Below are 144,179 nucleotides of genomic sequence, written 5' to 3' on the forward strand. Positions count from 1 at the left end.
GTAAATACTTTACCTATGTCATTTCCTTTCTCAAGTTTTTACCAGTTTTCATCTCATGTCTCTCACTTGCAAGCATGTTAGATGGTTGAATATCGAACTTCGAGCAACAGCCGATCAGGTTGATCACGCTCTGAGTGTGCGTGTGTGTGTGTGTCTATATATATATATATATATATATATATATATATATATATATATATATATATATATATATATATATCAAATCAAAAAGGCAGAAGAGGAATCGGACGCAGCCTATTCTTCTTATTGCCTAGAGTTTGAGTCCATCAGAGGCCAGCTCCTGCACAAATCTCCTCTGGCCACTCTAGATGTTGCACTTTCAGAGCTTATAGCTAAAGAGATTCGTCTGCGAGTCTTGGGCTCCTTTCGTTCTGCTGAGCCAGCTACTTGCTTGTTGCTTCTGGCTCCCGATCTTCTACCTCTGGGTCCTTTGCTTCTCGTGATTCTTCTAGCCGTCATGCATTCGGCCAGTCTATGGGGTGCCGCTATTGTCATGCCTGGGACCATATGCTCAAGGACTATGCCAAGAAGAAGCAAGCTGATCTCCGCAGGCAACAATCCGCCTCTGCAGCAGCTGCTACTTCTTCTGCTGGGTCTAATACTATTGAGATGTTCGTAGGCTCGACCATCATTGGGAGAGGTAAGCAGGAGCTCTTACTCGACCAGCCCGTCGATTTGATCCTAACTAGCCCCCTGTCCTTCCACTGACTTTCTTTTCTGGCTACCAACCTCCTTGAAGCAATGGACAACGTACTTGTCGGACTGCCTTTATTGAGACCCAACTTTACCACCCCGGATTCTTTACTCACTGGTAGGCGAAACCATGGATTTTGATCTTAGCTGCCAATTGCCCATTGGGCGGAACTCCGATAACACTCTGAGTCTGATTTTTTCTGAAGCAGTCGAAGCAATATTCTATGCTACTTTTCAAAGTCTGGATCGACCTATGTATGTATGTATGTATGTATGTATGTATGTATCTCCCTCCATTCATCAAAAGTAAAGAAATGCATGAAGCAGTATACCTTTAGTTTTTTGAATGTTGTTGGCATTCATAATTTTTTTTTTAATTTCTGTCGATCCTTTAGTTTTGAGAATGTTGTTGGGACTCTCATATATATATTCTTTTTAATTTTTGGCGATCATTTTGCTATCACAGATTTGAATGAAGTGGGCGACATTTGAGGTCTGGGGAGCAGCTGACCGCTTCGGAACCTTTCAACTTTGCTAAAATAGTATTCAGTTGTAAAATCATCAATTCATCTCCTTCAGACAGCAAGATGCACCAACCTTTGCTATTTCACCGTTTTGTTTTTTTTTGGTACATTTTGCTATTTCACTTTTGCAGCCTGTTAAGGTCATCAGATAAATTTTCATTTCCTTCACAAAGCGCCCAGTAAAATGAATCTAATTTTGCTGGTATTTTTGGTGCCTATTTTTCTCCTTACACATTATGATGCCATACAAAATTGTAGGTATGTTTAAAAATGATGCGGGAAACTAGTATATATAGATGATTTTATTTAATACTATACTATAGTTAATTTGTTTTCTTGATCAGAGGATTCTTAATAAATTAGTTACCTCTTGCCAACCAAAATCTATTACAACAGCAGGGGCATCTTTTGTTTTTTTGTTTTTTTTCCCCAAGCAGCCATTGAATTTCATAACCTTTTGAATTATGCCCCCCATATTTAAATGCTCATGATCACTCAGGTTTCTGTCTGAAGCCAGGAAAGTGGCTAGCTCCAAAAACTTGTCTCATTTTGCTTGGTCTGCTCAAGCCCTCACTACTGAAAGATAGTTCTGTTTGATTTATGATGTTGTTGGCTGAGACTTTTGAATGTACCGATCGTTTGCCCCTTCGCTCTCAGATATGGGTGCTCAGCAATGGAGGAAATTAAAAACTTTAGCAGTCTTTACAAGTAATGACCGGACGAGATTGTGGAGTGTGAGAAGATGCCTTTGTATGTGGCTCTAGTGGCATGTTCTAAATTTCTTTTTCTGGAGATAAGTAGTATAACTATTATCCACACCAAATTTTTAGATTTTGTGCTTCTGAGAGAGGGGTATTCCATATTCATTTGAGCCACATAATCAGGTGAATCTTTTCAGGTGTCATCTCCAGGGGAAGAGAAACTAGTTGAAGTTACCTGAGGATATGGACCGGTTTAAAGAGATGCCGACGCCGGCCATTGCGTGTGGAAACTCACAGATGTTAAAGAAGGCCATTGAGCAGGAAGCAGAAAGATTGGAGACTGCGACAACCTTTCGAAGCAAGAAGGAGGGTGTCATTCTATCTGACAATTGGTTCATGGACAGATTCCTTGTCATGGTAGGTCTCGTGATATGGATAGCCTTCGCATCACAAATTTCTAGAGAAGATAATCTCACTCACTGACAAGATCTGATGGAGAAAAGAAGAAAATCTCGGACTAATCTCTGTGCAAGTCCACTCCCAGCAGCTTGACTTGAAAACTGCTCATGGTTTGCATCAATTACTGTTTTTGGTTTAAGCACGGGATACTTGGGAGAGCAAGAAAGAGTGACAAGTTGACTACATACTATTTCACTTATTACATCCATGGGATCGTGCAGTGGCAACAGCAGAGTTCCAAGCGATTCTTCTGGTTTCAAATTAACAGTTATTACATTCACATCCATGGGAATTTACCTTTGATTGGCTCGCTTTCGGAGAAACCTGGAGGGACTGAAGGGCTTGAGATCCACAGTAGTGGAACGGCCATCCAAGATGAGCTCCGCGAGCGAAGCTCCGGTCGCCGGTCCGTTGAGAATGCCCCAACAGCTGTGTCCAGTCGCAACAAAGCATCCCTCCACCCCGGGAATCGCCCCGATGACCGGCAGACCATCGTCGGTGCACGGCAAGAAGCAAGCCTGCTCCGCCGCCACCTCGGCTTCTCCGTCTTTGAGGTGGCTGGACAACGAGTCAGCGACCTTGTGCAGCATTCGGATCGCCTCCCTCTCGCCGACAATCTGCTCCGGATCGTCCGGCACCTCGCAATCCTTCGACATCCCACAAATGTACACTTCTCCTGAAAACAAACACAATCATCAGCAAAGTGACTAAAAATCAAGAACAAGTCATCTTCTTGGTCTCTCTATCTTTCTTTTTTTTCACCTGTGGGTCTGGGGTAGACCTCGGGGTCCAAGAGCTTGGACCCGGGCGACGGCTGGTAGCTGAGGAAGAGGGCGTGGGGGGTTATGGCGGCGGGATCCTTGGGGCGGAGGACGATGCTGTGCGCTTTGCGGCCGGAGACGTTAAAGAGGGAGGAGACCAGGGGGAAGCGATCGGACCAGGGCCCCAGGGCCAGCACCACGGCGTCGGCGGCGATGGCCCGACCACCCTCTTTGAGGACCACCGCCACCGCCCGGCCGCCTTCCACCTCGACGCGCTCCGCCTCCCCGATCACCACCTCGACCCCGTGCTCCGCCGCGGCGGCGGCGAGGAGCGTCCGGGTGAAGAGCTGCGGGTGGACCTGGGCCGTGGTCTCCACCGTCCCGAGCGTCCTAGGCGGCCTGGCGGTGCCTCCGTCGACCCACGTCGGGAGAAGCGGCGATGCTCCGGCGGCTGCGGTGGCCGAGGAGGATCCGGCGGGGAGGAGGGGGACGGAGAGGGTGTCGAGGGGGCGGTAACCGTACGCGTTAGGGCCGTCGAGGAGGAGGGAGAGGGAGCGGTGGAGGTGGAAGCTGGCGCGGGCGAGGGCGGAGAGAGGACCGCCGTCGCACCAGTCGAGGGCGAGGAAGCCACCGGCCTTGCCGGAGGCGGCGCAGGCGACGGCGGATTTCTCCACTACAGTGACCTGCGCCGCCCCATTTTTGGCGAGGAAGTAGGCGGTGCAGGCGCCGATAACTCCGCCGCCGCACACTACCACCCGCTTCGCCGCCCTCGCCTCTCCTCGGCCGCCCGTCGAAGCCGCTGATTCCGATTCCATGGCCGCGGTGGACGCTCGAGTTGGAGGACTTCGAATTGGAAGAGGAGCTCGGGGTCGTGCGCGGAACCATACGGGTGCTGCCGGTACTCGAAGCATCTTTATCTTTCTCGATTTATTTTCCTTCTTCTTTTTATTTGAATTTTGAAATTCCATTTCGGGATATTTTATCACCCAAAAATATCTCATGATTTCTTTTCATACGGTTTTTCAAATCTATTTTTGAATTATTTTTTAATTTTCATATAGCAGTATAATAAATTATATTTTAAATATTATATATTTATCAAAATCTTCATGGTATCATAATGATATTGTAATAGTTGTTATTTAAAATTATGAAGTAAATTGCATTTCTGCATATTTGAGTATATATTATACTTAAAATTCAAGACCACATATATTTCGATTGACTTGAATTCGAGTTAAAACTAAATTATGAATATGTAATTATTATACATAATATTAAATAAATTTTTATAATAATTAAAAAATATATATTTAATTTTTAACAATATATAATTATTATATTATAAATAAATTATGAATATTAGATATATTTATTCCAGCTCAACCTACTATTAGCTGATCGGGTTCGACCGGCCCATGTATGATTTACCAACCACGGACTAGTTCAGAGGCGGAACAGTTCATGCATGATTTACCAACCACGGATTGATCAACAGTTGCCCTTTCTAGATTCTCAAAGGAAATCTGCTCTTGTTATCCCATACACCAGCTATTCCAGCCTTTAGTGGTCGCCTCCCTCCACACCTCCCCCAAGCCAAACCCCACCACAACCGGTCAACCGCCACCAAAATACGAAATAAATGTACCTTTCAAGCAAGACTTGATGCAGTAGAATAATTTGGTGGGAAGGCCTAGAAGAGATCTTCCATTCAGTCTGATAACCACATCCTACTGATAGTTGAAATATACAGACTAGGTTTCTCTGTGTTCTCTTTGGAAGCAAATAAAAGCATCGTCAGCAGGTTTTCATCTTTATCAAGAACAGGATGTATGGATATTGCTGCAACACATGGGAAGCACTTTTTCGAAAAAAATTACAATTGATTACTTCCACAACAAGAAGAAACAGAAGTGGAACTTGATACTTTACCGAGGTGTTACTTGGAACAAAAGGAAAAAGATGGCTAGAGTTTCCTGTACATGGTTGACATCAAGAGATTGCTAAAACCAGCGCACCCCCCCCACCCCCTCAAACAAAAGCATGACCTTGGGAGGGAGGCAGCTCCCTGATTTGCTGCCAGAAGAGGTTTACTTTAGGGTGCAAAGGGGGTCAAGCCAGGTAATTGTAGATCTGAGGATTGTTCTTGTCCCGCTCCAGGTATTCCCTATCAATGAGGCTCTCTATCCTTTTCTTCAAGTCTGCTGGTTTTATAGGAAATTTGAGCTGAAAGAACCACATGACAAAATGTCAATACAACAAAAGTGGATAAAGAAAGTGGTTCAATGATCAGATGAATATAAAGTTACCTGCTGAAAGAGCTCAGTTATTAGAAGCGTGTGGCTTAGTACTTTTCTTGTCTTCATGATGCGGACGATAGCCGCATCAACCTGAAATGAATTCAGAAAAAAAAAACAAAGGACAATGGAAATTCTCAAGGCCACATCTACATATTTAGACTTCCACCCGTCATTTGCACAAGAAAGCTTGGTCATGCAATTAGTAAGTGATGGCAGCTGTACTCAAAACAGTAAAACTTAATTAGTCAGTATGACTGGTGGAACGTATTCACAAAAATATTATAACACAAATCCCCATCCCATAAAAGTCTAGTACCCTTTTCTGCACAGTATCCAAAATTAAAAAATTTACATCCTTATAATTCCTCTTTGGTCTTCCCCATTTCTCCAACTATTCAGACTAAATAACAGATAACCAGACATCCTTCAGGTGGCATCCAAGATTTCAGCCAATAACATACTCCTTCAAATGATCTTCTTACCAAATTTCTACCTAGTCTAACTCTTGATCTTCCAATATTTGTCCACCATCACTTCATATCCTCAAACCTGCTATGCTCATATTATGTTTATTGGCTCTCCTGGCTAAGAAGTCTGGATGATGTTTCATTGTTACATGACAGCTCAAAGTTGCATCTCCTCTTCATCTACTTCCCCTGTGGAATAGTTTGGGATAGCAGAAGCTATTTTGAAGGATTCGCTTCTCCCTTGTCTCCAACCATTCATAAATCTGTGTACCTCCATGTTCCTAATGCGCTCCTCATTTAACAATTTATGAGAACATCTCCTTTGTCTCAACCTAATTCACTTCCACGAAGTATTTATCATTCCGCTTCTTTATGCACTGATTCAATCCATTATCTCTTCTTTTCTACATTTTTTCCCTCCTTGAAGTAATGTGTCTCATGTCATGTAATCCATGTCATTTTAACCAGGACTCAACTCAAAACTTGACATGCTGTGGAGAGTTGCTTCTTAGCATACGAGCCCTCCAACTAGTTTTCCATATCACAAATCAGGCCCCTTTTTCCCACAGTTGCTTTTGCTAAGAAGTTTGCTCCAATCCATTGAGGGTTGGTTCTAGGTTGAGACTTAGTCCCGTATAAACTCCTAAAACTTCTGTTAAAACATACTGCAATTCATAAAGCCAAACTATAATCTTGGGATAAGACATGTGGGTTAATATATGAATATCATTTTCTCATTTATATTTTCTTACCAAAATCACCAAAAGCCAAATATTTACTTCACAGGCCTTAGCCTCCCATTTGTAAAGTTTATTTCCTCTACACCTTTAATCAGAGGAAAGTTTGCATCTTTCAGACAATAGAATTATATAACTAAATTTTTAAGAACAGAAGGCAGTGCAATACTAATAGCATTTGGTTGAACATGTCTCAATCTTTAACAATACTTCCTATAGTAAATCTAGTGTGCAATTTTTCTCCCATATACTCAACTATATGTTCATTTCTTTTAGGAGCTCATTCCTCACTCATGCATTTTGACATATAGCAAAAAGAATTTTAACAGGGCAAGTCTTTTTACAGTCAAGACAGTTCAAACAAACCTGATATTGACGGTCTTGGAATACCCTTTCAGTGGTGCTGGTGTTCTCTTCCACTGTCTCCTTCATTTGAATTGCATTCACCTGGTAACATGACATGTTAGCTCTAGTTGCACGCATGAAATTCCACAGTACTGATTTTAACAGAGAAAAGCTTGCCTTAATGCGGTAGAGAGGAGCACTGAATTCTTCATTAAATACAAATGCATCATCATCCTCTACTTCCCTTCCTTTAGGGATCTGTAATGTGCAGAGCATTTGAATAAAACAACTGGGCCAATAGAAAGAAACAGATCTGGAATGAGGTCTGCACCTTTTGGAGAACTCGGACTTTGCCACATGCAAGTGACTGCAAAGTCCTTCTCAGTTCTTTATCATCAATGCCGGTTGAGTCTTTAATATCTTGGAAACTGAGCTTTTGAGTGTCATTGAACAGCATTAATACAACAGTCTGGAACATGGATGAAGCCATAAAAAGTTGAGAAGCAGGTCAAATTAAAGATTAGTGGAATCAAGTGAAGATCAAAGACAGACCAACCTGGAATAATGACACTGCCAATTCCTTTTTGCCTTTTGGAAATTCTGCTTTTAAAACACATTGACCTAATGAATTTTGCCACATCAAGCGCCTCCCACTGTACTTACTCAAATAGAACTCCTTAAATATATCCTGTAATGGTGCTCAGCATAAAAGAATCATAAAATAACTCCTCAAGAAAAGCCAGGTAAAAAGCATGAAGAAGAGATGCATAGCACACATTGCCAGTGACCTAACCTGATAAACATTCAGTTCATGTGGAAGCCGAACATCCATCGGAGGATATGTTGGCCAATACCTATAAAGCACCAGAAAAAAGAAAATTGCATAAAATTACAAACTGAAGTCAGAAATAAGAATAGTACACTGTATCTTTATCATCATCTCACATATCAAAGACCTAAATCTCATGACTGACATAAAATGAATGATACCCACCCGGTCGTAAGGACATGAACACTCATCTCAATACCAGTTGGAAGTTTTGTCCTGGCTTGAGATGATTGCTTAAAAGAATCATTAATCTCTTTCGATAACTCGATGTCCTGAGAAAATATCAGCATGAAACTATTATAAAAAACAACTAAGAAGATGGTGAGCACTCAGCATAGTTACAAAACCAAACTGGTAATTGCAGATAATCAATAAATAATTTATAAATAATTAAAAGCAATGGGTCAACAATTTCCTTGCAGCTGTCAGCCATAGCACGCCAAATAATAGAGAAACTACTTGAAACTGTAAAACATTAAGTCACGGCATATTAATTAAAGGGACGTCTTTCCCCACCCAGTGCCTTCAGGCTTTATAAAGATGCTTCTGTCTCCACACGTGCACTGTTTATAGAGAAAAGGGATAGCGACGGATATCAGCTGTGGGTGTTCACTGCTATCTATCCTAAGAAAACATAAATATACTTGAACCTCAAGACCTCCTTCACAGTCTCAAACTGGTCCAAATTGAAAGCTTACAAGGGAAAAAAAAAAACTTATGATTGACAGAGATCCTAGAATCTGTATCCACTGAATCAACAAGGTCTCCACTTCTTGGGACATCCATTGCCCTCTTTCTCATACATCGAGTATTCATGGGGAGAAAGCAAAAATTAATTTGTACAATATGCAAGAGACAGAAACAGAGCTTTCAACCTGCAAGCAAGGTCAAGTCCCCATCAACTAATGAATATTCCATGGTATCAAATGATTCAGATACTCAAAAGATTTTTTTGACATTGTCTACACTGACAAGTCCAATAATAGTAATAGAAACTGATAAAGGGTCTACCAAATGACACAGAAAGAAATCCCCAGGAATGCCAGACAGATCAAATGGAACCATATGTAATGCCCTAACCATACAACATCCATTTATGACGACTTGTATAGTTGAGCTAAACACATTTTACCTTACAACTATGCAGATGCATATGATAGTGGTTTCAAAAACAGTTGAAACAGGGTGGTACAACCAGTACAATACCGTTCCAGCATGAACCAGCATTGGTACATGTGCCAAGACACCAAAATTACCATATCAGTGCATACTGTTCCTTACCAGTGCATATCGGAGATAGCATACTAGCTGTACCATCGATGGTTTTTCAATTTTGTGTAAACTGTCGATTTCAGTATACACCATCAGTACCAATACCATATTGATACCATACCTTTCTGATGGAAGAATAACACATGATTTGATACCCGTATTTAAAACCTTGCATATGATCTTTCTAGAAGCAAAGAATTTGTGGAGTTTTCTTAGAAATACATAGAAGATATTGAGCACCTAAAGAAAATTGTCACTAATCCCCCCATGTATAAATTAGAAAAGTCCAATAATTAGGCTGTAGATTTTTCAAGTGTGCCACCTTGTGCTTTCTCTAAGGAACGTCATCTCATGTTATTTAGCAAGTTGCCATCTCATACTTATTTAAGGATTCCCATCTCATGCTTGACCTCCCACCTTAATGTTACCCACTAAACTACAACTCCTACTTGATGCCACCTCATGCTGGTTTCTGAAATGACATCTCATGCTTATCCTTATTAAAAAACAGCCACCTCATGCTGGGAAGGCAGCCACCTAGCAACACCTTGGCTTGACAACCAACTACTACCCACCCTCACATCGCATGCTCAGAGGCCATATATAAACAGGAGGGTACTGCCCTCTTTCTTCTGGTTCGCAACTCCAGAAATCCGGGCCAACTAAGATAGCACCTAATAAACAAAAGAAATAAATTAAAGAATTGCAAAAAGCTAGAGAGAAAAGAAAAGTTGTGTGAACCTTTAAAACATATTTTGCAGTTATGTATCCTTACATAGTTTATTTATAGTATTGATTCTCTAATTTCTACATATTATCTTTGTACTCAATTTATTGAAGTAGAACACTTATCTCTACCAGACTTCTATCAAGAATCATTGAATTAATAGTCTATGTTATTCATGAAATATGAAACTATTTGCACAGAATGCTAAATTTGGGTTTCAGTATCCCATTTATGAATAAAATTCTGATTTCTAGTTGCAAATCTTTATGGTTTTAAAGGTGACATTCAGGTTTCAATGTAACAAATGAACTTTATTTTGACCTTTACTTGAGAATTCATTGTACACTATCAACTGTTGCAATTATATATACCTTCTTGTACCCCAATGAGATGTATGTTTCAGGCATGTTAGGAGCGCAAAGAATGTTTATTTTGACTTAAACCACATGGCGCACAAAGCGTTAGATTGCAATTAGGAATATAAATGCTCCTTACTTTGTTTTCTTTAGTCGAATGTAGTTTTAAGAGACTAGGATTGGCATAGTTAAATCAATGGTTAATATATGTATGATAACGTCTTGGCCATTATATATCAGGTTGAGGCCATCCCAAGAGATGGAATTTGAATATAAAAAAAAAAAATAGTGTCTTCTTTTCTGTCCCTAGTCTTCCTTTCTTTTACTTTGAGGCTTGAGACTTGCCTCGATCATGGATTAAATGGCCCAGTAGTCTGGTTATGTTTCCAATGCAAAATTGTGTGTAATTCTGAATTTATCTTCAAATATGTACATACATTACATATATGAAAAAAAGTTTAAATGAAGGAACTCATCTACCCCAGATTTCAGGATAGCAAAACCACCAATACCATTTTCCTAATTATCATTCCTATTGCTTTTATCCAGTTCCAATTACAAGAAGATTACATCACCTCTGGCCAATTAAATTGCTCATATTAGAAAAATAACCAATACCAGAATTATTTGAAATTATTACATGTTTCCTAGTATATATACGATATTCAAAGCTTCAAAGAAAAATATTTACATTCTTGGAAAGGAGCATAAGTCACTTCATGGGAAGTCGCTTCAAGATACTTCACCCACTCAACCAGTTAGCACCATTTCACGTGTTGATAATAGATATTTAAGTCCGAAACTCATTTACACACCATTTAACTGTCTAAAATTACCAGAAAATAAAACAAGATGGTCCCACTTTTGTGGCCAGAAACTATCCTCAAAACCGTATCCTGATAAAACATGTTTGTTTGCTATACTGAAGCTAGAAATTGTTTCATAAAGGAGCTTTAAAAAAGATGTTATTGGACATTTTTTTAACATAAACAATCCCTAATTAACTAAAATTAAAAGTAAAATTGGAGAGCTTTCCTTGGAGTAAAATTGTTCATCTAAAATCAAGGTGAACAAAAAACGGCATTCTAAATCTGTTTTGCCATAAGGACTTCCGGAATTTGTAAAATGTTTACATTTAGAAATTTAGAATTTGTAAACAGTTATTACAATCATGATTCATGAATGTTAAATACTTTCTCATCTAACTAATCAAAAGATACAAACATCTAAAGACATCTAAAAAGACTTTCTTTTAACTTTGACCACATATTGGCCAGTATGAATTTCTAAACACATTTAGGCACGTTGGTTCCAAGTAAGTCCAAAAAGTGCACTAGACAGCTAAACTCTAGAAATTGGCATACCTTCCTTGTGACTTTTCGGTGTTTCTTTATTATTTTCCCCTCTGTCCGTGCAAGTTGATACGGTTTGACAAATAAGATGTCTTTAAAGCCAACCTTTTTACAGGTTTTATAACACTATATTCGTTGTAGCCCAGCATAAATGAAACAGTACAATTTTGCACCATTGACTAAAGTTGAAGTATTTATTTCTTATATTCATCATGTAGTTGTGATCCATTGGATCTTATAAGTTTTGGCCACCATTTTGTCACCTAATCATTGTTGGTAATATTTTGTTCTCACTATCAATTTCCACCCATGTATAGTGGAAGTCATTCTTCATATTAGAAAAGTTAATAGCATATGACCTCAATCACAACATTAAACCAATATTTCAAGTGCTTATTCCAGGGTGCATGCTATGCATGCCTGCTCACATGCCACATAATGGCAAAATGAAAAATGATAATAATAATAATAATAGCTTATTTAATTACAAATATTTCAAAGAAACAAATTAAGTGGCATCTTGCTGATCCTTGCTAAGCTTTGATAGTGGCCTGACTGAAACAAGCTGGCACTTGAAACTTTGCATAGAAGACATATTGAAGAACATGGCATTTCTTTGTCTTCACGCATGCATTTCTTTGTCTTCATATGCATCAACAGCATGGAAAAGCTAGTATTGGATTTTGATAACATCTTGGACATAACTAATATTTTAAGGAATCATATGATGAGTCCCAAATTCCATTACCATAATCCAGCCATGTCATCCAACAGATTAGGCCTCCATATATATATATATATATAGTAAGCACATTCCATGCTTCATAAACCCCTATTTTCATCAACTAAGAATGCAATCCAACCATCAATAAAGCAACTCTCTGATAACAGTCACAACAAAGGAAACAATGGAAAGGAGGAAGAATATGATGAAAGAAGGAAAGAAAAAAGCCTCTACTGCCTAAGTAAGTAGACTAGAGAACCACAAGACTGAAAATGCCAACAAAAAAGACCCTAGAGTGTAAATTGGCCATGGTCTAAGCAGCATACCCTAAATAAGCACCTAGGTAGACATATTAACTATGTAGTTTTTTTTCCCGCCGCAGAGGAGGGGGGGGGGGGGGTGTTGTCGAGAAAAAGACATAGGGGTTGTCGAGGAAAAGGGGAATAAAAGACCAAAGGAAAAGGAGAAAAGGAGGGGTTAGCAAGTGAAAATTGGCTGATAAAGGCCAAGTCATAAGGGACATAGGGGTTGTCGAGGTTTCAGGAGACATCAAGCATGGAAGTGCCTAGGCAAGAAAGGCACTAGAGTGTCATGGCTAAATAAGATTGAAACAAGAGTAAAGCCCAGCAAGTTCAGAGGAGAAGAGTAAACAATGGGAAAAGAAAGAAGACAAATAATAAGGACAGCAATTCTTAATCTAGGTTTTGTTCCGCTATATTTGTTATTACGTTGGACTAGAATTAGCCCCTTCATTTTCCAAACCTTCGAACCTAAAAGCCTAAGCCCAACATCACCTGATTTCAGGTTAGCCCAATAGTCTTTAGGCCATACTTCTCTCTCACAACTTTCTGCCTCACCGCATATGCCCCATCAACTAATGTCTTCCATACTTTTGACATCTGTTACTTACTCCAGCCTACTAAAAGGGTTATAGGAGACACCAGGGAAACCAAAACATACCAAAAGAAAGCACAAAACTCATAAAAGAAAAGGATGACCCGCAAAGAAAGAAAGAATGAAATGAAAGAGGAAATACTATAGAATATTGTCATTCGCCACACCATCCACTTTTATACTTTTTGTTCCCCCTTATAGAGGTTGTTCTTGGTAAGTAAGTATCTATTAACCACAATTCACAACCCAAGAGTAAAGGTGATAGCCTTGAAAGAGCTTCAGATATAAAGTGCTTGTAAAGCTGATTCTACTAGTCAATAGACCATCCCCAATCAATGGAAATGAAATGGAAACCGTTGACATGTTACCTTTAGTCACATATCCCCTAAAACTCAAACATCCACTACAAGTAGATGTTAATTTGAAGGAGCTTTCAAAGGCAATTTCTTTGAATTCTATATATTCTTCTGAAACATATAGAGAAGATGATTCAAACCATAAGCACCTCACCCAATTCCCAGGTGGTGGCCATCAGGGTACTAGGTACCTAAAAATGCTTATAGTAAAACAACCAGCAACACCACCATCATCACATCAATGGAAGGCCTTGGCGATTTTCATTGATGGAATGCAGCCTGTTTTTGTTCTATCTCACCTAGCTACATAATCGTCAAGTAACTTGAAAGTGTGCATACCCCAGATTAGAAAGAAAGAAAGGAGCAAGAACCACCAAGGACACCATGATGAAAAGAATTACTACACTGTTTCAATGTTATTCACCAATGCCAAAAAATGCAATCCTCATACGGATCCATAAATACATGATGCCTCATTATAGTTCATGTTTTAAATATTTTTAGCTTCATGGAAGGTTTGGGTGTCTTAAGTTTGGGTGCCTACCTAGTGCTTTGATAAGGGGAGAACACTCCTTTTCATACAAAATATTGCATGAGAAGTAACAGTAACGTGTGACAAGAAAAATGCATAAATATTCAAGGTGAGGCAATAGAACCACATATCATGCATTGTCAAATGCCATGAACTTTCTCCACTTTGATCTGAATCCCTTCCATGGAAGGACCATAACCTTCATGGACTACCCTTAGAAGAAGATATCGAATTAATATGAGAAAAACAACCCTTTGTGCCACTGATAATAAGACACTCCAGCAATATTTTGCCTAAAATGATTCCTTACCAGGACCCTTAACCCTTAATTCCATAGCCAGCTACCAAGCAAAGCCAAGACAATATCAGTCATCTCCTTTACACGATTACCCTCCCTTATAATATGACAAACAAAATATCATTCTTTGCAGGAAACCATACTGTTCCTTTTTCATTTCTCTCCTATTACAGCATCAATTTGACCTCTCTAATTGGTTAATATCACGCGCCATGGCCTTGGCAAAGGCAAGTGTATATCAATAGCACGGGCCCAATGAGAATTTGACCTTCCAACCTATGCATGAAGCTTCACATTCACCTCACTAGTATCAACATCTCTACAACGGCCTCCTAGTTATGTCCTCAAAGATACCCATATCACGAAAATAAAGGCTACATGAATAGGCAGCCATACTATCAGCAATGAAGGACCCACTTGGTATAACTCATGTTTTCTATTTTCATTTTCAAAAACCAGGAAACAAAATAAACTAGACTGAACAACATGTGTGATAAAACCCTTTTGTTTCTTCAAATTGCTTGGAAAATCTTTAGAGCTTTCGGAAGCAAAGATTTATCCACAAGGAGTGAAAATAGAAGCAAGGACAGCAGAAGTTTCATACAAATGCTATCTCCAACATCAATCTCCAAGTGATATTCACTAATCTGTGTAGAAGCAAAAATACAAAAACAACAAAAATCGCAAACAAGCCCTAAGTTAAACAAAATTCGGCATATAGCAAAGAAATATACCACATCATAGATTAATCAATAGATAGATCAATATGTGTAGCAGACATGTACAAGGTGAGTGAAACAACTAAAAAGACAATCCAAAGGAGCATAAGTTCTGTACTTAAAATGAATGGGTTCTAGAAAGTACCAATTCATTGATTAGTAAATCTATCATCATCAAAAGAAAATAGGAGCATATCTATCTTTAAAGTTAAACCTTCAAAGAACAAGACTTGTCCTAAAGTTTGTTAGCAAAATAGCACTCACAGATTGGTATCAACCATTCTTAGTCACAATAGGTGGAATGCCGAGAAAAGAGACAAATCAGATATCCAGTAATGTCAATAATTCAAATCACATAATTTTGAGCAGTTATAAAACCTCAAGTTCATCTGTAAATCAAAACAAAAGAATATGTAAAGGAGACACACTATACAACTTCAAGTCAAGAGTAGTTCACAGGCTGAAAGCTGGCAACACCATCCAAACGAACTTCAATTTGTTGTTAACTAATGATAAATAAGTTTCCTCTAAAGTCAATGAAAAAACATTATTATGACAGTACAGCACCCTGGATAAAGATTTATGGTCCCAGCTAGAAAATGTGCACATAATTGCAACAGACAAGCATAGTGTAGCGACTCAGGACCTCCCCCAAATAAACGCCCAAGCAGGCCCTCACGCACAACCATCTTTTGATATCATGAATAAGTACAGAAAAAATCATACTCAGATGCCGTTAAAGCTTCAAATCTATATCAATCTTCCCTATTTAAGCTTTAACAAAGAGAATGCAGCCATGTTTTACACCAATCAATAAGCGACTAAGCAGTCATAGCTTCAGACGATTAAACTCCCTAAACTATGAAGATATGGATTGAGATTGCATACCTTGAACATTCCTTCAAGTTTATTTGTGAATTGACTTCCACACTCAGTTTTGAGCTAAAAAGAAGATAAATTGCATGTTAGAAATATTGAGAAAATGTCAAAAACTAAGTTTAATCTTTCAGCAATCTTTTAGCAACATTTTCAAGGACATATTATTACCTTAGAAATCATTGACTTTTCAGCATCAATTGATGCACTCTTGCCCAACAATAATCTTTTTGCAAGATCCTTTTTATAGAATGCCTCAAAGACATCTTTTCCCTGCAGTCATGAGAGAAAATAGGTTCCTTCTATTGGTACATTCTTGCAGCATAAATTGGAACCAACAACTAGAAGGAAATTATCTATGTAGCTTACTTGAATAAACCTAAACAAAACCAACACTTTATCAAGTGTACCCTCCAACTCTTCTTCGGATGTACCCTTGTTTCCAGCACGAAGCTTCTCATCCAGAAATTTTGCGATCAGTTCAGCTGGTCTATTCTGTTATATAAAAAATAACAAAAGAAGCTTTTATTAATTAATAATTTGGATTGAGCAATATCAATGAAACATCAAATTGAGCAGGGGCAAATTACTTTGAGTTAGTGAATGGTTCATATATTTGCATCTCAAATTGTGGCAGTATGGCACAAGTTTATGATTAAACGGTATCAGGAACTTTAAGTGATTCTGGAGATCATTACCACCAAAAATATAGATGCAAATGGAGCAAAGATAAAGCTAATATTAAAAATGTTGCATTGTTTTCTGTTGGTAAATGGTATTTGTCATAGGGGAATGGCCGTAAGAATTAGGTAGTCAGAAGAATTGAAACAGGAGGAAGTTCCAAAGTTCAGGTTTAGCATCAGAAACATCAAAATAAATTATCAACTGAAGTTGTTTCGATATATGATTTTATCCAGTTCCTATTTCATTTATCATCCCTGATTCGGAAGTCACCTGAAACTAATTCAGCAATCATAAAGGTCTGGCAGTAATAACAAAAATGTATGAAGACCCATCACCAATCAGGTTTGCCACCAAACAGACTCATCTGCTTTTGGTATAAGACAGACTACAAATAATCTATTGTAAGTTCCTACAAGGTTCACATTTTCTCTTATAGAAAAGGAAGATAAATCTTATTTAAGGAGAAAAGGATGCCATTAGATATGATGCTAACAACACAATTGACATACAAGTAAAAAAGAGCTGTCTGCCAGGTGTGTGATATGGGAACTGAGGCATCTCTACAAAAATCAGTTCTAGTTTATGCCGAAAGAATATAAAAACAGTTTACTACGTAATTGGCTAGAAGAATTTTGTTAAGCAGCATAGAACAGAATCTACAGGAAATGGAAATTAAGCATCAGAAGAGAGCTGTCAGAACAGAAGAGAGTATAAAAAGAATAGCTCAAATCCAACCTATAACACAGCTTATTTTTCAGCACACTTTTGAGCAGTATGGTGGTTATTCACCACTACCTGGAACTGAACCCAGGACCTCTCCCCTGGAGAGCTGGATGCCAACCAGCTGAGCTAACAGCTGTTTGTAGCTTGGTTTTCATCACATAATTTTAACTGAATACACAAGAGCTGAAAGTTACAAACACAGAAAAAGTTGCCACCTGGACAATTTCCCAGGACATCTAAATGAAAAGAGTATTCGAGAGAAACCACAATGTTCCGCTGAACCAAATAGCATTCCAAAAAGACTATATTTAGCAATATATCTGTATTTTTCTGACACCATAGATTAACCTAGAAGCAAATTCCTTCAGACTGCTCAAGATCTCTTGCAATATTCTTAAAAAATTCCAACTTCACTTCCATATTACAACAAAATGAAAGTGACCAACAAGAAGCATAAGAAAACAAAAATTAGAAAACAGATAAAGTAGCTGTCATTAAGCAATCACGGTGGAAGCATGCACGGACCTGACGAAGGTTAATGAGATGCTCAAATGAATCCTTTATGGTATTTGAAAAAGCTTCATTTCTGAAGAAACTTTCTTCCCAAATTGTATCAAGAGATGCTTTAAACTCTAAAAGATAGGAAACCAAATCTTTGTCTTTCTCTTCATCCATAATAATACCTTGCCCAGTACCCCGAATATACGAGCTAAGAGCTTGTCTTAACAGCTCCAGAGCATTAACCCTCTGAAAGAGCATGTACATTCTTTGAAGGTCCTTGACTCGATTCGCTTCCATGAGCATTGTAAATCCCTAAATGTTAAAACTATAGATATTAGGAGAGCTGACTGTGAAAACAACGGATAGGGTTTTGCAAATTCAATTAAAAAATTTTAAAAAAAAGGAAGGTAGAACAGGCATCACCTTGTCAAGAATTGCAGATGTGTGTCGTTCCAGGAGTTGTTTTTCAGCAGTTGCTACAAGGGGCTTCCTTGTATTTGCATCTAAGTAGAGCAAGCATCTTTCATGTTCCTCGTGTAGCCTTGACTGCAAGTTTGTACCAATGAATTTTCTTGAATAAGATATGAAATCAAAAATGACAGTGCCTAGAAGTTAACATATTAAAGACAAAAGAAGAAAATAAACAAGAGAAAAGACCAAATTACCTCCACATGCTTCAAATAGTCTGGAACATCTGATTGTTGCATATATTTCACACCTTCAGCAGCGTAAAACTCAGAAGTGCATTCCAGAAAGGGCTTTTCAAAGCTTTCTGTGTAAATTCCAAGAGCCGTAAACATCTTTAAAAGATGACTGAGTACTGTCCTATCAATAGCTTCACCTAGTCTGGTCAAAACAAAAACAACATTAGATGGTACCAAAGGAATTATACTGACAATCAACACAATCTAGCACAAGGTTGTACATTTAGTTTAAAAAACAGAACTTTTAACAGGAAGCCTTACATGGGGTAACTTCCCATCTTTAGACACTGCCAGTTTAGGTTTAATCAAAACAACCCCCTATATTTCACAATGAAATTTCAGTAGGTTTGAAGAAGATTGGTCCTCACTCTCAAAAAGTAGTCACCAAACTAAAAATCATCATAAAGAGTAAAGGATAGAAAAAAAGCTACAGAAAAAGGATAATAAGCTTTATCCCTCCAAGATGGTGTTCATTGCACATCACAACTCTCAAGAGGGCTACAGAAAAGAACTAGACAAAAGTTTCATGACAAGCTGTCTCCAAGATGAGCGCGAGTAACCTTCGTGCATATTCTACCAGTATCTGTGGCTTATTCCAGTTTGTGTGTTATCGAGAGCTACTCAAAAAGTATAGTATAATATAATAATACCAAATTTTACTTACAACAATATAAAAAAGGAAACAAACTTAAAAACAGCAAAAGCAAACCAACTATGAAACAATTTAAAACGCATACTTAAGTTAGTCAGTTAGGTGCCTCCTGGGTTACCTGGTAGTTGATACATCATGAGGCGATAACAAGATGATCTTCCCTTAGTTCATACATGTTACACGTTCATTAAATTACTTACTGACATGAAACATCTAACATAATATGTGATACATAAGTTCCATAGGTTGCATTGCAGAGGGCTCAGATTATATATCTTGGGCACTCATTAAAGAACTGAGTGTTTGATTCATTGCACCTAAAATCCTCATGCTGCAGATTAGGTGTGAATGCTCAGTTTGCTTACAAAGTCTCTATTGTGCATGATGGCCATAGGATGGTAATTGCATTTCTTGATCATCAAGATATAAGGACGAAAAGTTGACTTGAGAGCAAATACTAGGCAAAACAGCACTATCAGGATTCAGGATGTACAGCAAGGTGTTCACAACACACCTTAAAGAAACTGTATCAAAGGTTGGATCGCAGCATTAAATTTACAGAAAATAATGTCAAATGAGATATGGTACGGCAATTTTTTTGTTACAAATGTTCTCATGAAGAAATTTTTCTTCTAAATTGAATGGAGCACAAAGAGTAAATGCATATGAACAAAACTGGTTATGGAATAGATAAAAAATTTTATATAACTTGAAGGACCAATAATGTTATCGCATTTCATACAGAGAAGGAACATTGAATGAAGGGAACTTAACGTGCTGTCTTGTTATGATGTAATAATTATACCATATTCCTGACTTAATTTAATTAAATCAGATCTGCCGAATCACTAAATGTCAATTGTAACTTATAGCCCTTAAGGGCCTGTTTGGATACATATATTTTCTGTCGTATTTCATGGGAACCAGGTGCTCCATGGGAATCAGGTGCTCCATGGAAATTCTAAACTGTAAGGGAAAAATTTTTGAAACAGCCATTTGGATCCAGTCTCTATTGTTATAAACAACCATGGTAAATAGGAGATTTCATAGGGATAAAAAAAAAAAATCCACCAACTGTTCATTTTTCCCCATATATTGTGTGACAAAGCCCACCAACTCCCCGGGCCTCTCTGTTCCTCTGATCCACTCCAAACACTCCAAATGGAACCCCTTCCTTCAACCACCTCATTATCGAGGATTGCTAGAAAGAATGATGGCCACATATCTAGCCGCCATTCAAAGAACCCCCTCCTAGGAGGCCTTTCTTTCTATCCATGGCTATTGATTATTGTAACCCGCTCCCAACCCATCCTACTAGTCATGCATCTCTTTTCCTGCTTCTAGTCGCGCCTAGATCTCCCACCCTTCTTTTCTCTCTTGTGTGTGAGAAGTGGAGGAGGATGAGGAAAGTTCAAATGCGTAGAAAGGGGTGACGAAGGGAAGAAGGGAGAGTTGTGATCGATGAAAATGTATTATCAATCCATTTATGTGTTGAATATAATATTTAATTTTTTTATTTTTTGAAAGTAAATTTGGAGTTTTTTAACAAATTTGAAGATTCTTTGATTAATATAACTTAGCAGCCAATTTATAAAAGTGAGTTGATTACAAATATTGAAATCAAATTATATATTACATCATGCATCTTTTGGTTTAATCTAGCTAAACTCAAGCAGAAAGTGTTATGCTTAATCATTCATTTTATTGATTTTAATTTTAAATTTTAGAGAAATTTTAAGATAAAAATGTAACTAATTAATTAAGAAGAAAAGAAGATTTTAAGTTGGGCTGATAATAGGTATGGTGCAGCAGTTCATGCAAGATCTAACTTTGGCTAGAGTTCTGGACATCTAGTTTTGATTTTAGCTGCTTTAATTGTTTTCCTTTATTTTTTACAATCAACAAAACAGCAAATGGCTAAAGATTCCCAAGTAAATTTTTTCATGGGATCTTGCTTCACTATTACACAATTTGTATAGTTTCTTAATCATTTGGTAATATGTTCCCGTGCATCCAAACAGGCCCTAAAATGAAATCTCATTCTCCACCTACGCAGGCAATGTTAAGCATAAAGATGATGCAAAATGTCCCTTCAATCTATCTAAAGTAAACAGCTAGTGAAGGAAGATAGGAGTCATGCTAAAAAAAGTATTAAGCCATTAAAAATAATAATAATGAGGTCGCAAATTGGCTAATGAAAGCTGATATCCAGCCTCTCCTAGGAAAAGGAAGGAGCAGTAGTTTGCTACATGGGTTTAGAAACCTGTGGCCAAGTAATGGAGATGGTTGAGAAAAAGGAGAGTCAGAGGAAGGGAGGGAAGCAGAGTGGGGTGCAAGGATATAGTGGACAGCCTTCATGGTCCTATAATATGCATCCTTCGTCTTGTGTTACTTTGATTTTTTTCCCTGCTGATGTTATTATTCCCTGAATACTATATTACTATCTTTTGTTATGCCTACAAATTGGTTTGGCAATCCCATTCCCATATTAATCCAATCCTAGCTATGAGAAGATAATTTTAAGATATGGACCTGCCTAATAATCTTAAGTTTCACCTAATAGGTTCAGTTCAAGAAACCATATACTATCAAAAAGCACAATAAATTTCCACCTTGCATATTAAAATGCATGAGTTCTTCCCTAGAATGCAATTAGCATACAAATTTGAAGATTCAAAAATTTGAACATACCTCTCCCTCTCAATTAACCTCAAAAGGCCAGTGACAATCTTGTGTTCAACTTCAGAACATAAAGAGAGATGCTTCCGAAACAATTGCAACCCCATGTCCCACAATGACCGAACATTTGGGGTTTGCTTGACATAAGTTCTATCAAGATATAAGGCAATACCACGTATCATCAACATCTGGTCACAAAAATCCTGCCAGCATTTTTCTACTAATGATAAAAATACAACCAAGTCAGGGCTCTGGCCGACCAATGAGGATAGTGTTGCCGAAATATGTACTTCACATTCCTTCTGTATACGTTGATAAAGATTTCCTCCCATCTTGTGTAGACAAAGATCACTGACAGCCTGTGTTGAGAAAAGGAAAAAAATGATCACTCTACATCATAAATAAAAAAAAAGAGAGATACCATGGCTCACAGAACAAGCTAACATTGCAAAAACCACCTGATAAAGCTTTTCAGAGTCACATGGATCTGGCTGCTTCAAAAATATAGCTGTAATAGCAGACTTCAAAGTTGCCCATGTATCCTCTTCAAAATTTTTTGGCAGAGTTGGCTTACCTATATAACAACAAAAACAAAACAATATCAAATTGTTAGAATAAAAACTAGAACAAGAAAATTTTAAAGAAGTTTTACAGGTCATGAATGAACAAGCAAGTTTATAAATAAGGTGATGAGCCTCTTAGTGTGAATAATTTGTGCTCCTCAGTATATACTCTGTTTCTATGTTAAATTTCTGATTTAGTTTCTTCTGATGCAACTAATATTTATACAATAAACAAGAAATCAAAAACATCAAGCTAATTATACATGTTAACATTGTCAATTGTACACAAACAAATAAAGAAATCTAAAACAATAAATCAAATTGGTGGAACATTGACCAGATAAAGGAACAAAAAGGGTTACATGTTAATTATACACAAACACAAATGTTAATTATACATGTTAACATTGTCAATTCTCTAAAATAAAATTTGCCTCATTTCCTTACCTCTCTCTTTTCTTCTAACCTTGTAAAATAAAACAACTCATAATTTTATTTTCTCCAAATAATTTAAAAGAATTTTTTCAAAGATCAATCCTTTCTGAAATGACATATGAAATAACTATCTAATTTTTTTTGCTCTTTATTTGTTCCTATCAGTTCTTCCCCTTTTGCTTCATTTCTCTTCTCTTTCCTCCTCTACTAATTTGAAACCATTTCAACATGCTCTAGAAAATTAAATTACATTTAAATATCCAAAAATTACATTTAGATTACATTTAAAATACATTGCAACTAGCATATGTAATCTGTTTCCATTGCAGCACCACATGACTTCATACAATATCCTTCTCCTGGCTAATTAGACTACTCAGAACTTCAAGAACATATTAGTCCAAATCCCAGTTTCTCGAGTTTTAAAGACATTTGATTTTGACAAATGGTCATATTTAGACTGGTCTTATTGTATTACCAACATTTGCCTCAAGGTTTCTTTAGTTCCTTCTACATGCCATACAGGCTTTAAACATTCACATACATTTTCCCTGATGCATAAGAGGTCTCATTACATGAAAAGTCAAATTGTGCATGTTGGAGAGATGAATATTATATTCTCGCTCTATAGAAGATTCCCCAGCATTGAAACCAACAAAGAAAGGATTGCCCCTAATATATAACTTGTGAAGGCTACACCAGATGTTATTTGAAGAAGTGCACAAAAAGAAATCTGATAGTTATAACTCGTAATCTGGAAATTAGAATTAAATGTTTTATAAAAATCTATATGTCCATCTCCATGTTTAGTTTCTTAGAGTCTTGAGTCATTTATCAAATCGTAACCAGCATAGCAAGCTAGCATTTGAGAAGTTCTTTCACATACCGACTGAACAAAAGCAAAGGACAAATATATGGATGTGCTAAAGTCAAATGAAAAAAATATAACTTAATTAAATTGCAAAATAATTTTTCTTATCAAGATCATGTTTTAAAAGAAAAATGATAATCTTAAAAGATATTGCATCCAAATAAAATTATAAAGACATCATTAAAGAGACTGCTCTGCAAAGACTGATCAAGGACAGAACCATGTCAAAGATGAACCATCTACAGTACCAGCAAGTATACAGGTACTAAAAGATCAGTGGCTTAACCCTGTAGTTTTAATATCTGAGGACCAAAAATAGAATGCATATCTTTAAAAATTAAAAGTAGAAAGCACTATAAGTATTTCAGTAGGCTTACCAGTGCTAGCCTGAATTAAACAAAACAAGGAATTGCTTAAATAAAAGTAAAAAGAAAACCTTCGACATTATTCACTGAAACCCTAGGTGAAGAGCAACTAGCAAGGAACTCCTACGAATCTTCCCAAGGGTTATACATCAACCTGGGCCAGTCTGGCAAGTAAAAACCATGCCCCAGAGCACAAAACTGAGGCGCAAGCCCAATTACCACCGTGAATTTTCCAGTTTTTAATACAAAGAATCACAGATTTAATTTCCTCCATAAAAATATGCATATCTTAGGATTAAATTAGTTATTCACATATAGAAAATAAGGAAAGATTATAGAAGGATCAATTAAGGAGAAATCTGTATGCAACAAACATAGATAAAGCAAATAAATGCTGGCCACACCACCGCCAGCAAACTCATCAACAACAGAAGTAATGGCAAAGATGACTCTCCTACGTGGGCGAGCATTTAAATATCAGTGGCTAAACCCACACCTGAGCTGTTAGGACCAAAAACTAAGGGATTCCCAATCTTTGAAATTAAGAAGTACAAAACACTATGAGGATTTAGCTACAGTGCCAGTCTGAATCAGATAGAAAAAATAGCACCCTTGCAGGAAACTTTGAATTTTTTGTTGTAACTTGTAACCGTAGGTGACGACGAACCCACCCAGCAAAAATTCCTAGGAATGCTCCCCGAGGAATATATAAATCAACCTGGTTCAGACTCCGAATAAAAAACCACCGCTCCGGGGATGTAACTGAAGTGTAAGAAGAAGAAGATGAGCCACTCACCATTGTGAATTTAACTGAACTGTAGGAAGACGAACATCCGCCACTGGCCATTGTGAATTTTCCAGTTTTAAATCCGACAAAGCGCAGAATCAGATACCCCCAGTAAAATTAGGTTCATGATGGGATTAAAAAAGAAATTCACGCAGAGAGACTAAGAACAGATTATTGAAATGATCGATTAAGGGGAAATCTTTACGAGGGTAGAAAAACAATCAGATCTTTGGGGCTCGACCATCTGGAATCGAAGCGAGAAAAGAACCAACGAAAGAGGAGCTACCTTTAACGAGCTTGATCACAAGCTGCTTCTTAGCCGATGGCTGGGGAGGGGTGGCCTTCTTCCTCGACAGGTTGGCGGCGACGCCGGTGGTGGTGATGTCAGTGGATGCGCCGGCCTTGAGGTCGTCCTGGTCCACGAGCATGGAATCCTCCTCCTCCGCCGGCTGGGCGGTGGCGGGGTCGAAGCGAGTGGGATGGAGATGGAGACCATTCTTCTCCCTCTCGACGGCGGCGGCGGCGGCGGCGGCGGAGGGCGGCTGGCACTTGGCCTTCTTCATGGAGGAGGAGGAGGCGGCGGAGGGGGAGAGGGGTCTTCCGATGAGTCCGCCGGATGAGCTGCTGCCGTGGGTGGTGCTGCCGCCGCCGCTGGAGAAGGGCCGCTTTGCGTGAGTCATCAATCAATACAAGAAGCGCATGGCGAGGATTCGAGCGAGGAGAAGGGGAGGAGGTGGGGGGATGAGAGAGCTCCGAGGCGGAGATCGGGGTAGAGGGGATGAGGGCAGAAGGAAGGGGAGGAATCGGGGAGGGAGGGAGAAAGAAAACGGGAAAAATTGCTCCATTCGATCCCCTTTTATTAGAGGGGAAATAGGGTGGGGTTAGTGGTCGGGGCCCGGCGGGACCCGGGTCTCGGGACTGGCTCGGGCCGGCGCGAGGACACCGGCACCGCACGTAATGGGCTCCATTTATTAGTTTATTTATAATTTATGATTGCAGGACTAGAAGCCTGGACGCCGAAGCGTCTGACGATGCACGTATGGGGGTAAGACGTGATGTTTCTAAATTGGAGTAAACCTTGGCATTTTCCGACTCCATTGCAACTTTAGGAAAACTGTACCATGCAAGCCTGCCTCATTGATGACGGCTATTGCCAAAATAAAATTTTTATAAAAAATTATTTATTGTTTAATAACTATTTTTTTAAAATATTTGTCAAACTTGATATGGAGCGGGCATACGACAGGATGAGATGGGAGTTTGTGCGGCGATGCCTGGAGGGATTTGGATTTCACCCACAGTGGGTTAGATGGGTGCTCGGTTGCATATTGTTCCCGTCCTTTGCCTTATTGGTTAACGGCTCACCATCGTGTTTCTTCGAGTCGTCGGTAGGATTAAGACAGGGTTGCCCTTTGTCACCACTTTTGTTCATTCTATGTGCTGATTCCTTGTCCCGTGCACTCAGACAGGCCGTCCATGAGCAGGAGTTGGAGGTCTATGGCCCGGCGGCTGGGACGACTAGGGTCTCGCATTTGTTATTCGCTGATGATTGTATACTGTTAGCTCGCGCGACGAGTAGATCAGCACGGGCCATTAGTAGGATCTTGGGGGCATATTGTGGTATGTCGGGGCAGCAGGTTAATCTGACCAAGTCTGCCATTTCCTTTAGCCCGAAGACTGATTATGGGGCGAGGCAGTCTATTATGAGTCTTCTAGGGATTGGTGAGCAGGAGGGGACCCTTACATATCTCGGGGTGCCTATCACGGGACGCCGTCTACGCCGGAGGGAGTGTACATCCATGGAGCTGAGCATCACCCACCGTTTGGAGAGTTGGCAGGCGGGTGCACTGTCGATGATGGGCCGAGTCATCTTGGTACGGTCAGTGTTGAGCTCTATCCCCATTTATTTGCTCTCCAATACCCTGGTCCCTCTTGCTGTGATCCGGGGATTGGAGAGGATGTTTCGCACTTTCATCTGGGGACGGCGGGGAGGTAGAGACGGCGTTCATCTGGTGGCTTGGGAGTCTATCTGCCAGCCAACTGACAGGGGAGGACTTGGTATTCACTCATTGGTCGAGCAGAGGGAGTTACTGGCGACCAGGTTGGCAGCCAGGTTTCTCCTAGAGCCTGAGGGTCTTTGGGGCTCACTGTTGAGGGCGAAGTACGGGGACCCTGGCCCCCACTACGTCCTACGTACTGGCCGAGGAGCTTCCTTTATCTGGAGAGAGATATGCGCTCGCGCCCCAGGAGTGATGCCAGAGATCAGGTGGGAGATTGGGGATGGGCGGTCGATCTGCATTTTGGAGGACAGATGGCTGGCTGAGGTAGCACTGCAGGGGTGGCCCACCGAGATTGACCATGGTTGGATGGAGGGACGTAGAGTGTGTGCCTTATTTGCCCAGGGGGAGCAGAGGTGGGACGCCAGTCTTGTTCGACAGGTATTCGGGGAGCACCTTGCTGAGCGCGTCCTAGCTCTGCCGATCCCGGAGGGGGAGGCAGTGGACAGGAGGGTATGGAGCAGGACAGGTAGGACGACTGTGAGAGTCCGGGACCTCTTGGCTATTGGTAGAGGGCCCCTCTGCGAGACAGATGGACTGCGGCTGGATTTGGAGGATGCACATTCACCCCCGAGTGGCCTTGTTCCTGTGGAAGGTGGCTTGGGGGTGTTTACCTACTAGTGGGGTTTTGGTGAGGCGGGGAGTGAGGGTCCCGGCCGGATGTGGAGCTTGTCAGGCGACAGAGGAGACCATCTATCATGTTCTCTTTGAGTGCCCTAGAGCCAGTCAGATATGGAGACATGCTTCAGCTCAGCCCGACCAGAGGCAGTTGTGGGCGTCCATTGAGGAGTTCCTTCGTCACTTGGAGGCCTCGGTCCGGGGGTCTGTACGAGAGGAGAGGGGGACTCGTGATGCCTACCTGGCCTATCATTGTTGGCTGGGGAGGAATACATGGGTTTTCGATGGTGAGAGCCACCATCCGAGGTTGGTGGCGGACCGAGCTCTACGGCTTGCGGCGGAGATCACCGGCTCTATTGAGGCTACACCTACTGGGTTGGCTAGGGACATCTGGGGCCCCCATTCTGCTCTTGCAGCGTCCAGGACGATACTTGTATCCTGGGTGCCCCCACTCCCTGGCTTTCTCAAGGTGAACTTCGATGGCAGCGTATCAGCGGATGGGAGCTGCGAAGGTGTGGGATTTATTATTAGGGTTCATGACGCCAGACTTGTGGCGGCAGGTGGACGCAGAATTTTTGACTCATCAGTGGTGACTGCAGAGCTTCGGGCGGCCTGGGAGGGTGTCTCCTATGCGAGGCGGGCACTTGGTGCGAGTCACATCCTTCTCGAGGGGGACTCGACCACGGTGGTTGGGTGGATCCGGGAAGGGGGTTACTCAGTTGAGGACCGGCCGCTGCTTCACGATATCCGTAGAGCTTTGGGGGAGACCGTCTCCTACCAAGCCTCGCACATATATCGGGAGGCAAACGGTGCGGCTGACTGGGTTGCTTCCTTCGCGGCCCATCATTCGGGAGGTTTTCTTTGGATAGGCCACGAGGTTGTGCCCTCGTCTTTGCGTAGCATTTTGTTTTCTGATTTTGTGGGCCAGCTTCACGCTCGTCATGTGTGAGCTGCCGATTTACCAAAAAAAAACAAACTAAATAAAAAATATTGTATAATATTACTGTAATATAATATAATATTATTATAATATAGTAATATAATATTGTATACTATAGCATAATAATATAACATAATTTAATATTATATAACATAATATATCAATGTATTATAATATAATGTAATATAATATTATATTTATCGGATAATACAATAATAAAAATATAAAATATTATCATTATTATCATTATATATTAATATTATTATTTTCTATAATTATTATATTTTATCATGGATATTTTAGTCTAAAAAGAAAATTTTTTATAATTCAAAACAGATTTTCGACAAGGCCTAAAAGTACTTTTCCGGAGAAGCTTCCAAAAAACTGTTTTAGCTTTCGGACAAAGCTAAAACAGCTTTTCAATTTTTTACCAAATATTCTTATTCCATCTAAAAATGTTTTTGGATGGCCAGAAGTAATAAATAGGTACAATAAATATGAATAAAAATATAGTAACTATGATTATATTATAAGAAGTATCGATGACTGTTACATTTTTATTCTCCCTCTCCCTCCCCCTCCCCCTCCCCCTCCCCCTTCTCTTCGTGATTCCTTTTTCCCATCTCTATTTTGTATTCTTATCCCCTTAGATGTTTCTTCACTCATATTGTCTAACTCGTCCAAACACCCAAAAAAAAAAAAAAAGAGTTTGATTAGGGTGTAATAATAGATACATCCAAGCGCATGTGAGCTTCATAAATACAAATATAAATAGTATTATAGACACCCCCATATAAACATGCAAACACATATAGTATTATAGACACCCCCATATATCCTCTTTTGACTCTTTGCACTTTATAATACTTAATGGATTACTAAAACAAGTGTAGAGCAAAGTCCTAAAAATACATAAATGACTCAAAAACCTAAGCTAACTTAGAACACCCTTAGGTCAAAACCTACCTAAATACAATTCCCAATCTTTATTATACTTCCAAGGCAAGTGTTTGCCAAATTGGGTGTCCAAACAACTAATCAATATGCCAAATTATTAAAATTAGGTCAAATTTAGCTTTATTGGCTAATCAATTTGACCTTAGTCAAACTATGGTCAAACTAAACTTTGTCAACTCACTCTCTTATACATATACTTACAACCTACAAAATTTCTCTCAACCTATAGATCCTAACATTATTTTCAAAAGGCATCAAGTAAGATGGTTGGATGGGCCTCAATACTAGGTCAAATTTCCATATCTAGTTTTGTGACTAGTTTTTGCATCTAGTTTTGTAATCACTAAAAGTGATTCACTTAAACTTTAAGCCATCTTACCTCATTAAACCAAGATTAACCTAAGTCACTTGATGTCTAATCCTAGCCCTTTACAATTCTCAATTCATGTGAATTGTATAGAACCAATCATAGTTGATACTTAGACTAATCCTAGCCATTGAGAAGAGCTTACAAAAGAACAAATAATCCTAGCCCTACACCCACACATGACCTTAACCATTAATGCCCAAGGAACTTTTAGATGATAGGACTCTCTTTTGAAATTTTCTTACCCTTTATCATTTTACTCTCCCTAGTTCCAAAGCTTTGCCACATAATTAAAAATACTAATCTTATCAAGATCCATCCAATTAAAACAAAGAGCAAGGAACCTAATAGAAGTCCCTCGCAAGAAGGGAGGCCTCCAAAGAGTCCTTCTAAGAGTGGAACATTCTGATACCCATTTACAAATTGAGAACCATCCTTTTCTCTATTTCCTTCTTCAATACTCTTTTGCATCGCTTTAAATTCTTATAAATTCATACAACTGCTACTCGTGTAAACAATTTCTCCTTGATCAATAAACAAAATTATTGTATATTACATCTATTCTTAACATAGTTCTTTGTTTGCTATCATTCTCTTTCTTTTTTTTAACTTTTTTGAATCTTTTTCATTTTTTTAATTTTCTTGAAATTCCTCTTAGCAAGCATGATTGATCTTCTTTTGCATAAATTAATTTCTTTCCATTTCTAGCTTTGATCACACCAAAGAATCCTAACTAATATTCTTGGACCATAGATTATAGTCGGGCTAGGGTTGGAACCAAGCATATAGGATAAAGGTCAAATGCCTACTATGTATTACACTTAGATAGCATTACATGCATAAGGGTATTTTTGTCATTTTCCTTATGCCATCATTGTACATTTTTCATGCATTTATCATTGCAATTATCCTTCACTATTGCATTGATGGCATGGGGCAAATGAAGGCTATGCGGTGTAAATACATGGATGGTATTTTTACCATCCTATAGTGCAATACATGAAAGGTATTTCTGCCATTTACCACTAGGACCATTATAATTATTGCTCATGTGTACATCCCACATAAACATATGTCTCTATGAGAGTATAAATATATTAATTTACAAGCATTTAGTTCTGAATGTTCCCAACAAAAATCAATGTGATAACAAGAAGCCTGACATTGTACATGTGATGTCAAGGTCAAACATAAACACTTAGCACTCTAATATCAAAAAAAAAATTAGTACTTGTTGAAATATATAAGCCGACAACATCTGCAACCCATCATGTTACTCGTAGCATATAAGACAACTAAACTTTCATTATGGTTGGTTTGCATGATTTTGTCAATATCCTATTAATTGTTGTAGTACATGAAACGAATCCTTAATAATATTTATGGATATCCAACTAATATTTGAAAGTTTTCTGAGGTAGAACTTTTATAAAAAGCTGTTTGTTATTTGTTAATTACATTTCTAAAGTGTTGTACCACTTTAATATGTGTATGGTAAACAAACTAAAAAAGTACTTTTGGTATGACAAAATGACTATAAAGAACATTGCATAGTATTATACAACAGAGCATAATAAAATATAATATATATTAATACATAAATACATGATATAGTATAATATTACTGTAATGTAATATAATATTATTATAATATAGTAATATAATATTGTAGACTATAGCATGATAATTTAATATAATGTTAAATTATTTAACATAATATATCAATGTATTATGATATAATGTAATATAATATTATATTTAGAGTATAATATAATAAGAAAGATATAAAATATTATAATTATTAGTGTAAATTAATTTTTCATAATATAACAAATTTTCTAGTTATATGATAAAATTGATTAAACAATTATTAAAGGGACATTTTGTGTAATTGTTATATTTTATTATGGATATTTTAGTCAAGAAATAGCTTTCCGACTGAGCCTAAAAGTGCTTTTCCGAAAAACTCCAAAATGAAGCTTCTCCCAAAAAGCTGTTTTTAGCTTTATGGGAAAGCTAAAAGAGCTTTCCAAAATTTTTACCAAATATCCTTATTTCATCTAAAAGTGCTTTTGGAGGATCAGAAAATACTTTTTGGTCCTCTAAAAGCTCCCTCAAACGGAGCCTAAGACAAACATTGGGACTATTTTTTCGATGAATTATGAGCAGCATAACTATAAAGCCAGCTACAAAACTAACAATTTGAGATACATTTATTATTCTATCATAATGATATTTTATCTAGCATATTTATCTTTGGTAATTGCAAATTTTACCTCCAATTGGATAAATATCAATGTACTTCACAAAGATCATCAGACTGTTATACTACTTGTGCATGAGTGAGACTGTTGTACTCTCATTCTCATGCTTATGCAACAAAAAATTAAGAGTATATAATTATCAACACGTTAATTTCCAATGTACCTGGAGTTGATACAAATATTGTAATTTCCATTTCCAAGGTTCACATTTATATTTGTTGAATAGATGTTAGTTAAATCCAGATGCTCCTGCACCAACATATATAAGTAGCACCAATAATGTTGCTCATGCTGGCTCAGAAAAAGGGAGCTTTACATCTAGAGAAACTCAAGAAATATAAGCATCTAGAGCTACAACCTTCTTGACATGATCCTGAACTTCTTACCATATAGCAGTTCTAGACATACAAAAAAAAAAAAAAAAAAACTAGTTTCAGAAACAGAAATTATATATCTGTTGGAGTCTCTGGAATCTTTGGAGGCATTGTGCAAAATATTTATCTCTATCAAAGGTTTCAAGAGATTGTGCAAGTTTATTTTGGTAACTTTCCCAAGCAAAAGAACTAAAAAGATGGCGACAATGCCTTCATATTAAGTGGTGGCATCGTGGTTAACATATGCAATATAAAAACAATTTTCATGTTCTGTTGATTTATTTATTTTAATATTTTTGCATATGTGCCCTTCTAAATAAATAAAATTACATAAATAGCTTCAAAACTTACTATTTGCACATATAACCTTAACAATTACCTTTTTGTGTATATACCCTTAACATCATAATTTTGCCGTAGACGTTAGTTAAAATAATATTTATTTAAACAAAAAATTAATTCAGGCCAAGCATGTCTTCCGTGAAGCTAATGGGGCCATGAATTGGATAGCTACTTATGTAGCCAGTCACTCGGGTAGTACTCTGTGGGCTGAAGATGGAGAGTAACTACCCTTGGCACTTTAAGGTATTTTGTTTGTTGATTTTATTGGATGCATCCGTACTCGTCTGGTATGATCCACCCGCCTTAGCAAAAAAATAATAATTATTACAATTGTGAATTGATCTTTTTATCCCCCTAACAGGTACTAGGTGCAACCCATCTTGTTTTATATGTATACCATCTTAAAAATACGAAATTATGTGAATAGCCCTGCAAATTGCCATTTTGATGTATATCCTTATAAAATACTTTTTTTGTATGTATACCCTCAATGTCATAGTCCTATCAGTGACATTAGTTAAAATGAATTTACTTAAATTAAAAAATAAATTAGATTTGTGAATTGGTAATGGAGCTGAAGTTGGACACTAAGATTAAATGTGTTTATACATAGCTTCTATATGTTGTGCTTTCCTTTTACAAAAATGTATCAAGTCTTTATTCATACTTTCAATAATTCTTAGAGGGCCCATGATTATAAATTAATGCTCCATTCTATCTTTTTATAAGTTTTAAAAATAAAGAGGTCATTGTCAAAAAATCTACTTGTTTAACAAATTTTAGGTCCTTATATATTCTCCTTGTGCAGGTTGCTCTTGTTGAACCCATTAAGTTGAATTGTTGCACATAAATAGGTGTTTGTATTGAAGAACATTTTAATACTTCTTTCAAAGTTCACAATAGGTGAACATACAAGCCCTAATGAAAAGGCAAAGGAGTATTGTAGAGTCCTCTGAAACATTTGAATTTGATTAATGGTCCAATTTGAGCAACTTAGGCAGAGATCGACAAGCATACTAGAATAAATTGCTTCTTCATCCAATATAGACCCATAACTTACCAGGAAATCTATTATAATAGAAAGGGTTTTTGAGTATATACCCTTTATAAATATTTGTTATTTCATATATACCCCACAAATTCTTTATTTGCATCTATATCCTTCCACATTATTTTTTTATCATATGCATGTATGCCATTGAAAGTAGGGGTGGCAAAATATGACCCGACCCGCCAACCCGACCCGTGTTCGACCCGCCATAAATAGGTTTGGGTTTGGCCTAAACAGATTCGGGTCATAAACAGGTTGACCCGTTTAACCTGTTTATTAATTGGGTCGGATATAGGTTTTACATGTCTGACCCGTTTAACCCGTATAACCCGTTTAACTGTTGGGCTGATAGAAGATAAGGGCTATAACCCACAAGGCCTAAGCCGGCCCAACTGTCAGCCACATGGCCCGCATCGCACTGAGAAGTGAAGCCCAACTCCCCTCGGCCCAATTTCAAATTTTCACCGCGAGGTATGCTTAGGGTTAGGGACTTAGGGTTTGTCTAAAGCGCCGCTGAGCTCTCTTCCCATCTTCCCTCAGTGTCCCTCTCGGCCTCTCCCCTCTCCGCTCCTCCGCCTCTGCCCATCTCCTCCGGTCCTCCCCCTTCCGATTACTTCCTCCTCCCCGTCAATGGCGACTGTGGCTACATCACACCCTCCTAACCCCTGTTTCCTTTTACCCCATGATAACAAAATAAAAGAAAAGAAGAAAAGGAAGAAGATCTCATCTATTCCCTCTCCCTGGGATTTCTTTGGCTCTCGTCGCCTTCCCTCTCCCTCTTCTGTTCGAAGTCTTCCGTGCGTGCGAGCTATTTAGGGTTCGGGACCTTTGGGTTCGATCTCATCGACGCGAGGTCGGATCCTCTGCTCTACCGAGGTAAGAAAGATCCATCTATTTAGGGTTCGGATGGTTGATTATGCTTTGGCTTTTTGTCATTTTAAGCTCATATATTTTGGATGCTTGTGCTCCAGCATGAAGTTTCCCTCATTTACTTGGTGATCCAAGGGATTGTCGTGAAGTTGGTGGTGGATTCTCATTTGGTTTATTGGGGAGAATAGATCTCATCTACCATGAGGGGATCTGCAGTTGTAAGTGCTTTTGTTGCTTCTGCTCTTTTCTTCTTCTTCTTCTTCGTTTTTGTAATTTTTTTTCCGTTTTTGTCTGGAGATATGGAAGGATCTAATGATGTACCGGTCATCTAGGATCTAATGATGTACCTTATGTTTTCATTTCTCATTGGAGTTGATTCATATTTTCTTTTGTAGTATAGAAGACGAACATATTTGTGTCTGTGATCCATTATAGATTAAAAGAAGGGTTGGTTCACCCCCCAAAAAATTAATGGATAGGAAAGGAGATCTGTTCTTCTTCTTCTTCTTCTTCACAGCCCATCAAAAATCATCTCTTTGATATTGGGAAATGAAGATATCAAGTTTAAGTATCAGCAAAAGCTTTCTAACAAAAAGGTTTCTTCTTGAAAATATCAACCATTTTTCTTGAATCTGTACCATGGTATTCTCTCTGGTGAAACAGGGTGTGGTTTATGTTTTCCAGTTATTTCTTTGAAATTTTGTGTGATTGTTTTTCTTCTATTTGTTCGCTCTTTTGTTTTCTTTTCTGACCACAGAATCTTGTATTAATTTTGAATATTAATAGCTTTGAATAAATATAGTACTTTATGTTTGACGAGATTTTCACTGCTGTTCTCTGGAGCTGATTGATTTATGTTTCTGAGATTTTATTTCATGAAGTTAGTGTTGATTGCATGAATGCATCCAATGTTTTTTCTGGTGGTGTCTCTGATGTTCTTTGTCTTATCTGGTTCTATTGTCACTGTTCTTGGATAGAGCAGATTCATGGTTGCTTGATTTCAGATTCCCTGCAGCAACTAAAATCAGTTAGCAGAAATCATATTAGGGTTACATCAACTTTCATGCCGCTGTACTTTTTTAATTTACATAGATATTTTAGGATTTATAGTCTTACCTTTGTTTAAGAAAAACACTAAGATGTTACTGTCTCTTGATTATATATATGTCTAGTTTCTTTGTGTATTATAGTGCTATTTCAAATGATTGAAGCTCTAATTTTGTGAAAATATTACAATTTTTTGGTGTAATTTTTAATTTATTTACGTGGCATCGTTATTTGGTGTATTATACTGTATAACATTTCTGAATATGCTTATGTACCTTATTTTCTTAAATCATTAAAAATTCAACCATGATCAAGAAGCTTGAAATGAATCATGATCATGGACTTGGACTATCCACTTTGTTATCTTTAGTTGTTGTAGAGTCACCGATATCCATCGTGTTTAGTTTGAACTGATGACGTTGAATGATTTGTTTCTTTGCTCCTATGCAGGGACATCGATTGACCAAGGAATTGCCTATGTGCTGATGCTAGTGGCCTTAGTCCTCACCTATCTCATCCACCCCTTGGATGCTTCATCACCCTACAAGCTATTCTAAGCCCATTCATGGACTGAATTGATGGATTTGTTAGGGAAGGGAGCGGGCATGTTTGGATTGGTTGTTCATTTTGTTTGAATCTGTTGTGGTTTGGGATTTGAACCTCTGGTTATAGCAAGTTGGTTGTTGAAGAATATAGGCTCTTCCAGAAGATATGGAGCAATATTTTAAAGGACCAATGCAAGCTTTTGACTCTGCTACTGTTTACAGTGTGCAGTGACCTTAATGTGTTTCTTATGATTGATGCATGGCGTATTTAAAAGAAATCTGTATACTTTAGAATAGAAGCTCCTACTGACTTGGGTTGTAATGATAGTTGTTCAGTTTTCTACTGTCTATCATATTAATTTTTCCTGCAGTGTTTGCTTTTTATAATCTAGTGATTCCAACATATGCATGCATTCGCTTGTCAGGATATTGCTTTCGCCGTGGATGATTGAAGTTGTTAGCTATGGGATTATTCTACTACTGGTTCTTTTTTGCTGGCATAATCTGGCTAGAACCTTCCTTACGGCATGTTGCCCAGATAGACAACCCAAGAGGGGGGGTGAATTGGGTTTTAAAATTAATTTAGATATTTAAAACGTTATGGATGATTAATTAAAAACTATTGCAAGTTATTTAATTAATCCTAAGTGCTGTGAGTGATGTGAGAGTAAGAAGAAAAGAGCCAATCAATCACAAACACAAGGTTTTATAGTGGTTCGGAGCTAACCCTTGCTCCTACGTCCACTCCCCAAGTCTCTCTTGGGAATTCACTATAACCCCCTTGGATTACAGTCGGTTGTTTTGCAAGCTCACAATCAAACTTGTTGTTTTACGAGCTCACAACGAACTCGGTTAATTTTCCCAGGCTCACCGACTAGAACCAACCCCGATTGTTTTTCCGGGCTCACAATCAAACCCTTACACACGTTGGTTTTAACTTGGCTCACCAACCAACCTTAGTCCCCTTGATTCAATCCCCCGATTGAACCAAGTAAATACAAGTTATAGAAAGAAAGGAAAATAAGCTTCTCAAAAGCAGATGTAAAACAATATAATCAAAAGAGGAGTTTAGAAGCCCTCAAACGCTTTTAAGCTAAAGTAGAGGAATGGCTTCTTGAACTCCGGTCTCCTCTCGAATGAGTAGTCGACTTGAATGCAGGAGGAGGAGGCTTTAATTGCTGGGAAGATGTAGTTGGTTGCAGTAAATGCTGATCTTCCCCTTTTTCGTTGAAGAGCACGTTGCAGAGCTTGAAAGCTTGAATGCTTGGAGTGGAATAGTTGTTCTCTACCTTGCTACAGTCTTCTGTGGCTATTTAAGCCAACCCCCACGGAAACTAGCCGTTACACTGCTTTTTCTGTCCGTTCTGCACACTCTGCGCAGCCTGACAATATGACCGTTGGTGGGTTGGAGTCGACTCGCGCGATCAGGAGTCGACTCGGCTGTAGCGGGAGTCGACTCAAGCTTTTCCGGAGTCGACTCGGCAACTGTTCCAAATTTGAATTAAAGTTGCCGTCGCGACTGGGAGTCGACTCGTCTTGACCCGGAGTCGACTCGCCAACTTCTGGAGCTGACCTGGCAATTTTGGAGTCGGCTCATCCACAGAAGTCCGTGGATCCAATTTTGAATTTTGTCCACTCGAGTCGACTCGACTGTCCTTGGAGTCGACTCGAATCTCAGAGCCCGAACTTCCGATTCTCTGTCTTTTGGCTCATCCAGTCTTGGAGTCGACTCGAACTTCCTTGGAGTCGACTCGGCTCTCAGTTTCCGAAAGTTGGTCTTCTGCCTTTTGACGTGAAGCTTGTCTTGGAGTCGACTCGAGCTGTCTGGGAGTCGACTCGAATCTCAGAGGCAGTAACATGGTTTTCTGTCTGTCGATGGTCGCACAGTCTCGGAGTCGACTCGAATATTGCGGGAGTCGACTCGAATCTCAGAGTCCATAAAATGCTCTCTGACCTTTTCTTTGTGTACCTCTTGGAGTCGACTCTTACTACCCTGGAGTCGACTCGTTGAACATTGGAGTCGACTCGCGCACTTCAGGAGTCGACTCGTTGACAGGTTCTGAGATGAGGCTTTCTGTTCTTCTTTCTGTTCTCAGTCGGAGTCGACTCGTACTAGTCTGGAGTCGACTCGAGCTCGTGCCAGTGAACTTGATACGCTTGGAGTCGACTCGTGATACTCGGGAGTCGACTCGAGTCTCAGACTTTGGTTCAGCAGACTTCTTAACTTATCCAAAATACTATGAACCAAATCTAGAGACACTTGGACAGGATTTTCACTGAAACACTCAATTGAATTCATTAGTAATCACAAGATATACTCAAATGCTTTGAGCTCATCAAAATCAAATGGGGTTTTAATCAATCACTCCACAATCTCCCCCTTTTTGATGATGACAAAACTTTGAGTATATGTAAAATGACTTGCTCAATAAATAATGAAATAAAATCCATAAATGAATTCAAATGTCTAATAATTTAATTTATCCAAGTTTGAAAGGAGTGAAACAACAAATTTCGGAGTTAAAGATCCCCCTTTCATTTGGAATTATATAAGCCTTCATATTATGCAATCAATTGTTTGGCTTATATGTCATTAATGATTTAGCTTGATTAAAATTCAGATTCTCCCCCTCAACATATGCATTCAACTATGTTTTGATTCTCTGAATTTCCTTTTAATGCTTTGAAGTTTTTGAACTGAATTTTTTGTTTTTAGAGGGAAAATCTGTCAATTTGTTCTTGAGTAGGATTCAGCTAATCTCCGAATATCCCTTGAATAGATTCTGGAGATTACTCCATTAGAAGCCCCAAAAGAGAGATAATGAGCCTCGAGGTACCGAATCCACTTAGAACAAATTTGTGTGTGTTTTTAAGAGTTTATCTTTTTATTTATTTTCATTGATTTCTTTTACATATTTTTTGCATATTTCTCCCCTTTTACACATTTTATACATATTTCTCCCCCTTTTTGTCATCATACCAAAAAGGAGGTAATCAACCACAACCAATGGCACAACCAATCATCAAATGGCACATAATTGAAGATAAGATGTCTACTCATTGTATTGATATGAATTGAAGTAGATTTGAGCATACAATAAGTAAAGTAAAACAATACAAAACAAAACTCAAACACATCTATGTCCTCCTCGAGGATGAAGCTCCCCCTCTCGAGGATGCATCTCCTCCTCTGGAGGATGTGGCTCCTCCTCTCGAGGATGTGGCTCCTCCTCTCGAGGATGGTGCTCCTCCTCTCAATCGGCTTTGCTCCATGAGGAGGGTGACTGCATCTGTGACATGGCCAAGCTGTGTGATGATAGACGTGGTGGCTCTGCTATGTGTAGTGGAGAGCTCTGTCACCGACGCCTGAAGCCCAGTCACCGATGTCTGAAGTGCGTCCAGCTTGTCGATGAGTACATTCGACAAGCGCTCGGCCCCCTCGGTGGTGGTGTGCATGTCACGACCTATCTCCTCTCGCATCTGTCGAGTGGAGCTCGTGACCTCACTCATGCTGTGGAACTGGGCCTGGACCAAACTCCGGACATTGTAGATCTCTTCCCGTACATGAGCCGTCATGTCAGTCACGGCTGTCAAGGAAGGGACCAACTGAGAAGATACGAGTGCAGGAGTGGGAGCAGGCACCGCACCTCGGAGCTCCCGAAGCAGCTCATCCCTCACCTCTCTGACTATCTCCTGTCGCAGCTCCCGGAGCTGCTCAGGATCAATCCGGACCGCCATAGAGGGTGGTGCCGAGGAGGAAGGTCCGGCGGAGGTGGTAGGAACAGGAGGAGTGGATGGAAGGTCTGGATGGTCTGGAAGGTCTGGGTAGTCTGAATCGGGCTCAGGACTGGGTGAAGGTCTGGTGGTCTGAGCGGTGAGGGTAGACTTCCTAACCCATACCCCCTCTCTCTTCCGAAATCCCATCCTGTGCATGGTCCCCGTACACAAGCGATCTGTCCATCGCAATGCACGAGAGGGTTCCCTCTCAGGAATGGGAATCTCGTACTTCCTAAAGAGAAGAGTAAAAATCATGCCGTATGGGAGGGTGAGCCTAGGTCTATCTAGGGGCTCACACATATACCTATAGATGAGTTTGGGGAAGTTGACCGGGGTGTCCTGAAGAATGTAGGACATAATAGCTAGGTCCCTCTCATTTACAAAATCAAATCTTCCTGTCTTAGGGAAGATGGACCTGGACAGAATACTCAAAAGGATTCTCACTTCAATAGGAAGTGAGCTAGCAGATACCTCGTCTAGGGGGGACTGAGGTGGATGCCCTAAGACGACCGTAAGGGCCTCAACTCTATCCTCAGGGTGTGCGGGAGCCACCCCTACTAATGGAAGGTGGAGGATGTGGGCAATGAGATCCTCCGTGACACGCACAGGGACACCTACTACTGTGCCCTCGATACCTCCATCTCCCCGATGGACGGTACTATAAAACTCTTGAACAAGGCCAAGGTAAGTGGGAAGGTCCAAAGTGAGGAAGTACTCTAGGCCCTGGGCTCTAAGCCTATCACCTATGGTGAACCCTTCCCGGGAGAGATAGTCAAAGTCGACATACCTCCCGGTGGTGACGGCCTTCCCGGCCAACGGCCTTGCGGGAACCGCCCTAGGCGGGGAACGAGCCGGAGGTGGTTCCCTCGCGGGATCGTGCCGCGCCTTGGAGCGCCGCTCGGGACCGGCCTCGGGACGGGACCTCTTCCTAACCACGGTCTTACGAGGCATCTTGACCTAAACGGGAAGAAACACCTAAAGGACGGAGAAAGGTCGACGGAGGAGACTCGGGACGGACAGGAGACGACCTAGGAACGGACGAAAACCCTAAGAACCGGTGAAAAATCGACCGAACAGAGGTTGGAGACGATCGGGGACGACCTAGGAGTCGGCTCTAGGGCTTTTTGAACAGTGGCGACTTGAAAGAAAAGTGTTTGCGAAACGACAAACCTAGGATTAAAAAGTCGGATCCCGACTGCGAGTCGACTCCCCTGAGTCGCGAGTCGACTCGACCTCGAGTCGACTCCAGAATAGGCGCGAGTCGACTCTCCTTATGCGCCTGTAGACTTCGAGTCGACTCCCGATAATGTGCGAGTCGACTCCCCCTCAGCTGCCATCTTTGCGAGTCGACTCCCGCAAATGCGCGAGTCGACTCCCCCTTAGGAGCCGGCTCTGAAACTTACTCGAGTCGTCTCTAACTTTGGCACGCACCTAAAACTCATGCTATAATCGTGCCAAATGAGGGAGAATCACCTAATTATGATCTGATTTGATGATCATTGAAAAGAAACTCTATTTTAACCACATTGTAATCATCAAAATCAATTATTCTAGTGAAAACCACCACTAGGATGGATCAATCACTCCTAATCCCCTCCTAAGCACACTAAACCTCTCTTCACTTAGGGGTTTTGTAAAAATATCTGCTAATTGATTATCAGTACAAACAAATTGGAGTGTCACATCACCATTCAATACATGATCTCTTATGAAGTGATGTCTTATCTCAATGTGTTTAGTTCTTGAATGTTGAATTGGATTTTTAGTTAGATTTATGGCACTTGTATTATCACAATTAATGAGAATTTTATCTTGTTTAATGCCATAATCTTCTAATTGTTGTTTAATCCACAAGATTTGAGCACAACAACTCCCGGCTGCCACATATTCAGCTTCAGCAGTGGATAATGCAACCGAGTTTTGTTTCTTGCTAAACTATGAGATAAGGTTTTCTCCTAGAAATTGACAAGACCCGCTGGTACTTTTCTATCAAGCTTACATCCAGCGAAGTCTGAATCTGTGTATCCTATTAAGTTTAGGCTAGATTCTTTAGAGTACCATAGCCCTATGTTCTTAGTTTCTATTAAGTATTTAAAAATTCTCTTAACTGCAGCTAGGTGTGATTCTTTAGGATTAGCCTGATATCTAGCACACATGCACACACTAAACATAATATCAGGTCTACTTGCAGTAAGATATAGTAAAGATCCTATCATTCCTCTATAAAGTTTTTGATCTACAGAATTACCTGATTCATCTTGATCTAATTTGCATGATGAGCTCATGGGGGTGCTGATTGACTTGTTTTCCTCCATATCAAACTTCTTGAGCATCTCCTTGATATATTTTGCTTGATTGATGAAGATTCCTCCTTCAGATTGTTTGATTTGAAGCCCTAGGAAGTAGTTCAGCTCTCCCATCATGCTCATCTCAAACTCACTCTGCATCAAATCAGCAAACTCTTCGCAGAGGCGATTGTTAGTAGCACCGAAAATGATATCATCAACATAAATCTGTACTAATAACATATCTTTGTTTTGCTTTTTCAGAAATAATGTTGTGTCTACATTTCCCCTAGAGAATTCATGTTCTAACAGGAATTTACTAAGTCTCTCATACCATGCTCTAGGTGCTTGTTTTAATCCATAAAGTGCTTTGTTCAGTTTATACACATGATTAGGGTATTGATGATTTTCAAAACCAGGAGGTTGTTCTACATACACTTCCTCATTAATATACCCATTTAAAAATGTACTTTTTACATCCATTTGAAATAGTTTGAAATCCTTAGAGCATGCATATGCTAATAATAGTCTAATAGCCTCAAGTCTAGCTACGGGAGCAAAGGTTTCATCAAAATCTATGCCTTCTTCTTGATTATAACCCTTTGCCACTAGTCTAGCCTTATTCCTTATAACAATTCCATTTTCATCTAGCTTATTTTTATATATCCATTTTGTACCTATAATTGGATATTCAGAAGGCCTCTCTACTAGATCCCACACTTTGTTTCTAGTAAATTGGTTTAGTTCTTCTTGCATTGCATTTATCCAATTTACATCATTTTCGGCTTCATCTATATGTTTGGGCTCAAAGTGTGAAACAAAAGCTAGATGGTTATTCAAATTTCTAAGTGAAGCTCTAGTCCTAACCGGTTGAGATGGATCATCTAGAATGAGTTCCTTAGGATGCCCGTGAGCATACCTCCAAGCTTTTGTTAGCCCATGATCCACAATAGGCTCTTGGCTTGATGATGCTTCTTCAATCAATTTTTGATTATCATCTTGTAATCCCATCTCATCTATCTTTTCTTCAAGTATTTCAACATCATCATCAAAATTAACCTTCTTACTAGATGAGATGTCACTAGAGTCATCAAAAACAACATGTATAGATTCTTCTATAACTAGGGTTCTTTTATTAAAGACTCTATAGGCTTTACTAGTTGTAGAATAACCTAAGAATATTCCTTCATCAGATTTAGGATCAAATTTTCCTAGATTATCTTTTCCATTATTATGTACAAAACACCTACATCCAAAGACATGAAAGTAATTAACTTTTGGTTTTCTGTTTTTCCAAAGTTCATAAGGTGTTTTCTTTATAATGGGTCTTAATAAAACTCTATTTAATATGTGACAAGAGGTATTAATGGCTTCTCCCCAAAAGTACTTAGGGAGGTTACTTTCACATAACATAGTCCTAGCCATTTCCTCTAGTGTTCTATTCTTCCTTTCCACAACTCCATTTTGTTGTGGTGTCCTAGGTGCAGAAAAATTATGGGTTATCCCCTTTTTACTACAAAATTCGTCAAATAATTGATTTTCGAATTCGGTACCATGGTCACTTCTAATGGCTATGACTGAAGACTCTCTAGCATTTGTTACTTCCTTATGGAACTTCTTAAACATAGAAAATGCTTGATTCTCATGCGCTAGAAACATGACCCATGTGTACCTAGAGTAATCATCTACTATAACTAGACCATATTTATTTCCACCTAGGCTTGTTGTTCTAGTTGGACCGAATAGGTCCATGTGTAGTAATTCTAGAGGCCTAGAAGTAGAGACACATTTTATGGATTTAAAAGAGTTCCTAGATTGTTTGCCAAATTGACATGCTTCACATATTTTGTTCTTTTCAAATTTTAATTTTGGCAAACCTATCACGGAGTCTCTTTTAACTAGTTTAGTTATTATGTCCATGCTTGCATGACCTAACTTACGGTGCCATAACCAACTAGCATCATTATCTTTAGTTTCATTTACAACTAGACATTGGTTATGTTTTGCAAGATCTTCTAGATCTACAACATATACATTTCCACGTCTAATTCCTTTAAAAACTAAACTATTATCATTAGGATTTGTTATAATGCATAGTGATGGTTTAAACATAACATCATATCCTTTATCACATAATTGACTAATGCTTAACAAGTTATGCTTAAGACCATCAACATATCTAACATTATCTATAAAAGTAGAAGGGGTGATTTGAACTTTACCAATACCAATGATGACCTTGGTTGTTGTCTCCAAACGTCACATCACCTCCCTTCTTAGCTTCAAGGGTGAAAAATTGATCTTTATCACCCGTCATGTGCCTTGAGCAGCCACTATCCAAATACCAGCAGTTTTTGTTGACTTTGGCTGCAAGACACTCCTACACAAGCAAATCATGTCATCTTAGGTACCCAAGTTTTCTTGGGTCCTTCATGGTTAGTCAAGTTGGTTCCTTTTGGAACCCATACCTTTTTAATTTTTCTTTTAGTTTTACTTTTCCTAAAATTACACACATTTGCTTTATGACCTACTGTACCACAACAAAAGCAAGTTATTTTCTTAATTTTAGTTTTCCCAGCTTTAACAAAGAAGTTACTAAGAAGTTTTTGTTTATTTCTTGGTTTATATCCTAAACCCGCTTTATTAAATACGGCTCGTTGATTATTAAGTATCATATTTAACTTTTCAGAACTATACGTAAACTTTTCAACTAAAGGTTTGTATTTTCCAAGTTCTTTAGTTAATGTTTGATTTTCTGCTTTTAAATCATTTAGTTCTTTTGTGAGATCCTTGTTTAAGATTTGTTTATGGTTTTTAAGTTCTGAAAGTTCCTTAGTTAGTTTTTCATTATCTTTCGTTAAGTTGTTAGTCTTCTTAATTAAGAGTTGGTTGCTTGTCTTAAGTTCTAGATTTTCTTTGGTAAGATTATCTTTATCCTTAATTAATGAATCATGCTTATGAATGTAAGTTTGGTTAGTTACTTTTAGTTCTCTATTTTTAACATTTATATTCTTATATTCAATCATTAATTCATTAAACGCATCATAAAGTTCATCAAATATAAAATCAAAATGCGTATCGGAAGTTACCTCGTTTTCGTTGGCCATGAAGCAGAAATTGGCCTTCTCTTCTTGTTCTTCATCCGATGATGAAGATGATGCGTCGGAGTCCGATAGGGTGGTGACAAGTGCTTTCTTCTTCTTCTTGTACTTGCTGCCCTTCTTTAGTAAGGGACACTCAGCTCTGATGTGTCCCGGCTTTTTGCACTCATAGCACCCAATCCCCTCATTTTCTCTTTCCTTACCTTTGTCCTTGCGGTAGGAATTTGAGGGGCCTCTCCTTTGATGATAGGACTTCTTGTGGTTGATGAATTTCTTGAACTTGCGCACAAGAAGTGCCTCACCACCATCTTCCTCATCTTCTCCTTCTTCACTACTGCTACTGCAAGATAAGTCTTTGTTAGATGAAGTAGATTTTAAAGCTATTACCTTTTTCTTATGGGAGGACTCTTCCTCGTTGTGTTGTTTCATGGTGAGCTCGTGCGTCATAAGGGATCCAAGAAGCTCCTCAAGTGGTAACTTGTTCAAGTCCTTGGCTTCTTGGATTGCCGTCACTTTAGCTTTCCATGACCTTGGTAGACACCGAAGGATTTTCCTGACAAGCTCACTGTTAGTATAGTTCTTGCCAAGGCTTTTTAGGCCATTGACAATATCAGTAAACCTAGTGAACATGCATGTGATTGTTTCATTTGAATCCATTTTAAATAGTTCATATTTATGAACCAAGATGTTTATTTTGGATTCCTTGACTTGATTCGTGCCCTCATGGGTCACTTCAAGTCTGTCCCAAATTTCTTTTGCAGAATTGCAAGTTGAAACCCTATTGAATTCATTTCTATCTAAGGCACAATAGAGTACATTTATAGCTTTGGAATTAAGTTGTGCCTTCCTCATGTCATGTTCATCCCAATCCGTTTCTAGTTTGGGTACCTTGACACCCTCTACATATATGGATGGGATGTATGGCCCATTTACTACAATAGTCCACATCTCATAGTCTTGGGCTTGGATGAATATTCTCATCCTAGCCTTCCAATATGAGTAGTCAGACCCATTAAAGAATGGGGGTCTTTGGGTGGACTGACCCTCAATGTGGGAAGATCCAAATGGGGTTGTCATTTCGATCTTTTAACTCTTGAGTGGAAGAGTTTTTGGCTCTGATACCACTTGTTGCCCAGATAGACAACCCAAGAGGGGGGGTGAATTGGGTTTTAAAATTAATTTAGATATTTAAAACGTTATGGATGATTAATTAAAAACTATTGCAAGTTATTTAATTAATCCTAAGTGCTGTGAGTGATGTGAGAGTAAGAAGAAAAGAGCCAATCAATCACAAACACAAGGTTTTATAGTGGTTCGGAGCTAACCCTTGCTCCTACGTCCACTCCCCAGGTCTCTCTTGGGAATTCACTATAACCCCCTTGGATTACAGCCGGTTGTTTTGCAAGCTCACAACCAAACTTGTTGTTTTACGAGCTCACAACGAACTCGGTCGGTTTTCCCAGGCTCACCGACTAGAACCAACCCCGATTGTTTTTCCGGGCTCACAATCAAACCCTTACACATGTTGGTTTTAACTTGGCTCACCAACCAACCTTAGTTCCCTTGATTCAATCCCCCGATTGAACCAAGTAAATACAAGTTATAGAAAGAAAGGAAAATAAGCTTCTCAAAAGCAGATGTAAAACAATATAATCAAAAGAGGAGTTTAGAAGCCCTCAAACGCTTTTAAGCTAAAGTAGAGGAATGGCTGCTTGAACTCCGGTCTCCTCTCGAATGAGTAGTCGACTTGAATGCAGGAGGAGGAGGCTTTAATTGCTGGGAAGATGTAGTTGGTTGCAGTAAATGCTGATCTTCTCCTTTTTCGTTGAAGAGCACGTTGCAGAGCTTGAAAGCTTGAATGCTTGGAGTGGAATAGTTGTTCTCTACCTTGCTACAGTCTTCTGTGGCTATTTAAGCCAACCCCCACGGAAACTAGCCGTTACACTGCTTTTTCTGTCCGTTCTGCACACTCTGCGCAGCCTGACAATATGACCGTTGGTGGGTTGGAGTCGACTCGCGCGATCAGGAGTCGACTCGGCTGTAGCGGGAGTCGACTCAAGCTTTTCCGGAGTCGACTCGGCAACTGTTCCAAATTTGAATTAAAGTTGCCGTCACGACTGGGAGTCGACTCGTCTTGACCCGGAGTCGACTCGCCAACTTCTAGAGCTGACCTGGCAATTTTGGAGTCGGCTCATCCACAGAAGTCCGTGGATCCAATTTTGAATTTTGTCCACTCGAGTCGACTCGACTGTCCTTGGAGTCGACTCGAATCTCAGAGCCCGAACTCCCGATTCTCTGTCTTTTGGCTCATCCAGTCTTGGAGTCGACTCGAACTTCCTTGGAGTCGACTCGGCTCTCAGTTTCCGAAAGTTGGTCTTCTGCCTTTTGACGTGAAGCTTGTCTTGGAGTCGACTCGAGCTGTCTGGGAGTCGACTCGAATCTCAGAGGCAGTAACATGGTTTTCTGTCTATCGATGGTCGCACAGTCTCGGAGTCGACTCGCGTATTGCGGGAGTCAACTCGAATCTCAGAGTCCATAAAATGCTCTCTGACCTTTTCTTTGTGTACCTCTTGGAGTCGACTCTTACTACCCTGGAGTCGACTCGTTGAACATTGGAGTCGACTCGCGCACTTCAGGAGTCGACTCGTTGACAGGTTCTGAGATGAGGCTTTCTGTTCTTCTTTCTGTTCTCAGTCGGAGTCGACTCGTACTAGTCTGGAGTCGACTCGAGCTCGTGCCAGTGAACTTGATACGCTTGGAGTCGACTCGTGATACTCGGGAGTCGACTCGAGTCTCAGACTTTGGTTCAGCAGACTTCTTAACTTATCCAAAATACTATGAACCAAATCTAGAGACACTTGGACAGGATTTTCACTGAAACACTCAATTGAATTCATTAGTAATCACAAGATATACTTAAATGCTTTGAGCTCATCAAAATCAAATGGAGTTTTAATCAATCACTCCACACGGCAGATCCTTGTTGCGCCTCTTTTGCATTTTGTCTTTGATACTTAATAAATTCCTTTTGTCTGGGTGTTTGGATGTCTTTATGAAGTATGTATAAACCCAAAAACTGTTGCAAAAATTGTTTTAAAATAGTAATATAGCAGTAATTGAATGGGCAGCTTACCTGATTTTTATTCATTATGTCTATATGAAATGGCAGCATTAATGGATGACTATTCGATTTAGAAAACAGGTTAAACGGATTAAATAGGTTAAACGGGTTAAACGGGTCGGATCGGGTAAACAGGTTATTTGTTTATTAAACAGGTTAAACGGGTCGGGTCAGGTTACCTGTTTATTAAACGGGTCAGGTTCAGGTTGTGATTTTCTGACCTGTTTAATAAACAGGTCGAGTTCAGGTTTATGATTTTCTGACCCGACCTGCATTTGATCCGATACGTTTATATCTGACCCAACCCGATTGCCACCCCTAATTGAAAGTTTACTATTTATGTGCCTACCCTTATAGGTTATTCCTTTAATACATTAACCCATTAAGGGTTTTCCAATAATTTTAGTTTGAAATAGTCAGTGTCGTCACGATGTTAGATGGCATAAGTAGACATGCAAAGAAAAAAAATATATGGGTATACACACAAAAATAGTATTTTATAAAGGTACGCAAGCAAATAGTTAAGATATTCACATAATTTTATTTATTTAGGACGTTATATAAATAATTTCACATAATTTCATGCAAATAGGATGGTATTCACATAATCTCTATAATATATTTCTATATATCTATACATTAATTTTCAATTTTGATTATTATATTTTCATATATGGCTAATTTTTGCAAACTAAAAATTGTTTAATTTAAGATGTACAATAAATTATAACTGAAATTCATATTATCAAATTACCTATATAAATATTATAATCAAAATTTTAATTTTTTTATAATTTGCTTCAAAAACGTATCTTTATAAAATATTAATCTAGAAATTTTGAGGATAATAAAGTAATTATAATTTAATTTAGTATATCTTATGATATATTATTTTGAATAAATAATACACAGAATTAATTTTTAGGTTGGTCAATTTTCATGCAAGCTTAGGATCATGTTATTTTTAGGTAATTATTAGGTTTGTCTAAATCCTATGGGGCTAAAGACTTAGAGTTTCATGTTAAAATTTATCATGGCTATATTTTGATAAAAACATAATTTTACATATTAGGTTCTAGAGAAAATTTTTAGAATTAGTTGGTTTTGATTGCTAAATGTGCTTACAAGGTAAGTAATGATTTATCTTTTCTAAAGCTTTGTATATTTACATTTGAATAAATATTTGATATTAAATAAATTATAAGTTAATTAACAAGTAAAATGAAAGTATTAATTTATTATTATAAATACTATGCATATTATTTATAAATCTTTTATTGAATGTGCATAATTGTTTAGAATTTGTTGATATATATATGTGTGTGTGTGTATGAAATTTATGAATAGCTTGATGTGTTTAAATCTTGGATTCTCAACCCAACTCTATATTAGACCCTACTAATGTTGTTTATAGACTGGTACTTCGAGTATTTTAGTACAAGGTATAAATGTTGTCCTACTCCGCAGAGTATTATAGTATTTGGTCCACTCTACAAGATATAAGTATGATATTATGGTCTACTCCGTAGAGTATAAATACGATTCTGTAGCCTACCAAAGGATATAGATGTCATTATAGTCTCAAAGCTATTGAGTTGAACTATGGTATTTTAAATTGTTCTTATGAATATTAATATTAATATTTGAGCAAACACGAATAATCATGATTGTAAATATTGTCTTATTAAAATATAATAATTTTGCTTATATACTTAATATTAGCAAGAAAATTTTATCAATTTACTACTTGAATCTAGACAAGGTATTTATTACTTATTAGGTTGTTGAGCTCATTATTTGGTCGCTTTTTTTTACGAAGGGTATATGGGAGTGTGACCAGATGCAAGAGCAACTAGAAGTAATACTTATTTTCTTAGTATAATTGTTGGAAGCATGATATGGAACTTTCTTTCTTTGATTGAATATTTGGAAAATTATTGAAGTTAAATCTATAAAAACAAATTTCATGTAATTTCTATTTAGTATTGGACTTATTAAATTATTAAATTTGAAAAATTAGTTGCTGTGATTTTGTTCCACTACTTTGCATGCCCATGGAGCAGTGCCCTATGAGTATACTATGGTTGCCAAGTCTCTTGACTCGTGATTTTAGGTTAGGGGCATGACGCAATACTAATCATAGTGCCAGCATGCTAAAATCTATGACAAGAAAAAATGAATTCAAAATCTACACCATTTGTCACATAATCTGCACATTATGAAACATGTATAATGAAAGCCTAACTTATGTGCATACTTCCAAACCATAAATCACACAAACATCATATTCAACAATTAAAATATGTTAGTTTTTGGTCCACTTGATACATAGATGATACCTCCAAATGCGTCATGTTTCTGTTTGCTTTTGATGATGTAGATCATAATCAATAGTGTAGTGCTCCATTTACATTATCCATCATTGAATTTACAAAGTAAGATTAAGGCCTTTGTCCTATTAGAAAGAGTACATTCTATCCATCTGTGAGTGTACAAATGTATGGATATATGTATATCTACATGCACACATACGTAGATATGTAAATAAACACATGCATATATACATACATTCATCTATAGATGTACATATATATGTATATATTGCACTCTCTCTTTAATGGTTTTTTTTTACAATTTTCCATTCATATTTTGTCACTTCTCTCCGGTATTTTTTCTTTACATGCCATGAGGATGCTATAATTTGACAAGAAACCAATTCAATTGGGCCCTCATGTCACACGCCTCTCATTATAACAGAGTCACAAAGTTGTAAGTTTGCGCATGGGACAATTTTATTTTTTTGAGACTTCTTAGCATCAGTAAACTTTGTGTCATGCTTATTTCTATTATCATCATGCTTTTGTGTCATGCTTATTTCTCTAACATGATATGCCTAATGAGTAAATCTTTTCAAATTATGTCGTCTTCATTATATAAACATAATCCACAGGATCTGAATAATCATAAATATTTGAATTTATTTATTTGCAGTAAGTAATTGCGTACCTGGATCTATTAGAATAATCTGAATAGTGAAAATCTTTTCTCCCTCTTGACCTTGTTTAACACCCGTGAGGGAGACTGGTTTTGTGTTTCTTAAAAATAAGCAAAGAGAGAGACCCTTGAGTTTATCTTTCCATCAAAGATAAGAGAGTTACAACTTCTCTGGGAGTCAGTTACTATAACCATACAGTAACCAACCACGATTGGTCATATGGGTCAAAAATCGAACACATTAATGTACCTATCCCAAATTTCTATTATCATCATCATGTCCAATAGTAAATGTTGTTTTCCAATGGATGCATGCTGGCTATATGGTCATTCCCTCCATACCTGAAAGATTTTGTGATTTGTTTCTTTTCCTCCAGCAGCGATAATATACCATGTGAGGATTTGCAGAAGATTAATTAGTGTCTAACACTCACAGCAGATATACTTTTTGAAGGATAAGTTGGGTTTTTTCAGAGCAAATAGTAGATTGGGAATATCATATTACATGATTCGCATCAAGCCTCCATCTAATGGGGTTGTTTGGGCATATAGCAGGACCAATAAATTGTTGCGTGTATTCAATGGCTGAATTATTTACTGCTGCAAGTTATTAATGTTTGAATGAAATCTTGCTGAAAACACATTAGGAGGGGTAGATCTAACATAACTTTCAAAACCAAAGACTTAAAAAAGAAATTTTATGCTACTTTATATGATCAGTTCTTAAGAGACACCAAGCATATATGTGTCTTTTGTTTAATACAAGTGAAAGACTGGGCATGTAATCTCATTATTTTTTATTATGCTTTGGTGAAATGCTACTGTAACCATTAGCTGCTGCAATCATGGTATCTGTCTATCCTTGATAGGCAGTTTATCCAGTGCCAGTTGGTAAAATGGGCTTCCTTGATATTCATGTTATTGTTAAGTTTTCACCTTCTGATCATATCTTCCATTTCCGCTCTTGGATTTGTTCAATAATCAGCCATCTTGTTGATTAGATTTGATTTTCCTAGCAGGGTGTAAAACTTGAGAGTTGCATGCTTGTTTGTTTGTATTTGATCAAGTAATTTGACTTGGATTTCCAGTTATAAAGAAAAAGGGCTTTTATTGTCCCAACAACTGAGATGTTTTGTTTTTTTTTCTTTCTTTTTAATGCTGGTTTTGAGGTCATATTCTATTGTTATGTTCTGCAGCTACTACTTCAACTGGACTGCATTTTGCCACCATGACTATCTATACCACTGGTATTCAGGTGGTTGGGATGTATTCAGACCTCCCCATTTACCTTACTTGAACTTACTTTGTTCCTTTTTGCAAATTTACTAGTTATTGAGATGTAGGGCTGAAATTGGATTAGATATTAGTATCCATATCCATATTCATTTTGTATGTTCTGCAGCTACAACATTAACTAGACTGCATTTTGCCACCATGACTATCTATACCGCCGGTATTTATGTGGTTGAGATGTATTCAGACCTCCCCATTTATCTTACTTGAACTTTGCTCTTTTTGCAAACTTATCAATTATTGGGACGGGATGCATATAATCTTGATGTGGAATTTTGCTTTTTTTTTCCTAGCATGTTGGTGACCACTAATTATGGTACTCTGTGTTAGAAATATGTAAAAATACAAAATCTTCCTTGCAAAAGAAAAAATATAAACACAAGTTCATGTTTTAATGTTCCCCATGGAATGCACTTGCGTTTAGTATGTATAATTTTAGAAAAGCAGAGCCCCAGTGGCCCTTTGAGATAAAAAAAATATGCATTTATCTTACTTGCATAGAAGGTAGGTTTTGAACTGTACTGCCTCATTTATCCCTGCAGTTGAGACATTTTTTGGTGGACAAAAAGAGGTCTGCCTTTATGACTAACAAGTTTACATGTGAACCATCTTATTTTATATGTCGATAGGAAACAAAAATATATGTAACAATATAAGTACTTGCAGTTAGAGAGGAGGAGCGTCCCTGCCAAGATGGAAAGTGGGAGGGGACCCAAGTCTGCTTCTTAGGAAGAGGATATTTCCCATGAGACAATACTCAGTTCAAAAGGACATCTTTAATTTTAAAAATACTTAAAAAAGTTTTAATTTTTTTCAAAAATGTAAGTAGCATTTTTACCAAGTGATGTTTTATTTTAAAACCTTAAATAAATTTTAATTTTTTCAAAAGTTAAGTAGCATTCTTTTCTAGTGATTTTTGATTTTAATAAATATTAAATAAATTTTGAATTTTTCATAAGTAGAATTTTTCAGCAATGCTGCTAATTGACATGTCGATCAAGCTCAAGTTAAACGGTCGAAATCTATTCTTTGTTCGAGTAGAGCTGGCAAAATTCTGGTAACAAGTCGGATAATCTGATATTTACCTCGTACACCTTTGTCTCTGGCCTCGTAGGTAATCATTTATTTTGAATAGATGAAGCATGGGCCAGAATGGTTCAGGCTTGGCTTGAATCAAAACTTGGATTCGAGGTTTAGAGACTAAGGTCCCCACAAGTTTAGCCCTTCCGTGGTCCATTTATAGTCCTAACTTTAGGGCTATCAATGAGTTGGGATGGCTCAAATGACCGGATGACCTGATGACCTGATTTGAGAAAACCAAGCTCAAACTTGCAATTTTGAATACAAAGCCTGATTTGGCCCCAAATGAAGAGGGCACAATTTAGCTCGGGCCAGACCTCAACTGGGCTTCAATCTCAAAAGACGAAGGGCCTGACATGGACCCAAATCGACGGGAATAATACTCATAGTAGGGTTCGGCCAAGGGCTTGGACCCGTGGGCTTGATTCAGGCTGGGTTGGGCTTGGCCCTAACCTCTATAATCTGGGCTTTCTATGGGCCTAGGCCCAGCCTGGCCTATCGATCGCCCTACTCCCCCCACCCTCTTCGAGAACAACGATGGGAAGACCACTATTTTCGAGATGAACTCATAAGCACTCTCCAACGTAATATATGTAATAAACTAGTTCCTCGCCTGAAAGGTCCGGTCAGAAGTTATTAATTGGAATCATACAACCTATTTAAGTACTAAAGACCTTTTCAGTGCATAGTCAATTTGGGACTAAACATATGCTCGTATAGATCCTCATCCAACCCCACCCTCTTCTCTCCAGTTTAAGCCCTAATGTACTTGCAAGAGAAAGGGTCAATCACAATCTAATCACAACAACCAGTATCAGCTCATGGTTAGCCCAAAAAAAGGCCCATGCTACAATAGAAAATCTCTCACTTTTGGATACTGTAACTACTAACAAACATCTCCAATGGCTTAGATCGAAAAAATCCTTTGATATAGTGATATAAATCTAAATTATGATAGCTAAGCTATGACATGTTCAGAAGTCAAATAGTATTAGAAACCAAATTTCTCAAAATTCATTTAACACAAAATATTAGAGAAAATATCAAAAATCATGAAAATTATGATCAATGCTAGCAAGTATTATGTATATGTATATGTATGCGTTCTGAAATTGGAGTTTATAGGCTACCATGACTTCAGTTAGAAACAAAGATTCCAGAAATCATGGATAATGAGGAGCAGAAAACAAAATTTTGAATCCAATAAAGTCTATCAATCAAAGATATTGCATGTCAACAATGTAAGTACAGCTGTAGCTTTCTATCCTAGAACTTCTCTCCAATTTTCTTTTATTGGAATTGATTGCTTGCTATTCAGTTTTCTTCCTTCTTTACTCTCTCTCCTCTTCACTAGTTCCTTAAGGTTGCCGAAAATTTCTATGCTAACCAACTGATAAAATGAAGGCTGCAATCTCATACATACAATAGTCTTGACAATGAGATGTCCACCCACCATAAAATAGTAGCCAGTGTCAAGCTAAGGTTCAACTAGATGGTTGATTAGTAAGAATGAGGTGGCTAATTTAATAGTCTTAAGCATGGGGTTTAACAATGATAAGGCAGTAGCTCAAAACAAAATACCATGAGGTGTCAATAGTAGCATGAAGTAGTAAGTTAAGCATGAGATTGTCAGCTTAGTAGAGACACAAGATGGTAGCTCACTTTTAGATAATTGTAATATACTACTTGCAGGCCCCATATCGGTGCCACTCTATTACTGTGTCGGTACAGTATAGTACAAAACTGGTTGGATGTACTGAGTATCGGTACACCCCCTGTACCATGTACCGGTTTTGAACCGATATGGTATGCTCCGTACCGTCCGATTCAGTACAGTATTGCATACCTTAACTTGCACTTTTAAATTTATATCAAGGGTCTTGTAAGCAATTAAATTCTAGCCCTCAATATTTCCTATATTTTTCTGAAATAAACTGCATAAATCACTTTACCTCCAAATAGACTTATATGCACATAGCCACATACATTGCCAAAAGCTACAGTTGAGGTGTTACAATATATATGTTCTATTTCTATAAGTTCACTGCTTGAAATATATAAGCATGTAGCCCGTCTTCAGCTAAAACAAGACACTAATTTTATCATTTTGGACTCATGGAGTAGGAACCCCAAATATATGAATGTTTAGAAACACTCGAAAGACAATGAGATCAATTGTACCATGTTTGCTTCTCCTTGAGAAACTTTGAAACACTTGAGATATCCCCCTGCATAACAATCCGTCCATCTTCCATATAACTAGCTCCATCTGCATATTTGAGTTCCTCCAGGCGATGCGTAACCCATAATGCAGCAACTTCTCCAGGACCAGCCACAGAATTCTTAACGGCCTTTATAACTCCTATCTGGTTTACAACACAAAATCTTGTCAATCAACATTACTCACTCAAAATGACTTGCAGAAACAAAAATTCCAGTTGTAACACAGATTTCACAATTTAGTTTCGTTGATATATGTCCTTGTTGTTGCATATTGGAAGCAAACAACCTAAAGATGTAACTGAAAACCCAACATGATGAGGTAGCAAACATGTATAAAGCAGCAGAATTCACGAGAAACCAATAGATCAAAAACTAATGCACTCTGACAAATTTCTGGTGGCAAAGGACAGAACTATGACATCTGATGCAGCAAGGACTTGCCCAAGCCTGGAACACCACCAAGAGTGGAAAATGATGGGATTGAATACAACCCACACATACAGACACACACGTGTGCACGAAGAAAAAGGGAACCTGATAAGCCTCATGTAGCATTATATGGCAAAAGGTTGTTTGAATTATGTTAGTTATTGGTCTAGCAGTCACATGTACAATATATTTAGGGCTACAATTTTCTTTAAACTTAGAAGGCCCACAATTCGTGTCAATATGTTAGTCCCTGTTCTTGACCTATTTTCACCTTGGCAAGGTCACACTGAATTAAACCTATTTGATATCCAAATGTGTTGCTTGGTGTCTAGAATGTCCAAAACATGACACAGTTAGAACAGAGCAAATAAGAATTGTCCAAAGTGATTCTTTGGCATCACCTGCTACATTCCAGAAAACATAATTTTTTATCTTCTCCTTGCATGGTGCCTTTCTTCCTGATTCAAATTACCATCATACAAGCCCATTGTGCTGTCCCTACAATGGCATCTTAAGTCTGAATTTTCTTTTTCATACGTAAGCTCCCCCGTCCGCCTGCCCAGGCTACCACTACCACCCCGACCCCCCCAAAAAAATGGAGAGGGGGAAAAAAATCCTGCTCAAGGCTGCTCTAAATTATGAGAGATTAACAAGCCCTGAACCAGATCTGTGAATCAGGACCATTTGTATTGCCGCTATTGTGGCAATAAATGACAAACAGGATGTGGCACAATCTGATTTGTCCAACTCATCATTCATGTGGCGACCTAGATGCCCTAGAGATTCTTCGAGGCATTCTAATTGGACCCGCTGAGCCGAATTGGAAGTTGGGACGAGCAGACCAGAAGCAACCGACCTGTAGAGCCGAAGTCTATCAACTCAGCTCGGCGACCTCAGCGACCAACCTAATCCGAGCAGAACTACTTCATGACAGAGACAACCCAGTCATTTCACCTTGGTGCGCACGTGGCTTCAGCAATTCCATCAAGTGTTAAGCGGTTACAGCACGTCTCTAGATTGTTACGCCACATCAGCAATTTGTTACAATACGACTCTGAGTTTGTTGGGATATGATTCGTTGAAGATACGGGATCCTAGTTAAAAAAAGCCTGAAAGGTTCTCCATAGAAGATGAATGCTCCACTACTCTCTAGTACCGATATTATTATCCTTTTTCTTCTTCTTCCTTGCTTCCCACCAAGAAACCCTTTTTGAGTCAAGTATCGGAGCGCCTGACGGGAGCCAATCCGATGAGCACTCTGACCCTTGCCTATTGCCTTGCAAATCCATGGAGATGGTTTGCATTGATGTTCCGAGATCGGCAACAACATATTGACGCTGTCTGTGGGAAGCAAAGGAAGAAAAGCCATAAGACTCAGGAGGAGCATCCATCCGGCCCACTCCAGATGGCTCCCTGCATAGTCCCCCTAGATCTTAGTCTTCTCAGCCAGTCACAGGAGCTGTTGATCTCGAACAATTGACCTCCTCGCCTAGCAAGTGCAGGCCCTAACAACGATGGTGCAGAACCTGCAGGGTGGACCGACAATCCCCCTACCAATCAATCGAACCACCGAGACACCCCAACATAGGGTAGCAACCGCCATAGCCGTAAACTAGGGATGCCAATAGGGTGGATTTGGTGTGGTTAGTGAAAAAACTGAAGTCAAACCCGAAATCCACCACCGCTCCTTAAAACCGAAATTGAAATCTAAAGGCTTTTGAAATAAAAAACCATAGCCGCTATTGAAGAAAATCACAAAACCAAAATTAAAACTAAAAACCGAAAACCGTTTTAACTTTTTCTATTCATATCAAAATTTTCATATATAAATAACAAAATTAAAGATATCATCCATAATTTTTATAATATAATTCATACCAGCTCATCTAATAAATATATCCAAAAATAATAACACAACAATCCAACAAACTCAATAAATCAAAAATAATAATATGACCATCCAACAAACACAATAATCCAATCCAACTATATTAAAGAAAACATAATGATAAATTATTTAATACAAGTATATTTTGGTGAACTTAACGCAAAGAACCAAAGGAAGGAAACAAATCTACCCCATGCCGAGGAAACCACAGTGGCTTGGAGGGAGGCATTGGAAGAAATGGTAGGAGATGCTAGAGTTGTGAGAAGGACGAGTCGAGAATACACCCCAGAAGTGCCTAGGACCTTCAGGAAGAAAAAATCTTCGCACGACTGAGCTGAGGAGACACCTCAGAAGTCATGGAACCTCTAGGACGAAAAAAATCTCAGCACAACTGAGTCGAGAAAACACTCTAGAAGTGCCTGAGATCTCTTGGTAGAGTCTTGACACAACTAAGCCGAGGAGACACCCTAGAAGTGAATGTGACCTTCAGGAAAAAAGTCATGGCACAAACTTGGCTTGGATGGGAGGAGGCGCACTCAGCCCGATCATCCGAGTGTTAGCTAACCAGAAGAATCCAATCGACTAAAAGTCTTGGCACAAACTGGGATTGGATGGGAGGAGGCATGCTTGGCCTGATCACCCAAGTGTTAGCTAACCAAAAGAACGCAGCCGACTAAAAGTCCTAGTATCGAGGATTGCTATGCCGAAACCGGACTCGGACTGGTGGTTCGACGGCATGGGTTGGTATGCCCCTGTGTCGTTTCATGCCAGGCTCGTAACGACACAAAATTGAGGGTGAGGGAGAGAGAGAATGGAAGAGAGGAAAAGAGAGAAGGAAGAGAGAGGGAGAGAGGAGGGTGGCGGACGACCGACGGAGGGCTGAAAAGCTGCTTGAAGGGGCTGAGAAGGGGCTCCGCCTCTAGTGCCCCTATTTCATTTGAAACAGGGATCCCAGAGGGACCCCTTTTTTTTCAAAAATTTTATGTGAAGTTGCGATGACCACCACCCTCCCTCTCTCTTCCTTCCTTCCCCGCTCTCTCTCTCTCTCACTTTCCTTCTCCTCCTCCGTCGCTAATTTCTCGTTTTGGTTGCTGGAACCATCTTGATCCATCGTCGGTATGGCTCAGTATGTCCCGAACCGAACGGTTCGGGACGGTTCCATCGACCATGCCTGGTATAGTAGAGGCACGGATAGGAGGAAGCGCGCTTGGCCCAATCATCCAAGCATCAGCGATCTAGAAGAATCCAACTAATCAAAGGCTCAAGGGCCCACAGTTTGCTATTCTCTATATGATGATCTTGAGTACTTCGAGCCTGCTCGGGCGTTAAGATTTTTGTTCGATTTATCTCTATGGGATCATGGCTTCCTTCCAAGCCTGTCTTGTACCATAACTTTTAGTCGGTTGGGTTTTTCTGGTCAACTAACACTCGAGTAATCAGATTAAGTGTGCCTCCTCCCGTCCGAGCTTGGTTTGTGTCAGGACCTTTTTCCCGAACGTCGCATTCACCTCTAGAGTGTCTCCTCAACTCAGTCATGTTGAGTATTTTTCTTTCCGAAGGTCCAAGCACTTCTAGGGTGTCTCCTTGGCTCAGTCATACCGGGACTTTTTCTTTCCAGAGGGTTTAAGCACTTCTAGGGTGTTTCCTCGGCTCGGACAAACTGAGACTTTTTTTTTGTTGGTCCAAGACACCTCTGGGGTGTCTTCTCGGCTTAATCATGTTGAGACTTTTTCTTTCCGGAGGTCCAAGACACTTTTGAGGTATCTCCTCAACTCAGTCGTGCTGAGACTTTCAAAATGTTGCTTCGGGGAAGGGCTAAAACACATTTTCATTGTTCATTAGTAATACAAGGCACAAAGTTCGATTTAACATTTCTTACTTTGGCCATCCCTGAGAATATCAGAGCTTGGCTGCCTGGCAGTCTCCTCGTCCGACGGCCTTGATCTTTCCAAGATCTGGTCCTACTGATCGGGCCTTTCTATCATGGGCTTAATCTTATTGCAGCCCCTCCATGAATGGAAGCAATCACCCCAATGAGTGGCTTGCTATTGTCCTACTCATCCTAGGTTCGCCCATCCTACCCAACATTCTCCCCCCGGTTGCCAATGTAGCGGCAGAGGCGTCCTCACCGAATGAAGGCCTCAATCTCATCCCACAACTGCAAGCACTTGGTGTCATGCCCGTGATCTTTACGGAACCAACGAAATTTGTTTGGGCCTCTTGTGAGCTGAGATTTTCATCCTCCGAGGCCAATTGAGATGTTCTCGATTCTGCATCTCCATCAATACCTGAGCCCTCAAGTATACCTCTCGAACTTCCAAGGTGGGTTCTGAAGTTGCATAGCGATCCCTCTTCTTGGCCAAGATTCCTCCTCGGCTCGTCCTTCTTATAGATTCAACATCTCCTGCTATTCCTTCCTCCCAATGCCTCCCTCTGAGCCACTGTGGCTTCCTCAATGCGGATGTACTTATCCTCTTAGGAAAGAAGTTCAGCTAAATCCTTCGGAGGCATTTGATCCAGCAAGAAGCTAAAGCACACAGTTTTCAACCCAATCATCGCTGCGGCCATCACAGTGGACTAATCCAACTCACGCACCTCAAGAGTCTTGGCATCGAACAGGTTGATGTAGCTTTGGAGGGACTCATCCTTCGTTTGTTTAATGGCAAGCAGGTCGGTGGATGTCTTCCTCTGCTTTTTGTTGCTGAGGAAGTGGCCGACGAACCAATGATTGAGCTGAGCTGGTCGAAGGAACGTACTGAGCCCGGCCAAAGGCTCGAAAACCATAGTCAGGTAGCCATTCTGAGTAGCAAGGAAAGTCCGACACATCACTGCATCATTGGCTCCTCAAAGTGGCATGAGAGACCTAAAGCTTTCTAAATGGTCCACCTGATTGGTGGTACTATCATAGTGCTCAAACTGCAACATCGTAAATCTTCTCGGCAAGGGCTCCTCCAAGATCTCCTTGGTGAAAGCACACGCATCGTCTCCAGATCGCCTCTTGCTACAGCCTTCTATCCTTGTAGGGCCTAGATCTAGCTACACAACTCCTTGATCTCATGACGAAGGTCGGCTTCTCGCCTAGAGACCTTCTCTTGCGACGCGGAGGAAGTTGTCAGAATTGGAACTCATACTAGAAGAAGGGTAATCATGCCCCCAACCCTACCTAGAGAGTTCAGGGCGATGGCGGCTGCTACCCTGCACTGGGGCATCTTGGCAATTTGACTAACTAGCAAGTGGATTGCCGGCCCACTGCTACACATTTTGCATCGCCATTGTCAGAGCATGTACCTGCTAGCAAGCAGATTGAATCGTCTGGCATTGACAGCTCTCATGATCGACTGAAAAGATAGATCTCGAGGGGCTATATGGGGAGCAATCTAGAGTAGGCCGCGTGAACGCTCGGTTGTTGCTCCTCCTAAGTTCAATGGCAGCACCAATCTGTTGTTGCCGATCCCAAGATACTGATGTGAACTGCTTTCGCAGAACTACAAGGCAACAGATGAGGGTCAGAGAGCTAGCTAGGTTGGCTCCAATCGGGCCCTCTAATGCTTAAGTTAGAGAGGGTTTCTTGATGAAAAAAAAAGACAGAAGAAAAAGGATAATAATGCCGATACTAGAGAGTAGTGGAGCATTCACCTTCTTTAGAGGACCTTTTGGACCTTTTTATAGCTAGAATCTCGTATCTTTAATGAATCGTATCCTAACAAACTCAGGATTATGCTATAATAAACTACTAATGTGGTGTAACAACCCAAGAATGTGCCGCAACAGCTTAACATATGATGGAATTGCTGAGGCCACGTGCACATCTAAGTGAAAGGACCAGATTGCCTCTACCGTGAGTAGTTTTGCTCAGTTCGGGTTGGTTGCCGAGGTCGTCGAGCTGAGCTATAAGACTTCGGCTCTACAGGTCGGCTGCTTTTGGTCTGCTTGTCCTAGCTTTCAAGTTGGCTCCGAGGGCCCAACCAAAATGCCTCAAAGAATTTCTGAAGGCATATGGGTCGCCACATGAATGATAAGCTGGACAAATCGGGTCACACCATATCACATTGCTCGTTTATTGCCGCAACAGATATAAATAACCTTAACAGTTGCAAAGGAGGGGGAAGATCATTTTTTGCTAGATTTAAAGATAAATCCCGTCTTCTTTAGGTATATAAAACACTCCTCTCTTCCCATTCCCCTCTTTCTTTTTCATGCCTAAATAAGGCAAAAAATGGGGTAATTGAGCTGAAATCATGCCAAAATTTTATCTTTTGGCATGATTTCATTATATGCTATAGATCTAAGAATGGTCTATGTATTGAAGAAGAAATCATAATTTTTCATTAATCAATAATTTTTAGATTAAAAACATATTCAAATTAAAAAATAATAGTAAATAAATTTATGTTCAAAAAAAATTGATAGCATGTTTAGGAATATAGATGCACTTGCTATCTCAATTTGATAGCAATTTACTTAAATTTGGGCATGATTATAGCTACCTGAACCTAAGCCAAATTCAAAAATAAGTAGTGAGTAATGCATATCCATGGGCTAAAAAAAGTATATGGAGCACACGAGGGTGAGCATAGTATCTAGATTGGAGTCAGATCCTACATTCTGACTACAATTAGGATCTCGATGTCTACAAGCGGCATAGACACTCCATGAGAAACTAAATATAATTACATATTCTGTAGTCCAGATCATTTTGATGGACGTAGTTTTAAGATCAAAAATATGCATTATATATGTTAGTTATTTTATAATGGCATTCATTAATTGACAATAGGATCTATAAAGACAAATATAACTTAAAATGAGATCAAAATAGCATTGAAATCAATAACAAACATTCATATAATCACCAAAATATATAAAAAAACAAAAAGAAACAAGCTGTCTTGGTAACAAACTAGTATGCTATAACATATATCATGTGTTAGTACAGTATATATTGGTACCATACCAGCAACCGGTTTGGTGGATCATGCTTTTATGTTCCCCAATTTATATTTCCTCTTGATGATGCATCATGGCTAAGGATCAATTCTATCTTCTAATATACCTACCCAACTGACATTTGAAGATTCTTTTCCACAAGAGGGTCCATCAATGTATTCCATACAAGAAATTGTCAAGGATGAAAAATGGTGATGTCGATGCAATGGTTAGAATTGATAACGTATGTTCGACCTGGTTTAGCCAGTACCGAGCCAACCCGATGGGGGACCAGGTCGGTTCACCCGTGGAATTCAGAATCAGTCCCAAACCGCACGAAATCGGTCCAACCCAGCCGGTTCACATCGGTTTGGACCAGTTCTAAATCAGTTTTCCCCCTCTCCTTTTCTTTTTAAACAATGGGATGTTGGAAAGCCCCGAGAAACTCAATATTCTCCTTCAACCACCCCCCCCCCTCCCGGGCGCCAAAAACATGACGATTCAAGACGATTCAAGGAGCCAACCCAAAATAAGGTATGCTTCCACTCTCGTACCTCATTTCTTTCTTTTTTTTCAAAGCCAAAAAAATAACTCGAAATTTGCAAAATGAGGAGAGATCATGCCAAAATTTTTGATTTTGGCATGATTTTATGAGATGTTGTAGATCTATGGATGATCTACACAATTCCAAAATTTTTTTAATTTTAATTATATATAATTTTTAAAATTAAAATATATTTTTGGATTAAAAAATAAAAAATAAAATTAAAAATAACTATAAAATCAAAAGTATATGTAGGGCCTAGAAAAATTTATGTAGCATCCATGGTATGATTCTACATGGATCTGAGCTCAAATAATTTTTTTAAAATATTTATATTTAAAAATTATTTTTAAATTTTAAAAATAATTAAAAATGTATAATTAATACAAAAAATTATGAAAAATTAGTAATACGTATTACATATTTCAAAAGTATTTTCTAAAATAAAAAATATATTTTTCTAAATTTATGATATTTAAACATATTTTTAAATTGAAAAATTATTTAAAATATATAAATAAATAAAATAAAATAAAAATTTAGTACTATATATTAGATAAGTCGAATGTATTTTTTGAAGTAAAAAATATTTTTAAATTATAACAAAATTTTATTATTTTTAAATAATTAATAAACTTGAAAAAATGGTCGAGAGTTGCTTAGATGATGCCACCACGCTACCCGGTCGACTCAGTTAGAAAGAGACATCCATCCTCCAAGCGTAGCCAGGTAGGAAATGGCACGAAGGGTAAGCAAGCAGCTGCTCAGTTCAGCAAAAAAGAAAAAGAAACAATAGTTGCAACCCCGATGGAGATTGTGGAGTCAGTTTACTCAAATTCAGAGACTATGAATAACAGCGATGACATTTCTAGTGGTAATGAATCTACTAGCCCGGGAAGGAGTAGAGGACACGAGACCGCCATTTATGAGACCACCTCAAGGTGGTGTTTGATTTACCGGTGAGTCCCAATTTACGCATGCTATATAGGATATAGACTACAGTGCACAATCTGATAGAACCCACGAGAATACAATTGCATATAGAAAAGGTTTCTCGAGGTCAATCAAGAAGACACGATGCAATTGCAGATAACCTCGCACGTGGAGTAGGATCCATAGACGTATCAAATTCTGAGTCGTATATTGAATTCTATTACCCGCAACCACAGGCAGCATATGACCCATATAGATACAGATATGGATATGATGTCTGAGGCATCAACTTCCAACGGCTACTATCCTACACAGTCCGAAGTATCTTACGAGTCAGATTTTGCTGCCACCATATTCGGATGGGATCCTCCACAGCTGTATTATCAACAAGAGAACACCTCCTAGAGCCGAAGCTTCAGCGAGAGATCTAAGAGTGGTTATAACCTAAAATAGAGTTTCTTATGGGATGAGCATACAGAACTATAATGCCGCTTGTTTAGAGGGATGGGCTGATGTGCCTCCTGATTATGCTAATGATCTGGATATCTACGAGAGGTATCGCCACTCGACGAAATTTTAGATATCGGTATATATGTTGTATTTTAAATATATATAATTGATTATAACATTTTATATTTCGTATCTTACTAATTGATATTAGGATATTCAACATTAATTCTTGTAGCATGCAAAATCTTAATAATCATTTTATGTTTTGCATCACTTTAAAACAACATGATGCATTATTTAGGTTATATTTGAATCATAGAAACATCAAAAAACATTAAGAAACAACAAATTATACTTAAAATCACTGAAAAATTTGAAAAAATTGATTACCAATAAATCAAACCTAAAAAGCTTAAAAATGGCACACCTCGGCTTACCGCATGTCGGTATGGTACCGAACCGATACCATACCGAACCGTCTGTCGATCGATACAAATCCTGGTACCGGTTCGGCGAACCTTGTGCTAGAGTCATATTTGAGTTACTCATAATGCAATACAAGAAACACCACGTGACTGGTCCCAAGCCCAGATGAGAAAAGTGGAGTGATATCGATTAACAGCCAATTGTAAAAAATGTCAAAAACTATGAAACAGATACAAATTTAAATAAAACTTGATGTTCTCAGGAAGGATATGAAGAAGCTTGAAATAATATCAGTGGTGGCCATAAATAGGAATACTTGACAAATAATGATTATAAAGCTGACCTAAAAAGTTAGAAAAAAAGTTGGATGGTTGTGATGACACAGTACAAGATGATTGCATGACATAGAATATAAGCACCTCTCTTCTAACCACATAATATAGTTCCTTGCAGCAAATCCTTCCCCAAAAATGTCCTCTCTAATTTTAGCTTTTGAATTCAAGTTTCCATCTGGATCCTTTCTCCAATATAAATTCTAAATTCCATCAATTTTCTAGGACACATGTGAAATTCCAAATGCAAGTTAAATAACTAAATATAATGAAACTCAGAATTCAAATGGAGGAATGTGAAACTTGAATTCCAACATTAAAAACTAGCGGACTCTTTTGGGAAAAGAATTGTTAGTGGGAACAATTTTAGGGAAGTTGAAGAGATCTCATCCTAAAAAGCAGAGATGTATCTAATGTTTAATAAAGAATGTTAAAAATTATGTCAAGGAACTTAAAGAGATGTTGTGTATGAAACTTAAGAAGGATGAACTAATATAATAAGGCAGTGCTTCACAATGGAAGAAAAGGAAAAGTTTTCCACTATGCATAAAATATAAAAAGAGATTGATTTTTATGGTTCTGTCCGACGCTTCATGCAAATAAATCTGTAACCATCAACAAGACATGTATTTATGATACTTTTCTGGATTAGCAGATGAAGTTAGCTGGATGGCAGATAGAAGAGAGATTAAAAGTAATTCCTTACATTCAAAGGACCACCTTGGAAATCATAATGTTAATATTGCATTATTCAGTCTGTAAACAATTCATATTGGGTTAGGATAAGCTTTGCTGGTTTTGGAAGTTTGTCAAAATCTTGTATTCAAAAACAAGAGAAATGAATCAAGTTTCCTAAAGAAATAATTTGCGATAAGTTATTATAAACTGCAATCCCATGACTGTCAGAACTCAGAACTTGGTAAGGTTTCCAGTCACAAGCATGGTGCAATGTTGCCCCTGCCATTAGAAACAATACAACAATATAAATAGATTTGTTTCCGGACTTGAACAAGAATTTGGCAGAAAAACTCCAATCCTCCATTCAGAATAATTGATACAACTTGTCAATTCTTCCATTATCTCATATATAAAATATGGATTGGTTTTGAAAAAGAAGGAACAACATTTTTGATGAATGGGAGATCCTATAAAATGAAAAACATGTAGTAAACAAATCAGTGTCTTGTCTGACTTGAGAATAGCATTTATACTGGAACCACAGATACAGATTTTGAAATTCTGAGCAGCTACCCAACAGCCAAGAGGGAATTGCATGTTGAACCCTCCACCACACAGGTGGTAGAATCCACCTAGCTGGAGTTTATTGTTACTATCAGCTTTTTTTATGGGGTGAGGATGACTATTAGCTAAAGGAATGGCTCTCTTTGCCAGTCAAAAGGGAGAAGATGCAACAACTAAGAGACAGAGTCAGAGCTTTTTTCCAAACATAGTGCCCTAAGGTCTTCCATAAGAAAAGCAGCGTACCTTAATATGGAATGGCAGATTCCTTGAACCCGTCTCAAACCAGGAGATGCGGTTTCTCGCAAAATGACTGTGATTCTACCACTCTCAACAAAGAAACCCCCTCTTTCTGAATTCTGATTGGACTGAACATGGATTCTCTTTCCACTGGTTTTGGGTTCCAGGACTTTTTGACTCTACCAGAAGTCCACATGGGACATTTCTCCAGCTTTTATTGGTAGCCAAGAAATGTTCACACAGAAAGAGAACCAAAAAATCCAACTATGAAAGCTTTGTATGGAGAATGAAAACTTGATTTGTCAAGTTAGGAAAATTGAGTTTGTACCAGAAAAACACCACAAATATGAATCTCTTTCTTCTACCTTTTGAGTCAGTGATGGTTTCATTTTTCAAGTTCAGTTCAGAAGGGAACCAAGGGTTCATCCATTTTTCCTGGGAAAGAACTACCAGTTCAGGTCATCAATCCGCTAAGCAAAGAGAAATCTAAAAAATGCCATCAAACACAAGGTGGATGAACCAATGGCAATCAAACTCCTACTGATGTAGTCAGTAACTTTTGAACATTGTTTCTTATCCACGTGGTGATAAACACATTAACAAGCAGAATACATCATTCATAATAACATGTAAGAAGCACATAACTGGAAAGTGCTGCCAAGTACAAAGTCCAGTTTTCTTGGCAGAAAAAGATACCTGGTCATTTTCATCCAAAAATGTTGTTAATTCATCTAACAGTAGAACTTTGCATGCTTCAGCTAAAGCACCTGCAATTGCAACTCTTTGTTTCTGACCACCACTCAGAGTTTGAATTGGCCTCTACACAATGAAATAAAGGCTTATAAAAATAAGTTATTTGCCAGCATAATAGAAGATAATCCAAATGTGTTGCATGCCACCTACTTGTGAGTATTCTAACATGCCAACAGCATCTAAAGCTTTTGATACTCTTGATCTGACTTCATTTAATGTCAAACTGAACTTACCAAGACCAAATGCAACATCTGCTTCCACTGTGGGCATCACCACCTATAGAAACATAGGATGAAGAGAAGCACAATTTTCAATTATGCTACATAAGGATTCTGGAAATTTCAGTGCCTAAATTACTCAAGCAGGTAAAGTTTAAAAAAGAAGTACTTATACAACATATGAATTTGACAGGTACCAAAAAGAACTTACTGTTACCATGAATTACTTGTACAGAATAGGGACAAAATCAGTGTGCCTGAATAGTTATGCTATTGACTTATAGCATATATTGCAAGAAATCTAGTTAAGGGCATTAAGTAATTAGTGAACTTGATGTGTAGATTTAGCTGCATTTTAAAATGCCAAATAAGCAAGAATAGGGAAGAATATACGGTGGGGAAAGTAGAATAGGAAAGAAAAGATATTAAAGAGGATATCCACAATATGGTTGGCCGTACTGGTCCAAACCGGGCGGTATGGGGCATACCGTACCATATCAATTCAGTACCGGCATCCAGTATGGATAGCGTACCAACACTCAGTATGCTGAAAAGATTCCGTATGCTGAAAAGATCTCAACACAATGCTAGTGTAGCACCGGTACGGGGTCCGGTACCGAGATGGCAAATCTTGACCCACAATACCATGAGCTTAAAAATTGATGCAATGGGGCAAAAGGTCAAATTGAACATTTGAAGAGATGTGAATAACAAGGGAAGAAATGTTTTTCATCTTTCAGGTAACACAAGATCAGGACCTATGCATTCTCTTTCCTAGTACTATCTCAACCTAAGTATTGTACTAAACAAACATTTTAAATAGCAGTTACATGGAAATGGATGCATGAGCTGGATGTTTCAATATAGCAAAGTATTGGAACTCATCCAAACAGAAAGCAAATTGTTAGAAAGGATATACTGGAAGGTGAATTCAATAAATAGAGGGAGCTTAATCTGTCATTTTTTGTTTAATAATAATCAATAGGAACCTGTAGCATATTCAATATGTTCTTTTATCTTTCTTCATGTTGTTAGAAACTTCATTATCACCAGATGATGATGATGAAACAGCACGTAGAGACACGTATCAACTCATTATTTTTGTTGGACTCCAGAAACACAATAAATCTAAGTAATCATTCACCTAAACAATCACTCCTCACCAAAAGAATTAATTCAACCATCTATTCATTTGAAATTTAGCAACTGATGAACAAAGAATATCAAGTGATGCCATTCTGATGAAATGTATGAGTTGGCAACGAAGCACATTATGTTGTCATACGATACTTGTCTAGACATCGATGACAATATACCATAGTATCTTTAACACTAGACTGTTTGAGCATATGACTAGCTATATTTGTTGCAAAGGATATAAGAATTATAAGATACTTACAGGAAAGGAGACCCCAACTTTTGGCATGTTGCATTATATAGAGAAAAGAAAAGCTGGGATTGCCTCCAAATATGATACTTAATATCCTAGTGCATAAGCCTGTGCTAGAAGATTTGCCAATGTTGAACTGAAATAATCTGAACACTTATCTACCTAATGTTTTTCATCCCTCTACATGTAACATGGTATTATATCAGAAGCTAATCTCTTTATGTAGATTAACATTTAGCAATATCATTGCATTTCAGCTAAAATACTTGGCTTTCCATGAACATATTATATACTAGGTTATATACTCAAACTTGCTCTCTTGTTTGGAAGTGGCATTAGTGTCAGTAACTCGTGAAAAGACTTGCATTCAATTTATATGTGTGCAGGCATAATGAAGATCAAAAGTAGGAGGAACAATAACATTCACTAATAAGTAAAGATGACAAATTCAAGTATTAACTTAGTCTGCTAAACTAGATCCAAGGATTTGTATAAGGATATGCATCAAAATAGGTCAGTCCCATTAGATTTGAGCACACAATACCATTTCAAAATTGGACTTGTAAAGTAATTTTTCAGAAGCGAGAAATGAGAGGAGCATTCTTGAAAATTGCCCAACAAAAAGTCACAAACTCATTATCCGAAACGAACTTCTGAAGAACATTCAAGACTGCATGCATTACCTAAGATGTGAACATGATGGCCTCGTTTGTGTCAACTAGTAGTTGTTCCCAAAAATGCATGTCAATAGCAATTTGTGACTTTTCTCAAGAAATGATACCTACATGTATGAACATCCGAGATAGTTGACAAGGCACAGGTAGATTCTTGAGTTATCTGAACATTTTTCCGAAGGTCAAGTTCTAAAGCCAATGAAGTTGATGTCCCACAGCAATTATTACAAACTATTGTACCAGATGATTCCTTCACCAAAGGATTTAATAAGAAATTTTTCACAAGTACCAGAACCCTTATTGCTAACAACAATTGCTTGCACATAATGGGAACAAACATAACCAATGTGCCTGAAATGGTTATTCTTTTGACTTGTAAAAGAGATTTGCAAGCAAGTTAGTCAAAAATATTAAAATACTTGGAAAAATCAATGTGTAGTCATTAGTAGAATATGCAAAGACATATTAAAAAAAAAAATAGAATAGGCAAAAAATAGTTATCAACAATATCATGGGCTGGAAAAATTGATGCAATAGAACAAAGACCAAATCCAATATTTGAAGATATGTGAACATGCGAGAAGGAAAGAAAATTGACCCTTCTATAAAATTTGATTTTCTGGAACTGATTTAGAGGTCAGGTCATTCTGCAGGTAATACTAGATCAGGATTGGGTGCATAAATCAGTCTAGTAAAATATTCACTATTCTCGATGATCTCATCCTATATATTGAAATAAATAAAAAGTCTAAATAGAAATCATATTGGATTTTAAATATAACAAGACAAACAATTGAGGAGTCACCCAGAAAGAAAGCATGTTGTTAGAAAACTACATCCTGAAAAGCATGTTAGATGTATGCCCTAGAAGCCAATCTGGCGGACACATTATTAATTCTAGGACATAAATTTGTACTTGACTTTATTATTATTGAATAATAAATGGGCATCTTTTTCATTAATATTGTTTATGTGTCTATGAATCGTCCAAGGAATTAATAAGATGATGATACATATTCTCAAGAGTTGAGAATTTGAGCCATGTATCATTGGTGATTAATTTCTAAATGCTCCTGATCAATGGATCATCACGAGGACGGTGATCGATCCGATCAGTGCACAGATCACTTTTCTTCTGGATGGACGAGACTCGAGTCCACAGTGTAGGGACACTGAAGTGATAGTGCAGGTTCTTGTTAGAGAACAAGGGTACTGAGCGTGACCAAGACAAGAAGTCACTTGGATGTCTATCCACTCGTCAGTGACTTGCTTGATGTTGCAGTAGTATGACTGGTCCTTTGACCTGCGGTGCTTCGGCTACTCACAGTGAGGTTATTGTAGTTTGACTACACGTATACATGGTCTCTAGCCATATGGGTCCTTGTAGTGTAGATTGGCTGTAGTAAGTTCACTGTAGGAGTAGGGTATACACTTACATGGAATCTATCGACCTTGATAGAAGAGGAGTGATCCTATGTGATTTGTTAGACTGAGTTCAAAGACCTTGGCCAGGGTAGAAATATAAAGTGGAGAAAGAGTTTTTCACTATCGAACTCAAGTCAAATAAATCTAGACATATGACAGACGACGGGGTTTGATGAGTTTTCCATGACCTCCGATCTGTAGGGATCCACGATAGAAGGACTGTATCATACGATTGCTGCACCTAGAGGTTCATCATTCTATTCTGCTGGGTGGCCACTACATACTGCTAGGTGTCACTGGTGGATGGTGAGACTCACAGGGATCATCTCGATGGTCGATAATCCCTGGTGAGTTGAGTTGGAATTGTTTCAACCCATTGAAAGTAGTTTTCAATGATATTGTGATAGAGATCATAATATCTCACTACCAGTCAGAATGGAACCTATGGGGTCACACACATTAGAGGTATTGACCGATCCAATGGTTGAATTTGATTAGGAATCACAAATAATCAATTAGATTGATAAATGAAAACCCGCTAAGAGTTAGTGGCTAGAGGAAGGGATAATTGCAATCGGATTGTAATTTAATTTAATTAATTGAATTTAATTAATTGGACTTGATCATGAGTCCTACTTGGAGTGGGAATCATGGAGTCCTAATTGGTTAGGATTTCAAATTAAATTAGAGTCCTACTTGGAATAGGATTTCTAATGTCCTAATTGTCTTAGGGCTGAAATTTGAACAAGTCCTGACTAGATTAGGATTTTCTTAAGTCCTAATTAATTTTAAATTTAATCTAATTAATTTCATGACTCCTAATTGGATTAGGATTGAAGAGTTCAATAGAGTCATGGTTCAATTAAGTCCTAATTAGATTAGGATTGGGAGGAAATTGAAATAGGTCCATACAAGTCCTATTTTGACTAGGATTGGACTCATGCACTAGACCCAAATTAAATCACCCATTAATTTGATTAAGTGGCAGATTTAAATGGATAAGAGGGAGGGGAATATGCCCCTCCCTTTGAGCCATGCGTGGGAGAAAAAGGAGGGGCGCATGCCCCTCCTAGGTGGCATGAAATAGAGATAAGGATGAGCTCCTAAAAAATAGGAGCTCATCTTTATCCCCTTGCAATTAAAAAAGGGAGCATGGAATTTCGGCCAAAATGAATATTTTTCTCCTCATTCCAGCCGTGAGCACCCTTCTCCATCTTCCTCCTTTGAGCCACAATCAAGAGAAGAAAAAGAAAAGCTTGGGACGCCCTCTTCCTTCTTCATCTTGGTTCCAAAAAGGAAGAAAAAGAGAAAGGCTGCGGGTCTTGTTTTCTTCTTCCTAAATCCATCCTTCTTCTTCTTCCTCTCAAGCCAATCAAAGGTTGATTCAAAGGAGAGGACTTCAGCCATCCATAGCCATCTCTGCAAGGAAGCTAGCACCCCGGTGAGATCCAAAGGCTTCGATCGAGTCAGTACTTCGTGTGGATACCTGTAGAGGCCGGACGCGTGTGCGGCTTCCACTGAGCCTTGATCAAATACCACGTAAATCAGATTTGCGGAGACCATCTACCCGCACAAGGTGAAGATCTGATCTTCTTAATGATTTTAAAATGGTTTAAAATAATTTAATTCTAATCTATCTACAAACGAATGGTTTTAAAATACGTTCATGCGATGAACGGATCCCATATGTTTTTTCGCTGCAATCTGAAAATTATTTCAAAATTTTCATGACATATGAGGGATGCTAACAAAGCAAACTTCATAAATAAAGATGTAACCTCATCTATCATTTTCTAGTTATAATTTTCAATAGAAACTTGTAGCACATTCAGTCATTCTCCCCCCTCCCTACGTTGTCAAAAACTTCATTATCACCAAAAGAAAAATATATTAGTAATGAATACTTCTCGCACTAGATTTTTTTTTCAAGAATTCACATGCTGAAACAGCTTGTCTAGGAAAATATCAATTCATTATTTTTACCGGGTTAAGTCTCAGTAAATCTAATTATTTGTTTAATTAAACAATCACTCTTTAGCAAGAGATTAAATTTAAACATCTATTCATTTGAAACTTACAAAATGACACATGAAGAACCTTCAGAAAGTGCCTTTCTGACTAAATGTTTTGAGTTGGTAAGAACATTTTGTGTTCTTGTATGAAACTTGTCTCCAAGACATCCATCACAGTATATGATAGTATCTTAAAGACCGACATTTGAGCGCACAACTAGCTATAGTTTTTAAAAAAGGAGCTATGGCTAGTTATAGGAAAAGGCGCCCCAATTATGAGGTTGCATTATATGGAAACAAGGAACTGAAATTGCCTCCAAAAATGGCACTCAATAGCCTAGTGCATAAGCCTATGCTAGAAGATTGGACAATGTTGAAATGAAATCCTTTGAACATTGACCAGCTTATTGTTTTTTCTTCCCTCCAATTCTAAGGTGACATTGTTTCGGAAGCTAATCTCTTTAGCTAGAATAGCATTTAGAAGAGTCATAGTATTTCAGATAAGATACTTCAGTGTTACGTTTCTATAAATTCAATATGTAACATGTTTTGTCCTCAAACTTGTTTTGCTCTTCGGAAATGGAGTTTAGCATAAATGAATCAGGAAGAGACCTGCACTAAGTTTATGCATGTGAAGGTACAATGGCGGTAGAAACTAGGAGTCAGAATGATAGTCACTGTAAGTGAAGATGACCTTTACTTTGAACAGTTCATGGATTAATTTAGTTTGATAAACAAGGTCCAAAGATTTCTGTAAGGATATGTGACCAAATATGTAAGTGCAAGTAATATCTGAGCGCATATTGCCCTTCCACAATGGAATTTTGTAAAGTAATTTCTCAAAAGAGAGTAGATAGGAGTATTCGTGAAAATTATCCAATGAAAAGTCACAAATAATTCTAAAACCTATCTCTGGAGAACACTCAAGACTGCATGCAATGTCTCAGATGGGAATTTCATAGTCTTGTTTGTATCAATTTAGTACTTGTTTCCAAGAATGCAGTTTCATTATGTAACTTTCATGTCCATGCCATACCATAGATTAAGTTAAAAACCAATACTAAGTTACCTATATGATGATTTGAAACTTACCATGCATGCCATCTGGAATTTAAGATGGTTTTTCTTGATGTACATTCAGCACATAATAAAATGACCCCCAGCACAAATTCATGTTGCAAGACTACTAGAATTTGCTCTCAGGGACATGAGAATACATCTTCTATATATAATGCGAATGTCCAGCATTTGTGCATGATGCCATGCATCTCACTTCCCTTAAAAAAATCGTTGTTGTTTTAGAAAATATACTGCTCCATATCCACTCTCTTATAGAAGAAAAAGAAAAAGGAAGAAAAGGATTGGATAATGTACACTTGGAATCGGATAACTCTAAGCGATCATGATTGATGGAATCACCACCATCAGTCAAATGCTCCTTCCACATGAATAATAAACATGCACCTCATGTGCCCAGCAGTAGTATATTTTGCATATCCATCCTCAAAATTCACAACAAATCCCAAACTAGTCCATTTATATTGAAAAACATGGAAGAATGTGAGACCTTTTGAAGAAATTACAAGGTCAATGGTTCACTAGCTCATGAAGCACTTGCCAACTGAAAAGATAAGAAGCAATAACATAATGGAAGACAAGTATAGAACAAGAAGTAATGGTACTATGAAGGTCCTGTGCCAAGCAGTTAGGAGTAAAAAACTATACATGCCTTTAAGACAAATGACCCACAATTGTCATGTTTCAACTTAGTTATTAGGCTCAAGATATCATTAATATCTAAATCAAAAAGATAAGTAAATGAATTATAACATAAAACTAATGGGTTGTCATATCTATCTCACAAAATGTTACCTTGAGAATTACACTTTTGAACAAAGAAAGGAGTAGAAACTTTTGTACTTCTGCAGTAACATAGAGTATAATATATACATCAAATACCACATGTAGACACCCCCAAACACCTTTTTGGCAGCTCCTTCTGTGATCCAAATGCTACATCAAAACTAGGATATCAGCAAAAGTCTAACCCGGCCATGCATTCCTAGCTAAATATCCAAAAATCCCAAGTCAACTTTAGGTCAACCTTAGTCATACCTCACCCAAAGGTCCCAAACCCTGTAGTAGAAATTCCCTAACCATAGCTAGGCCTTTTAAAATCAATTTTATCCATTTTGGTTTAAGTTCCAAATGTTTGTGTCCGACGCATCAATGTGGACCTAAAACAGTCTTACTAATAGCCTGTTTGGCTAGATTTGACCACTGGCCAAAATGAATTACAATTTGGTCCAAAATTTACCCACATGTTCGCCTACACTTTGAGCCCACAAAATTTCAGCTCAATATAAGCTCTCCAGACACATGTTTCAGCATCCAAAGTAGGCTAGTTGATTGACACCAAGACAATATTTACCCACTTTTGTGACTCATAAGTGGCTCACTAAACCACTTGAACCATGCCATCGATTCTCTAAAATGAACTGTTTAATGCTTCTTGAAATCAAATCTCAGCCCTCCATAAGCATTGATTCATGTGAGAGCCATGTAGTCATTCATCATGTGAGCTAAGGAATCCAGTCTTGAGAAGGCTCTAGAAGGCCTAATCTCAGCCACTAAACCAGCCCCTCACCTATGAAAATCCTCCACTAGAGAAGAGAATGGATCTTTTGGCCATTTCGATTTGTTAGAAACCCTTTAACTTAGGAAACCCTTTTCCTTCTCCCTCTTCCCTTAGCTGGAAACATTAGCAATAACCCTGCAGCCATGAACACTACCAGTACCTTTCCAACTTAGATCTACACACAATGAACCCTCCTTAGTCTAAATCTAGCCTCCTGCCATCTTTTCCAAGCCTAGACCTACATCCTCATACCCATAATTCCCAAGTTTCCAAGCCTAGATCTACATCCTCATAACCATAATGAGTTCTTGAAGGAGAAGCAAGCAACAAGCCTCAACAGGGATTTCAACAAAAAGGAGACCCCTAAGGGGTCCTCTCCAAGAAGAAGAGCCATTCCATCAATTGGAATGTAGATTTGATACCCTTTTCCTTTATTTTCTTTTCAAAAAAATATAAGCAGCTTCTTTCAATACCATGCACGGTTTACCACACCAGTCGGTACTAGTGTATACCATACACCAACTGTACCATACCGTACCAATACCGAATGCGGTACAAGGGGCGTACCGACACTTGGTACGCCGAACTAGCCCCCATACTAGGCATACCGACACTGTAATAAGTTGGTACTGATACGGGGTCCGGTACCGAAACGATGAATCTAGATCTCATGTAATTTCATTATATTAATGCTTCTTGCTTAACAAATGCATCTATTTCACTTAACTTAGACTAGCTAGTGGAGTAGCTTATCTCCTCTTTTTATTTCATATTTACTTCGAAATGACCTCAATACGCCCGTTTTTAGGATACATAGGGGCAAACCTCAATTACCTAGCCCTAGAGAGACTCCGAGAGGCATAGCATATGTGGTCCCTATGTCATGGGAGCACCTGGATTCGAACCAAACCCATATCTAGTCTTCGATATGGGAGGAATGGAATCTAGTAGGCATTCATAAACTTTGCCTGAGAGAATGTGAGTAAGAGCCCAATCTATCCAAGGCTGGCTAAGGGGTGGCTCCCTTCCCTAGCAATACCCTTGGCCTTACTTTTCCTCTAGTTCCTTCCAGTCCTTTTCCGATTCTTCAGATTAGGTTTTTCCTATTTTTCTGCCTGGTTGGAAAAAAATGTGGTGGCCCTATTTCACATTCCGATTGATGGTTGCCCCCCTTGAGGGATGTCCACACTGCAATGTTGCAATATCTGATATTTAGAGATTAACAACTTGTTGCATGCAAAGCATACATATCCCATGCCCTAATCAATAAACCAACATCTGCAAGACTACTTTGTCCAAGATACTGAAGGCTAGAAATGTGCAGCAAACAGTTTTAATAATTACATGAAATTCTCGGTGTAAAACTATTTATTTTGGTCAAATTTCTCTGTGTACTATCAACAATCCGACAATCTTGATTCTTGACAATTAACATCTTTCAATTTGCAGGAAGTATCATATTTGTTTTTATAGAGAATAGAAATATGACTCTGAGTGGGAATGAAGAAAATATCCAAAGTAATTCAGCAGCAGAAAGAAAAACCTGGTGATCAGGATTTTGGAATACAAAGCTCCTTGGCCTATTGACATGCATGGTTCCATCAGATGGATTTAGGAGTCCTGCCAAGACCTAACCATTCATGAAATGAGTTCATATACAAACACATGATTGCAAAAAATGATAAGAAAGGTTAACAAAGTTTAAATTCCTAAAATTTGTGATGGTGTTGTATTATTATGATCATGCATATTGGAGTATGAAGTGTCTAAAAGTATACATACAGAGGAAAAAAGATAACTGTAGCCTCCGGCACAACATTGTGAGTCCTTAGTCCTGAACAAAGAATTACAACAAGAAAAAAGAAATTAATCCTATACAAAATAGATCACATATATGGTCATATAAATATTTTGCAAATTATTTGCTTTATATGATATGAGAGTTCTGCCACTGCTTGTTTATCATTTGTTACATATAAACTATAGAGAGACCGTCTCTTTATGCTTTCATGAGAATAGTGAGAGTTGTCATATGAAGATTCAATTTTCAGTGTCTGCACCTTTATTAGTCTGAAAAAAATTTACTATACTAAATGGAAGTTATATCACCGGTGTTTGAATCTCCAGTTGTTGCATTTGCACAGATTATACCGATTATCTTCTAGCTTCCACATCAAGCTTATAGGCATTCCTCATTTGCTGTTACATTCCATTACTTAATAAAAATTTATCAGCAGCAGTTGTATCCGATCCTATGACCCTCTGTAATTTTAATATCTAACCCTCTCATGTAGCACCATTCTTTTTATTGTTATGCTTCACAAAAGCTACTATTTTAATAAACCTCATATTCCAACGACTCACTGCTAGACCCAATATTTTGCTTCACCGAGATAGTATCTTCACAATGCTACTCCCTCATAAGGGGAAGTTTCATCTCCACCAAGATTTCTCTTTCAAATTATCCTAGAGCATGTTGCATGAAGCAAAATGCTGTCCAAAAGATAAGATGTATCTCCCTAACATGAGCTTAGCAAAGCAAAAGAAAAAGAAAAAAACATGCTGCACATACATTTGGTAAAATGCAATGGAGAAATTCAGAAACATCACGGAAGAAGGATAAAATATAACACCATAGACAATATCCGGTGTAGTACGTACCGGACCAGTCCGGTCCCTGACCGGTACAATACTGCGGTAGAAAACGGTTCCAGCTCCATAGAGCGGTATAGAGGGTGTACCAGTGCGAATCGGACCGGTTTGCATCAGTATGTGTTTGCAGCGCGTTATACTATGCGGACCGGTTTGGCACCGGTACGAACCAGTCCGAATCGGTCCAGTAGGTCACCGGTACACCTACCGGTACCGATTCGGCAGACCATAGACAATACTTTGAAAAATACATATGTATGTGAATACATGAAAGTAATATAAAAATGAACCAATTTATAGAAATGCTAAGCACTGTTTGGTGTCATTTTGGGTGACATGCTATGGAGACTAATTTGTAAGACTTTTCTAACCAGACTTTTGGGTTTTACTGATGTTTAGGTATGAAAGAATTTACAAAACTTTAAGATTTGGAAAATTCCTTGGCATATGAAAGAAGAAATTTTGACTTTGAGCCAAAAGTTGGGGATTTGAGCTAAAGTCGGAAATCAACTTTTAATCTTGAAGATTTGAAATTTTTGTATATTTTGAATTTTCATTGAATTCAAATAGGGGATACTTCCCTATTTACATGTAATGTCTTAAGTAACTAGAAGTTTACTAAAATGATATTACACATAAATAAGCTTATGTTTGCCTTTGTCTATTTGTACCCGTCTTAATCTACTGCTGAGTTACCTTTTGACTAAACCAATCTAAGTAGGTAATTGACTTAGTGGGCCCTACTTGTGACCAACATACATAAGTGGTGGAGAACCACCTAGTGAAGTGGACCCCACATAATCCAGAACATCTCTCCTTGCCTTTAAATAGAGACAAGGAGGGAGGCCAAAGGGAAGGTTAGCCCAGCTAGAAGAAGTGGAAGAAATTCTGGATAAGGGTTTTGGGTTTCATTTATTCATTTTGGGAAGTAAGTTCCTCCATATTATTTTTGAATCTCATAGTCCATCTTAATCTTACTTATGGTTTTGAAAATTTTGAATTAAAATTCTTTCAAAATTTATGCCTTTCCTATAACTACTTTTATCAACCATTCTTTATTTAAGTGAAATATGATAAATTTGTACCCTAAACTCAATTCACAAACCAAACAATGGTTTTGTAAATCTAAAGGACCTGATCAGTTTTCATATCTTAATATCTCATTTGTATTTTCCAAATTTTGTATCTGCTGGAAATTTACGTTGTTTCAAGACCTCAAAACTAATTCCAAAACATGGTTTGTTTTAGAATTTTGGAATCTCTAATCAGCTTCGGTGTTAAAGTTGTTTAATAATAGAAATTATCATTTGTTCCAAAGACTTTTGACTAGTTCCTTCTTTGAAAATTAGCACCATGTTAATTGGTTGTTATCCTTTGGTATTTTACATGGAAATTCTGAGTTGTATGAGAGTTTGAATTGGTATTTGGAATTTGTACCTATGTATTATGACTTGAATCTAACTGTATATAAGGCACCTCGCTAGGGGTTCATATGCGTCTTTCATTCTGGCTATATTTTCAGTCTAGGGCCTATTTGGGAAATCCAGCATGATTGGCTAGATTTTCTATAGGAATCGGGTCTGTTAGCCTACTCAACCCATTTTTTCCTAAAGGTCTATACTAATCTTAGCCTAGATCCCATCTATGGGCCTGTTGGGCTATAGGATGAAAAAAGGACCTATGGAGGTCTTTTTTTCTCCCACAGAATTTGTGCTGGAGAAGAATTGGGTGGATATGGGCTCTACTTAAATAGATTGTGTAATCTATGATCCAACGGGTGCTGGATTTCCCAATCAAGCCCTTAGTTTACAAAACTTCCCAAATACCTTGCAAAACACTTATAATATGAACATATATATTATAAGTTTTTGTAAGGCATTTGGAAGATTTTCTAAACTGAAAATATAGTAAAAGTGAAAGACTTATGTGAACCCCTAGCGAGGCGGTATATCAGCTATAATCAGCCTCATTAAAATTACTGAAGAGTTTTGTGCAGATTCCTAAGGAGGTGGTATTTGTGGCCTCATTTGTAATATCGATAAGGATTCATATGGACACTTGGCTAAGCAATATACATGGACATCAAGGATTTATGTGGCCTCATGGGCATTAGCAGGAAGGATTTTATTACAAGGCCTCATTCCGTAAAGTTGATGCTGTGGGATTTTGGCATCTAATATTTTGGTCATTTTAGAACTTTAGTTCACATTTAATGGTGTGGGCTATCAATTTGTATTTTCTATCATTCGCTGGCCAGAGGGGAGGAGGGAATTCCCACCCCCCACCCCTCACCCACCACCCCCCGCGTAGGATATTGAGAGCTCACGTATTAGATAATTACCTATGGAGATTTTCCCACCTATAAATTTTAAGTTCGTTTTTTTGTATGATTTTTTTGAGAACATGCCATGAGATCTCCATCTCTCTATGTTTATCAACATACAAAGTCCATCTCCTACACTCCTCAAATTCCCCACTTACTAGGAAACTAATAATCTGTTAGAAAACCTCTACCTAGCTTCTTTAAAGATTAAAAAGTACAATATGAAACTGGTGATTCAAAGCCTATAGAACCACACACCTTGTGTGGCCTAGATAAGAAGATAGAAGGAAAAATAAAGACATTGGAAGGGATAGGAAGCATGGCTGACTAAGAAGACATCTGTCTCTATCTCCATTTTTATACTTTCCTTCACATGTTAAGGATCTCGTACTTGTCACATATTTCTTTATAGAAACCTGTACTTAGAGCCTTACAAATTAGTATTAAATTAGACATGCCTATTCTTTTTGTTTGTGGATACTTCAAATTTGACGAGTTAAGGACCTAAGAATTACAGAATGTTTATGCACCTTATTTGTCATTTGTGCACTTATGCATTCAAGCAAATTGATGTATAGAGACCTGTATGATTATTTGGTTTTTAATTTTTGATCTTCTTTTTGAAATAAATTACAAGTCAAGAATCATCATTGTTGTCCTCCACCTGAAATCCTAGCTCCCTTGCCATCACTAATTTTGATTGCTCATGCACACATGCAAAGAGCATGTTCTTGAATATATATATATATATATATATATATATATATATATATATATATATATATATATATATATACTTTTTAAATGCATACACTTTTCAGGAAGTTCTATGACCAATCATATTCTAGAAATTCTTATTTAGAGACCCTCTCTTTAAGACTTAACATCAGCTCTTAATTATGAAGAACTACTGTGCTATTTTCAGGTTACCACAACACAATCAACTATCGGAAGGTCAATAACTTTCTTGGAGGAGAAGTCTTAGATTAAGATGAATTAGTCTTCACCACTCTTTCATGATGAGGTAAAGATGGTATGGAAGACCCATTTTAACAGGTTCATATAGCATAAAGGGGCTGATGGAGGTCTAACATTGGATTGGCTGCCAATATATGTTTAAACCCTATTAACTGAACTTTATTCTTAGTCTTTGATTTCAATGACCATTTTATGTTTAATCCCCGGCCATGTATACATGCATAATCTACATGTAACTGTGGGCAAAGTATGCATAAATGCGTGCAAAACACTGGCCAAACTATGTAAAAGGATTAAATGTAAAATGCAAATTGTATAACAACTAAATGTAAAATAATAACAAAATAGAGGTCATAGCAAATCCATGCATAGAAAGATAAGTAGAGATCGCACGGGGGCCATGCAGTACATGCGACTGTGCATTGTGCACATGGAGCCTATGTGATCACAGGCTACATGTGGTGCACGGACAATCGTGATATACAAAATGGAACTCAAATATGAGAGATATTGAGGGAACATATGATGCATTATCAAGTTTTCATCAACAAGACATTTTCTAGGCCCACAAATTACTGTCATACTTATGAAAAGTATAAAGCATTCTAGGTATCTCCAGACACTATTCCCTTTTTGCTCGTAGATACCCTAATTCCCTATATAAATTTTCGAAGTTGGCCATAAATACAACCAAGGTCGGTGGAATCAATACCGGGCACTATACCGGTTCTCCGATAGCACGAGTCGGTACGGGCCCGCGTCGTGCCATGCCGGGCCTGTACCGATAGAGGAGAGGGCGACACAGATCATGGGAGAGAGAAAAAGAGAGATAGAAGGGGGAGAGAGAGGGAGGGAGGGAAAAGGAGGCCGGCGGACGGTGGTGGAGGCCGGCGTTTGGGCAAGAAGGGAGGCCACTTTTGCGATGTTTAAGTGAAGTCGGCAAATCGCCGACTTTACTTAAAAATCGCAAAATTAAAAAAGCGGTCGCACATCTGTTTCGTTCGAAACAAGAGAACTGGCCGCGGCCTCGCTTCCCGCTCAGGCGTCGGCCTCCGCCACCCTACGCCGGCCTACACCGACCCTCTGCTGGCTTTCCTCCCTCTCCCTCCCTCCCCCGCTCACTCTCTCTTTTCCTCTCTTTTCTTCTCCACCTTCGGCAACAGTTTTCGTTTCCATTGCCAAGACCATACTAATGAGCCGCTGATATGACTCGGAACGGCCAGAACCACCTGATTCGGGACGGTTCCGCCGACTCTGGATACAACAATAGCATAGTGTTAGAAGGTTAAAAGCCAAGCAAAAAAGAAGTGGAGGAAGGGGGTAGCCAAGTGAGATTCTTCCCTTAACCTTAATTCTTTTTTCTATTTCTTTGTTTGTTCTACAAAACCTCACCGTTCAAAATTACTTATCACACTAGAGATTAATAGTAGGTTCCACCCACTGGACCACGATTATTGTCTCCTTAGTAAAATACTTCCATAAAGGGAAGAATCGTATTATGTTAGTGATTGCATAAATTTGTAATGAGTCAAAAAAATTGAAGATTATTTGTGCTTTTATTGAATATGTACAAGTGAGAAAGATTACTAAAATTACTTTAGAGATTTTATATTTAAAAGATATTTTCCTCCCTTCTTAGCCATCATCTTATTGGATTAAAATTATGTATTGAAAATACAATTGAAATAGTAGTAGATTCAATCCCTCGAGCCCCAATTATTGTCTTAGTAGCAAAATACTTCCTAACAAGAGAGAATCATCAACGATTGTGTTTGTTATGGCATAAATTGTAATAAATCAGTAATATTTAAGATCACATAGAATTGTCATCTTCCTGATTTCATGTGATACGCAGAAGTGAATTTATTTCTAGAATTTTATTTAATAGCTTTCAAGTGCAAATATATTTATATATCCTTTCTATCATCTCATCAACTAATAGTGATATGTGATCATAAGAATTTAATATTTGCCATGATAAGAACATTACATATGACAATTTCAATAAGCCACATCTAAAAAAGCAGTTATATAATATCTTTTAGTGTTGGTGTCCTTTAGCAGCTAAATCCAACCCTCGCCCATCCTTCCTATCAAATCTCCCCTTCCCCATTCCTAGTTTCATTTGGTTTCATAATGATATATTTTTGATAAAGAAAAAAAGGAGTGTGACATTATCATCTTCTTTCAATCTAGTAGGTCTCAACTTATTCATGCATTTTTATTGGAGTTACTAATTTGGGTTTGCACATATTTGACATGGGTTTTCAAATGATTATCAATATCTTGGTGATTAGAAAATTAATTTTGATGCATGCGAAGTTGCCCTTTCTTCCATGCTCATCTAATAAATGCAATTATAAAAAATTGTTCTCATCTCTTTAATACTTTTTGGTCTAATACGTCTTATGTCTAAAGCCTTAGAAGACCTAGTCATTTCCAAATAAGGCATGCCTCATCTAAGGAGTCTTAGTGCATACTTATTTTTACCACTTTTCTTGAGTCTATTATCATATTGATTATCATTGACAAAATATGTTTGACAAAGTAGGTTAGGTGCAACAAGATATTTGATTTGTTGTGTTTACCTACTGCACCATCTTGAGGCATGACAGCTGTTAGTGCAAATTGGAGAGGTCCAATCTTTAAATCATGTCCACCTAGACTAAGTCTAATATCCTTTCCCTTGCCTCTTATTATGTCTCTTCCCTCTCAATGTGACTATGAAAATATTGTAATGGTTCCATTTTATGTTGATTTCATCTTGCAAAAAACAGAGTCTTCCAGTTATACTCCTTGATAACTATTAACTTTCTCCTACCTAAAAATATAGTAAGGATAACACCATCAAGAGCTTTCATAAATTTACTTTTAATTCTAACAGGGTTTATTCTTTAGTTTTTGAGGGTTATAATTCATGCAAAAGATTAACTTGAGAACATTAAATAAAGGTATCTTTTTTTCGTCTCTGAAATATTGCCCATTTATAAATCAAAATATATTCCTTTTTGGTGTTTGTTATCTTGTTCGAAAGTTCTTTATGTTTTTTCGCAGTTTATCTTATCCTTGGTCGTGTTAATAGCTAATAGCAATCATGTAGTGTTTTAAAAGTATTTCACTATTTTTTTTTTGAAAAAACATAGTTATGGTTTTATGAAAAAGGCCCTAACTGTAGAATCTTTTAACAGTAATTATGTAGTATGTTTATGTGTTTTATGAAAAAGGCTCCAACTGTATTAGCAGAAATTCTTAGTGTTTGGTTAATGGATGGATTCATGAGGATGAGACCCATAGCACCATATATGCATTATCTTTTTTATTTATTCTTGTAAACCTTCACATATTTCATTATGAGTTCATTATATAATAATGGAGTAAATGTTTCATGGGCAATTCCATATCTAAAACATTTTATAGGGAAAGAAGAACATACTACACATACAGAGAGGACTGACTGAGTAATCTATAACGCCAACACTTACTCGTTGAATCCAACTTCAAGACTTTCAAATCCTCATAAGAAAACATATGTCCGAATCACATTCATACTATTATAATATTACATAAAAAGTATATGATGCATAATACAGAAAAACATCATCCAAGCAAACCAAAATGTATCCTGCAAATGCGAGAAAATAGAAACTATGCAATAATTTTTTAAAAAAAAGCGAGAGAAAACTGATCCATTAATACAACGAACTATAAAAACTCGAATCAGGTAGCAATCATGATAAAGCAACAAAAAACTGATCCACTAACAAAAATTAATAATATATTATTCGGTTTTAAGGAGGAAACTAAGGGGAGGCCTTGGAATACCTTGAGAAGGGTGGACTTGCCGCAGCCATTGGGCCCGAGAAGCATCCAGAGCTGCCCGGGGGGGACGCAGAGCGAGCAATTCTTTAATATATGGACGAGCTTGCCCGGCGGCCTCGTGGAGACGGAGAAGCTCAGGTTGCGGGCCTCGATGGCCGGAGCGGCGGCGAAGGCCGGAGTAGAGCAAGAGGCACGGAGAAGCGGCCGCGCCTTCGAGAGATGGGGACAAGGAGCGAGGGAAGAGCTCGTCGCCAGATGGGGCGACATCACGAGAAACACAGAGACGGATGTGAAAGCGGGGCGTTCGCCGCCGGCCGGCTTCAAATAATAATGGATACACAAACACAAGCCGGAAGCGATTTCTTTTTGGAAGATCGGTTTGATTCCGAAAATCTCGAGCGATGCGGTCCGGTTGGTATATATTCAGTATCTTAGGGGGCGTTTGGTAACCCCAACAGGATTGCAACGGTGATCTAAGATCCATGATCCGAATGCGGGAGTTATTTGATCCATGAGTGACTTATTTGGTATAGTACGGAGATGGAAGATCACCGATCACATAATACCATAAATATCCTTGAGATATCTTACATGAATTATTTTATGTGTTTTTAATTTTAATGAATCAAAAATATAGGATAATATGCTAATTCCTATAATAGCTTCATAATTTTGTCACATATCCTACTTTTAGTAGCCCTTATCATATATTTATTAAATACATAAAATATATTATAATAAAATATTAATATATTTATTAATATATTAATTATTAATATATTCTATAAAAATATATTTATTACTCCTATAAATTATTAATCTTATAAAAATATTTTATGTTTCATTATAGAATTAATAATTTTATTTATATTTATGATAGATTTTTTAATGCTAATAATTATTTGGATTAAAAAATAAGGTAAATAGGAGTAATATATTAAATATTTTCATTATATAAATATAAAATGTAATAATATATTTCTACTATAATTTAAAATTATCCTTCAATAATAATATGATAATAATATGATTAGCAATATATTATAATATAATATATATTATTAATATAATATATAATATCAACATAATATTATATATATATAACATTGATATAATATATTGATGGTATATTGATATATCAATTTTTCTGCTAAATTGAAGGGTATTTTCATCTTTAACTTTCAACCTAGAATCACTGCCCTAAGGTGATCTAGGATTTCCGACCTCAAGAACGGGTATCCCATCACCGGATTGGACAGCGATTTGAGGAGTGGAGGTGATTTAGCATCACCACCACGTAAAATCATCGTGGTCCAATCAAACGCGGTGATCTTATCACCTCTACCCACATCACCGTTGATTCTGAGACGATCACCCCATACCAAACGCCCTCTAGAGGTGTCAGGCGTGGGAAGGGGGATGAGTAAATATCAACCTGAGTAAAGCCAGTTTTAACCAACCCAACCCGCAGCGAATCTAAAATGGATACAAAGCTCATTTCCAACCTAATCTAAGTATATATAATTTTTCATAAATTCTCTCTCTACCCTACTCATGAAAAAAATTAAACATATAAAAAATTACATGCCATAATATTTAATTATTTATTTTTTATTTTATTTTTTATTTTAAAAATATTTAACTTTTTAAAAAATAATATGTTTGTTTGTTATATTTTTATAATTGTTAAAAATTTGGTTTGCTATCTTCTATATTTTCGATTCTTATTTTATTTGATATTATGTAAAGTACTAAAATTTATTTTTAAATTCTTTTTTATTCATTTTATTTGTTTTAAAAAATAATTTTTATAATTTTATCTAATCTGGTCCGTCCATCGAGTTCAATCTAACTCTACACACCTCGTCTTGAGGAGAGTACGAGGCAAATACGAGTAATAGCTTACTCGATTCTTACTCGACTTATTGCCATTAGTAAGGATGAATAGTAGTATTGCATGATTTCTAACTAGAAGAGGATTTGATTTGCGATCTCTATCTGATTTTTTTTTGTTTTTAATAAAATTTCTTTATTAGTTTTTATATGACGTCGAATGGTCTCTATTTGGTAGTTTTTATAGAATAGAGAGGAGAGATCCAAAAAATTTGGGCTCCTAAAAATAAAATAAAGATATTTATTTTTCTCTACCAAAAGATTTCATTTTTTTGGTTAATCATGGATCTCAAGCCGATTATTTGAGATGTGCTGGAGACTGATGTTGGCCACACCAAGTTTGAAAATAGGCCGGATTTTATCTGATCGCATTCATTTCCATATCCGAAATGGATTGAGTTTGTATAGGATTTTTTATGCTTGTTTAGATCTAGATCCGAATTTAGATATTTATTTACAAATCTTGTCAAATCCAAATATGAATTCCAATTTTAAATACCTTGTGAATCAGGATCTAAATATAGCAAGCCCTCAACGACGAGGCTGCAATATGTATTTCTTCTATACATAAAGAGTTTATTTTGCTTATTCGCATATATTAAGATCATTAAATAATCATTTGATGTACATTATGATATATAAAAAATTAATTTTTTGATAAAAATGAAAAATGAGCATACTTTATTTTATTGTTTATTATATTTTAGAGCTTTACAATTAAAATATTAAAAAAATAACTTATGTGTATTTCTATATTCATATATATATATTCTTGCAAGTTTTCTAAGAATAAATAATTCATAATTATTTTTATTTATGCTATAATTGAAAGATAATAATACTTGCTGCAAAAAAAAATTAATATTTTTATATTATATTTATGCCTTAAATAATTTTTTATTCTTAATATTTTAATACAAATTCAGTTGAACTAGTGACCTGGATCCTTACCATGTTACTCTCTATGCTAGTTTAATAACTATACTTGAAATCTTTAGTTGCTTAGTGTCGTGTGCGATCTGCATCATGAATTCCATTCTAATCCTCTATAATTGTATAATTAATGTTACTTTTCATCATTCATTTTTGTTAAAAATTAAGTTTATATTCGAATAATATCAGGCTTATATATATATTAAGATAGAAAAAATACGGATATATGAATATTTGACTTATATTTGCATCTTTTAGAGCAAATATGGATATATTTAATATCTGATTCTTATCCGTATCTAGTTAGAACAAATATGAATATTGATTTTGGTATCCATTTAATATTCGTATCTATATCTATATTCATTGCAAAATATGGATACAATACACATACACCCTAATATCCAATCTATATTTGATCCATTTCCAGTCTTACAGTTCTCCCCTCCCCTCCCCAAAAGCTGTGTTACGTGGCTCCGCCCTTTAGTAAAGCTCTGAGCCACAATCATGGTACTCAAAAAAGGCTCCATATTATATGAAATAAGAGATTGGCATAATTCACTAAGTTCATGTGATACATGGTAGGGTTGTGATATAAAGCACCTATCACCACATGACATAGGGTGATGGAGCTTTTTTTTTTCTTTTTGTTAAGATAGTTAGACTAGAAATTATTTGTTTCTTTATTTACTCAAAATAAATTCATTTATTGTTCTAGAAAAAGAAAAAAATTAGTTTGAAGCTAGAGTAGCCTAATAATATATTTTAGGTCATTCTGCATATCACACCCAAGATTTTGTCAAAATTATATATCAAGCCTCTCTTTATTCCTATTTACAAATCGACTCAAGTGATATTGGTTTAATTTACAAAAAATCCCATGGGTTAAAGTTCAATTAGCAGACCTAAAGAAAACATTACTATAGACATTAATAGGGACCATTGAATGCTTCATGACTAAAGTACCATCATGTTCTTTATTAGGCATGGGTCTTCTTTTTTCTTCTCTACTTCTTCAATTTCAAAGCACTTCTTCGCTTCCAGACTTCGAATCTAGAGTTCCCTTCTTCCTCTCTTCCTCTCTTTTTTCTTATCTTGTCTTCACAAAGCTTCGCATCTAATCTTTTGTCAAAGAGAGCACTGGAGGCCTTGATGTTGCCATGGACGATCTAGAAGTCACACCACATGTAGAGGTCAACCAATGCCTAGGCAAGCTGATACATGATCACCACCCGTCGTTCTCATAGTATCATAGTAACGGCATCACCACTACCATGGAGCTTCTCATGGAGAGAAGGGTGAGGCACAACGAGCACTACCGAGATAAGGCCTACAACTAAAGAGAGATCCATTCCATTTTTTAGGATCACTTAAAAGCAAAACTATTAGCGTGCAGTTGCTCATCGAAGGAAAATCAAGTTGCTCCAATAGCGAAAGAGTAGTCAGTTGATAGCGAATAACATTGGTAGCAATAGTGTGGTTGGCAAGGAGAAAGAAAGAAAGTAAATCTTAGACGGTGAAAGGGTTTTGTCGTCGAGTGGAAAAAAAGCACTCTTTATGGACCCTAATTAAGAGTAACCAAGGTTAAGATAGTCATTTCAAACTAGGTGAAAGGGTTTTGTCTTCTAACTAAGGGTGTGCAAAAAACTGGCTGAACCGTGAACCCAATCCAAACTAGTTTTTTCGGTTTGGTTTATATTAGTTTTTGTTAAAGTCAATTTGCTGTTAGTTTGAGAAAGGCTTGAATCAAAAAAAATTAATTTGGTTTTAGTTTAAGTTTGTAAAAGACCAATTCAATCTGAACTGATCCAAACCCTTATATTGATATATTCTTGGTTTACTAGTCCAGCTTGTTTGCCTCCGCACCTCCACTATTTTATCCATCGATCAAGCCTTAAAACCTAAGCCACCAAGCCCTTGTCTCTTTCCTCATCACTCAAAAGTTGACACTCGCCCTTGCCTCTTTTCTGGCTTCCTCCTCACCGACGTCCTCTCCTCTCTTGACTAGTGTTCTCTCCTGTCCTTATCAAGCCCTAAATCCACTAAGCTTTAAATTCCTATTTGCACTCACCCTCATGATCATGTTGGCGTCATCTCCTTAGTGGCGCCATCTCCTCACCAACGTCCTCTCCTCTCTAGCATCCTCTTCTCAATGAAGCCCTAATCTAATTTTAGTTCCACCAACCCTAGTCCCCACTCACGCTCACCTCCTTACTTCACCAACTCCTTATGACCTTACCACTATCCTCTCCTCACAGGCATCCTCTCCTCTATGAGGGTCTCTCCTCAATGAAGCCCTAATCTAATCTAAATTCCACCGAGTCCTAATCTCTACTCACCCTCACCTCTTTCTTCCCCCCATCCCCTCATAGCCTCACCAGTGTCTTCCTCTCTCTGATGCCCTCTCCTCACTAGCATCCTCTTCGCTCCAAAAGCCTCTCCTCATTGAAGGCCTAATTTAATCTCAGTTCTACTGAGCCCTAATCCCACTCGCCCTCATCTTCTTTCTCCCCTGGCCTCTCATGGCATCAACAATGTCCTCTCCTCTCATCAGGCATTTGGAGTTTCATTTACTTGATTGTGTTTTTGTTGTTATTCAATTTCATATAATCAGATCTTTGTTAAAATGAACTACCATCTCTCCTCTTGTACTTTGCTTGTCTTCTCTCTTCCTGAATGATATGGAAGGCAGCTCTAGAAAGTCAGTTATTCTGTAGGCAACCGATTTATAACCATCTTGAGATGGAGAGATTGTCAGCCAGAGGAGCAGAGAAGGGGAGATCTTTTGGTCTCATCAATTAAAAAATTCCTTTGAAACCCAATATGGTCTACTATTCTTCTCTTTCTTCTTCCCTTTCTTCTTCTTGCTCTTCTAGATGCGTAAAAGCCATGATATTCTACCTCTTGCTCCCTTCCTTTCTCTTTAACTTTTTCTTTTATTTTCTATTGCTTTGCTAGAAGAGGCTGTGATGAACTGATGATAGAGGGTTTGTGGCATTTTGAAACAAATTCCAAATGGAATGCGGTCTTGGATGGCTTGTTACTAGCAAGGAACCATTCATAGAAATTTGGTTCGATGCAATACTGGATTCAACAGTGTCTTTGAGCCTCGTTTTTCTTTCGTTCTCCACTTTCTAATTTCTATTCTTATTATTTTCTAATATCAACTTAGTCCACTAAATGGCCCAATAAACCAAACCAAATCAAACTGAATTTCTCATATTGGTTTAAATTGCTTTTTGCAGATGGTCGATTTAGTTTTGGTTTCAATTTTAGAAAATTAGTTTAAGTCAGTTCAGTTTCAAAAACAATCCTAAACTAATCCGACCTGAATAATGGGCATCCCTACTTCTAACCCCTTATTTAACCAAAGACCCTGGTTACTTTAGGTGATGGAAGGCTAACAAAGGAGCCTTTATGCAAATTAGGGTAAAATTATTTAAGTTGATTTGTAAATAGAGAAAAAGGGCGATGTTACATAATTTATGCCAAAATCTTGGAGATGATATGAATAAAAGAAAATCTTGAATTTTATATTTATTAAACTAGTAAATAATAGTACTAAAGGGACTCCTACACTAGGGCAATTACATTGTGGAAGCCTCTCCTTAAATTGAAAAAAAAAAAAATCATATTGAAATGTTAAGCAATCACAATAGCAGCATGTTCTGGTCGGTGATGTGCTTAACTCTAATATTTGATCATGAAAAATAATCGAGCCACTAATTGCATTCAAAAAGTTAGCAATCAATGGCTTCACATCTTGAAGAAGCATCAACCGCCCTTCTTGGTTCTTATAATACCCCTTGCTAGAAGACATGTACCCAACGTGGCAAGCCCCAACTAGGCCTACAAATTTTATGTGTCTATCTCATATTATGAGATTCTAGCTATATCTTTGCCACTTTGGTGATACTGGGCATGCTCTTGATTTGGAGATCCGCTCTTCTCTTTTTTAGTAGGAAAAGAAAGGGTAGTCATCCATGCATTTGGAAGCAAAGGTCATCGAATTTCCAAGTTCCAATCCAACTTACAGGTAACATCCACAACACATCAACTTGGTCATGTTAGCTTGCTTAATACATGTAGGCATCCAAGATAGTAGAGCTCTCAAATCTTGCTTAATACATGTAGGCATCCAACTTGGCCATCATAGTCTTCGCGACCAACCGAATCTTGCTGGAGGACGACTCCATGATGGTCATCAGTTGGATAAACAGAATGATAGCCTTACCCTCTATTGGCTGACCTACAGAGGATGATTTCAACTCTTTCGGCTTTTGAAGCAACTCACATATATAGGGAGGCTAATATTGTGGTTGATTAGGTTGCTTCTCACGTTGCCCATCACTTTGGAAGTGTCATATGGAACTTCATCTCTCTTACCTCTATGGAATTGCGGTAGATGCCGCTGATTATATATACTCTAGGATGATATGATTCATCTATTTCACCAAAAAAAAAAAAAGGCTCTCAAATAGCACTATTGGTGTAGTACATTTATCACTGCTCTCTGCAATAGCTAAAAAAAACATCATGTCATCCCATTTTTCTTTTATGGTGCACGTAGCATGTTGAGCAATAGTTTTGTATTATGACATGGTATGAATTAAAAATGAGACAAGTCAAGGGTGTTCAAATTGGCAAGTTGATATGGGCATCTAGAATCTGGATGCATTATATTTGTATACTTTATGAACAAAAAGGTCTATATACCCCATAATAACCAAGCTTATGCCTGGAATATATGCTCAACAACACTTTTTTTTTCTTTCTTCCGACAAAAAGAAAGAACAAAAGAAAGAAAGAAGCTAGCTAAATAGCTCATGTTTTTCAGGCATGGAGTAACTAAACCAAGCTATCCTGCTAGATGTTCAAATAACTCCAGATAACATATTCCTTAGGTATGCAGGGATGGGCTTATTCGGAGATTATCTCCAATTATATTTTGCTGAAATTTAGAATGGCCCTCACCTAAATCTCCTCTCATGTTTCATTTAATATAATAGCATTACTACATGTTATGTTTATCAACAGCAGAATATTAGTATTATAAATATAATATTACAACTATATGTAATATCATACAATATATTATTATGTTTTGAGAACTAGAACAAGAGAAATCATAGTGAAAATATGAGTGAGGACTGGACTCAAACCCAGATCCTTGTTTTGAAACTCCCAATTGCACTAGTTGGAACCCTTCACATAATATTAATGTTAGCATGATTAACAAAAGATATGATGCAACAATACAATTCTTATATATCAAATTTGATAATATAAATATAATATTATAGTCATATGATATTAATATTGTATATATTACCATATCTAATGTATACAATAACAGTTTTACTATAATATGATGATACTATCATATTACATCACAATATTACACATTATATGAGTCTAATTTGATGCACTGTTAATATATAAATTTAATACAGAATTGGAAGGGTAAATTTTTCTATTGATCAAAAGAATTATCTGGTCTTGTAATATAATTAGGCGGCACCAAGATAGTGTTAAATTAAGTAATTGTTATGGTATATATCAGCTTTTATAATGTGGAACAACATTTTTGATCGCATAAATTTCATTTCATCATGATTTTTTCATATTGTTCAGAATTTTTTTTAAAAAAATAAACACAAAAATCCCTATCCTCCTCCCAAACTGTGGGCTTAATGCTCATCGCAGGCACTTGTTTCTTTGTTATTGCTGGCATTCGTTTAGAAAGTTTGATAGTATATCACTTCCTCTAACCAAATAAACTTGTTGACAGGTTCATCAATTCCCCATAGTGTTTCCCATGCATTTCACAAGCGTCTCATTGATTTGTCCATTAGGATGTTTAGGACCATCTGGTGATAGTTGTGAATCAGAAGCTTGGATAGAAGAAAAACTGGGGCATTATGAAAGCACTTGATTCGAGAATAGGGGCGTACGTGGATTTGGGTTGATCCATGAATTAAACCGAAGCAGTTCTATTGGATTGGTTTGTGTTGGGTTCAAAATTGATTCGAGTCGGTCTTGATCCCAATTTTTAGAAAAACCAATTGGACTAGTTCTAGTTTGGGTTAAAGGATTGCTAATTTTTATTGATTCTTCCTCATGATTTTAGTTAATTATTATTTCTTTGAATAAAATGTTGATTTATTACTAGTGTAGTTTACAATATGTAATTATATGTGTGTGTGTATATATATATGCATGTACATGTATATGTGTGCACGTAAGATTTTGTGTATATGTTAGATCATGTTGCTGTAAAATGCCTTAGGGTTTATTATTTAATGCTATATGTAATTTATCTTATATTCTAAATATATATGTTTTACCATATAAAATCAATAGTTTATTCAAGAAGATTGTCGAACTAATTGAATCTTGATTGGGTCAGGTTAGATTGGTTCCAATGTTAAGTAACAGACGGGAGGTCCTAGGTTAACTTCAAACCCGATTCAATTCGGCCAGTGTGCACCCCCTTGCCAAACATAACTACCACAAGAGAAAGTTATCATAAGTTATTTCTAATATAAAGCCATCATTCATATATATCTCTTTATTTTTTTCCCAATGAATACATACATTCCCAATCAAAAGTAATTTTAAAAATTATAACTTTAATGATGCAACTTCTTTATCATTTTTTTCATATTTTTCGACTAAGAAGTTGCTGCTTTTGAAAGCAGGTATAAAGCAGAACATGAATAGAAGCAAAAATTAAGTGGAAGAAAATAAAAAACAATTTAAGAATATGGTTAGTTGAAATTGTAACACCCAGCTTAAGTTTGAACCATGCCTAGTCCATTTGACTGGCCTAGATTATTTTCTTGGATTTGGATTGGCCTTTAGGCCCAACCCCGTACCAGGATAGGGCCTGAAGACCTGTTTCTAGAGAAAAGAGAGCAAAGCCCCTGTTCAAAGCTAAGATGGAGATGGAATCCATCTCCTAGTCTGATGCTGGCGAGATCTGCCGGCTATTTAGCCACCCTACCACTCTCTTGAGCAGCACCCCATCCCATCTCTCTATCTCTCTCTCTCTTTTTCTTTCTCTCCCTCTCTCTTGGTTGAGCTGTCCACGGTCGGAATTCACCGTGGTTACCGGTAACTATGTTCGTCGAAGAAAGCCATCAGATTTTTGCTGGAATGAGCTAGTGATCCCCTACTTCTAATTAATCTTCCTCCATTCCCTCCTTAGCCCTTAAACCATGGTTTCTGGCCTGCTAGTCACCAAATTTGGTCAAGAAAGAGGTGCCCTGTTTTCTTTTGTTTTATGTTTTGAGTTGTCACAAGAAAATATGACTCTAACTCGGCTCTAGCTACCGGCTCATGGCAGGGCTAAAAATGGGTTAGATATAATATGACCATATCCGTTTCTATATCCAATTTGGATCAGATCAAATACTTTTTTTTTATTCGGTCAGATCCGGATACAGATAGTTCAAAAATCGTCCAGATACGAATACAGATACGGATATACCAAATTTTTTTGGATTCGATTTGGATATATGTATAACAATTGACCAAACTTTCCAAATCCACTCGGATGACTAGATCTGTCACAATTCAATAACTCGGGCCAATGGCCCAATACGCCCGAAATGGAATCGCCATTATATTCGCCGCAGGCCCGCTCATTCCGTTGTTCACCCATTCGAAACTCGAAAGTCCTTCATGCTTGCGAATCCGATTGGAAAGGGCCTCACCAACTTCAAATTACTCATTCGCCCTTCTTCATCCTCAGACCCCAGACCCTCATGCCTCTTCTTCTTCTTCCCCCTTCCTCCGAGTTTGTCCATTTCGTGATTCTTCGAGTCTTCATCATCTTCGAGCCTAGAGACACCTTGAGCTCCAAGTTTTGTCTCTCTTTGCACTTGGCGACGGCCGTGAGATGCCTTGGAGGCAGTATTGTGAGGTGGTCTACGATGTCAACCAAAGTACCAAACTCATTTACTTCCAAATCTAGGTAGGCGATTGTAAAATCCTTCGTTTATTCTTTAAATATTCACCTTTACCGCATTTGATCTGGTGTTTGATATGGAAAATAGGTTTCTTTGCTGTAATTGAAGAAAACCCTAGCTTTACAAATCAACGCCTCTTCAAGTTTCGATAATCCATTCATTCTTCCACCTAATTTGGCTTTTGATTTCTCTGTTCTTCTCCATTCCTTTCTTGTTTATTCTTTTTTTCTAGTTGAACTCATCTTTGGATGTTTCTATTATTTCTTTAGAATTCTTTAGTTTTTAATGTTGCATCTTGTTGTTTAGTTGTGAGAAACCAATTAATCTTCTAAAGGTCAGTCTAAATGATTCTATTCTTTTTTTGTACTTAATTGCCGGGGTCAAATGAGTGCACCATAAACAGGAATTCTTAACATTACTTTGCTAATTTTGCAGTCAAATGTTGGGTATAACTATTGTAAAATTGCATTTAATGTGATTTTACTTTGATTACTTCTTCCTCCTCTACTTCATACCAATAAAATATTCAACTTTGGATGCAAAAAAGATTCATATTGTCTTTTCTTTATGATCATATTTCTATTACTAGTTTTCATCATTGAATTTTGCTCAAAATTTGATTAATATCCAAAAAAATATCTGATTTATATCCATATTTGGATAAAAAATCTAAATATGTTTAATATCCAATTCATATCCATATCTGTTTATAACAAATATAGATATGCTTAATATCCGATTCATATTCGTATCCATTTAGAATAAATATAGATATTAATTTTGATATCCGTTTAATATTTGTATTCATATTCGTTGAAAAATATAGATACAAATATGGATATATCAATATCTGATCTGCATCCGATCCATTTTTAGCCCTAGCTTATGGCCATGCTGAGCCTATACATCAATGTTTGCCTAGGATGCTTCCAATTATGGTCAACTTTTTTGCTGTCCTTTAGATGTTTGAACCACCAGTTGGAAGCCCATATATTTGTTTCTTTTTTGAGCATCACCGGCCAACGGGTCAACCATTATCGGATGACAAATTGCTAGTTGAGGAAGATCACTGCCACCGCTTGCCTTCCTCCCTTTACCTTTTCTTAGGAGGAGGCCGGCACCCTTCCCCTATTTTGTCAAAGACAAGAAGAAGAATAAAAGAAAAAGAAAAAAAAAGAAGAAGAAAGAAAAAAACAATTCCTTTCTCTCTCTACCCTCTTCTTCTCTCTCTTTGGTGTTGATGAAGGATGGACCCTAGAGGGTCCCACCCTTGTAACCTATGATGACCTCTGTAAGAGGGTCCTGACCTCTTGGTCGTAAGGTAGCATACCAGCCCAACTCAGCCCAAGCCGAGCATCGCTTAATTCCACCCTCAATACTTTCTATAGTATACGTACCCTAATGAAATTTCTTATTCTGTGTTTAGACCTATTAGATTGTCCAAATCGAACTGACCGAGACGTCAGGCACTACCGCCTGGTTAGTCATGTTTCATTCTCTTAGTTTCTCTCTCTTCTTCTCCATCATTCTCTCTCTCCTTGATCTATGAACCCAATGAAGGGTCACAAGCCCAGTCACTTTGGATCCGAATTGACCAGGTAGAGGGTTCTTAGATTGCTATGTTGGTTGGGCAACATGTTGGCATCACCCTAGTCCTTGATGAACACTACTGGACTCTATTGTCATCAGTTCTTGTCTATACCTTGATTCTTGATCTATAATTTGATCAATTGGATTAAACTGATCAAACCAATCTAGGCTGCAAGGCACTGCTGCTTGGAGTAAAGTTGTCCAGACAAGAAGATGTCCAACAATGGGATACCTCGATATGGTCTATAAACTAAGAACTTTGAAAAAAAAATCTGGAATTATGTGGACTTGTTGGAGTACATGTGAGGTAAGTAATGTTTCACTTTTTCTAGATTATCGATGAATTATAAAGTTATTATATTACTCAGTTTTGAATCACATTATTCATGATGCATAAATTTGATGAATGATTTTTTTATTAGATTTGTTTTATTTTGGAATAGTATGATGATGCATGATCGAAAATATTGATCTTGTTCAATTGATTTTGATATTGCATGATTTTTGTATTTTTTTTGAATTGAGATATGAAACTGTATGATTATTTTAAACTCTTAGCTTGACCATATTAAGGACATGCTAGTGGAGACTAACATGTTGGCACTTGATTTGTCGTGAAAGATTTATACCTTAAGAAGATGCATGGCATGCCATAAGCAGGTATGCCATCTCAAAGAACTTTGTCGCAAGATGATACAACACATTGCAAAAAGATGCATGGTATTATTGGAATAGCCCAATACTTTTAGTCCAACAAGCCAGTTGGGTGAGCGTGCGCTGCACATAAGGGGTGGAGAGAGGAAGACTCTGGTTAGGAGTGCTCTTCCTCCCCTGATATTGCTAGATGCTGGGAGTCCTAAGGTGAGCTAACTTCATCCAAAACCCTACGATCCCTTTTATTTAATGTCCCCTCCTTCATTGAGCACCATCACCTATCTTCCGAGGAATAGCCACCAATCCCAAGGTTCTCTTCCAAGTCTCTTCCTTGGATCTTCGCCAGAGAAGCCACCAGGCCACCTCGTCGGACCGAGGTAACCAACTAATCCATACTTCTTCCTCCTTTTGCTAGTTTTATAACTGCCACATCTTGATTTAGGCCGGCAAATCGCCAGAATTTTCATCCAAAATAGGGGTGCCCTATTTCAATCATCGTACTCCCATATTCTTCACTGTCGGTCGCTGGACAAGGCCAGGCTTCGACTCTTCTTGGGACCCCTGATATCATATAGCCGTTAGATTGGGTAATTGACCGTGATCTTGGTCGAGCTTGGTGTGGATCCTTTTTTATTTTCTTGTTTTTTCCTCCTTTCTTCCTTGCGCCAGTCGACCACCATCGCCGGTGATGCCGTGGCTGAGGGTCGTCGATGGCCGCAATTGTTGGGGCTAAGCCGCCCCTTGTTCTGACCCAAAGAGAAGGGGAAGATGAACTTCCCTCACTCTCTTCTTCCTCTCTCCATATGTGCTTCTAAGTGGACCCAGTAGAGAATCCTTCTCTATCCTTTGTTCCTCTCCATGTTCCTCATCAACCCCATAGCAGATCTTGGACTGACATCATTGCAATTGCCCCGAGTAGCCATGCAGTATATTGCCCCCCACCACCATAGCACGTACTTAACACGGTTGAATTTCATCATTATCAATCTTTATTGAGCTATCTACACTGTAGCCTGACTCTCGTTCATGAGCTGACTTGTTAGACTACCTGGATTCGATCAATTGGAGCACCTGGATGTTACTACTTGGTTGGCCCTATCCTTCTTCCACTTCAATCTTTTTCAATCATCTAACAATCTAACATGTTACTCTTGCTTTGATAGAAGACCAATTTCTTTCTTGATTAGATGATTTGGTATACACCATGCTGACTGAATCTAGCTGCTCGGTGCTACCACCCAACTGACCTCATCTTTCTTCCTGTGCAAATTTGTTTTCATGGTCAGTCTTGGTCTTGTATGGGGGTGCAATCGTCTAGACAAAAAGAAGCATAAAAAGATTTTGTACTCTATTTTTTCAATCATAGTGGAACCCTAATTTCTTAATTATTTAATTAATCTCGAATTAGGTAGGATAGGAATATTAGATTTAAGATTAATTCGGATACTAGAGCTTTGAAATTAAGAAACTAACAATGATTTAGTTATTTCTTATAGTAATGTTTGGTCAAGGATGAGTTGGATTTATACTAACTAACTGGACATGCTAGACATGGACTAATAGACATTGTGACCGAGTTTGTCATCGATAGAGGTAAGAATTTATGTACTTGATCACCAATATATATATATATATATATATATATATATATATATATATATATGTTTATTGATTTGTACCGCTGGATTTACATCATGAGATTTGCATCATAAGATTTGCATCGTGAGACTTGGACCATAAGGTTGAATCGTGAGATTTACATCGATAGATTTGGTTTAGTATGAGATGGTATATTTTGTATGTTTTTTGGTACAAACATACTTGTACAATTATTATATATATATCAGACATTATATAAATAATAATACTTTGAATTTGTGAGAAATACATTGTGTAAATAGAAAGAGATTTGACAAGAATAACATATAAATTAAATGGATAAGATATGGTTTGAACTAACCTTGTAATGGGATAGCCTCTACGAGCTTATGTATGGAATAGCCTTCGTGGGCTTATGCATACGATAGCCTCCATAGGATTACATGTGGGATAGCCTCCACGGACTTAATAGTGGGATAGCCTCCACGAGCTTAAGCGTGGGATAGCTTCTACGGCTTAAGTATGAGATAGCTTCCATGAGCTTATGCGTGGGTAAGCCTTTACGAGCTTATACGTGGAATAGCCTCTCTAGACTTATGCATGAAATTTTGTTTGGTAGTCTTAGACTGTGTCATGATTTTGTTAGTCCAAAACTAAAAAGATAATTATTATGGAACCTGAAATTGAGATAATGAGAAATAGTTGATAAGACACATGAAACCAATATTGAATAAAAGGTTTTACTTATTGGTATGTGTGATATTTATCTCTTTTGATAAGCTAGATATTTGATGTATGTTTATGTGGATATTTCTTTGTTTAATTGAGTTATATTTGATATTTGAAAAAAGTTTTCATAATTTATATTTTTATTTTAGTGTCGCTTTATTACTATTCTCAAACTATATTACCCTCCTCTGAAGAAGGTTTTGAATTTTCATGTGATACATTCCTCTCCTCTTCTTCACCTTCCTTATTGTTACCCTCCCCAACCTTATTATCTATTATACGTCCACTCCTTAGGATAGTCAAAGCATTGGCTTGCTCATGATTTAGTCGAGTTTCTTAAGCCACGTATTGTCCCCTAGGATTACTCATTGGTTGACTTGGAAGCTTACCTTCCTCTCGCTTGTTTAATGCATTGGCTAGTTGACCCATTTGGGATTCTAGCTTGGCAATTGATTGCGTGTGAGAGTGCAATAGTTGTGTGTTTGCCTCCAAACCTTGAAGGGCAGTCAACACTTTCTCCTCAAAGGTTGTATTTCTTTGGGTTGGAGGAGGAGGTGTTGAAATTGAGTTGAGGGACGGTAGAAATGAAAATTCTGCGGGTTTTGAAAATTTTGGGAGTATGGTTGGGCAGTATTCGAAGCTTGCTGCCTCCAAGAAAAATTTGGATGATTCTGCCATCCCGGGTTATATGTATTGAAAAATGGATCATTACCCGGTCTGGGCTGTGTTTGGGCAGCATTGATCTGTTCTTGCTCGAGTTCGGAGAATTGGGGTGCTGAGGGGCACTCATGAATAGGATGTGATGGGCTAGAACAGATAGCACACACTTGTGCTTGGGAAGAGCTAATGACATGTCCTCCTATCATCAGTTGGTCGATCTTATGGGACAATGCATCTACCGTGCTAGACAGGTCCATAGAATGACTTATTTCACAAATGGTCCCTTTTCTTTGAGAACTCGGGGGTACTTGACAAGAACAGGAAGCATGGTGGAGGGAGTTTTCATTAAGATTTTCAAATAGTTGCCATGCTTCATGCTCATTTCGAAGCATGAAAGTCCCCCCGCATGCGGCATCGATCATCTGACGGTTTCGTTCAGTCAAACCGTCATAAAAATATTGCACTAGCTGCCACTTAGGTATTTGATGATGAGGACATTTACGGATTAGGTCCCTAAATCTCTCCCAAGTTTCATGAAATTCTTCTCCCTCAGTTTGGGAGAAGCTTGTAATGGCACGTCTAAACTGGTTCGTTCTTCCTATGGAAAAGTATTTTTTAAGGAATTCTTGTTGCATTTGATCCCAAGAATGAATCGAGTTAGCTTCTAAAGAATTCAGCCACTGTTTGGCTCTATCTTTAAGGGAGAAAGGGAATAATCTAAGTTTTAGAGCATCATCAGTAAAGTTCTGAATCTTGACAGTGGTGCAAATCTCAAGAAATTCATCTAGGTGTTTATATGGTTCTTCGTTGGTGAGCCCATAAAAAGATGGGAGCATTTGGATCACACTAGACTTTATTTCATATTGTACAGCTGCTACCTCAGGTAATCGAATGCAAGATAGGGAAGTGTAAATAGTGGGAGTAAAGTACTCCCTCAGGAGTTTGGGTTGTTCTTCAGCCATCTTAAGAGGTGGGGATGATTCTAATGTTCTGATCTTAGCTCGAATGTTCCTAAGGGTTCGTTCTATTTCAAGGTCAAAAGGTAATAGATCAAGTACTCTAAAACGACTCCCTTGTATACACTAGTACTCGATCAGTCAAGCATGCAATAAAAGAGAAAAGCATATCAATCCTAGTCTTTGTCCTAAAACCACTAGACAGCTCCTAACTGGTTTGAAGAGGGCACCTAAGCCTCCAATCCGGTCTAATGAACCGAGTTGACCAGGTAAGCTCCCAGGTAAGTGAAGGGGTCACGATGCGTTCGCAAAGGTCCCACTTAAAACCCACTTGCCTCGAACAGATGAACTGTCTCCCTTATAGGGACAAAGCTTGCCTAGACATCAACTAAGCCACAGAGCGAAATTGGTGCAACTTTCGGTGATCTTCGTCCAATTGAGCTCGAATGTCCCTAGGGGCCAATGTCTAATTGATATTAATTAAAGTGACACTATGTGAGATTGAGTTCACCAAAATTGGGCAAGAGTCCGGTGATGAAATCCGGCTCTTATCTTGTTGGGGTGATTGCCCTTACTAAGTGCAGATTAGTTGGTGTATGTGTATCAGGCATACATTCACACTTCTGCTAAAGTCAAAAGCAAACAATCACCACAAATTTCAAGCTAATAATTAATTTAAATAAGAAAGGTTTAGAGGTTACCAAAGGAAATTTTTCCAGCAATTTAAATTTTTTTAAGCAAACCTCTAAAGCATTCCTTTTTGATAGCCCAGATCTCCTCTTCGATTCCTGATCAAATAAGACCAAAAGAAAAATAATAAAAAAAATAGTAGAATAGAAAAAGGAGATAAAAAAATTACAATAATAGAAAATATTTTTTTATTTTATTTTAGAGATATATATATATATATATTGAAAGTTTGTTTTTAATTAATAAAGTTTTTTTTAATGATAGGAAAAATAACCATGCTAGCAATCTCCGGCAATGGCGCCAAAAATTGATCGGTTATTTCAATTTCAAAAATAAACCACGCAATAGCACGTATCCTGTAGGATAGTGATTATGAGTGTCGGTCCACAGGGATTGGAGACAAGTTATTTTTCTTTTAAAAGTAAAGCAAGAAGAAGAATTTGCTAACTTAATTTAACTAAATTACCTCAAAGGATATAAGCTAGAGTAAATGATAAAAACTAAGAATTAATGTAGATATAGTAGTACGAATTATCAATGGAGAAAGGAGAAAGGTGTTTAGGGCTAGATTCCACCGATAGAGTTGTATCCGTCACGCTTTTAATAATTGAGTTGTATTTAAGACTTGATTGCTTCCGACTACAAGCCAAAGCAATCATTAAAAATTATGATTAATTCGCAGCATGAATCATCTAAGTCTAGCACAAACCATCTATTCTAACAATAAGCATGGCCTGTCTAACCTAGCATGATGCATCTGATCATTAAATCATTAAAAATGAAATTGGTGTCACATGAATATCATCTCCAAACCACAGGTGTTGGATTCGATGAAATAGATCAATCTATGTAAAATATTTTATGCAAGATAAATGATTCACATAAATTGGATAAATAATAAAGATCAATTGATAAATTCTTCATCATGCAACACTCTTACAATACAAACTCAAATCAATAAAAATGAAACGAATACTCCTCTATGGCTTCATCAAACCCCTAAACCGAGGTTTAGCTGCTCATGATGCTCGGCGACTTTGATCGACTTGCTGAGATGCTCCACGCCATCCGTCTCAAGTCCTTCCTTCTTTTTCTCTTCTTTTTTTTTCTTTCTCTAACTCATTCGCTCACAGCATCCCTCTTTTTTTTTATTCTTCTCGGCACCATAACAGAGCATGCTCTGTTCCTTGGTTCTTCTCCCCCTCCTTTCTCTCTTTTTTTTAATTTCTTTTTCTCTTCTTCCCTCTCGGTTTTCTTCTTCTTTTCACCGAAACAGGGGGTCTCCCTTGTTTTCTCAACCGAGCTCTCCTTCCATTGAACGCCCCCTCCCTCCTTTTATAGCCGTCCGGCGCACGCGGAGAGAGGGAAGAAGGAATCACGGCGGCTGATTCCGGGGCGTGGTGCCGGGATGCAGATCGCAGGAGAGGAGGAAGAGGGGCCGCGGGATCTGGTCGGTGATGGCGGAGAGAGGTGCCGACTGGTGAAGTGGCGGGGGATCTGGTCGCTCCGGATGCGCCACGGGCGGAAGACTGGGCGACGATGCTGGGATTTCGACGCGGCTGGTTCGCTGATCTTGGAGGAGAAGACGCCGCACGCGGTGATGGCGAAGGGGCCGGATCTTCGCTGCTGGGAAGAGTCGACCGCACGGGCACGGTGGGCACGCGGCTGATTGCGGCCGACTGGAATCACGGAGGACTGGTCGCTGGCGGATTTGGTCGCGGGATCGTCGGGAGGACGCTGCGGACGGTGGGTGGCCGCGGGATCAACGGGGAGACGCCGGGATTTCGACGCGGCTTGATGGCGGAGCTGGATCTCGGCTGCGGGCTGCGTCACAGGCAGAAGACGAGGCGGAGATGCTGGTCACAGGATCGTCGCCGCGGACGATGGGCGGCCGCGTGAGGTGCTCTTCGGGGGAAGAAGATGAACAGTAGCCAAGCCATTTATTTATTTATTTATTTATTTATTTTATTGTTATTTATTTATTTATTTATTATGTATTTTTTATTTTTTTTCTCTAACACTGTTCACATGAACAGTGTTTTTACGGAACACTGTTCATATAAACAGTGTTCTCGGCATTTTAATTTTTTTTTAACACTGTTCATATGAACAGTGTTTTAACGGGACATTGTTTATATAACAGTGAATCGTGAATTTTAGTTATTATTATTATTATAAATTTTATATGAAGGCAGGTAACGAATTGGTTGGAAATTGGCTTTGGGTTTGCGGTGGGTCATGATCGTTGAGTTGCTTGAACTTGTTTTCGAGCCCAATGTCTTCCAAATTTAATTATTGCTAAACTGCTTCAGATCGAACTCGACCAGTCAAGACTAGAAACAATACCATGACTTAATAAAAAGGGTTAATCAAACATTTTCCTTAGCAAATTATAACTTTTGATCGAGCCAAGACCAAAACCTATTTAATTATAACCTTAACTTCATCAGGTTACCAAACAGAATCAACACAATCTCCTCCTTATATATTTTTTTTCTGTAGTTTTCATAAAAAATCGTAACCAAAAACATATTTCAAATTTATTTCAATGATTATTCAATTTTCTGATAAAATATGTTTTTATTAGTTTAAGAACATTGATAAGTGCTATGGAAAGATAACTAATTTATGAATTATTAAGTACTTATCACACCCCCAAACCTATATTTTGCTAGTCCTCGAGCAAAATAAAATTAGAAAAAAACTCTAACTCACTTTCGCAGGCATCGCGATTGCGTCTACCATATGCAACAAGGCTTTAAACCCCTAGGTTACCCTAGTGGACGAGTTATAGTCTCGTGAGGGTTTCCAGTGAAGATACCCACAAACTTCAATATTTATTGTTATGATTAATTTGTTGTTGTTGTTTTTTTTTTTTAATTCGATTGATGAAAATTCAAATTCCAAGTGCATAATAGCTAAAAAATGTCTCTTTTTTTAATTAAAATCTAATTTAAGATACATAAATGATAAGAATTTCAAAGTACACACGGTTTTATTTACTAAGTCAGCCCAAATTCTAGGTCGAGATGCAATTCAAGTTGAAGTCATTAAGTTTCCGTTAGGGAGTTGTAAGACTCATTTATACTGGAGTGCTCGGTGAAATCTGGACCGTACACAAGCTAAGAGTTCGGATCTCCAAAATATTGTTAATACTAGTAGTTTTCCAAGGATTGGTCGAAAGGACCTGCTCACTGATTCAAAATCATCTTATCTGCAGGATTTCGAGAGTTGTGGATGTTTACTTTAATACCTCACGGGCTTTATCTGTAATATTCCAGTTTACTCGAATTTTTACAACGACGGCTTTCACACTATTGTCTTTTTTAAGGTCAATACAGAGTTTTTTTTTTAACATCATAAAAGATATATAAATTGTGCACTTTTACTCTTGTGGCGATTTCTCTGTGTAACGAGCAATCAGTCGACAACTCTCACACCAGTTGGCACAAGGTGTCAGGCATCAAGACTCCCCTACGGACTTATGCTCGGAGTTCTCATCACAAGCCCACTTGACCTTTGACAATAGGTAGCCCTTTTCGATGTTCCTGACTAAATCCATTATTATTGATGATATATTTTTTTTTGGATTAGATAAGTATGATTCATCAGGGTCCAAGGTTGCTACTATACTATCAACATAATGTCGAGCCTAGACCTTAGTAGTGTCGGCCAGTGTGTAGTGAAATTCCGAAGTATTAATTAGCTTACAACTCCCTAAGAGAGACTTAATGAAAAGAACTTAAATTTGTATTACTTCCGACTAGTCATTGAGCTTTTTAGATTTTATATACCTTGTGTGTTTATCATTCTTTTATGAATGTATAGAAATTAGGTTTTTAAAAACAAAAACTTTTTTTAATTTTTTTTTTTATTATTTTATAAAAAATGAAAATGAACACATTTTTTTAAAAGATCTTTTTATTATTTTTTTTATTTTTTTATTTCTTTTGATAAACCTGACATTATGAAGTGAAAACGAATGCAAGAGATGCAAACAAAACAAAAAAATGATCAAAAATACTTAAAAATAACCTCCAAACCTAAACCTAACATTGTCCTCAATGTTAAAGAAATTTAAGAGAATTAGGTTGCCTCCCAACAAGCGCTAAGTTTATTGTCTTCAGCCAGACACAGTGCATCCTTAATTATTTTGATAAACAGGGTTCGTCAAATTAAGAGATTCAATCAATTGCCCATCGGTAACACAGTCCACATAAGGTTTTAACCTTTGGCCATTGACTTTTAAAACATGTTCACCATTGAGGTGTTGGATCTCTACTGCACCATAAGGAAAGACCTTTTTTACTATGAATGGTCCATCCCACCTAGAGCGAAGTTTACCCGGAAAGAGTCGCAACTTTGAATTGAATAGCCAAACCTTTTGACCAGGTTCGAAGGACTTACGGTTAATATTTTTATCATGAAAAGCCTTAGTCCTTGCTTTATAAATTTTAGCATTTTCATAAGCCTCATTGCGCAATTCTTCAAGTTCACTTAGTTGGAGTTTTCGGTGAGGACCAGCTACTGCCATGTCTAAGTTAAACTTTTTGATAGCCCAGAAAGCTCTATGTTCAAGTTCTACCGGTAAGTGACAAGCTTTTCCAAAAACTAATCGGTAGGGAGACATGCTAATAGGAGTTTTGTAGGCAGTATGATAGGCCCAGAGTGCATCATTTATCCTTTGAGACCAATCTTTCCTATCAGGACGTACCGTTTTTTCTAAGATGTGTTTTAACTCCCTATTGGATACCTCTGTCACGACCCCCGCCCCGTTCCCGGCGGGCCGCCGCGACGGTCCTAGGGTGCGGGTAGGCATAAGGCCACCAGCCACCACGTAGAACCCTACTACCTATCAATCATCCATAAATTCTGAAAAATTTTGGCATGATGCATGCACAAAATGATCACCTTTCCTATGGTGACCTGTCAGGATTATCTCAATACATATAACACACTACCTGTCAGAGCAGCAATCACATAATCCGTCACATAATGAACCTGGACAATATATATCAATACATTATCTCAGGCATATAACTCATCTGTATAAAAATCTGGTTCCCATTCCATCCATGGTCAAACCCATATCCACAACAGGATCTATGACTGTAACTATGCACTATATACAATAGAAGGTTTATAATACACCAAAAGGTATAAACCTCTATTTACATTATACTATACTATACTATGGAGCGGCACAGCTAGCAGGCAACCACTAATCCTGCTCCTCTCTATACAATACCTTTCCTGCAATCAAAAACATCAAACTGGGGAGTGAGTATATAAATACTCAGTGAGTGGAGTAGAGAGTACTATGCACATGAGACAGAATATAATCATGGCTCGAGATGAAATCTCAAGATCAATAACAACATGAACATGAACTCAACATAGAGAATATGGAGTAAATCATCAATATCACCACAATCAATATCAACTCATCTGAAGCATATATGGAATAATCAAGTAAACATATATGCTACTCATGAATATGCTCAACAGATCATAATGCTGGAACATACAAATCAGGTGTCAATATGCTGAAATCATCACTAGACAGCTGTCGGGAGGTGGGTTTTACGCTCCAGGCGAACCAGCAACAACTCCCTACTGTCACATGCATATGCAGGATAAGACACCATATCGATAATGTAAATGCTAAACAGTTGTCGGAAGGTGGGTTTTACGCCCCAGGCGAACCAGCAACAACTTCCTACTGTCACATGCATATGCAGGATAAGACACCACACTGATCATATAAATGCTGGCCAGTATCCAGAACAGAAATCCATCTCACATCTACATACTAAACGGCACCTCGCGGGAATTCTACATCTGCGGAAAGCCATACTGCACCTCGCGGGGTCTTACTATGCCCGGCGGCAAGCAGAATATAAGTCGTAGGACCGGCCGATCCTACGCCTAGGGCCGTGTCCCCCCCTAGGAAGGGACTGGGCTCCGCCCACCCAGAAGGCTACTATGTGCACAAAGGCCGATGTTCAACCCCCATCGACTATAGGTGTCCTGCAGATACTGCCAAGCCATGCATAAATGTCATAATGCACCCTCCCAATACTCTACTAAAAAGGAGTATAATCAAGACTACCACTCACTTAATCATGACCCAATCATAAACTAACATCAGGGTTAGAAGTGAGGGTCAAGGAAGTGCAATACAACTCAATATACCACTAAAAAGGCTCTACAAATCTTTGAAATAGAGAAAATGAAATCAATTTACAAAAGAAATCATTTCATAATTCGGAATCAATTTGATTACTCATCAACCTCTCGTAATTCCTCTCAATGTTCCCTCAAATGCATGTACAGAATAATCAAGCATGGAGAATCAAGATTATAGAGGAATCTACTACAATATCAGTCAATATGCACAAGTGGAATCAATTCACACTTGGCGACATTCATGAAAATGAATTAAGAATGCTCATGGTGCAAAGTACATGACTCCCACTCACCTGTCAATCTGGCACAGCCCTGATACGCCTCCAAAAATCTACAGCAGGCAGTGGGGAACTTCTTCCTCTTGTTCCCTAGCTTCTTGCCCAACTGTGACATGCATTTACAATACATTTAGTCTTGTATCAAGGGCTATAATCTACGTGCCAATTATAATATAGGGAACTTTAATTGATTCAACTCCCCCGTTCCCTAAATCTTTTCTTTTCTTTCTCTTTTTCTTTTTCTATTAATTAACTCATCATTTATGTGTATTAGGGACTCCCTTGCACGAGTACAAGGTCTCCCTTAGCCTAATCTAGGCTTAATACCCTATTATGGCATGAAATCCCTTATTTTCCACCCGGATGAACAGTAACCCAAACTGACAGTGGGTTACTTCATCCCGGTTTTGATCCACTTTCAGGACTCCAAATTTGATGAAATTTTTACCTAACATTCTACACTCATAGAGAATTCCAAAGAGATAACATGCATCATCATCGGAGGCCGTTTGTCCCCCTAAATAATTCGCCGAAGTTGGGACTTCGACACAGTTTTTCCGTAGTGCCGGAAAAATTTGTTAAAATCCGATTCTTCCTCTTTTAACCACCTCTACAACCCTTATCCGACCCCTCTAGACTATATCCACCCTTTGTATAGCCTAATGTCATCAAAAGACTAGATAGGGACGGATATTTACCTTTTTCTTTTTGGAAATCGAGGTCCTTGCGTAGAGGAGAAGGAGATCTACACTTTTCCCTTCAGCTGGAAGTGCAACCGGGACTCCCTTCCACCTCGAATCCCTCTTCCTTCTTCTTTTTTCTTCTTCTTCTTCTCTTTTTCTTTCTCTCTGTGTCGTCTGAGAACCCTTCCCCTCTTCTCTCTGTTTCACTCCCGTGAGCCAGCTCAAACCCTCCAATTAAATCACATCAAAGCACTATTCACCTTTGTTTAATATTATTAATTTCCCATTTTGCCCTTACCACTTCGATATATCTGCAATTATGCCATTATCTTTTGATTCCTTCCCTTTTTGCCCCTAACACTTCAACGCATCTACTATTATGCCATTAACTTTTGATTCCTTCCAATTTTACCCCTCATATCAATTTTAAATGACTATTCTATCCTTTTTTATATAAAAAAAATATTTTGGGGTTATTACATCCTCCCCCCCTTATATAAAATTCGTCCTCGAATTTAAAAGAGTAAATTACCTGATTACTCAAAGGGGTGAGTGTATCTGCTTTTCATATTCTGCTCGGTGTGGTATTGGGAATCAAATAAATTAGGAGTGTTTTACCTTCTATCTCTACCACACAGGTAGGATACACATACTTCGCTTTTATACTATCCCCTACATGTGTACTAATAGCTAAGGGAATATGCATTAATATCTTATCCTTAGCTAACTTTTTAGCGAAATAAGGGGACACAAATGAATGGGTAGCTCCACAATCAAACAACACTCTAGCTTTAATCTTATCAATGAGGAGCATACCTATCACAGCTGCATTCGATGCCTGTACCTCTTGTGGATTTACCGTGAACACTCTTCCTTGCCCTCTGCCTACTGGAGCTGACAGTTGAGATGGTCCAGCACTCTGCTGTGATGTTTGTGCTTGACCTCTGCCTCTGCCTACAGGCTCCCTACTACTAGGCCTGTCCATCTGCACAGAAGGATAGGATGCCAAAGGCACAAACTGCTGGGTGGCACCCTGCGGGCATTCTCTGACAAAATGACCCGGCTGTCCACATCTGTAGCACACTCCCTGACCCATTCTGCATCTGCCAGGGTGCTGCTTCCCATATATGCCACATACTGGCCATGATTGGAACCTAGATTTAGTTCTGGCCATAGTGACTGGAGGACGAGGTACTGATGGTAGAAAAGTATCTTGTGATTGACCTCTTTCCCTCCATTTCCTCTTACGTGGGGCAGGTGGAGCTGAGCGTACAGACTGCTCCATCGGGCCCTCCGAGAGATCTACTCCCTCAAATCTATCTCTACTGCTTTGCCCTTTCCCCATACTCATTTTCCTCTGTTCTCTTTCAGCTCTTTCCTCTTTGTTTCTGGTCTCCCACTGTTTTGCTTTATCAATCAGCCTAGATAAGGTGGGGACCTCTACTGCCAGTACTGCATTATAAAGCGGGGAAATCAGACCTCGCCTGAATCTTTCTATCCTGACAGCTTCAGTGGGGATGATGTAAGGAGCATACTTCTCCAATCTAGTGAACTCACGAACGTACTCAGATACGCTCATTCCGGGCATCTGCTTCAGCCTCTCAAACTGAAGAGCCCGATTTTGCCTCTCAGCCGGAGACAAAAACTCATCCATCACTGCTTGCCTGAACTCTTCCCAGGTTGGAGGATTCCTACTGTACAATCTGTCCTCCATATGCCTCTGGTACCAGTCCCAGGCATCTTCCTTCATTGTAAGCCCTACAAGTTCTATTGCCCTTGCATCAGAACAGGGCAGTCTCCGTATCATCTTTTCAGTCTCCTCCAGGAATCTCTGAGGATCTTCACCTTCTTCCCCCTTAAACTCTGGGGTTCTGAGCCTCAGAAATTCCTGTACAGTAATCCCCTCATCATCTAGAGCTCGCCTGGCCAAACTTCTTGGCACAACTACAGGAGGTGGGATGGATACTACTGACGGGGCAGGAGATTTCCCCCGAGCAATCTGCTCCCTCAGAGCCTGATTCTCCGCCAGTAACTGTTCCATCAATGCATCTCTACTTCCTACCTCTCCTTGATCATTAACCCTCCGTCTATCAGCAGGAGGAGATTTTTCTCTTTGGGGCTCGATATGTGTGGAACCCGCATCCAATGCTATATCTGGCTCCATCCTCCTTCCAGGACGAGCAGATCCTCTCCTTGGAGGTATTCTTTATATGTCTCTAAAAGAGTTAAAAAGAGAGGGCAGTCGTTACACACTGAGTCATAATATATTTTACTGAATTGTAAATGACTCATAAATTAACATACAGAAAAATCCTATGCTCCATAGTATAATCCTATACTTAATCCTGACTCACCCTATTGCTCTGACAGGACTCTTGTTTAACCTTTGCTCTGATACCAAGCTTTGTCACGACCCCCGCCCCGTTCCCGGCGGGCCGCCGCGACGGTCCTAGGGTGCGGGTAGGCATAAGGCCACCAGCCACCACGTAGAACCCTACTACCTATCAATCATCCATAAATTCTGAAAAATTTTGGCATGATGCATGCACAAAATGATCACCTTTCCTATGGTGACCTGTCAGGATTATCTCAATACATATAACACACTACCTGTCAGAGCAGCAATCACATAATCCGTCACATAATGAACCTGGACAATATATATCAATACATTATCTCAGGCATATAACTCATCTGTATAAAAATCTGGTTCCCATTCCATCCATGGTCAAACCCATATCCACAACAGGATCTATGACTGTAACTATGCACTATATACAATAGAAGGTTTATAATACACCAAAAGGTATAAACCTCTATTTACATTATACTATACTATACTATGGAGCGGCACAGCTAGCAGGCAACCACTAATCCTGCTCCTCTCTATACAATACCTTTCCTGCAATCAAAAACATCAAACTGGGGAGTGAGTATATAAATACTCAGTGAGTGGAGTAGAGAGTACTATGCACATGAGACAGAATATAATCATGGCTCGAGATGAAATCTCAAGATCAATAACAACATGAACATGAACTCAACATAGAGAATATGGAGTAAATCATCAATATCACCACAATCAATATCAACTCATCTGAAGCATATATGGAATAATCAAGTAAACATATATGCTACTCATGAATATGCTCAACAGATCATAATGCTGGAACATACAAATCAGGTGTCAATATGCTGAAATCATCACTAGACAGCTGTCGGGGGGTGGGTTTTACGCCCCAGGCGAACCAGCAACAACTCCCTACTGTCACATGCATATGCAGGATAAGACACCATATCGATAATGTAAATGCTAAACAGCTGTCGGAAGGTGGGTTTTACGCCCCAGGCGAACCAGCAACAACTTCCTACTGTCACATGCATATGCAGGATAAGACACCACACTGATCATATAAATGCTGGCCAGTATCCAGAACAGAAATCCATCTCACATCTACATACTAAACGGCACCTCGCGGGAATTCTACATCCGCGGAAAGCCATACTGCACCTCGCGGGGTCTTACTATGCCCGGCGGCAAGCAGAATATAAGTCGTAGGACCGGCCGATCCTACGCCTAGGGCCGTGTCCCCCCTAGGAAGGGACTGGGCTCCGCCCACCCAGAAGGCTACTATGTGCACAAAGGCCGATGTTCAACCCCCATCGACTATAGGTGTCCTGCAGATACTGCCAAGCCATGCATAAATGTCATAATGCACCCTCCCAATACTCTACTAAAAAGGAGTATAATCAAGACTACCACTCACTTGATCATGACCCAATCATAAACTAACATCAGGGTTAGAAGTGAGGGTCAAGGAAGTGCAATACAACTCAATATACCACTAAAAAGGCTCTACAAATCTTTGAAATAGAGAAAATGAAATCAATTTACAAAAGAAATCATTTCATAATTCGGAATCAATTTGATTACTCATCAACCTCTCGTAATTCCTCTCAATGTTCCCTCAAATGCATGTACAGAATAATCAAGCATGGAAAATCAAGATTATAGAGGAATCTACTACAATATCAGTCAATATGCACAAGTGGAATCAATTCACACTTGGCGACATTCATGAAAATGAATTAAGAATGCTCATGGTGCAAAGTACATGACTCCCACTCACCTGTCAATCTGGCACAGCCCTGATACGCCTCCAAAAATCTACAGCAGGCAGTGGGGAACTTCTTCCTCTTGTTCCCTAGCTTCTTGCCCAACTGTGACATGCATTTACAATACATTTAGTCTTGTATCAAGGGCTATAATCTACGTGCCAATTATAATATAGGGAACTTTAATTGATTCAACTCCCCCGTTCCCTAAATCTTTTCTTTTCTTTCTCTTTTTCTTTTTCTATTAATTAACTCATCATTTATGTGTATTAGGGACTCCCTTGCACGAGTACAAGGTCTCCCTTAGCCTAATCTAGGCTTAATACCCTATTATGGCATGAAATCCCTTATTTTCCACCCGGATGAACAGTAACCCAAACTGACAGTGGGTTACTTCATCCCGGTTTTGATCCACTTTCAGGACTCCAAATTTGATGAAATTTTTACCTAACATTCTACACTCATAGAGAATTCCAAAGAGATAACATGCATCATCATCGGAGGCCGTTTGCCCCCCTAAATAATTCGCCGAAGTTGGGACTTCGACACAGTTTTTCCGTAGTGCCGGAAAAATTTGTTAAAATCCGATTCTTCCTCTTTTAACCACCTCTACAACCCTTATCCGACCCCTCTAGACTATATCCACCCTTTGTATAGCCTAATGTCATCAAAAGACTAGATAGGGATGGATATTTACCTTTTTCTTTTTGGAAATCGAGGTCCTTGCGTAGAGGAGAAGGAGATCTACACTTTTCCCTTCAGCTAGAAGTGCAACCGGGACTCCCTTCCACCTCGAATCCCTCTTCCTTCTTCTTTTTTCTTCTTCTTCTTCTCTTTTTCTTTCTCTCTGTGTCGTCTGAGAACCCTTCCCCTCTTCTCTCTGTTTCACTCCCGTGAGCCAGCTCAAACCCTCCAATTAAATCACATCAAAGCACTATTCACCTTTGTTTAATATTATTAATTTCCCATTTTGCCCTTACCACTTCGATATATCTGCAATTATGCCATTATCTTTTGATTCCTTCCCTTTTTGCCCCTAACACTTCAACGCATCTACTATTATGCCATTAACTTTTGATTCCTTCCAATTTTACCCCTCATATCAATTTTAAATGACTATTCTATCCTTTTTTATATAAAAAAAAATATTTTGGGGTTATTACAACCTCGACTTGTCCACTCGTTTGGGGATGGTATGGGATAGCAACTTTGTGGGTGATGTTATATTTGCGAGCCAAAGCCTCGAAAGACCAGTTGCAAAAATGAGATCCCCCATCACTGATGATGGCTCGGGGTGTGCCAAAACGACAAAAGATGTTTTCATGTAAAAATTTAATCACAATCTTGTGGTCATTAGTTTTAGTGGCGACAGCTTCTATCCATTTTGAAACATAATCAACCCCTACAAGAATATATTCGAAACCAAAAAATGGTGGAAAAGGGCCCATAAAGTCAATACCTCATACATCAAAGATTTCTACAATTAAAATAGAATTGAGAGGCATCATATCTCTACGGGAGATGGTACCCATCCGTTGGCACCGTTCACAAGTTTGGCAAAAGTTAGGGGCATCTTTGAAAAGTGTGGGCCAATAAAATCCACTCTGTAAAACTTTTGCTGTAGTTTTTCTACCCCCAAAATGTCCCCCACAAGCTTGTGAATGGCAGAATGAAAGAATACTTTGAAATTCGCATTCGGGGACACATCGACGGATTACTTGATCGGGACAATACTTGAATAGATCGGGATCATCCCAATAATAGAACTTTACTTGTGAAAAGAATCGATTCTTGTCTTGAGTTGACCAATCATCAGGAATTCGTCCTATGGCAAGGTAATTTACTATGTTTGCAAACCATGGCGTTTTCATTCCTTGTACCCCAAATAATTGTTCATCTGGGAAAGCATCATGTAAGGGTGAGGTATTCTTAGAGGGCTCAAGAAGAATCCTAGATAAGTGGTCTGCTACGACATTTGCAGTTCCTTTCTTGTTACGAATTTCTAGGTCAAATTCTTGTAGTAAAAGAATCCATCGAATCAGATGTGGTTTGGTGTCCTTCTTTGCAAGAAGGTGTCGAAGGGCAGCATGATCAGTGAATACGGTAACCTTGGATCCTAATAGGTAAGATCGAAACTTGTCTAGCGCGAATACTACAGCTAGCAATTCTTTCTCAGTGGTGGTGTAGTTCAATTGTGCATCTGAGAGTGCTTTACTAGCGTAGTAGATGACATGGGGTACCTTATCTAGCCGTTGCCCTAAAACTGCCCCAATGGCATAGTCGGATGCGTCACACATCAGTTCAAATGGAAGGATCCAATTAGGGGGCCGCATGATAGGTGCAGTGGTTAATTTCAAGCGAAGATTTTTAAATGCCTCCTCGCATGCTTTATCAAAGACAAAGGGAGTGTCCTTAGCAAGAAGATTGCACAAGGGTTTGGAAATTTTACTGAAATCCTGAATGAAGCGACGGTAGAAACCAGCATGGCCAAGAAATGATCGGATTTGTTTCACAGTTTTAGGTGGAGGGAGATTGGAAATAAGATCGACTTTGGCTTTATCTACTTCAATGCCCCTCTTGGACACGACGTGTCCTAAAACTATGCCTTCTTGAACCATGAAATGGCTCTTTTCCCAATTAATACTAGGTTGGTCTCCTTACATCTTTTCAAAACTAAGGTCAAATTATCCAGACAATCGTCAAAAGATAGGCCAAAAACTGAGAAATTATCAATGAACACTTCTAGAAAGTTTTCCACCATATCTGAAAAAATGGCCATCTTGCATCGTTGAAAAGTTGCGGGTGCATTGCATAGTCCAAAAGGCATCCTCCTATATGCCAATGTCCCAAATGGGCAAGTAAAAGTGGTTTTCTCTGGATCGTCCGGGTAAACAGGTACTTGATTATATCCAGAATAACCATCTAAGAAGCAGTAGAAACCTTGACCAGCCAACCGTTCCAAAATTTGATCTATGAAAGGTAGAGGGAAATGGTCCTTCCTAGTCATTGAATTAAGTTTTCTGTAATTAATACACACGCGCCAACCCGTGGTTGTGCGTGTTTGTATCAATTCTCCTTCCGTATTTTCAACCACAGTGATGCCTGATTTCTTAGGTACCACTTGTGTCGGACTCACCCACTTACTATCAAAAATTGGATAAATGATTCCGGCATCTAATAACTTCACCACTTCTTTCTTGACTACCTCCTTCATGTTAGGATTAAGTCTTCTTTGCATTTCTCGGATGGGCTTTGCATCATCTTCGAGGTGGATTCGATGCATGCATATGGAGGGGTCAACCCCTTTCAAATCGGCTACAGACCATCCTATGGCATGTTTATTCTCTTCTAGTACCCTTAAAAGTTTACCCTCCTGTTCAGTAGATAAGTTGGCCGCGATGATTACAGGGAGGGTATCTTCTAGTCCTAGAAAGGCATACTTAAGAGTTGTCGGAAGTGGCTTTAACTCAAGTTTAGGTGGAGAATCAATGGAAGGACAAAGTGGTGCGCTAGCAATAGGGGGAAGGGGTTCAGGTCGGATCTTCCAAGGAAGGGAACTCATAGGAGATTGATTGTCGAGTAAGATGTTGACTTCTTCTATGGCCTTGTCAATGTCAAAGTTGTCAATGTCAAAATGGGCCAAGCATGCCTCTAGGGGGTCATCTGCTAAGATATAGGGAAGGGCTTCCTCTACAAGATCATCCATTTCATCAATTAGGCAACACTCTTCTTCCCTCACATGTTGGTCAGCGGCATGAAATACATTCAACTTAATTTTTACGTTCCCAAATGATATATCCATTGCCCCAGTTCTACAGTTGATACATGCATTGGCTGTCGCTAAAAAGGGACGACCAAGAATCACAGAGATTTGTTTTTTTAGGTTGGGCACATGTTCCATATCAAGGACAATAAAATCTACTGAAAAATAGAATTTGTCTACCTTGACAAGAACATCTTCAATCATCCCCCGTGGTATCTTCACAGATCGATCAGCCAATTGTAAGGACACCGAGGTAGGTTTTAATTCACCTAATCCAAATTTTTCATAGACTGAATAGGGTAGAAGATTCACACTTGCCCCTAGATCTAAAAGTGCTCGACCAATGAAGTTATCTCCTATGACACAGGAAATAGTGGGAGCACCAGGATCTTTGAACTTTGGAGGGGTGTTGTGTTGGAGAATGGAACTTACCTGCTCAGTTAGGAGGACCTTTTTAGGCACATGTGTCCTATATTTCCGCTTTTGGGTGCAAAGGTCTTTGAGAAATTTGGCATAGGAGGGAACTTGTTTGATGGCATCAAGAAGTGGGAGGTTGATTTTAACTTGTTTGAAGACCTCCATCATCTCTTCTAATGAAGTTCCCTTCTTGCCAAAGGGAGAGGGTGCATTAAGTGCTTCAGGGAATGGAGCCTTTGGAATGTGGGTTGTAGCAGATGGTGGACTAGCTGAAGAAGGTTTTGAATTTTCATGTGATACATTCCTCTCCTCTTCTTCACCTTCCTTATTGTTACCCTCCCCAACCTTATTATCTATTATACGTCCACTCCTTAGGATAGTCAAAGCATTGGCTTGCTCATGATTTAGTCGAGTTTCTTGAGCCACGTATTGTCTCCTAGGATTACTCATTGGTTGACTTGAAAGTTTACCTTCCTCTCGCTTGTCTAATGCATTGGCTAGTTGACCCATTTGGGATTCTAGCTTGGCAATTGATTGCGTGTGAGAGTGCAATAGTTGTGTGTTTGCCTCCAAACCTTTAAGGGCAGTCAACACTTTCTCCTCAAAGGTTGTATTTCTTTGGGTTGGAGGAGGAGGGTATTGAAATTGAGTTGAGGGACGGTAGACATGAAAATTCTGCGGGTTTTGAAAATTTTGGGAGTATGGTTGGGCAGTATTCGAAGCTTGCTGCCTCCAAGAAAAATTTGGATGATTCCGCCATCCCGGGTTATATGTATTGGAAAATGGATCATTACCCGGTCTGGGCTGTGTTTGGGCAGCATTGATCTGTTCTTGCTCGAGTTCGGGGATGGGGTGCCGAGGGGCACTCATGAATAGGATGCAATGGGCTAGAACAGATAGTACACACTTGTGCTTGGGAAGAGCTAATGACATGTCCTCCTATCATCAGTTGGTCGATCTTATGGGACAATGCATCTACCTTGCTAGACAGGTCCATAGAATGGCTTATTTCACAAATGGTCCCTTTTCTTTGAGAACTCGGGGGTACTTGACAAGAACAGAAAGCATGGTGGAGGGAGTTTTCATTAAGATTTTCAAATAGTTACCATGCTTCATGCTCATTTCGAAGCATGAAAGTCCCCCCGCATGCGGCATCGATCATCTGACGGTTTCGTTCAGTCAAACCATCATAAAAACATTGCACTAGCTGCCACTTAGGTATTTGATGATGAGGGCATTTACGGATTAGGTTCCTAAATCTCTCCCAAGTTTCATGAAATTCTTCTCCCTCAGTTTGGGAGAAGCTTGTAATGGCACGTCTAAACTGGTTCGTTCTTCCTATGGGAAAGTATTTTTTAAGGAATATTCCTACGGGTTCGTTCTATTTCAAGGTCAAAAGGTAATAGATCAAGTACTCTAAAACGACTCCCTTGTATACACTAGTACTCGATCAGTCAAGCATGCAATAAAAGAGAAAAGCGTATCAATCCTAGTCTTTGTCCTAAAACCACTAGACAGCTCCTAACTGGTTTGGAGGACACCTAAGCCTCCAATCCGGTCTAATGAACCGAGTTGACCAGGTAAGCTCCCAGGTAAGTGGAGGGGTCACGATGCGTTCGCAAAGGTCCCACTTAAAACCCACTTGCCTCGAACAGATGAACTGTCTCTCTTATAGGGACAAAGCTTGCCTAGACATCAACTAAGCCACAGAGCGAAATTGGTGCAACTTTCGGTGATCTTCGTCCTATTGAGCTCGAATGTCCCTAGGGGCCAATGTCTAATTGATTTTAATTAAAGTGACACTATGTGAGATTGAGTTCACCAAAATTGGGTAAGAGTCCGGTGATGAAATCCGGCTCTTATCTTATTGGAGTGATTGCCCTTACTAAGTGCAGATTAGTTGGTGTATGTGTATCAGGCATACATTCACACTTCTGCTAAAGTTAAAGGCAAACAATCACCACAAAATTTCAATCTAATAATTAATTTAAATAAAAAAAGTTTAGAGGTTACCAAAGGGAATTTCCTCAGCAATTTAAATTTTTTTAAGCAAACCTCTAAAGCATTCCTTTTTGATAGCCCAGATCTCCTCTTCGATTCCTAATCAAATAAGACCAAAAGAAAAATAATAAAAAAAATTAGTAGAATAGAAAAAGGAGATAAAAAAATTACAATAATAGAAAATATTTTTTTTATTTTATTTTAGAGATATATATATATTTTGAAAGTTTGTTTTTAATTAATAAAGTTTTTTTAATGATAGGAAAAATAACTATGCTAGCAATCTCCGGCAATGGCGCCAAAAATTGATCGGTTATTTCAATTTCAAAAATAAACTACGCAATAGCACGTATCCTGTAGGATAGTGATTACGGGTATCGGTCCACAGGGATTGGAGACAAGTTATTTTTCTTTTAAAAGTAAATCAAGAAGAAGAATTTGCTAACTTAATTTAACTAAATTACCTCAAAGGATATAACCTAGAGTAAAGGATAAAAACTAAGAATTAATGTAGATATAGTAGTACGAATTATCAATGGAGAAAGGAGAAAGGTGTTTAGGGCTAGATTCCACCGATAGAGTTGTATCCGTCACGCTTTTAATAATTGAGTTGTATTTAAGACTTGATTGCTTCCGACTACAAGCCAAAGCAATCATTAAAAATTATGATTAATTCGCAGCATGAATCATCTAAGTCTAGCACAAACCATCTATTCTAACAATAAGCATGGCCTGTCTAACCTAGCATGATGCATCTGATCATTAAATCATTAAAAATGAAATTGGTGTCACATGAATATCATCTCCAAACCACAGGTGTTGGATTCGATGAAATAGATCAATCTATATAAAATATTTTATGCAAGATAAATGATTCACATAAATTGGATAAATCATAAAGATCAATTGATAAATTCTTCATCATGCAACACTCTTACAATACAAACTCAAATCAATAAAAATGAAACGAATACTCCTCTATGGCTTCATCAAACCCCTAAACCGAGGTTTAGCTGCTCATGATGCTCGGCGACTTTGATCGACTTGCTGAGATGCTCCACGCCATCCGTCTCAAGTCCTTCCTTCTTTTTCTCTTCTTTTTTTTTTCTCTAACTCATCCGCTCACAGCATCCCTCTTTTTTTTTATTCTTCTCGGCACCATAACAGAGCATGCTCTGTTCCTTGGTTCTTCTCCCCCTCCTTTCTCTCTTTTTTTTTATTTCTTTTTCTCTTCTTCCCTCTCGGTTTTCTTCTTCTTTTCACTGAAACAGGGGGTCTCCCCTGTTTTCTCAACCAAGCTCTCCTTCCATCGGATGCCCCCTCCCTCCTTTTGTAGCCGTCCGGCGCACGCGGAGAGAGGGAAGAAGGAATCACGGCGGCTGATTCCGGGGCGTGGTGCCGGGATGCAGATCGCGGGAGAGGAGGAAGAGGGGCCGCGGGATCTGGTCGGTGATGGCGGAGAGAGGTGCCGACTGATGAAGTGGCGGGGGATCTGGTCGCTCCGGATGCGCCACGGGCAGAAGACTGGGCGACGATGCTGGGATTTCGACGCGGCTGGTTCGCTGATCTTGGAGGAGAAGACGCCGCACGCAGTGATGGCGATGGGGCCGGATCTCCGCTGCTGGGAAGAGTCGACCGCACGGGCACGGTGGGCACGCGGCTGATTGCGGCCGACTGGAATCACGGAGGACTGGTCGCCGGCGGATTTGGTCGCGGGATCGTCGGGAGGACGCTGCGGACGGTGGGTGGCCGCGGGATCAACGGGGAGACGCCGGGATTTCGACGCGGCTTGATGGCGGAGCTGGATCTCGGCTGCGGGCTGCGTCACAGGCAGAAGACGAGGCGGAGATGCTGGTCATGGGATCGTCGCCGCGGACGGTGGGCGGCCGCGTGAGGTGCTCTTCGGGGGAAGAAGATGAACAGTAGCCAAGCCATTTATTTATTTATTTATTTTATTGTTATATATTTATTTATTTATTTATTTATTATGTATTTTTTATTTTTTTCTCTAACACTGTTCACATGAGCAGTGTTTTTACGGAACACTATTCATATGAACAGTGTTCTCGGCATTTTAATTTTTTTAACACTGTTCATATGAACAGTGTTTTAACGGGACACTGTTTATATGAACAGTGAATCGTGAATTTTTAGTTATTATTATTATTATAAATTTTATATGAAGGCAGGTAACGAATTGGTTAGAAATTGGCTTTGGGTTTGCGGTGGGTCATGATCGTTGAGTTGCTTGAACTTGTTCTCGAGCCCAATGTCTTCCAAATTTAATTATTGCTAAACTGCTTCAGATCGAGCTCGACCAGTCAAGACTAGAAACAATACCATGACTTAATAAAAAGGGTTAATCAAACATTTTCCTTACCAAATTATAACTTTTGATCGAGCCAAGACCAAAACCTATTTAATTATAACCTTAACTTCATCAGGTTACCAAACAGAATCAACACAATCTCCTCCTTATATATTTTTTTTCTGTAGTTTTCATAAAAAATCGTAACCAAAAACATATTTCAAATTTATTTCAATGATTATTCAATTTTCGGGTAAAATATGTATTTATTAGTTTAAGAACATTAATAAGTGCTATGGAAAGATAACTAATTTATGAATTATTAAGCACTTATCACTTGCATACTTGTGGAAAATGTTTTCTATGAGTATGCGTGTAATAACCCCAAATTTTTTTTTTTTATATATAAAAAGGGATAGAATAGTCCTTTAAAATTGATATAAGGGGTAAAATTGGAAGGAATCAAAAGATAATGGCATAGTTGTAGATGCATTGAAGTGGTAAGGGTAAAATTGGAAGGAATCAAAAGTTAATGGCATAACGGTAGATATGTTGAAGTGTTAGGGGCAAAATGGGAATTTAATAATATTAAACAAAGGGTGAATAGTGTTTTGATGTGATTTAATTGGAGGGTTTGAGCTGGTGAAACCGAGAGAAAGAGGGAGGGGGTTCTCAGGCGTGAAACAGAGGAAAGAAAGAAAGAAAAAGAGAAGAAGAAGAAGAAAGAAGAAGAGGAAGGGGATTCAAGGAGGAAAGAGATTCCGGTTGCACTTCCAGCTGAAGGGAAAAACGTAGATCTCCTTCCCCTCTACGCAAGGACCTCGATTTCCAAAAAGAAAAAGGTAAATATCCGTCCCTATCTAGTCTTTTGATGACATTAGGCTATACAAAGGGTGGATATAGTCTAGAGGGGTCGGATAAGGGTTGTAGAGGTGGTTAAAAGAGGAAGAATCGGATTTTAACAAATTTTTCCGGCACTACGGAAAAATTGTGTCGAAGTCCCAACTTCGGCGAATTATTTAGGGGGTCAAACGGCCTCCGATGATGATGCATGTTATCTCTTTGGAATTCTCTATGAGTGTAGAATGTTAGGTAAAAATTTCATCAAATTTGGAGTCCTGAAAGTGGATCAAAACCGGGATGAAGTAACCCACTGTCAGTTTGGGTTACTGTTCATCCGGGTGGAAAATAAGGGATTTCATGCCATAATAGGGTATTAAGCCTAGATTAGGCTAAGGGAGACCTTGTACTCGTGCAAGGGAGTCCCTAATACACATAAATGATGAGTTAATTAATAGAAAAAGAAAAAGAGAAAGAAAAGAAAAGATTTAGGGAACGGGGGAGTTGAATCAATTAAAGTTCCCTATATTATAATTGGCACGTAGATTATAGCCCTTGATACAAGACTAAATGTATTGTAAATGCATGTCACAGTTGGGCAAGAAGCTAGGGAACAAGAGGAAGAAGTTCCCCACTGCCTGCTGTAGATTTTTGGAGGCGTATCAGGGCTGTGCCAGATTGACAGGTGAGTGGGAGTCATGTACTTTGCACCATGAGCTTCCTTAATTCATTTTCATGAATGTCGCTAAGTGTGAATTGATTCCACTTGAGCATATTGATTGATATCGTAGTAGATTCCTCTATAACTTGATTCTCCATGCTTGATTATTTTGTACATGCATTTGAGGAAACATTGAGAGGAATTACGAGGGGTTGATGAGTAATCAAATTGGATCTGAATTGTGAAATGATTTCTTTTGTAAATTGATTTCATTTCCTCTATTTCAAAGATTTGTAGAGCCCATTTCAGTGGTATATTGAGTTGCATTGTACATCCTTGACCCCTCACTCCCAACCCTGATGTTAGTTTATGATTGTGTCGGAGTCGAGTGAGCGGTAGTCTTGATCATACTCCTTTTTAGTAGAGTATTGGGAGGGTGCATTATGGCATTTATGCATGGCTTGGCAGTATCTGCAGGACACCTATAGTCGATGGGGGTTGAACATCGGCCTTTGTGCACATAGTAGCCTTCTGGGTGGGCGGAGCCCAGTCCCTTCCTAGGGGGGGACACGGCCCTAGGCGTAGGATCGGCCGGTCCTACGACTTATATTCTGCTTGCCGCCGGGCATAGTAAGACCCCGCGAGGTGCAGTATGGCTTTCCGCGGATGTAGAATTCCCGCGAGGTGCCGTTTAGTATGTAGATGTGAGATGGATTTCTGTTCTGGATACTGGCCAGCATTTATATGATCAGTGTGGTGTCTTATCCTGCATATGCATGTGACAGTAGGGAGTTGTTGCTGGTTCGCCTGGGGCGTAAAACCCACCTCCCGATAGCTGTCTAGCATTTATGTTATCGGTATGGTGTCTTATCCTGCATATGCATGTGACAGTAGGGAGTTGTTGCTGGTTCGCCTGGGGCGTAAAACCCACCTTCCGACAGCTGTCTTGTGATGATTTACATATTGGTGTGGTGTCATATTCGATGTATGCATATGGCAGTAGGGAGTTGTTGCTGGTTCGCCTGGGGCGTAAAACCCACCTCCCGATAGCTGTCTTGTTGATGATTCAGCCTATTGACATCTGATTTATATGATTCAGTACTATGACCTGTTGAACATATTCATGAGTAGCATATATGTTGACTTGATTATTCCATATATGCTTCAGATGAGTTGATATTGATTGTGGTGATATTGATGATTTACTCCATATTCTCTATGTTGAGTTCATGTTCATGTTGTTATTGATCTTGAGATTTCATCTCGAGCCATGATTATATTCTGTCTCATGTGCATAGTACTCTCTACTCCACTCACTGAGTATTTATATACTCACTCCCCAGTTTGGTGTTTTTGATTGCAGGGCAGGTATTGTATAGAGAGGAGCAGGATTAGTGGTTGCCTGCTAGCTGTGCCGCTCCATAGTATAGTATAATGTAGATAGAGGTTTATACCTTTTGGTGTATTATAAACCTTCGATTGTATATAGTGCATAATTACAGTCATAGATCCTGTTGTGGATATGGGTTTGACCATGGATGGATTAGGAAGCAGGTATATATATATGTGTGCAGATGAGTTATATGCCTGAGATGATGTATTGCTATATATTGTCCAGGTTTATTATGTGACAGATTATGTGATTGCTGCTCTGACAGGTAGTGTGTTGTATGTATTGAGATAATCCTGACAGGTCACTATAGGAAAAGTGATCATTTTGTGCATGCATCATGCCAAATTTTTTCAAGATTTATTGATGATTGATAGGTAGTAGGGTTCTACGCGGTGGCTGGTGGCCTTATGCCTACCCGCACCCTAGGACCGTCGCGGCGGCCCGCCGGGAACGGGGCGGGGGTCGTGACAATGCGGTAGTTACCACAACCTTGGCTAACGATCTTAGATTGGGGGTGTGACAGAAATAAAGCTTAACCTAATTTTTAGCGAAGCCTCCTCCTATCCTAGTTTTCAAAAAAGTAAAAAAAAGTTGTGACCAAGGATCAAGCAGCAAGTTTTCTAGATATCTTAAACTCACAACCCAACAATTTAAGCTATTAGGAAGAGGACAACCGAGGCTAATAAACACTTCTTGCATCCCATTTATGAGTCAATGTGGAATTATAACAATTTTTCCACACCCAATATTATGACTTCCTCGTCATGATTGGCTCCTACTCTAGAGAAGAGGGACCCATCTATGGATCAGGTCCTCGACCTTATTGGGTCCTTCTGGACTTTGGTATCCTCCAGCAAAGGACCCATATGACTAATAAATGCCGTGACTCACGAGCGACCTAGTTCTGATGCCGCTTGTGTTGGACTCAACCTAAAACTTGAAATATTGGAAGGAGTGGCTAGCTAATAAAACTATGTGGCAGCTCTTTTATTAGTTAAATTCCAAATATCTATATCTATAACGCTACCTCTCTAATCCCTCTCTCTTATTCATCAACTACTGCTTTGGCAGTTTGATATCATCCTTCTCGGCATCGGTTGAATCAAATAAATTCCTCATGAACCTTGTGATTTAGCAACTTGGTACTCAACCCCCTTGACCGGCAACAACTCTCGTGACTTCCACCACCATCCTTGTGCCATGCACGTGACATAGCGTGGAAAAAACCGGCTTTCTGTAACATCATCCAATCAGAATGCTCAGGAAGATGGTTTCCTTGGCCCCCAATATTTGATTGACTTTGCAATTTATGCAAATAAATAAATAAATCAAATCACGGCCCATGTTACGGATCCCTTCCGATTATCTTTGTGGATATTTAGGCCAGAGGCTCAAACTCCGAGGGTTTGGGTCTTCTACCAATATCTTGTTCTCTTCTTTGGCTTTTCAAAGAAATATTATTTTAGCTACCGCTTTCATTTTTCTCCTCTTTATTTCTTGTTCATATTTATTTATGTTGCTTTCTGAGTTAGTGGACCTGGTCCAACTAATAATTTTTCCTTTCAAAGTTCTCTGAATGAAGTTGGGGATACCAAATATCTTGTCCTTCCGTTTATCAACCCGTTTAAGAGCATGACTAATCTTCAGCATAACATGGCCTCGAAGAGAGTATACAATGTTGCGGGGGAGACTAACCTTGCTCCACTCAACTAATCGATAATAGATTAATCCATACTCAAGGTCTTTCGAAGTCCAATGTGGATCCGAATCCATGGTTCAGCCTCCAATGATATATGCATGGGACCTTTAATTTTATTTTATTTTATTTTTAGTAGATTAAAGACCTGTCTCTCTTACTATCCTTGAATACAGTGTATTTTGGGGCATGTTCAATTAACGTTCACTGCTTCATCCCATCTTTTAGAACTCTCCCTCCATTCTCCCTTTTGGTACAAAGAAAGGGTCCTCACGTTAAACCACGCGCTTGGACGTGGAGGTCATACTTTCCCGAGTTCCAACCTGCCTCACGGCAACTCACATTCATTTCTTCTTAGAGTCCCATGACCACGTCAACTTGCTTCACGTTGACATGCAAGAAGATGGAGTTTTCTCATAAAAGGCCATGATGCACTGAAGTTTGTCCAGCTGTCATGAGGAACAGCTAGAAATAAGATCATGCTATGATGGAATGAGGACAAAGTAAACCCTAGTCATAGGTGCCTAGATTGGCAACTGAAACGGTTGCATGGATCGGTGTTATAAAACATGGAAGCTCAGATTTGCTTGGAATTCTCTAAATATCTAAATCAATAGATAACTTACATGAGTTAGCTTATTGGTCAGCAAAAAAAAAAACTAAATATATATAAATGTATATTATAAAAATTGAAAATGGCTTGATATAGTATCAAGTAGATATAAGATAATTTTTTTTAAAAAAAATGATATTACAATATTATAAAAATATAAACATAAAATATTAAATTATAATTGTGGAAATTTTAATATATAATATAGATAGATATGCTTTATAAGCTCAATTCTACAAACTCGGTTAGGTTGGATATCATTGATTCACCTAAGAGCTTAGTTATTAAGTTGGATCACCAAGTGTTTGGTTGGATCATCTATTTAGAATTGAGCTATCTAATAAGCAACCCAATCAAGAATTCCACCGATTTTATATGGATCAAACAATCCTTATGTTGGATCCCTCAACACACACACATCATTATATATATATGGCATGGTATACACTTCGCAGCTAGAGAGAATGGTTCTTCAGAACTTGGAAAGTGAAAGGTAGTGAAAGAGTAGGAGGGAGAGAGTGGAGGCTGAGGATATGTGAGAGACTCCCTGGACTTGAGTCTTGTTGAAGTATGGGACTTGATCCTTTCTTAAATCCAAAGGGTACTTTGGTCTTGTACCTTGGAAAGAATTTTTACTATCGATGTCACTTCAATTTTTTATTGTGGACAACTAGAGAACCTTCACTGTAGATGTCACTTTAGCTTTTTACCGCGGACATCTAGAGAACTTTCACTATATATGTCACTTCAGTTTTTTAGCATGGATACTTGGAGAACCTTCATTGTAGATGTCATTTTGGAGGGAATGTTTAGGTTTTTACTAAAGTCTTGTGAAGTCATTGTTCTTGAATATCTCAAGAGGTTTTCTCTTGATCTTCTTCTGATGAGATTTCACTGTAGATGTCACTTCAACTTTTTACTATTGACATTTGGAGAACCTTCACTGTAGATGTCGTTCTGGAGGGAATATTTAGGTTTTTACGAAAGTCTTCTGAAGCTATTGTTCTTGAATGTCTCAAGAGGTTTTCTCCTAATCTTCTTCTGATGAATTTTTTTTTTTAATATTTTAGCCTCAGCTTGTTTTTTGGAAGGTTTTCCTTGTTGGACGGATCAACTACTTCATCTTCTTCTTGTTTGAGGGGTGAATAGTACGTCACCCTTAGTGGTGAAGAAGATTGTCCTGATAGACTATGTTCTTCATTTATTGCTTCATTTGATATAGCCATTGTCGAGCTTTGATGGAACATGTCTCCATATACTGCATGAAGAGGTTAAGAGGATTCTTGAATCATCTTGAGCATAGTTTTGTATACTTTAATTTGTTGATCTTTCTTTGATAGGCCAGGATTCTTGGTTTTTAGATCATGATTGATTCGCAATTCTATCTGATACAGATTGTGGGATCTCGATGCAGCCTTTTCCAGTTGGTCCCCCTAAATAATTTGTTGCTCATTGAACTAGTTTCATCTTTTGACATAAGTTTTTTGAGTAAAAAATAGTGGGAATTGTACATTTCTTATGTTGAATCCCCATCTAAGTGTCCATGGTAGTCCGGTCTTGGCACAGAATCTCATGAGGCTGAATTCGTTAACAGTAGAATACATTTTGGCTATTGCTTGCTTCATTTTGTCTGAAAGCATATCTAGAGTAGCCCTGAACTTCAGCCACCAATTTTGATAGAACCAGATAGGTAGGAGACTAATGTGGTTCGAGAATTTTATGAACCATGAGTGTTTGAATTCAAAGTTTTGGATATAGAAAACATTTATCTAGGCATCTCGATAGTCCCAGTAGTTGAAGGATTCATACCCTATGTTGCCCAAGAAGACAACTCAAGAGGGGGGGGGGGGGGGTGAATTGGGTTTTAAATAATAATTGCAAATTAAAAACTTAATGAGTAACTAATTAATATTATTGCAGGCTGATTAATTAGATTACTAGTTGTAATGAGTGGAGAGGATGGAAGAGACAATGAACCAATTACAAACACAAGAGGTTTTATAGTGGTTCGGAGCTAACCCTTGCTCCTACGTCCACTCCCCAAGCTTCACTTGGGAGTTCATTATAATCCCTAGGATTACAGCCGGTTGTTTTACAAGTTCACAACCCAACTTGTTGTTTTCACGAGATCACAACGAACTCGATCGGTTTTCACAGGCTCACCGACTAGAACCATCCGATTGTTTTTCCGGGATCACAATCGAACCCTTACACCATTGGTTTTAACTTCCTCGAGTCGACTCGGATTCTCTTGGAGTCGACTCGGCTCTCAGAGCCTGAATACTGGTCTTCTGTCTTTGGAGTTGAACTGCCTCAGAGTCGACTCGGACTTTGCTGGAGTCGACTCGGCTCTCAGACACCGAAGTTGGCTCTCTGATTTTTAGTCTTACATTCCTCTGAGAGTCGACTCTTTCCTTTTTTGGAGTCGACTCGCCAATCGTTGGAGTCGACTCGAGTTCTTCTGGAGTCGACTCGGCTCTCAGAGTCCAAAAACAACTTCTCTGTCTTTCTGTCTGTTACTCCTTGGAGTCGACTCGGAACTATCGGGGGTCGACTCGGCAAGCATCGGAGTCGACTCGAATTCTTCAAGAGTCGACTCGATGATAGGGTCTGAGATTCATCTTTCTGTCCTGCTGTCTGTTCTCAGTCGGAGTCGACTCGCAGTGTGCCGGAGTCGACTCGAGCCTGTGCCAGAACATTTGAAACACTTGGAGTCGACTCGAAATCCTCTGGAGTCGACTCGAGTTTCAGCCTTTGACTTAAGTTATTTTCCACATGCACTCAAAAGAGGATTCTTACAAATTTTGCCTGATATACTGGATTGAATTCATTAGTATAACTTAAAATATACTCAATGGTTTTGTGCTCATCAAAATCAAATAGGGTTATAATCAATCACTCCACAATCTTTTTCTTTTTTGATGATGACAAAACATTGAATATCTTTGAAGTGAATTGCTCAAACATTCAGTAAAAGTTTTGAAATGAATTCAAATATCTGGTTATTTTAATCTATCCAGAATTGAAAGGTATGGATCAGTAAATCCTGAAATTAAAGCTCCCCCTTTCATTTGGAATTATATAAGCCTTCATATCATGCAATCAATTGTTTGGCTTATATGAAGTTAATGATTTCGCTTTCTTAAGATTTCAGATTCTCCCCCTCAACATATGCATTCAATTTTGTTTAAATTTTTGAATTTTCTTTTAATGTCTTGAATCTTTTTTTTTGCTTAAATTCTTACTTTCAGAAGGAAAATCCGACACTTTGTTCTTGAGTATGATTCAACTAATCTCCGAATATCCTTTGAATAGATTCTGAAGATTACTCTTTGAGGAGCCCCAACAGAGAGATAATGAGCCTCGAGGTATCAAATCCACTTAGAACAAATTACATTTTGCTTTATAAATTTTTTTTTTTGTGATTCCCTTTATATTCAATTCAACATATTTTCTCCCCCTTTTTGTCATCATAGCAAAAAGAAGCATAGAACATAGAAAAGTATTGCACAATTTTGTAAGAAAGTGTCTACTCATTGTATTGATGCTAATTTGAGTATAATTGTAGAGAAAAATACAAGTATAGAGCAAATACATCATAAGATAGAAAACAAAGCTACTCTAGAGTTTCTTTGTAGTGGAGGATGTGGCTCCTGATCTAAGTCTATTCATTTGCATGACTAAGCTTATCCCCTCAGATACGTTCCCTAGTTGTGCGATGATCTCCGGGGTGAGTCTAGACTGTGTCGAGGAAATCTCGTTCACTTTTTCCTGGATGGTGTCAAGCTTGAAGATCAACGCATTAGCTAGCCGCTCTACACCCTGACTCCGGTTGCCTAACTCATGTCTGATGCTGTCTCGCATCTTTCTTGTGTCGTCCTTGACGTCACTTATGTTCCAGTATTGAGCTTGAACTAGGCTTCGAATATTGAATATTTCCTCCTTTAGGTTTGCAACCATCTCTGTCACGGCTGCTAAGGAGGGAACTAGCTCGGTGGAGGGAGCACTCTGAGGACCTCGGAGCTCCCTCAGTAGATCATCTCTCAGTTTCCTCACTATCTCCTGCCGCAACTCTCGGAGCTGCTCAGAAGATATCCGAACCTCCAGGGGCTGTTGTTGAGAAGGTGGGGCAGTGGAGGTGGAGGGCTCAGTATAGGTAGGAGCAGAGGTGGAAGGAAAGGTGGGAGGAGCTATGTCATGGTCCTGATCATGATCGGGACTAGGTGAGTGATGAGTGGTAGGGTCAGAAGGTGTGGATGTGGATGTGGACGGTTTCCGTACCCAGACTCCCCCAACTCTATGGAAACCCATCCGATGGAAGGTCCCCTCACCCATGCGATCTGTAAAGCGCAGTGAGCGAGAGGATTCCTCCTCAGGAATAGGGACCTCTAACTCCCTAAATATAAGGGTGAATAGCATGCCATATGGAAGGCTGAGCCTAGGTTTATCTAGGGGTTCACACATGTACTTGTAGATGAGCTTGGGAAAGTTGATGGGAGTGTCTTGGAGGAGATGGTACATCAGTGCTAGGTCTCTCTCTGAGACAAAGTCAAACCTACCCATTTTGGGGAAGAGAGTCCTAGAGATGACACTTAGGAGAAGCCGCATTTCAGCCGAAAGCTGATTTGCGAATACCTCCTCTATGGGGGACAGAGGTGGACTCCCTAAGATGGCCGTAAGGGCCTCTGTCTTATCGGAGGGGTGTGTGGGAACAATCCCCTCACTCGAGAGATGGAGGACTCGAGCAATGAAGTCCTCCGAGATGAAAATAGGGACACCCATAACAGTTCCCTGGACACCCCCGCTAACCCGTGCGACAGTACCATAGAATTTCCTAACTAACCCTGGATAGGTAGGGAGGTCAAGTGTGCAGAAAAACTCTAAACCCTGGGCCCTAAGGTGATGCCCTAGGTTGAACCCTTCCCAGGAGAGGAAGTCAAAGTTGACTTGCCTCCCGATAGAGACAACCTTCCCGGCGTATGAGCGTGAGGGAACCGGCCTAGGCGGGGAAGGAACCGGAGGTGGTGGCCTCGCCGGTTCGTTCCGAGCCTTGGACCGTCGCTCAGCCCCACTCGCGGAGGAGGGTCTCTTTCGGCTCGGGACAATGACCTTCCTAGGCATTTTTGACCTAAAAATGGGGAAGGACACGAAAAATAGGGAGAAACTTCGACGGAGATGACCTAAAGTGGGTCGGAGACGAGGTCGGAGATGGCTCTAGGATTTTTGAACAGTGGCGGCTGAAAATGAAAGTAAAAAAGGAAAGCATTCCGCTTAGGATTAAAAGTCGGATTTCCGACCTCGAGTCGACTCCGGTATGTCGCGAGTCGACTCGAACTCGAGTCGACTCCCAAATATGCGCGAGTCGACTCCCCCATGAGCCGACTCTAAAATATATCCGAGTCGACTCAAACTCTGGCACACAACCAAAAATCTTGTTATTTTCATGCCAAAAGAGAGAGTTATGGACTTATCTAGGATTTAAGAACTGATTTGATAATCATAGATAAGAAATCCTATGTCCAACATAAACTAATCCTCAAAATCAATGAACTAGAGGAGAGTATCACTAGAATGGATCAATCACTCCTAACCCTCTTCTTAGTATGCAAAATCGATCTTTACTCAAAGATTTTGTGAAGATATCAGCAAGTTGATCATCAGTACAAACAAATTGAAGTGTCACATCACCATTCAGTACATGATCTCTTATGAAGTGATGTCTTATCTCAATATGTTTAGTTCTTGAATGTTGAATTGGATTTTTAGTTAGATTAATGGCACTTGTATTATCACATTTTATGAGAATTTTATCTTGTTTAATGCTATAATCTTCAAGTTGTTGTTTAATCCACAAGATTTGAGCACAACAACTCCCGGCAGCAACATATTCGGCTTCCGCCGTAGATAGTGCAACCGAGTTTTGTTTCTTGCTAAACCAAGAGATTAAATTTTCTCCTAAGAATTGACATGACACGTTGGTGTTTTTTCTATCAAGTTTACAACCAGCAAAGTCTGAATCTGTGTACCCTATTAAGTTTATGCTAGATTCTTTAGAGTACTATAAACCTATATTTTTTGTTCCTATTAGGTATTTAAAAATTCTCTTAACTGCAATTAAATGTGATTCCTTAGGATTAGATTGATATCTAGCACACATGCATACACTAAACATGATATCAGGTCTACTTGCTGTAAGATATAGTAAAGAGTCTATCATACCTCTATACAACTTTTGATCTATTGATTTACCTGATTCATTCTTATCTAGTTTGCATGATGAGCTCATGGGTGTGCTGCTTGGCTTGTTTCCATCCATATCAAACTTCTTAAGCATCTCCTTGATGTATTTAGCTTGATTGATGAAAATTCCCTCATTAGATTGTTTGATTTGGAGCCCGAGAAAATAGTTCAGCTCTCCCATCATACTCATTTCAAATTCACTCTGCATTAAGTCAGCAAATTCTTCGCAGAGGTGATTGTTAGTAGCACCGAAAATAATATCATCTACATAAATCTGCACTACTAACATTTCTTTGTTTTTCTTCTTTAAAAACAGTGTTGTATCAACATTTCCTTTAGAGAATTCATGGTCTAATAAAAATTTGCTAAATCTTTCATACCATGCTCTAGGGGCTTGTTTTAGGCCATAAAGTACTTTGTTTAGTTTATATACATGATTAGGGTATTGATGATTTTCAAAACCAGGAGGTTGTTCTACATAAACCTCCTCATTAATATACCCATTCAAAAAGGCACTTTTTACATCCATTTAAAATAGTTTGAAGTCTTTAGAGCATGCAAATGCCAGTAATAATCTAATTGCTTCAAGTCTAGCCACAAGAGCAAAGGTTTCATCAAAATCTATACCTTCTTCTTGATTATAGCCCTTTGCTACTAGTCTAGCCTTGTTTCTAACCACAACTCCATTTTCATCAAGTTTGTTTTTATATATCCATTTAGTTCCTATTATTGAGTATTCAGCGGGTCTTTCTACTAAATTCCATACCTTGTTTCTAGTAAATTGGTTTAGTTCCTCTTGCATAGCATTTATCCAATTTACATCATTTTCAGCTTCTCCAATGTTTTTAGGTTCTAAGTGTGAAACAAAAGCTAGGTAATTATTTAAGTTCCTAAGAGAAGCTCTAGTTCTAATAGGTTGTGATGGATCATCTAATATTAATTCTTTAGGGTGACCGTATGCATACCTCCAAGCCTTTGTAAGCCCATGATCATCAATTACCTCTTGGCTTGTTGAGGTTTCTTCACTTTGCTTCGGTTCATCCTCTTGTAATGTCATATCATCTATCTTTTTCTCAAGTATTCCTGCATCATCATCAAGAGCTACTCTCTTGCTAGAAGAGACATCATTAGTATCATCAAAAACGACATGTATAGACTCTTCAATAACAAGGGTTCTTTTGTTGAAGACTCTATAAGCTTTACTTGATGTACAATAGCCCAAAAAGATACTTTCATCAGATTTAGAATCAAATTTACCTAAGTTATCTTTGCCATTATTATGAATGAAACACCTACACCCAAAAACATGAAAATAGTTTACTTTGGGCTTTCTATCTCTCCAAAGTTCACAAGGTGTTTTCTTTATAATTGGTCTTAATAAAACTTTATTTAATATATGACATGATATGTTAATGGCTTCTCCCCAAAAATACTTAGGGAGGTTACTTTCACACAACATGGTTCTAGCCATTTCCGATAAGGTTCTATTCTTTTTTTCCACAACTCCATTTTGTTGTGGTGTCCTAGGTGCAGAGAAATTATGAGTTATTCCCTTTTTACTACAGAATTCATCAAATAGATGATTTTCAAATTCCGTTCTATGATCACTTCTAATAGCTATGACTGAAGCATTTCTTGCATTAGTTACTTCCTTATAAAATTTCTTAAATACAGAAAATGCTTCATCTTTATAAGCTAAAAACATGACCCATGTATATCTAGAAAAATCATCTACAATAACAAGACTATATTTGTTTCCACCAAGACTTGTGGTTCTAGTTGGTCCAAATAGATCCATGTGTAGTAGTTCAAGAGGTCTAGAGGTAGAGACACAATTTGTGGATTTAAAAGAGCTCCTAGATTGTTTGCCATATTGACATGCTTCACAAATTTTATTTTTCTCAAATTTTAGTCTTGGCAAACCTATTACAGAATCTCTTTTAACTAATTTAAATATTGTATCCATACTTGCATGACCTAATTTACGGTGCCATAACCAACTTGCATTATCAACCTTAGTATCACTAGCTACTAAGCAAGGACTGTTTTTAGCAAGGTCTTCAAGATCTATTACATAGACGTTACCACGTCTAATTCCCTTAAATACTAAGCCATTGTCAATTGAGTTGGTTATGATGCATAAAGATGGTTTAAACAAAACATCAAAACCTCTATCACATAATTGACTAACGCTAAGTAGGTTATGCTTAAGGCCATCTACAAATCGTACATTATCAACGAAGGTTGAAGAGGTGATTTGTACTTTACCTATACCAACGATGTGACCTTGGTTATTGTCTCCAAATATCACAGCACCTCCCTTCTTAGGCTCTAAGGTGAAGAATTGCTCCTTGTCACCCGTCATGTGTCTTGAGCAGCCACTATCCAAATACCAACAGTTTTTGTCGACTTTGGCTGCAAGACACTCCTACACAAGGAAATCATACAATTTTAGGTACCCAAGTTTTCTTGGATCCTTCAAGGTTAGTAATGTTGGTTCCTTTTGGAACCCAAACCTTTTTAATTTTTCTTTTAGCTTCTACTTTCCTATGGTCACACACATTAGCTTTATGTCCTACTTTTTCACAGCAAAAACAGGTTATATTCTTAGTTTTACTTTCCCCTACTTTCACAAAGAAATTTTTAAGGAGCTTTTGCTTATTATTAGGTTTATACCCTAAACCAGCTCTATTAAACACAGCTCGTTGATTGTTAAGTATCATTTCCAATTTTTCAGAACTATATGTAAACTTTTCAACAATAGGTTTGTATTTTTCAAGCTCTTGTGTTAGCTTTTGTTTTTCTGTTTTTAGTATGTTTAACTCTTTTGTGAGATTATCTTTTAAAGTTTGTTTACCGTTTTTAAGTTCTAAAATTTTTTTGGTTAGTTTTTCGTTATCTTTAATTAAGGTATTAGTTTTTTGAATTAACATTTGGTTGCTTGTTTTAAGTTCTAAATTTTCTTTAATGATAAAATCCTTGTCCTTAATTAATTTATCATACTTATGGAGGTGAGATTGATTAGTTAGTTTTAGTTCTTTATTCTTAAGATTTATTGTCTTATATTCATCCATTAGTTCATTAAACGCATCATACAATTCATCAAAGGTAAAATCTAAATGCGTTTCAGATGTTACCTCATTTTCATTCGCCATAAAACAGAAGTTGGCCTTTTTCTCTTGTTCCTCATCCGATGATGATGATGATGAATCGGAGTCTGTCAGGGTGGTGACAAGAGCTTTCTTCTTCTTGTGCTTGATGCTCTTTTTCAGTAATGGACAGTCGATTCTGAAATGTCTCGGTTTCTTGCACTCATAGCAATCGATTCCCTCACTTTCCCTTTCCTTACCTTTGTCCTTATTGTAGAAATTTGAGGGACCTCTCCTCTGATGAAAGGACTTCTTCCGGTTGATGAACTTTCTGAACTTTCGCACGAGAAGAGCCTCATCATCATCTCCCTCATTGTCTTCTTTTTCGCTGCTGCTACTGCAAGATGGATCTTTGTTAGAAGAAGTAGATTTGAGGGCTATTACCTTTTTCTTATGAGAGGATTCTTCTTCGCTGTGTTGTTTCATTGTGAGCTCATGCGTCATCAGGGATCCAAGAAGCTCCTCGAGTGGCAGCTTGTTCAAGTCCTTGGCTTCTTAGATTGCCGTTACCTTGGCTTCCCATGACCTTGGCAAAGATCGAAGAATTTTCCTGACAAGGTCACTGTTAGCATAACTTTTGCCAAGGTTTTTTAGACCATTGACAATATCAGTAAATCTAGTGAACATGCACGTGATAGTTTTATTATAATCCATTTTAAATAGTTCATACTTATGAACTAACATGTTTATTTTAGATTTCTTGACTTGATTCGTGCCCTCGTAGGTCACTTCAAGTATGTCCCATATCTCTTTTGCAGAACTACAAGTAGAGACTCTATTGAATTCATTACGGTCTAAGGCACAATAAAGCACATTCATTGCTTTGGCATTTAGTTGTGCCTTCCTTCTATCATTGTCATCCCAATCTTTTTCAAGCTTGGGAATAGTAATGTTATCTACAAAAATAGAAGGAATGTATGGTCCATTAACTATGATACTCCAAATCTCATAGTCTTGGGCTTGGATAAATATTTTTATCCTAGCCTTTCAATAGGCGTAGTCGGTTCCATTGAAGAATGGAGCCCTATGGGTGGATTGCCCCTCAATAAGTAAAGATCCAAAAGGGGTTGTCATTTTGATCTTTTACTCTTTTGATAGAAGAGCTCCTGCTCTGATACCACTTGTTGCCCAAGAAGACAACCCAAGAGGGGGGGTAAATTGGGTTTTAAGTAATAATTGCAAATTAAAAACTTAATGAGTAACTAATTAATATTATTGCAGGCTGATTAATTAGATTACTAGTTGTAGTGAGTGGAGAGGATGGAAGAGACAATGAACCAATTACAAACACAAGAGGTTTTATAGTGGTTCGGAGCTAACCCTTGCTCCTACGTCCACTCCCCATGCTTCACTTGGGAGTTCACTATAATCCCTAGGATTACAGCCGGTTGTTTTACAAGTTCACAACCCAACTTATTGTTTTCACGAGATCACAACGAACTCGGTCGATTTTCACAGGCTCACCGACTAGAACCACCCGATTGTTTTTCTGGGATCACAATTGAACCCTTACACCGTTGGTTTTAACTTCCGCGAGTCGACTCGGATTCTCTTGGAGTCGACTCGGCTCTCAGAGCCTGAATACTGGTCTTCTATCTTTGGAGTTGAACTGCCTCGGAGTCGACTCGGACTTTGCTGGAGTCGACTCGGCTCTCAGACATCGAAGTTGGCTCTCTGATTTTTAGTCTTACATTCCTCTGAGAGTCGACTCTTCTCTTTTTTGGAGTCGACTCGCCAACCGTTGGAGTCGACTCGAGTTCTTCTGGAGTCGACTCGACTCTCAGAGTCCAAAAACAACTTCTCTGTCTTTCTGCCTGTTACTCCTTAGAGTCGACTCGGAACTATCGGGAGTCGACTCGGCAAGCATCGGAGTCGACTCGAATTCTTCAGGAGTCGACTCAGTGACAGGGTCTGAGATTCATCTTTCTGTCCTGCTGTCTGTTCTCAGTCGGAGTCGACTCGCAGTGTGCCGGAGTCGACTCGAGCCTGTGCCAGAACATCTGAAACACTTGGAGTCGACTCGAAATCCTCCGGAGTCGATTCGAGTTTCAGCCTTTGACTTAAGTTGTTTTCCACATGCACTCAAAAGAGGATTCTTACAAATTTTGCATGATATACTGGATTGAATTCATTAGTATAACTTAGAATATACTCAATGGCTTTGTGCTCATCAAAATCAAATAGGGTTATAATCAATCACTCCACACCCTAATTATTTACCGCCAATGTTTTGGGGTAATTTGGGTTAAGGAAAGGACCCCAATCAATTAAAGAATAGATTTTCATTATAGATAGTTTAAAGAAGGCATATTCACCATGACCTTTATAGTTATGATGAATGTTAGCGCTTTTGTTTGAGAAAGAAGCACTTCATAATAAGCTTGACTTTTACTCCTTGTTTTAGGGATGGAGAGCATTCCTTCTTGCAAATATTTTAAGACGTCTTTAACAATAGAGCTCAAGTCTTGTAATTTCAAAGGGAAGATTTTTTTCTTTGCCTTTGGAGATGTATAGACAACGAGAATCCCTGATGAATGAGATAGATGGTGATGAATGAGTTTTTGCACTTTGGGATGATCGCGGCCCAGGTGAGAGATTTTCCTGAGCGATGATATCTTTGGAGAGATTTTTTCTTTTAGACATGTTCTTGTCAAAAAAATAGCAAAGTTAGTCTCCATATAAGTAGATTTAAAGGAGAGAATTTATTTATTTATTTTTGGAGGCCAACATTGGTTTACTAGTCCTTTTTTGACAAGTGACCTTAAAAGACGTCTTTAACAATAGAGCTCAAGTCTTGTAATTTCAAAAGGAAGATTTTTTTTCTTTGCCTTTGGAGATGTATGGACAAGGAGAATCCCTGATGAATGAGATAGATGGTGATGAATGAGTTTTTGTGCTTTGGGATAATCGCGGCCCAGGTGAGAGATTTTCCTGAGCGGTGATATCTTTGGAGAGATTTTCTCTTTTAGACATGTTCTTGTCAAAAAAATAGCAAAGTTAATCTCCATATAAGTAGATTTAAAGGAGAGAATTTATTTTCTTTTTTTTTGGAGGCCAGCATTGGTTTACTAGTCCTTTTTTGACAAGTGACCTTAAAATTTCATTAGGCAGTGTTGCCTTTTGAAAAGTATCTTTAATTTTCTTGTCTAAAAGTTTCTTATTTATGGAGGGCTTTTGGGATTTTCTTACCATTTCAAGATACAGATTTGGCCATGCTGAAAAATTCTTTTTTGAGCCTTCTGTTAGGACAGAAAATTGAATAGTAAGCTATGTTGCTTCATGAGAGATATTGGGACGGTTCCAATTTTGGTCTAAGTAATCATTACTATTATAAAGAAAGTATATTCCTTTTAAGGGTGTATCTTTTGATTCAAAGAGTCTTCCTCTTTTATTTGGATTTGTTAGAATTCTGATTTTATATCAAATTTTGAGTATATACAAGATCTTTGGATTCTTTTTATGTGGTCTTGCTTGTTTGGGATTGGATATCTTTATCCATTGTAATATTTTGTTTAGAGGCTTATAGTTAATTAGTAGCCTAGGGACTCCTCTTTCTTTTTCGGCCGCATTTTCGACATAGGATGCAGCACAGCTCCAAGAGGAAGAGCATTTCCTAATTAATTTTTTCACAAATAAAGATTGAATTTCATCTTTGCATATTTCTAAAAGTCTTTTATTCATTTGCCTAGGCCTAGCCTTAGTTGGAATTTTTTGTTCATCAAACTTAGGGACATAAGGTAGGCTTACTTGATATATTTTTTTGTACCAAAATACTGAGGGTAGCTCAGCACAAATACTTTCTTCGAATTGTTTTCCCAAAGTTCTTACCTTTTTCTTAGAACTTAGGGTTCAATAAGGCTTTATCTATCCTAGCGTTGTTGTATTTCATATGATAGTTCATTGACAAATCTTTTGAGGTTTTCTCCCGATCTTCTTCTGATGACAATTTTTTTTCTCTGAGCCTCAACTTGAATTTTGGAAGGTTTTCCTTGTTGGACAAATCAACAACTTCTTCATCTTCTTCTTGTTTGAGGGGCAAATGGGTCGTCACCCTTAGTGGTGAACAAGACGTGGAAATGGAAGTGTGGAAGAGTGTTTGAGGAGGGAGAAAATAAGGTGGAAAGAGTGGATGGAAAGTGAAAGGTAGATCTGAAAAACCTATATTAAGACATCATTCTTATTAGTTAAAAACTACTCATCCACTGAGCATCCGCACATCCTCAGCCTCCACTCTCTCCCTCCTACTCTTCCACTAACTTTTACTTTTCATCCACTCTTTCCACATTCTTCTCTTCCTCTCTCCTCAAACACTCTCCCACACTTCAGATTTACAGAGTAGTCTGGTTTGGAAGAAAATGAGTCAGAGAGAGAGGAAGTGGATGGAAGAATGAGAGGTGAGTGGAAAGGTAAGTGGAGTTGGATGTGGCAGTGGAAGTGAGAGTGGATGTGGAAGTGGAAGTGTGGGAGAGTATTTGGGGAGAGAGAAGGAGAGTAAGGTGAAAAGAGTGTATATCTCTTTATCTTAATGATAATTATTCTTTGAATATTTCTATTGTTTATATGTCTCTCTTCTTATCTATAGCCAAAGACAGATCTGATACAAAATATTGTAGCAAAACACTATGGTAGTATAATAGAAAAATTGTAGCAGTACTGCAGGAAATACTGTAGCAGTGCTATAGCAAGGCAAATTATTATGTTCGTCCTTCTCAGAGGAATTGATTAATGAATTATCCATATGGATATCTTCTCTTAATATCAAAGACATAATAAATTGTTCCCTATGGATGAGCCTTCTGTCCCATTTTATAGGCTAGGGACTCCCTGGACTTGAGTGGCATCGACACATCCTTAGCCTCTACTCTTTTCCTCCAGAAAAGGCGAGCAAAAGACCAAAGTACCCTTCAAATTAATACGCACATCTTCAACCTCCACTCTCTTCGTCCTATTCTTCCACTACCTTTCACTTTCCATCCACTTTGTCCACCTTACTCTCTCCCACGCTTTCACTTCCACATCCACATCCAACTCCACTTACCTTTCCAATCACCTCTCATCCTTCTATCCACTTCCTCTCTCTCACCCATTTCCCAAATAGACTATTCTGTGAATCTCTTATAATCAACTAAGAGTGTGTTTACAAACATAGTCCTAATAAATATGGGTTTCTCACGGTCGTCAGTCCTAATATTGTTTTTAGTAAGGGACTTAATGAATCTAGACATAGTTTCGATTAATTCTTGATACTATGGACAGTGCTCAGTCATAGTCTAATATAAAAAACTAGAAAATACCAAGAATACTTGTAAAAGAGTTTTCTTTTATACACACCAATAGGGAAGATTACGTTCAGAAAGTCCCTCGCTTATAAAAAGGGACGGAAGACTCATCCTCAGGGCATCCGCACATCCTCAACCTCTACTCTCTCTCCCTCTTATTCTTCCATTATCTTTCACTTTCCATCCATTCTTTCCACCTTACTCTTTCCCTCTCTCCTCAAACACTCCCCACACTTCCACTTCCACATCCACTCCCACTTTCATAGCCACATCCAACTTCACTTACCTTTCCGCTCACCTCTCATCCTACTATCCACTTCCTCTCTCTTTTTCTCTCTAACCTATTTCTCCTGATTCTCTCCAAGGCAAAAGAC

General features: G+C 38.4%; 3 protein-coding genes, 1 long non-coding RNA gene and 2 other non-coding genes across 10 annotated transcripts; 3 read left to right on the forward strand and 3 right to left on the reverse strand.

The window, feature by feature from the left end:
• Positions 1-2,487: 2,487 nt before the first annotated feature.
• LOC103721244 (putative oxidoreductase TDA3) lies at positions 2,488-4,143 on the reverse strand. Its single transcript, XM_008811365.4, has 2 exons — positions 3,161-4,143; positions 2,488-3,074 (listed from the first exon to the last, which is right to left on the reverse strand). The coding sequence occupies exons 1-2, from the start codon at positions 4,125-4,127 to the stop codon at positions 2,692-2,694; spliced, it is 1,350 nt and encodes a 449-aa protein (XP_008809587.3). The 5' UTR covers positions 4,128-4,143; the 3' UTR covers positions 2,488-2,691.
• A 753-nt stretch (positions 4,144-4,896) lies between these two features.
• LOC103721243 (cullin-4-like) lies at positions 4,897-25,733 on the reverse strand. 2 transcript variants are annotated; one of them, XM_026810083.2, is made up of 17 exons: positions 25,194-25,733; positions 22,345-22,460; positions 21,899-22,245; positions 18,517-18,697; positions 18,275-18,397; positions 17,876-18,163; positions 16,313-16,438; positions 16,115-16,216; positions 15,956-16,009; positions 8,003-8,109; positions 7,802-7,862; positions 7,565-7,696; positions 7,340-7,477; positions 7,186-7,266; positions 7,030-7,110; positions 5,469-5,675; positions 4,897-5,385 (listed from the first exon to the last, which is right to left on the reverse strand). In XM_026810083.2, exons 1-17 carry the CDS (start codon positions 25,585-25,587, stop codon positions 5,272-5,274), a joined length of 2,652 nt encoding a protein of 883 aa, XP_026665884.2. In that variant the 5' UTR covers positions 25,588-25,733; the 3' UTR covers positions 4,897-5,271. The 2 variants fall into 2 exon arrangements, with proteins under 2 accessions (XP_026665884.2, XP_017701699.1); XM_017846210.3 differs by having other exon boundaries at positions 5,469-5,549; positions 25,194-25,732.
• An 8,679-nt stretch (positions 25,734-34,412) lies between these two features.
• LOC103695543 lies at positions 34,413-36,577 on the forward strand. The gene is made up of 3 exons (XR_005514110.1): positions 34,413-34,753; positions 34,849-34,965; positions 36,245-36,577. It is a non-coding gene; the product is annotated as an uncharacterized LOC103695543 (long non-coding RNA).
• Positions 36,578-55,949: 19,372 nt separating this feature from the next.
• Positions 55,950-86,899, reverse strand: LOC103721245 (ABC transporter I family member 10). 4 transcript variants are annotated; one of them, XM_008811368.3, is made up of 6 exons: positions 86,506-86,852; positions 78,513-78,564; positions 78,274-78,360; positions 68,524-68,649; positions 68,317-68,439; positions 55,950-56,356 (listed from the first exon to the last, which is right to left on the reverse strand). In XM_008811368.3, the coding sequence occupies exons 1-6, from the start codon at positions 86,532-86,534 to the stop codon at positions 56,162-56,164; spliced, it is 612 nt and encodes a 203-aa protein (XP_008809590.1). In that variant the 5' UTR covers positions 86,535-86,852; the 3' UTR covers positions 55,950-56,161. The 4 variants fall into 4 exon arrangements, 2 of the variants coding, with proteins under 2 accessions (XP_008809590.1, XP_008809589.1); XR_003388331.2 differs by lacking the exon at positions 78,513-78,564 and adding an exon at positions 65,821-65,958 and having other exon boundaries at positions 56,274-56,356; positions 86,506-86,899; XR_005514111.1 differs by lacking the exon at positions 78,513-78,564 and adding an exon at positions 65,811-65,958 and having other exon boundaries at positions 56,274-56,356; positions 86,506-86,899.
• A 16,114-nt stretch (positions 86,900-103,013) lies between these two features.
• Positions 103,014-103,119, forward strand: LOC113463656. The gene has a single exon (XR_003388332.1). It is a non-coding gene; the product is annotated as a small nucleolar RNA R71 (small nucleolar RNA).
• A 17,726-nt stretch (positions 103,120-120,845) lies between these two features.
• LOC120112678 lies at positions 120,846-120,951 on the forward strand. The gene has a single exon (XR_005514250.1). It is a non-coding gene; the product is annotated as a small nucleolar RNA R71 (small nucleolar RNA).
• Positions 120,952-144,179: the final 23,228 nt, after the last annotated feature.

Source organism: Phoenix dactylifera, chromosome 11 (genome assembly GCF_009389715.1).
Source record: "Phoenix dactylifera cultivar Barhee BC4 chromosome 11, palm_55x_up_171113_PBpolish2nd_filt_p, whole genome shotgun sequence".
Classification (NCBI taxonomy): Eukaryota; Viridiplantae; Streptophyta; class Magnoliopsida; order Arecales; family Arecaceae; genus Phoenix; species Phoenix dactylifera.

Excerpts from the sequence above, each read along its gene's own strand:
- LOC103721245 (XM_008811367.3), bottom strand. The coding sequence starts at position 86,769 with ATGTCGCCCCATCTGGCGACGAGCTCTTCCCTCGCTCCTTGTCCCCAT. Across the intron at positions 68,440-68,523 it reads GCATGTTAGAATACTCACAA|AGGCCAATTCAAACTCTGAG; the intron begins GTAGGTGGCATG and ends TTCATTGTGTAG. Across the intron at positions 56,357-68,316 it reads TTTTGGATGAAAATGACCAG|ATAGGAGTTATAAAGGCCGT; the intron begins GTATCTTTTTCT and ends GTTGTAAACCAG.
- LOC103721243 (XM_026810083.2), bottom strand. The coding sequence starts at position 25,587 with ATGACTCACGCAAAGCGGCCCTTCTCCAGCGGCGGCGGCAGCACCACC. Across the intron at positions 18,398-18,516 it reads ACTATTTGAAGCATGTGGAG|TCAAGGCTACACGAGGAACA; the intron begins GTAATTTGGTCT and ends ACAAACTTGCAG. Across the intron at positions 7,267-7,339 it reads AAGTCCGAGTTCTCCAAAAG|ATCCCTAAAGGAAGGGAAGT; the intron begins GTGCAGACCTCA and ends TGCACATTACAG.
- LOC103721244 (XM_008811365.4), bottom strand. The coding sequence starts at position 4,127 with ATGGAATTTCAAAATTCAAATAAAAAGAAGAAGGAAAATAAATCGAGA. Across the intron at positions 3,075-3,160 it reads GGTCTACCCCAGACCCACAG|GAGAAGTGTACATTTGTGGG; the intron begins GTGAAAAAAAAG and ends GTTTGTTTTCAG.